This window comes from Pleurodeles waltl, chromosome 2_1 (assembly GCF_031143425.1).
Source record: "Pleurodeles waltl isolate 20211129_DDA chromosome 2_1, aPleWal1.hap1.20221129, whole genome shotgun sequence".
In the NCBI taxonomy this organism is placed as follows: Eukaryota; Metazoa; Chordata; class Amphibia; order Caudata; family Salamandridae; genus Pleurodeles; species Pleurodeles waltl.
Window position 1 is genome coordinate 759,716,946 of NC_090438.1, and position 144,179 is coordinate 759,861,124.

Sequence of the window (144,179 nt, forward strand, 5' to 3'; positions counted from 1 at the left end):
CTCAGGATCTCTCATGGGGTCAGTGAACTGGACATTGTACTGCATTGCACATGTAAATAAATCACAATATTCACATGTATCACGCTCTTTTTTTGGTGTTCAATCAAATCATAAATGTATGCATTGTGTAAAGCTATGTCAATGAGAACAGAACCAAATTACATATGAGGGTTAATGTCAGACACAAGGGCACACACTAGAACTCAAACATGATAAAGGTGACCAATAGTATTGTGGACTACAATCAACTTTCTGAGTCTTCCAAGCATGTATTGAACAAATATCCATGCACGTTGACATATGGCATGTATGGTTCAGAACTCAAGTGTCTGGAAATTTCCCTGATGATTGCACCAGTACAACAAATATGTGAGGAACAGAAGAGGCATATTTAAGACTGTGATGGGCAGCTGTTAGTGTGCCAGTATCCATACCCCAAATAAGGTGGAGTGTAATGTGCTAACCTTTTCAAGAATGACTGTGACAGACCTTAGCGATTAGAATTGATTTTGCTTTATTATCTGTCAAAGATTTTGTATCAATACACAATCTGACTGTCAGGGTCTGTGCTGAAAACTGTCTTGAGTAGCTGTTGTCATTCCACTGCCAATCAGAGACCTCCTTGGTCATACAGGATACACATAGTCATACATGTAAATCAATACTAAATGCATAACCTGAGGCATTTCTCCAACTTAGCCAGTGCAGACATGAGGACACCCAGACAGTCAAGTCAATCATCCTGGATACCTAAATGTCTAAAACTAACATGAATGATTTGTTCTTAAAAACGCAATCTATTACAAACCGAAACTACTCACTGACTTACACTAAGCTAAACTATACTAACTTATATTAACTTAACCCAACAGGTATCTATCCTAATCTGAACTTATCTTATACACATAACACCACTCAATAAACATAGTGCCCTTACCTCCTTATGAGATAATAGACGTGTAGGACAACATGAAGTAAAGCTACACATATGCTAACTAATCCTAATATATCTTTTTTTTTTTTTTTTTTAATGTTTTGATTATTTTTTTAACATATACGCCTGTTCATAACCCCCACCTAACCCTCCCAAACAAAAAACCCCACAAACTACACTAACTATATCTCACACTCTATGCTATTTAACCTATGTCTACTCCCGTAAAACCCACTAGAACTATACACAATACAGACTGAGGAAGGTCCTGGTAAGTGGTTAGTGGCCAAAGCTACAGTTTCTGCAGGTTCCTCTTTATGAATTTAAGAAGTTCGTAGTTCCTGGCATTGTCCGCCTCAAGTCTGGCCAACCTAGCCTTGACCTCGGCCAGGTCTCTTTACATTTCTGCCTCAAAGTTGAAGCCAGTAGCAGATGGTGGTGGCTGTTGCAGTGCTGCTGGTGTCAAATGTGCTGTGGATCTGATGGAGCACCACAGACTCTGGGTGCAAAGTACACCCCTTTTTTGAGGTGGTTGCAGGCTGTTGAGCTAGTCCACAATGTGGGAAAGCCTTCTACAACCCGATGACTTTTCAGTGCAGTACCTCCTAGACATTTTCAAGTAACCAGCCAGGTCCTTGCAGATGTGTCTGAAAAGTTCAACACATTTTTTAAATTGGTGTTTTGGGGCTCTAGTCATTGTGGCAGCTAAAACATGAGGAGAACATATCATCAGTAGCTGCGTTGGGTAGGGTAAGAACAAGCATGCATTGTAAACAGCATTTTCTGATGACACATGTTGTCAACAAGTAAGTCAACAACAAGGGCAAGACCGAGTCTATACAGATCTGCCTAGCAAGCATATACAGTATTTTGTACGTCATGGGGATAATGGCTGTCCAAAGTTGAACACTAGGGTCAAGATTTGAGAGGGCCTAAGGCCTTCTTGCACCACATTAGCATCATAATCAATATGATGGTAATAAGACACAACAAGGCAAAATGGTCAGCAGAATATCACCAAAGTGGTGTAATCCCTGCATTGTGCCTCTTTGTCACCCATTGTGCCACATTAGGCCTGTGCCAGGCCTGATGTATGCAAGGGTGGCGTTCCCCCAGTAGGGTGACTGCCAAAATGGTGCACTGCAATCTAAGAGATTCAGCTGCATCATTTTGTTTTCACTACTTTTAATGCCAGCTCATAGCAGGCATTAAAAGGGGGAACACCATTTGTCACAATGGGCCCATATGTACAGTCCAGGGTAGCATAAGATTCTCTAGCACTAACCATGAACAGAACATCATTTTCTTCAAAAAGTTAACCACAATTGGCACATATTCTCCGCCAAGGATGTGCCATATATCATATATGACATACGCATGGTGGCAGATAGGACAGCAAGAAAAGTGGCGCAGCACTGGGTGCAGCACCTGTTTTCTTAGATCTGTCCCTATATGTGCACAAACTTGATACACCTAACTACCTGGAAAACACTCGCCAAGCACATTTCATACACACGTGATGTGATCATGCTTGCTCACAACTCTCATGATGGCTAACACCTGTTATTTCAACTGCACACATCTTAATTGCTTCAATACATGGACTTGTCCCACATCCATCTCAAGAAGAGCGCAAATCACTATGTATACTGTACTGACTGTTGTCCTTCTCAAAATGCTCCTTGCATTTCTGTTGCATCACTTCATTATTGAAGAGCAGGGAAGCATCAGTGGTGCAAGTGTCTCCTTCGAAAGGCCCTTGGCGAGCTCTACACAGTTACATATATTGTACTATGTCCTGAATACATTTGTTCAACATGTGGCATTGCAAGAACAGGTGCTCTGACAAATATGTTGGAAACATCCATGCGTTGCAGAAAGCCAACACCTCTGACACATATCTTGACTGACATCACTTTGTTTGTGGGTATACATAACATCTCTTGAGGCCACTAATCCTTAGCGTCACACATTGGCACCTGTGCATCATTCAAACTATTCCATATCCGCAGCATACCAACAGACATGATGTTGATACCTAAGGATAGATGATGGTATCTCAGTTGACACACATGCATTTATACATGACTTTACACACATTAAACCCTCTCAGACACAACACTGTATGTACACATGTGACATACAATGTGACACTTACTGGCTGCAAAGGGTCTTCAAAAGTGGAAACTTCGCCAGTGGTGTAGCGTGAAGGTCCGTCTGCAAAACATGTCAGGAAAAAATAGTTTTGTGATTTGTGAACAAAGATTAGCATGGGCAACTGTTACACATTGCACTTGTTTAGCTTAGTGACCTAGTCAACTTAGTGTTAGGAATGACCCACTGCCATCTACAACCTGTCAGTTAGACAGACATAGGTAGCACCCAAAAACATATATAGCAATGTGCTTCACCCATACATACATGTCTCAGATTCATACTTCACACTTACTGGGGGACAGGGCACTGTTAATTGTGAGAAGCTTAGGGGCAGATAATAGGGAAGAGGAGCTGCACCCAATGCAGCACCACTTTCTTTGCGCCGTTTAGCACCCCTCTACCACCACCATGTGTGTGCCGTATCTAATGGTATCATCATTTTTTAAGCTATTGATCTACTGTTCAGGGTTAGTGCCAAGATTGTGGCCTATTCCTCACCAGTACATAGGGGCCCATTATAAATAATGGTGTTCCCCCTTTTGATGCCTGCTCTGAGCAGGCGTAGAAAATGCCAGAATGATTTTCACAAAGATATCTCTTAGTTTTCTTTGTGCCTTTTTTTTTGTCTTCCCTTCCCCAATGGGGAATGCCCCGATTGCATACATCATGCATGGCATAGGCATAATGTTGCCCATAGGCTCACAAAGTGGTGAAATGCATGCATTGCTACACTTTATCAACCTTTCCGCTACATTATGCCTGCGCCAGCCATAATGTATGCAAAGGGGGCGTTTGCCAATTAGGAGGGGTCTGAAGAAATGGCACATAGAAATCTAAAGGATTACTTTGCGTCATTTTGTTCATGCACATTTTAACACCTGCTCAGAGCATGTGCTAAAAGGGGGCACATCATTATCTTTTGATGGCCCACTATGTACTGGTCAGGGTTAGTGCCAAATGTTTGGCAATAACCCTGAACAGTATATTAATAGCGTCAAAAATTCTGATGAGTTGCCTCCTAACCATATCTTAGATACAGCGCACATATGTGGTGGTGGGGTGGTGCTAAGGGGCAGGGAAAGTGGTGCTGCACTGAGTGCAGCAACACTTTCCTTAAATTTGCCCCTTTACGTCCTCACCTTTCGCATAACATGCTGCAGTTATCCTTATACCCTACTGTTATGCACATGCAAAACAGAATATTGCTATGTTACAGGTTTACTTACCAGCAGGTCCGTCAACCCTAACTACCAGGTGATCCAGGAGATCCCCTTCCTGGGAAATGAGGTCAGCATGCCGGTGCTTGATCTGGTGGTCCGTGTGCTGAACCTTGAAAATCCTGCATAGCTGGAACAGCACCTTGCCACAACACAGCTTCCTGGCCTCCGTAGGGTAGCCCTTGATGACACGGCCACCCATTCTCACCATGTTGGGAAGGTAGTGGCACACTAACCACAAGAACCCCCCAGTTCATCTGGACTCATACGCTGTGCACTTCCGTACCCGAACATCCTGCTGTTTCCCTCCACAACAACCAATAAACCGTCAAAAATATATATTATAACCACACCTCACCCCAAATAACCCCAATAAACTTATCTACCCCAAGAATGACACCCAACAATACAAACACAAGGACAGTACAACTATGGACTAAAAGCTTACAAAATTGACAATATGTGACAAAACACAGACAGGGCACAGAACAAAAAAGTCCAAATCCAACACTCCTAACACTAGCACAAGCACTACACAACCTCTCACAAGCACAGACTAAAAGACTGTAAAGGATAAGTGAAAGTAACATCACCTTTCCATGTGCAGCAGCAAGGAAGACAGATTATATCACTTCTTGGGCTTGTGCGTCATGTTTCCTGGTATGCACCATTTTTTTTTACACCTGACCAGCATGCACAGTTTTACCAATGAAGGCGGACACAGCCTGTCGAGACAGTTTTGCTGTGCAGGTGCGATGCGTCAAGTTTTGCATATGCGATGTATGGAGAACTAGCGTATGTGTCATTTTTTTTATGCTTGATGAGGATGCATCAATTTTCCTGTGAAGGCTGACAAGTAATGACAATTTAGAGTTGACGCAAATGGTACAATGCATCATTTTAGTGATAAGCAATGTATTGAATTTTTTTGACATATGATGGGTATGCGTGGTCTTTTGAGGAAAGGTATATTTTGTTTCTTTCGGGTTTCTTGATGTCAGGCTTGCCCTAACATATACAGGGGACTGGCGGCAGCTTGTTTGTGTAAGACATGCCTCTTCATTTGGCATGGTTTCACACAAATTGGCATACATAGGTAGGATTTTCCATTTGATGCTTGGTTAGGGCATTCATATATCATGTGACTTGGTTATGTTTTCAGACCCAGGGAACATACTCTGTCATTTGTCACTAGCTTCTGTCACACTAGTGTGTGCTGGCCAAGCACATAGTTGCTGTTGTTGCCAACATGAATGAGTTATGTACTGACATAGACATTCTCTGTGAATATGTGTCTGGTGTTACATAGTAACATTGTTGTGTTGTACAGTGAGTATTGGTCTATGTGTCTTCCTTCACCCACATTAATGGCATATCTTGTCTGGTATGGGTCTAATACTACATTGCTGGCATTCTTTCTGCTGCTTACCCTTAATACCCATCTTCAACAGCAACATTGACCCTTTATATATGCACAGGATGCTCAGTCAGACGTGTGTACTTTGTAGATGGACACATCTTCTTCTACAGGCTAAGTGATAGTATCCCTCCCATTTCCAGGCTTTGCTAGATCACATGACTGCCACCCACACATCACAGTACACCATCAGAGTGACTGCCATGTTGGATCTCCAAGTGTCTAAGGGAGTCTCTCAGCTGTTCTTCCACACCATTTAGTGTACATGGGCATACACTCACATCTGCATTCCACAACCTATGTAACTTTCACCTTGAGTGTATTATGTTAGTGTTGACTCATCTCAGTTATAAGTAGAGGAAATGGCACATGCAACCTTCTGCCTCCTTCTTCACACATACAAATTTGGAAGGGTCTGTGACAAGTTTGGACATTGCTAGACTTACATGCACATTCAAAACAGGGATGCCTGTGGGAGACCTAGACATCTATGTGTTTTTGGGCCCCTTATGTCACTCTCTCTTTGTCAGACATGTGAGTTTTATTGAGAGGTATGTTTTCAAATGTCACATGTGATAGTTTCATACAGACTTTGCTCGGTTACCTCTCAGACACAATCCAGCCATTGTAGGTAATTGCTACCCTTTTCCTACCTAGGCCATACCCAGTGCAGCAGTCTTCACGTGTATTTCCAGATTTGCTGTAGGCATATGTCAAGCCAGCATACTTTTGTGATGTGTGACTGACAATGTAAATTGTAAGTGCTACAGACCATAGCCCTCATTATGACCCTGGCGGTGAGTGATAAAGTGTCGGGAAAACCGCCAACAAGCAAGCGGTAAGTACCGCCAAATTATGACCATGGCGGTGATAACTCCCATGGACAGCCAATGTACAACAGCAACCACCACGGCGGAAACAACAGTCACCACGGCGGTAGTCAACAACAGGCAGGCGGGAGACGAAGTACCACCCACCATATTATAAGACAGTAAACCACCACCTTTTCCGGGGCGGTACCAACCCCATCAATAGCCTGGCAGAAACAGAGCTCAGAAGTGAAAGGACTCACCATTGCAGCCACAGGGAAGAACCACCTCGCCATGGAACCCGAACTGCAAGTCTTCCTGATGATCTTCTACGTCATGCTCCACCTGGAACACCAATGCCAACGAAGACGACAACGGTGAGCACAGCTGCCTAGCACACAAGGGAGGGAGGGAGGAAAATGAGAGTGACACACACACGCACAGCACACACCACTCACACACACACACACACCATACACACAACCAGCTGCACACCTAAATCAATGGCACACGACACACGGCATAATAAAACTCGGACCATAATGCTGGAGTAACGACAATGCATTCGCATTGTAAAATCCACCACATAAACCAAATATATACAAATGTCCATGAAGGGCCAACGCCCAGTCCAAAGTTATGAGGGCACACAAGGCCACAAGGCACAGTCCAAGGCCCAACCTGTTTCCCGACACAGCCGGAGAGCACACTGCAGGGGCATCATTTTGCAAGTTTTTAGGGCACCTCAGGAGGAGGGGGGCACCTCAGCCGAATACGGGAACGTCCCCACTGGTTCTGGAGGGGCAACATGCCCATTGCTCTTTGTCCTTGGGAGTGCAAGGCCACAGTCTCTCAAGTGGGTGACTTGCCCACTGGTTCTAGAGGGGGCAACATGCCCATTTCTCATTGTCCTGGAGAGTGCAAGGCCACAGTCTCTCAAGTGGGTGATTTGTCTACTGGTTCTGGAGGGGGTAGGCCACACAGCAGACCCTGGAGGGTGGCCTACATGGCGTCCGCTGGCAGTGACGGCTGCAATGTGGTGGTGGTTGGTGGAGCCTCCTGGGCAGCCCCTGCACCGTCCGATAGCTGCATTGTTGTGGTGGTTAGCGGAGCGTCCTGGGCAGCCTCTCTACTGTCCGATAGCTGCATTGTGGTGGTGGTTGGCAGAGCCTCCTGGGCAGCCCCCGCACTGTCCCGTAGCTGCATTGTGATGGTGGTTGGAGGAGCCTCCTGGGCAGAACCTGCACTCCCTGATGGCTGCATTGTGGTGGTGGTTGGAGAAGCCTCCTGGGCAGACCCTGCACTCACTGATGGCTGCACTTACACAGCTGATTGTAGTGGTGGTGTTAGCCTGACAGCTTCCACAGGTGTAGAGCGCCTCGTCTCCTCCTGTCCATGGGTCATGGATCCCTTACCCTTCCTGGCAAGGGTAGATGGGCTCTTCCCCTCTCTGCCTGGTGGTGCAGGTTCCTTCCCGTCCTTCACAGCTTGTGCAGGCCCCTTCCCCTTCTTCACAGCTGGTGCAGGTCCCTTCTCACTCTTCCCTGGTGGGGCTGGACTCTTCACACTCTTCCCTGGTGGTGCAGGACTCTTTACACTCTACCCTGGTGGTGCAGGCCCCTCACCCGTCTTCCCTGGTGGTGCTGCTTCCTTCCCCTTCTGTTTGTACGTCTGGTATCCTTACCACCATGAGTAGGTGGTGCTACCACTGTCCCCGTGGACTGTTTGGCTGAGGTGCTGGGCTGTGTCCTTCGTACCCTGCCCATTTGTGCAGGACGGGGGAGTGGTAGGGAAGAGGTCAATTTGGGAAACGAAAAGCTTTTTAGGGACGTTGGGGCGGGAGGAGGGAGGAGTAATGGGATTGGAGGATCAGGGAGTGGTTGTTGGAGTTTTATGCCTGCTGGATTTGGGTGCATGGGCTGTATGCTGATGTGAGGTGTATGGCTGTTGGGTGTGTGAGTGCTTGCGTTTGTGTCCCTTAGGAGGGGGTGGACAAACACGGGGAGAGGACGCAGGGGACGAGTGCATAGTTGTTGTGGAGGTGTCTGCCTTTGAGGTGTGTGTTCTGCTTGGTGTGGTGGTGCTGATAGTGGATGTAGATGTAGTGCATGCAGGTGTCAGTGTGGACGTGACTGGGAGGGAGGCGGAAGAGGAGGAGGAGGGGGAGACAGTGGAGGCAGTGGATGTTGTTGTGTCTGCAACTGTATGGTGTTTGTGTGAGTGCCTGTGGGATGAAGTTTGGTGCTTTTATTTGCCTGTGCCACTCTTGAATGTTGCCTTGTGTGCAAGCTCGTCTGTATGTGTGCCTGTGATGGGTTAGGGTTGAGGGGATTGGGACTGGGAAGTGGTAGTAGGAGGGGGGACGGTAGAAACAGGGACAATGGCTGTCATCAGAGAGGAGGCCAGAGCCTGAATCGATCTCTGTTGGGCTGCCAATCTACCGTGAATGCCCTCCAGGAATGCACTGCATTGCTGCATCTGGGATGCCAGCCCCTGGATGGCATTCACAATGGTTGACTGCCCAACAGAGATGTATCTCAGGGGGTCAATAGCCTCCTCACTCAGGGCAGCAGAGCTCACTGGGGCAGGGCCTGAGGTGCCTAGGGCGAAGGAGATGCCCTTCCTCCTGGGTGAGCGGACACGGGCTACTCGCTGAGGGGCTACTGGGAGGGTGGTGCAGGTACAGGGGGTGGCGGCTGTACCTGCTGCTGGGGTGGTCAGAGAGGTGTCCGCCACCACCAGGGAGCTCCCATTGGAGGAGTTATCAGAGTCTGTGATGTCCCCTCCAGTCTCCGCCGTGGTGCTCCTCTGGCCCTCCGTCCCACTCGTTCCCTCGGTGTCGGTGGACTCTGCCTCCAGGGTCATGTGGGATGCCGCTCCTCCGCCAGATGATGCTGATGCACACAAGGACAGGATGACAAAACAAGAAAGGGGGCGACAGACAGAAAGGATACAGTGGGTCAATGACTGCACCAACACCACTGTTGGCGTACACCGCACCCTCACAGACAGGGAACAGGCCTACGCAATATGCATTGCACTACCAGTGATATGGCTAGTCACCAAGGCATGATGAGGAGCACACACCGCCAACTGCAGCACACCTGGGACCCACGATGCCATGCCTGGAATTGACGACTGACAAGCTAGGTTACCTGTATTTTCTATGCAGCCATTACGCTTCAGAGGACTTACGCTGCAATGTCTGGCCTGGCCTTAGGGGCACCCACTAACACACAAACACCACCCGGATACCACCCCACCAGCTAAAAACTGTTATGATACTCAGTGTACTCACCCCCATGTGGCTGCTGTAATTCCATCAAGCACCCATCCAGCTCAGGTTATGCCACCGCCAGTATGCGGGCAATCAAGGGGGTCAGGGTTCGACAGGCACCCCTTCCTTGTTGGGAGGCTACCCCCAGCTGGGCCTCCGTGGTCTTCTGTGCCCAGTATCTCAGGTCCTCCCACCGTTTCTGACAGTGGGTGCTCCGCCTGCCTTAGACCCCCAGGGTCCGCACCGCTTTGGCGATGGCACACCATATTCCCTTCTTTTGATGGGCGCTGACCTGCAGAGGCAATACAGACAGGAGAACACCATTGAACTAACAGTCCAGGCTGTTACACACATGGCCCACCATACCCGTTTCCATCACCATTGGCACACACATTGCCCAGCGCATGACATGTACACCACCAACAGATAATCCCCCTCACACAATGCCTTTACACACATCTCCATGCATCCATGCCACGTGCATCGTGCCCGCAGTGTGCTCACCTGTTGGTCTGGAGGCCCATACAGCAGTCCGTACTAGGGTAGGACCCCATCCACCAGTTGCTATAACTCCTCCGAAGTGAAGGCTGGGGCCCTTTCCCCGGTCACACGGGCCATGGTAGGTTCCAGACACATGTCATAGCAGCACATGCAGTGTAGGTCTTCTCCTGTTGAAGGTCAGGAAACAAGTGAGGAATAATTTAGAAAATTACGGTCACATCCACGGCGGTGTACATCGTCACCACAGGTGTACATCCCCATTGGCCACTGTACTCCATAGGGCCCAATATTATCCAATGAGGAATTGCACAGCGGTTCACGACCGCCTAAAGCCACGACGCCTTACGTCAGACGAATTACCTTACTTCCACCTGTCCCTCCACACAGGACAGGCTGTTGCCATTTCAGGGGGGGGCGTGACCCGGCCGATCTATAATTGCTGCGTCACAGGATAAAGAGGCCCATATTTTTAAATTTCAACTGTCCCAATGCGTAAATGCACAATGTGGACTGCAGTTTTGGTTTAGTTGTTCAAATTGTGACGGCCTACACATTCTTGCGACCATTAAAAACCTACTGCTGCGGATGAATAGGAGATGGAGACATACCCCTATGTACAGACCCCTGGTGGACTTAGCTACACCAGAGTACAGGCACATTATACTCACCTATAGACTGGACAGGGCCACAATCACAGAGCTGTGTGCCCAGTTGGAGCCTGACCTGATATCAGCTATCCGTCATCCGACTGGGATCCCCCCTCTTGTACGAGTTCTATCAGTGCTCCATTTCCTGGCAACTGGTTCTTTTCAAGTGACAGTGGGCTTGGCAGCAGGAATGTCACGGCCAATGTTCTCAATCGTGCTGGCAAGAGTCTTGTCTGCCCTTGTAAAACACATGTGCAGCTACATTGCTTTCCCCCAGGTGAAAGCTTTGCCCACAGTGAAGGCCGGATTCTATGAAATGAGACATATCCCCAATATTATTGGTGCGATTGAAGGTCCACATATTGCGTTTGTCCCCCCGCCAGAATTAACAGGTGTACAGGAATCGTAAAAGTTTCCACTCCATGAATGTGCAGATGGTGTTCCTGGTGGACCAGTTCATCTCCCATGTCAATGCTAAATATCCTGGGTTGGTGCATGATGCCTGTGTCCTGAGGAATAGCAGCCTCCCAAATGTGATGGCCCAACTACAGAGGCACGGGGTGTGGCTTATAGGTGAGCCTTGGTCCCAACCTGGTGTATGTTAGTGTATGCTTCTGATGTTTAACTAATAGGCTAGTGTGTAGCTAAATGTTGTCTCTCAATGCCTGCAGGTGACTCTGGCTACCCAAACCTATCATGGCTGCTGACCCCTGAGAGGAATGCCAGGACACGGGATGAATAACGTTATAATGAGGCACATGGGCGAACCAGATGGATTATTGAGAGGACCTTCGGCCTCCTAAAGGCCAGGTTCAGGTGCCTCCATTTGACAGGTGGATCCCTGGGCTACTCATCTGAGAAGGTCTGCCAGATAGTAGTAGCATGCTACATGTTGCACAACCTGGCCCTCAGACGCCATGTACCTTTTCTGCAGGAGGAGGTGACTGGAGATGCCCCTGTGGCAGCAGTGGACCCTGAGGACAGTGAGGATGAGGAGGCTGAGGATGAGGATGTGGACAAAGAACATCAGTTATCCGTCAGTACTTCCAATGACACACAGGTGAGACAGTGCACTTTCACATTTCTATGGCTATTGGTGTATTCTGTGTGGCAGTGGCATGCTGGGACTACCCACTTGTTACCTCTACTTACTGTCACCTATGGATTATCATTTTACAGATGTTAGTAATGTGACAACAATGTCCTGATGTGATCACTACAGCCAGCTACAGGTCATTCTTTCTATGCTCTCACTATGTACAGTTCATTTGCAATGGATGTAGCTGTTTCAATCAATACAAATTTTCACTACATAAAATACTAGTAGTCACGGTTTTTCCAAGGGTGTTTATTGTAGTGCTAAGAAGTCGAGGCTAAAGTGCAATGGAATGGGGTGATGATGGAAGTCCAGGGTATTGTTCCAGTCTGTTTGTAGCGCTGGGTCCAAGGGGCCATAGGAAGGGGAGTAATGGCAGTTCAAGGTGGACAAGGTGACTGAGTGGGACATAAGGGGGACAATCAGGAGAGTCTAATTTCCTGGCAGTGGTCTTGGTAAGTGTCTCTGGCTTCTGTCTGGGTCGCAGGGAACGTTTGCGGGGTGGTTCACCTTCTGCAGGGGGAGGGGTGCTGGTAGCCTGTGGGTCCTGTAGTGGGGCCTCCTGCCCATTAGAGGCAGTGGAAGTGGAGGGCTGGTCAATGGACTGGCTAGTAGTAGGGGCCCGCTGTTGTGCTGTTGCCTCCTTCATGATGTTGGCAATGTCTGTCAGCATCCCTGTAATGAGATCAGGGTGTTGTTAATGGCCTGCAAGTCCTCCCTGATCCCCTGATACTGTCCCTACTGCAGCCACCTGTTCTCCTGCACGTTGTCTAGGATCTGGCCCATCGTGTCCTGGTAATGTTGGTAGGGTCCCAGGATCTCGGAGAGTGCCTCCTGGAGAGTCGGTTCCCTGGTCCTGTCCTCCTCCCAGTTTTCCTCTTGGCCTGTGCCCCTATGCCCTGAATGGTCTGCCCACTGCCACTGACCCTAGGTCCTTGATTGTCTTGGGTGTGAGGTGTGGCCTGGGCTCCCTGTACAGGTGGACACAGCTCATTGATGTGTCCTGTGGACAGAGGTTTGGGTACGCTGGGTGGGTGCTGTGGTGTTGGATCCTGATGGGGGAGGCTCTGTGGTGGTCTGTGAGTGAGCTTGGGTGACCGGCTGTCTAGTGGTCCCTGACTGGCCAGGTAGGTCATCCAAATCCAGAAGTCCAGAGTTACTGTCATCACTGGGGGCCTCTTCTGTTGGAGGACTGGTTAGTGGTGGTACCTCCTCTCCACTGACATTGGCTGGGGTACCTTTGGGGATGTAAGTGATGTATTATTCTTCAAGTGTATGACATTTGTACTTTCCTGGCTTTCCCTCTATCGTTGGTGTTTCCCTGCCAGCTTTTGCTTGTGTATGGTAATATAATGTGTGATTGTTAGTTTCCCTATGCTGTGCATGCTTTTGTGATGGGTGTCCATGCAGGGCTGGGAGGGCTGTACATTCATTGGTTTGGCATGCAAGGCTTGGCATTGGGGGTAGTGTAATGTGTAGGAGCAGTGTGTGGATATAGTGGAGTGATGGGGGGGAGGGTGTGGTTGTGAGATGGTATGCAGGTATTGGGGTGGTGATAGGTAGTAAGTATTGACTTACCAGTGTCCAGTCCTCTGGCTACTCCAGTGAGTCCCTCAGATTGCTGTATTGCCAGTACCTGCTCCTCCCATGCTATGAGCTGTGGGGGAGGAGGTCGGGGTCCACCGTCAGTCCTCTGTATGGTGAGCTGGTGCCTTGCTGCTATGAAATGTACCTTCCCCCATAGGTCGTTCCCCCTCTTCCTGATGTCGTCCCTTGTTCTTGGGTGCTGTCCCACGGCGTTGACCTTGTCCACGATTCTCCGCCATAGCTCCATCTTCCTTGCAATGGATATCTGCTGTACTTGTGCTCCACAGAGCTGTTGCACTTTCCTCCACCAAGACCATTAACACCTCCTCAGTGAAACGGGGGTGCCTTTGTGGTGCTATGGGTGTTGTGTGGTGTGTGTTGGTGAGGATGTGTTGGGTAATGTGGTGGGGTGTGTGATGTGGAGTGCGTGAGGGGTGTATGGGTGTAAGTGGTGTGTGTGTCTAGTTGTCTCTGTGCGCTTCTTCTCAGTCTCCTGGTGGCAATTGTTGTTCCTGGGTAATGTGGGTGTGTGTTTTATATTGGTGTGGGTGTGTGGTGTGTGTATGGGTGTCAGGTGTGTGTATTTGGTATTGGCCAATATGGGCGGTTATTACAACATTGGCGGTAAAAGCTGCTTACTGCCGTGCAGAAGACCACCAACACACCGCCGCGGACGCGGATTTCCGCCACAGCTATTAAGACTCATATTTCAGAATCCGCCAAAATTTAGACACCCACACAAGTCCGCCACACCAAAGGTCAGTGATAAACTGGCAAAAACGAAACCTCCACCGTCACGCCAACAGAAATATGCCCACACTATCACGACACACGAATCCACGCGGCGGTCTTTCAACCGCGGTATTCCATTGGCGGTACACACCGCCGCGCTCAAAATACACACACTCCTCCAAAACACTACCACATTGGACAATTCCAAATACACACACCTGATACATATACACACTCCACTCCCACACACCCACACCACTATAAAACACACACCCACATCACCCGCAAACCCCCACGACAAAAAATTCCGAAAGAAGGCCAGAGAGAGAGCACCAGCAAGAACAATAGCAACCACAGGCACACAGCACCATCACCCACAGAACTTCCACACACCTCACACAACACACCACTACATATCAGCACACATATCACCACACACTCCACCCCACACATCACCTACACCACCCCATGGCACGCCAAAGACACCCCAGGTTCTCGGAGGAGGATCTCAGGGTCATGGTGGAGGAAATCATCCGGGTAAAGCCCACAGCTATTCGGATCACAGGTGCAGCACACCTCCATTGCAAGGAAGATGGAGCTATGGTGAAGAATAGTGGACAGGGTCAACGCAGTGGGGCAGCACCCAAGAAATCGGGAGGATATCAGGAAGAGGTGGAACGACCTACTGGGGAAGGTGCGTTCCGTGGTCTCAAGACACCACCTGGCGGTTCAGCGGACTGGTGGCAGACCCCCACCTCCTCTCCCCCAAAACTAACAACATGGGACGAGCAGGTCTTGGCGATTCTGCATCCTGAGGGCCTCGCAGGAGTAGGTGGAGGAATGGACTCTGGTAAGTCAAATCTTAACTATTACAACCCCCACCCTACCTGCATGCTATCACATACCCCCACCCTCACCCCCAGCACCCCAACTCCTCACATATGTCCCAATATCACAAACCACCCATCCCAACACCAAGCCCTGCATGCAACAACAAAGCATGGGCACCCATCACTAAAGCATGGCCACTGCACATACCCATACAACCCCCTAAACCATCCTCACACAAGGTCTCACACAGGAATGCAAGCACTGGGGTACACAGTCACCCACCCATTGCACACCATGACACACACAGATGTAATAACCATCCTTTTATACCCCTGCAGGACCCCTACCCAACGTCACTGGACAGGAGGGTCCACACATGTCCACACCACCAACAGAAGAGGCCCACAGTGATGACAGTACCTCTGTCCAACTGGATCTAGATGACCAGCCCAGCCCATCGGGGACCTCGGGACAGTCGGTTCCCATCACCCAGTCATAGACCACTACAGACCTTCCACCCTCTGGAAACACCAGCACAGCACCCACCCAGCGGGCCCACACCTCCGTCCCCAGGACACGTCAATCAGCTGTGTGTCCACCACTACAGGGAACCCAGGATAACCCACCACCCCAGCAACAACAGGGACCTGGGGCAGTGGTAGTGGGCACACGGTCCAGGGGTCGGAGGCCCAGGAACACAGGGGTACTGGGAGGACTGCTGTGCGACCGGGGGGTGGACAGGCCAAGGGAACCCACTCTCCACGAGGCCCTCTCCTCCATCATGGGAGCCTACCACCACTCCCAGGAGACAATGGCAACGGTACTGGCCAAGTTTCAGGAGACCCAGCGCCTGCAGGAGGAACAGTATATGGGCTTCAGGGAGGAACTCAGAACCATCAGCTCCACCCTGGCCACCATCGTAGGGGTGCTGAAGGAAGTACTCAACACCAGGAGGGACACTGTGGCACTACAAGGGGCCCCTGACACTAGCATGGAGGATGAACTGCCCACTACCTCCACCGGTGCTAGTGGACAGGATGCCCCGCCACAGGACCACCACACCAGCACCCCAACCCCTGCAGAGGGAGAGCCCCCCCGCAGACGGTCCCTGAGATCCAGGACAAAGACAGAGAACGATGCCAAGACCCCCGCCAAGAAATGAGACCACCCTGATTGTCATCCTACTGTCCCACTTTGTCATCCTGTCCATACTGAAACTGCCCCAGCTCCGCTTCCTATGCCCATATGGGCAATGCACCTGTGAGACTAATAGACTGGACTCTGCCATGGACATTCCTCCGCCATCACCCCACCATTTCACTACCCCCTCCAATATTGAGCACTTAAATAAACACACTTAAAGCACAAAACAATCTGGAGTCTGATTTCAAAATAGTGTATTAGCAATTACAGTGACAAAATGCTCTTTCAAGTTTAATGTCAACATACCTATGTCACACAGCTCTAGTTCATGAGGAATCTAAGCAGATGTCACACAGTGGGACCCACATCTGTGAAATCGTAAGAGTAAGTGACAACTCAGTGACCATACACTGGGTGAAAACGACACACAGTAGAAAGGTAGTAGTGTTAAAGTACATGTAGTAGGCAGATTTGTATTCTTACCTGTGTCTCACTGGAAATATTGCTGGATCACTGAGTCCCTGTTGTGCATGTCTTCTTCCCCTGCTTCCTCGTCTTCAATTTCCACAGACTCCACAGCTGCAACAACACCGCCATCTGGACCATCCTCCTGCAGAAAAGGCACCTGTCGTAGCAAAGCCAAGTTATGAAGAATACAGCAGGCCACGATGATCTGGCACACCTTCTTTGGAGAGTAGAATAGGGATCCACCTGTCATATGGAAGCACCTGAACCTGGCCTTCAGGATGCCGACGGTCTGCTCGATCACCCTCCTAGTTCGCCCATGGGCCTTATTGTAGCGTTCCTCTGCCCTTTGTCACGGGATTCCTCACTGGGGTCAGTAGCCATGACAGGTTGGGGTAACCAGAGTCACCTGCAAATGGTGAGGGACAACTGTTAGACACACACTAACCTGGAGGGATATACCCAGACCCAGACAACCATTTCCACTGACTTGCTTCCAGGTGCTCCCCTAATAGCCACACACGGTGCCTCTGGAGTTGACCCATCACATAAGGGATGCTGCTATTCCGCAGGATGTAGGCGTCATGCACTGAGCCAGGGAACTTGGCATTCACATGGGAGATGTACTGGTCTGCCAAACATACCATCTGTACATTCATAGAATGATAACTCTTCCGGTTTCTGTACACCTGTTCACTCCTGTGGGGGGGTATCAAAGCCACATGGGTCCCATAAATTGCACCTATGATGTTGGTAATGTGTCCCTGGGCATTGAAATCCCCCTTTCACTGTAGGCAAATCCTCCACCTGAGGGAAAACAATATAGCTCCGCATGTGTTTCAGAAGGGCAGACAACACTCTGGACAATACGTTGGAAAACATAGGCTGGGACATCCCTGATGCCATGGCCACTGTTGTCTGAAAAGAACCACTTGCAAGGAAATGGAGCACTGACAGCACCTGCACTTGAGGGGGATTCCTATGGGATGGTGGATTGCTGACATCAGGTCTGGCTCCAACTGGGTACACAGTTCCTGGATTATGGCACGGTCAAGCCTGTATGTGATAATCAAATGTCGCTCCTCCATTTTTGACAGGTCCACCAACGGTCAGTACACCGGAGGATGCCGCCATCTCCTTACATGTCCCATCGGACGGTGCCTATGAAGGACAACAGCAAGCAGAGTCAAACAACTCAGAGGTACGTACCCACAGTTTACACAGAAAACCTATCATACACAAAAGGTGGCCTGTATGTGTGTTGAGTCTAGGCCTAGGTATGAGTGACGCAGTTGGAAATTAAGCCATGTGGGCCCCTGAAATGTCGGCTGCCTGACCTGTAAAGTGGGACAATGGGATGTGAGGTAACTGCGCTGGCGTTGTACACCGTCGCTGTAGGCGGCCGAAGACCGCGGCGCAATGCTGCATTGGTTAACAATGGACCCTATGGGTACCAGGAGCCAATGGCGACGTACGCTGGCGGTGACGGTATGCACCGCCACGGACGTGACCGCCATTTTCTATCACTTCAAATCACTCGATATCTAATCTTCGACAGTAGAGGACCTACACTGCAAGTGCTGCTGTGACCTCGGTCTGGAAGAGACAATGGCTCGAGTCTCTGGGGAAAGGGCCCCTGCCTTCAGCACGGAGGAGTTGGAGAAACTCGTGGATGGGGTCCTCCCCCAGTACACGCTACTCTACGGTCCTCCAGACAAACAGGTAAGTACACTGGGATCATGCTGTATGGGCTATGCCTGTGTGGAGAGGGCTGGATGTAAGAAGGAAGGGGGGAGAGTGCTGCGTGCATGAAAGAGAGTGAATGCATGTGCCACAAGGCAAGGGTAGGGATGGGTGCCAATCACTTCGACGGTGCAGTTGGTAATAACTTCTCTTTTTCCCCTGTACATTTCATATAGGTCAGCGCCCACCAGAAGACAGATATTTGGCGTGCCATCGCCAAGGACTTCTGGACCCTGGGGGTCTACCACAGACGGAGCACCCACTGCCGGAAAAGATGGGAGCAAGAAGACGGCGGAGGCTCAGCTGGGGATGGCCTCCCAACGTGGGAGGGTTGCCCGTCGCACCATGACCCCCCTGATGTTCAGGATCCTGGCGGTGGCCTACCTGGAGTTGGATGAGCGCTTGAGGGCATCACAGCAGCCACAAGGGGGGGTACACTCTCATTCTGCTGACTTTGCGTGCAGTGAAGGTGTCTGGGTGTGGGGAGGAGGGCTGTGGGTTTCCCTAGGCCAGGGTGACTTCCGTAGGCAAGGCCCCTCCGTATGTCAGGCCATGTGGCACCCCAGCCCACCTCTGTAGAGTGCCAAGTACAGCTAGTCATGCCCCTGTGTCATCTATGTGTACACATGTCGTCCATAGCCTTGTAGGCCATTTCCCATAAATTGAACAGTGGAGCCCAAGAGCGCGGCGTAGTGCAGGGGGCTTCTGTGTCTGTCGTGTCCGCCAATGGTAGCGGTAATGCATGCACTCAACATGTCTTTCTTCTGTCGTTCCCCACCCTTTTTGTGGTCTCCCTGTTCTTGTGTGCATTAGCATCATAAGGCAGAGGAGCAGTGGCAACGGAGCACGAGGGAGCCGCATCCCACATGGCCCTGGAGGGCGACACTACGGAGTCTGAATTCACCAGTAGGACGGAGGGCGAGGGAAGCTCCACGGCGGGGACAGGTGCTGACACCAGCGACACGGACTCGTCCTCTGATGGGAGCTCCCTTGTGGTGGCGGCAACATCTGTGCCCCCGCATCTACAGCCGCCACCACCCCTACCAGCACCGCCCTCCCAGCAGCCCCTCAGCATTTGCCCCGTGCCCGCTCACCCAGGAGGGTGGGCATCACCTTCGCCCCAGGCACCTCAGCCCCTGCCCCAGTCACCCCTGCTGCACTCAGTGAGGAGGCCATTGACCTCCTCAGGTCCCTCACTGTTGGGCAGTCTACCATTTTGAATGCCATCCAGGGTGTAGAGAGGCAGTTGCAACAAACCAATGCATTCCTGGAGGGCATTCATTCTGGTCAGGCGGCCCTTCACCAAGCTTTTCAGATTCTGGCCTCAGCACTGATGGCAGCCATTGCCCCGTCTCTAGCCTCCCCCATCCAACTTCCTCCACCCCGACCCAATTCCCTGTACCTCAGCCTTTCCTAAGCACACCTACAGACCAACATGCACACACGTCAACACCCAAGGGAATCTCAGGCAAACATAAGCACCACACACCCCACAGGCACTCACGCAAGCATCACACACATGCAGACACACCAACATCCACTGCCTCCACTGTGTCCCCCTCCTCTTCTCTCCCTCCTCCCTCCCAGTCTCGTCTACATTCACACCTGCATGCACTACCTCTACAGCCACTACGTCCCTCTCCAGCACACCCACCACCGTACCCTGCTCACGTGAAGTCACCACCCCCACTACCATTCACATGTCCCCTGTGTCCTCTCCCAGTGTGTCTGTGACACCCCCTCCCAAGATACACAAACGCAGGCACACACCCACCCAACAGTCATCCACCTCACGACAGCCTCCAGCGCATGCACCTTCACCCAAAGTCACTAAACGTACACCTCCTACAACCACCACCTCTTCCTCCACTCCCAAACCCCCTCCAGCTACCCGTCCCCGTGACCTCTTTCCCACACCTCCCTCACCCCGTTCGTCTCATAGGTCCCGAACTAGCACCTCAGCCACAACCTCTCCGGGACCAGTGGTGCCTGTAGTCACCGGAATCTGGAGTGCACCGGCCACCAGGCCAACCAGTGTGGCATGGAGCCGCAGCACAGACAGTCCCCCACCTGTGAAGCATCAGAAGTTGGCCAGTGCCCGGCGGGAGAGGGTGAAGACTCCAGCCACCAAAGCCGCTCCCAGGGGTCCCGTTGGGAGTGCGGAGTCAGCTGTGACACTTTCCAAGGTGGGGAAGGGCCACAAGAAACCCAGCAAGTCTAGGAAGAGCTGCACGGCGGAGAAGACCGCCATCATCCCCGCTGCCCAGGAGGCCACCTCCAGCACCAGTCCAACTGCCCAGGAGGCCACCGCCAGCACAAGCCCAGCTGCCCAGGAGGCCACCACCAGCACAAGCCCAGCTGCTCAGGAGGCCAGCACCAGCCCAGCTGCCCAGGAGGCCACCACCAGCACCAGCCAAGCTGCCCAGCAGGCCACCGCCAGCACAAGCCCAGCTGCCCAGGAGGCCACCGCCAGCACAAGCCCAGCTGCCCAGGAGGCAACCGCCAGCACAAGACCAGCTGGGCCATGAAGGACTGCCAGCAAAAGGCCCGCTGGGCCATGAAGGACTGCCAGCAAAAGGCCCGTTGGGCCATGAAGGACCGCCAGCAGCTGAGACCCTGCAATGGAGACCGCCATCTGGAGCACCGCTGAACAGGGCACCGCATCTGAAGCACCGCTGAACAGGGCACCGCCATCAGAAGCACCGCTGAACAGGGCACCGCCATCTGACGCATCGCTGAACAGGGCACTGCCATCTGAAGCACCGCTAGCCCATGAGCGGCAGGGGCACTGACGCAACTGAGTCCATCACGGGGTGAATGATGCACTCTGGGCACCATGCCTCCTCCAGAACCAGTGGAGGCTGTCATCCACTACCTCTGTCCTTAACAGGATGAAGCACTCTGGGCACCATGCCCCCTCCAGAACCTGTGGAGACTGACATCCACTTGAGAGACTGTGGCTTTGCACTCCCCAGGATTGAACAGTGGGCAGACCACCCACTGTAGAGACTTGAGAGACTGTGGTTTTGCACTCCCCAGGATTGAACAGTCGGAAGACCCCCACTGTAGAGACATGAGAGACTGTGGCTTTCCACTCCCCAGGATTGAACAGTGGGCAGACCACCCACTGTAGAGACTTGAGAGACTGTGGCTTTGCACTCCTCAGTATGGAACAGTGGGCATGTGGACCCCTCGTGGATTTGGCGTTGTGCACTCATCTGGCTGAGGTGCCCCCCCTTTCCCTCCCCCTGAGGTGCCTGTTTAGTTGCTCTCTGATGTCCCTGCAGTGTTCTCTCCATCATGGTCGGGGATCTTGTGTGGGCCTCGCCCATACCGTGTGGTCCCAGTGTTCCACGGACTATCTTAGTGCACCACCTGGACTACTATGCTTGGTATTTATTTTGTACATGGTGTATATATATATATATATATATATATAAATATATATATATATATATATAAATTTTTCTCCCTACTTGTTTTTAATATATTACAATGGTTACACTCATTTTCTATTGTCTTTGCATTCTTCTGGGGGGCTTGGGGGGTGTTACTGTGATGTATTGATATGCATTTGTGTGTGTTGTAGTGGGTGAGGGTGGGGGTGTTGCGTGTGTGTGTCCCTGTTTTTTGCCTCCTCCCTCCCCTGTGTCGTAGGTGCAGTACTCACTGTGGTCTTCGCCGCCGGCGTTCGTGCTCCTGGTAGAGGAGCAGTAAGACTATCACAGGGAGAATTTGGAGTTCCGGGTCCATGGTGTCCTCGTTCCTCGTGGAGTGTGTAGAGGTGAGCATTTTCCCTTCAAAGTTCCTGTTTCCGCTGTGTTTTTATCCGCGGTGAATCCGCCCGGAAAAGGTGGCGGATTGGCCTGTCATAATAGTGTGGGCGGTACATTTTCTCCCGCCTGTCTGTTGGCGGTGACCGCCGCGCTTTTTATTTGTACCGCCGTGGCGGACGGAGTGTTAAAGTGTCTGTCTTTGTTGGCGGTTTCCGCCACGGTCGTAATTGCAATTTTTTTACCGCCGGCCTGTTGGCGGTTTTACTGCCGCTTTAACACCGTCCGCCAGGGTTGTAATGACCACCATAGTGTTGTTTTGTATGTGGGTGTCCATTCCTTGTGCGACTGTATGTACCGCCAATGGTTTACCACGTAGAACGTCCGCCGTGGTGATTCGTGGGTCATAATGCGATGGGCGTTATTTTGTTGCCATAACGGAATTGGTTTTGGGACCGCCACTTTAACACTGACCTTTGGTCTGGTGGATTTGTGTATGTGGCAGTATTCTGTTGGATTGGTGTGTGTATGTCATAATATGGTGGATGGATATCCACCAACGCGGCAGTATGTTTGACGGCCGTCCGCGGGGTGGTAAGCGGCATTTACCGCCAATGTCATTTTGCGGGCCTATGTCTACATTCCACCCACACAGTCATGTGGTAGTGCATTCTCCCAATTGGTTAATCAATCATGTGAAGAAGTTCAGTAGAATTTGTTGTCTCCTGCGTACTCCAGAAGCAGTGTTTTGTTGTTGCCTCTCATCCTGTAGTGCACCATTGTCGTCATCCTCCTCATTGGGGACATCTACCAGTTCATCCCAGGGGACATTGGTGCGAAAACAAATGTTATGTAATATGACACACACAAGGATGATCTTGCAGACAAGGGATGATGCATATAACATGCTTCCTCCTGTCAGAGCCAGGCACCTGAACCTTGTTTTTAGGATCCCTAATGTCCTCTCCACCACATTCCTCGTCCTTCTGTGGCCTTCGTTGTACGCCCATTCTGCCTTTCTAGTTGGGTTGCCAAAAGGGTTCATGACCCATGACTGGATGCTGTAACCTTGGTCTGCTGCAAGGGAATTTGAGAACATGTGTCAGTCATGCATATTTGTTATTTCCTAAGTGCCAATGCATATATTGGTCTTAAGTGGAGGGGTGACTCAGACTTGCATCTGGAATTGTGTGTTTCTGTTTGGATGAATGTTTGCATTAGTGTGTTGTGGTGCACGTTCCAATCATGGGCTGTGTCTCAATGACATAGTGATTGTCAATTAAATTCTGGACTGACAGTCCCCTCATTCCAAATATGTGTTGTGTTGTCCATATTTGAGGTTGTGTCCAAATGGTAGTGGGACCTAGCACCTCCTTGCACCACAATAGTGTCATTTCGATTGGAGCTATGGTAGCCCTAAAATGCCAAACTCAGGGCACCATGTTCCCATGTGGCATTACGCATGCTGAGCCACACTTAGTGACCCATTGTGGCAGATTATGCCTGTGACAGGCATAGTGTACACAAGTGGGGCATTCCCCCATTAGGATGGCTGGATAATTCGGTGCAGAGGAATCTCAAAGATTCCAATGCATCATTTTTAGCAGGTACTTTTCACACCATCACAGAGCAGGCATTAGAAGGGGGGGACATCATTGATTTGAATGGGCCCCTATGTCCTGCGCAGAATTTAGTAATAAATGTTGTAACTACTTCTACAGAGACCATCAATGGCATACATTATCTTGACACTATTACACTTAGTTTGCACCATGGTGTACTGTATATTGTATAAGGCACCCACATGGTGGCAGTAGGGGGCCGCAAAGGGGCACAATTACTGTGGTGCTGCTGTAGATGCTGCACCACTTTCCTGACATGTGGCCCTTAGTCCCTTCACTTTAGACCTGCAGAAGAGCGATGTTCTGGGAATTGTACCTATTTTGTTAGTCGTGTGCCAAGAAACAGGTGTTGGGCCCTGTGTGTGGAATGTGGATTCCACCCCTTTGCACTTGGAATACCTCCCTTGCGGAAAGTGTTGTTGTTGCCAATAGCAGGCTGGCATACGTATGTGCATGAGGTTCATATGCACAGTGTCGCATAGTTGTATCGTATCTTTTGCGATTTGCGCAAGAGTTTTCAGACACCTGTTTGACAGGAAAGGGCATGATGTGGTTTTCTGCAGTGCCCTGTATTGCCGGACCGTTCCTGCTAAGTCCCATGTCTCCTCATTCACATACATTTCTGGCCTCTTTCAGTACATTGTCAGTATACCAGCTGCCAGAGTCCACTGTTCTTACCCTTGTATGATGGTAGGGAGATGTGGGATTATCGGGTATGGTTGTTGGTGGGCTATGAGGTGTCCATTCCTACACATGATCTTTCATAGACCGGTGATGTCGTATTTCTATGTGTGCTGCACTATGCACCAGACAAGGGAAAGGTGAACATAATGGGTATGTCTGATATGTTTTGATGATATATAGGTGATGATGGCAACACTCAGATGGCATTTGATATTGGTGCGGCCTGAGGTTTCTACACCATGACAAATGTGGGGCAGTGCCTATATAATTGTTTTACGTTGGCATGGCCAATGCAATTCACATAGCTGAGCTATTCCTTGATAACTGTTATGTGTGAGGGATCAGTATTTTGTTGTCAACCTGTGGACACTAGTAGTGGTTTGGGCCCAGCTTTTGTATGCAAAGGGGACATAGCTCCACCTGTCCTTCATGTAGTGTGAGTCAGGTAGTGCCAGGAACTTGTACATATGGGTGTATGTGTGTGTGATGTGGATTGAATGCGGTGTAGTGTGGCATGTGGCATATATATTGCTGTATGAGCATCTGTGTTCCCCTGTCCATGTGTGTTTAGTGTGGTGTATATATTGTTTGTCCCACAGGTTTGGTGTGTTGTCTGTGTAATGATTAGTATGGTGGCTTACCTATGAGTATCCAATTACCATGTTGACCATCCTGGAACCGCTGGTTGATGGTAGAGTGCTTGAATATGTAGGCATCATGGACGCTGCTGGGATATTTAGCTAGGATATTTAGTGAAAATTCCACTGTGGTCCACAATGGCCTGCAGATTGATGGAGTGGGTATGTTTGCGGTTCCTGTAGAGGTGTCTGTTAGCAGCAGGAGGCACAACTTGGACATGGGTGCAGTCCATTGCACCCAGCACATGCAGCAACCCAGCTATTTGGTAGAAACCGAGCTTGTGCTCATGCTGCAGTTGCTAGGTGTTGGGGAACCGGATGAGGTGGGGTGTGAGGTGGATGATGGTGTCCAGGACCTTCAGAAGGAAAGCAGAGAAGGTTGGCTGAGAGATACGACCCACTTGTGCCGCAGTAGCCTGGAAAGATCCTGACACCAGCATATGGAGGACAGCCAGGAGTTTGGTCAGGCGTGGAATTGCTGTATGACTTTCCACTCTTGCATTGATATCTGGCGCTGTGTTGTGCAGCAGAACTACAATAGACTCCTGCTTCGGACGCTAGAGTCTGATCACATCTTCTTCCCTGAGGGCACAGATGGTTGTGTGCTGGCAAAATATCCTCTCCCTCCTTCTGTGCTGTCTTTGTGGCGCTGTGGTGGTGTTTGGGGTTGCTGCGGTTGTGCTGGTAGCTCTTGTTGTCGTAGCTGTCATCTTTGGCATGTGCTGAATTGGAGCAGTAAGAGGTCTATGTTGTCCAGTTGCTTGCCAATGCTCCTTTCATGAGTTTCCCTTATGTAGTAGTGTGTGGGCCTCATTTTAATATCTGGTCTGACGAGGCGTTACAATTGTGATGCTAATCAGACTTGGAATAATTTTTGGGACCGGGTCCTTTGCATATGTTGTTTTTGTGTCAGGTTGTAAATATGACGCTAGCAGCCGAGCCGCATTTTTGGGGAGGGAATGCCTACCATGCATATCATTGTCTTTAAACGATGCAAGATTGGGTGACGCTCACAAAAAATGGCGCTAAAACTAGAATTGTGTCACTAGACTGGTCTAGCGACAAAATCTAAACATGGCACTAGGTTAGCACTGCTTTTGAGTAAAAAATAATGGCCAAAAGACGTTGCTAACTTTTTTTAAATATGGGCCTTTGTACCTTAAAACAATGAAGTGTATAAACCAATGACATACCTGTTGGCCTCTCTTCTTCTCGTGATTCCAATATCATATGAACATATTACCTAGGTAACCACCATGGTATAGCAGATGCACTCTCTAGAACAGCGGTTCACAACCTGTGGTCCGGGGACCCCTGGGGGTCTGCGAAGCCTTCTCAGGGGGTCCGCGAGAGCCTAGAAAATTAAAAAATATTAACAAATATTGACAAATTAGGTTCCAAGCTTTCAGTAATGACTCAGGCGGGGGTCCCCGGATTCTAATGATGATTCAGTGGGGGTCCCTGGGCTCCATTAATGTTAAAGTGGGGGTCCACAGAAATCAAAAGGTTGGGAACCACTGCACTAGAACATCGGATGACACCACCGCTGTACTGGAACCTTCTACTCTTCTTCTTTTCAAAAGGGACCCCTCAAAAGTGAGTTGATGAACTGTTGTCATAAATTCAAAATCAAGCGAGATCTGCCCACAGGGAAGAATGGATTCATCAACAACTAGAAAAGACAAAGGGGGGTCATTATGACCCCGGCGGTGAGTGTAATTGTGGCTGTACATTACGAGAATGGTGGGTTGGCTGCAGCCAACCCACCACTTCTGCACTCATACCACCATGGCGGTATGAACTGCTGGGCCGGAGATATCAATCTCCAGCCCAGCGGCCGGCACAGTACCACTAGTGGAATTATGAGCCTGCCTACCACCATGGTTTTCGTGGCATTAGCAATGCCATGAAAATCGTGGTGGTAGGCCCTACCGGTGACAGGGAATTCCTTCCCTGTCACTGGTAGGCAGCTGCTCTACCCCTCAACACACACCTGACACCCCCCACCCCCTCCATTCAAAGCCCCACCTCCATACACACACTAATCCCCCACCTCCTGACATTCATATACACCCCCCACCCGATCCAAACATACCCCCACCACCTCCATCCAAACACACATCCCTACCACCTTCGATCCAAACACACCCTGCCACCCTCTCTGATCCTCTCACTCACCCCCAAACCCACCATACACACACACACCCGCAGACACGCACCACGCATATACCCAATCACTCACACTGGCATACACACATTCATACACACACTGGCATAAAAGCATTCATAAACACACTGGCATACACATATGCATACACACATACTTCCAGACATGCTTGCACACATTCATCCACACAATCACACTGACATGCAGACACGCACTCACTTCACCATTCTTACACGCACTCACTCACACGCATACGACCATGCAAACAACACAACACACACAGACGCATTCACACACTCACTCACACGTTCATGCACACACTCAGACTCACACATACACAACACCCCCACCATCCCACCCTCTCCCGTGTCCGAAGCCCGACTTACCTTTGTCGAGGAGGTCTTCCAGGAGGGAACAGGAAGGGGCACTGCTATCAACAGCAGCGCCCCGCCAGCAGAACACCGCCAGGCCGTATCACAGGTCATGATACGGCTGGTGTTGTTCTACTGGCGTAACGGTGCTGGTTGTAGCAGTGTCACCTTACCACCATCCACCACCATGAACACTGCCGGATTTCCACCCTTCTTGTGGCGGAAGTACGGCTGTGTTCATAATATGGCAGATGGATGGTAGCCACAGTGTTGATATTCTGGCGGCCGTCACTGCGGCGGTAGGCGGTTTTTACTGCCAAAGTAAAAATGACCACCAGAATGCCATCACAATAATTTAGGGACTCATTTTGAGTTTGGCGGTCCCATTACCTCCATGTTGGGGGTCCAACCACCAAACTATGAGTTTGGTGGTGGTGCATACAGAAGACCGTCAGCAGTCCGCCAGCACTGCCAGGCAAGACAGACCAAAGCGGTTGTCTGGAGGCACAAACAGTCCGGCGTAGGCCATTTTTCTACGAGACCTATTAGGAGTTTGCAGACCGCCAATGTGACCACCGCAGTCCAACCACCACAGAGCACCAGGTAGAAATGAATAGTACAAAAGAAGACATTCACCTCCAGGAAGCCATACACGTCCGGAGCTGCCATGGAACTAGAACTAGACATCATCCCGCTGCTCCTGCTCACCGAAAGACAACGTAATCATTGCCTCCGAGGATAACAACACCCGTAAGTACACACACTCACCTGTTACATATGTAAAATGAATTAATTTGTACAGTCACATAAAATACCATAGGGAGTGGGGTGCGAAGGGCTGCACTCACACGTAACAGCATAGTAACACACCCACTCACATACTACATCAAGGACACTCACACATACACATCACGCACACTTCAGCCAGCACACACACACCTCATGTCAATAGCACACATTTACGCACGGCAACACAGCACTGGCCCAGGATCACAGATTCCCATACAATATACAAACTCGTAACAACAAAACAACTGCACAAGCACAAATACATGTCACACACTCAACACTGGGCAGGGACTGGACACACACACAACACATTGTACATCCATGTGTGATGGAACACACACAACAACACCATCTTACAACCTAGAAACTGACACACACACGCAGCACATCAAACCTCTTATGCATGCACAATACACGCAGCCTCAAACATTAAAAACACATGAAGCGACACATCACAACAAGAACGGCACAGCAGTGATGGGAGTAGCAAAACCATACATGGAAGGAGGCCGCACTTGGACACATTTCATGTTGGACAAGGCCCACAAAAACATGCCCACACGAACAGACTCCATTCAGAAATCACGGACAAGCAGTGCCGACAAAAAATGTGATGCTCAGTCACACATATTGGTGAAGGGCAAGGCTACACAGAATACACCACCCCAAACACCATACAAGACACCAGCACGCTCTGAGGGACACATACCTAAATAGTTACATGCACATAAAAGCAAAGCACACTTGCGTAGGTTCTCATTATGCTAGTGAGCCCACTGGATTTGGGAGACAGGATCACGTGGATTGTGGGTACTAAGTATGATTCCACACCACATGATGCCAGTCGGCCTAATCCAGGTTCTCAAGCTAACTAGCAGCGCCTCATCTCTGGCCGAGATGATTGTGGCAACTGGGGCATAACAAGAAAGACTCCTCAGGGGAATCGTGGTTGATCAGATCCCATCCCTTTCTCTCAGTTACAGTTCAATAAACATTTATTGAAGTAACTGCATCTTAGATAAAAAGGCATGTTTTGCAATAACTTCGAAGATAAAACACAATATAAGCAAGCAGGTGACTAACAGAGTAAAACACAAGAACAGTCATACTGTACTGTCACTAGGAGAGATATATATATTTCTCCTACCTGCGCTATGTTTCAGCACAGCGTAATAATCCTAATCTGCCCTTGGGGTTTCCCCCCGGGGCTAAATCATCCCTCAGACCTGGAGGAAGAAACCTGTAGTCTAGAGAGACACTGTCCCCAAGAGAGTCAGGGGAACTGCCAGACCTGCGCTTCCTTTTTTTCTATTCGCAGGTGCTTGTTTTCACCTTTTCTTTTTTTACATATTGATTTACCTTTCTATCGTGGCTGTTTTTTATGTTAGATTGGTAACTCAAAAAATGGTCAACTTGGTATGCATTTTCTTTAGCAGAAAACCACTGCAAGATTACCAGACATATATGAACCTGCCACTTGACATTTGTGTGCACCTTTAAAAAAGCACTGGCAAAGCCAATAGGTCAGCCTTTTAGAGCTGAAACGTATTGGGTTTGCCAATGCTTGTTTGAAAGAGGCGTAACATTAAAATAAGTAACTTAAGCCGTTAGAAATTGTAAATGTATGAGTGCATTACTGAATGTCTGTTATTGGGCATGTTTAAGTCCCTCCGTCTAAGCAAGTAGCTGCAGCGAAGCAATCAGCATACAGTCGTGATCATCTGGCTGGAGTCTCCCTCTAAAGTGTCTAGGACAAGGAGGTATTTTTATAATAAAACAGCTGACATTCAAAGAAATAGTCCCCACGTATGGCTGTGTGTTTTCTGTGAATGTTGGCGACACAGCATACCATACTTGTTGGCAACCCTCTCTGACTGTAGCCTTGGAGAAAGCACAAAGCAAAATAAATTTCCTACTAGGAACGCAATGCTTTCCTAGGCAAAGATACAATGAGATAAAGAAAATAAAACTGCACCGCAAATGTGGCTATTGCTAGAAAAATTAAGCAATGCTGAATAAAATGTAACTGGATTAGTGTACACAGAGGCAGGCCTAGTAAGCTAAAACAACTTGTCTAAAACATGGATAAAATAGCTGCACAACACACTTGCACAACTCAACACACTACATGTCTGCAATGAAAAACTCCACAGCACACAACACATGTACACAATAGCCACATTGGGGGATAAGGCATACACCTTAGAGGACCATATCCTACATCACTACAACAAACACATATCACTACAAACACAAAACAATACCATGACACCAACATTTCAGCTACATACACATACCTATCACACAACACACACCCTACCCCTGGTGGGCAACAGCACTGCACTTAAACTCACATACTGCTAAAACAATACATGAAGCAGCAAGCAGCACACACAAAAATTACTGGCACACAACCAATGTCAGCCACGAGCAACTCAAACCTAGGAAAAGGAATGCTAGACAAACATGTAACCAAAAACCTAACAACTGGTTGGCTTAAATATATTTATAGTTCCAATATATATGAAAGTCCAAGGCCATTGGCTAGTCCAGAAGTAAAAAGGTTTGCACCAAAGGCACAAAATGGTGCCCTAACTTGACTCCTGACTGCCATGTAACCTCCACAGGTAGGGGCATCAAGGGGGCAGGCAGGCACCTCAGGGAGTTTTGAGGGTTGGTGGGGGGGTGGTTGGGCTTAGGAGGGGTGGGTTTTGGCTTTGGTTTGGGAGGGGGAACCTTCTTGGGAGGGGTGGACCTCTTCTTGGTGGGGGAGGAGCATGGGTGGTGTCAGAGGGGGCAGGGGAGGCTTTGAGGTGGAAGGGATGGCCTTGGGGAGGGGAACAGATCTTTTGGGGGTGTCACGGGGGACGAGTAGGGAAAAGGTCAAGGTAACCAATGAAAGCTTTCCTAGACACTCAAGGACGGTCGTCAGAAGGGGTTTGGGTGTGGAGAGTGAGGGAGTGGTTGTCTGGCATTTAGGTGTGTGGATCCATGTTTGTGGGAGGTGTGCTTGTGTGTGGTGGGTGTGTGTAGGTGGGTGAGTGAGAGCGTTTATGTATCTTGAGTTAAGCGGGAGTAGAGGTGCTGGGGTATTGCCATGGTGGGTGGGTGGCTGTCTGTTGGGGTGGTGTCTGCAGGTATGGTGGATGTGCTGCATGTAAATTTGTCAGTGGTTGTGGTGTCTGTGGGTTTGGTGACTGGGGTAGATGTCTGAGAGTCTGCTGGGGTGGTGTCTGCAGGTAGGATAGGTGTGGTGGCTGCATCAGAAAATGTTGGTGTGGTGTCTGCAGGTGTGCCAGGTTTTGTGTCTGTGATGCTGGGGGTGCTGCAAGTGTCAGGGCAAGTCATGACTGTTGCAGTGTCTGCAGGTGGATGTTGTTTGTATGTGTGAGATGGTGGTGTGTTCTGTGGTGCTTATGTTTGTGTGCGGCTTTCCTTGTCTGTTGAGGTGGATGCATGCCAGTGTGTGTGTTTTGGCTGGGTCGGGGAACGGGGATTCGGACTTGGAAGACGAAGGTGGAGGGTGGACCGTTGACATGGGGTGACTGGCTGCAGTAAGTGTAGAGACCAGAGACTGAAAAGATCTCTGTAGCCAGCTATTGCACTGTGAATGCCCTCCAGGAATGCATTACTATCTTGGACCTGAATTGCCAGTCCCTGGATGGCATTCCCAATGGTGCACTGACCCACAGAGATGCTTGTTAGAAGGTCAAAAGTCTCATCACTTAGGGCAGCAGGGGGAACAGGGGCTGTGGCAGAGGTGCCTGCGGCAAAGAAGACGCCCATCCGCTTGGATGAGCGGGCATGGCCAACTGGGTGGGTACAAAAGGGAGGGTGGTGATAGAACGGAGGTAGTGGACAGAGAGGGTACTGGAATGGTCCTTGAAGGGTCCGCCACCACTAGGGAATGGACACTGGAGGAGGACTCAGATGAAGATGTTGCAGATCCGGTCTCCCCTGTGGCACTCCCCTCGCCCCCCCAGGCCATTGGGCCGATCGGTGTCTGTGGTGTTGTGACTTCAGGCCCCGTAGCTAGAAGCTTCCCCACTCAGCTGTACCCCATCTCCTTCACCTGCCAGTGCTGATGCTGAAAATAGTTAATGAAGTAGTGTCAGAACATACACATGATAACACTTCCATCACAAATCAGTGAGAAATCACATACCATCATGACAACTGAATCCCCCCCCCTTTGCAGGGAGTACCAGTAAAGTGCCAACATCATGTAACAACACATACAATGCATGCCCCTCAATTCTACAGCTGTCACACTCCAGCAAAACAAGCTAACTGAAAACTGCAATACCATTAATGAAGTTGACCAATCACACTGACCGTATCATGACTAGGTGACTGCTCCGCTTAATACAGGTGCCCTCCTCAGAACAACATAGTCAAGCAGTTGACAAGCAGTGGAATCCCATTGTAAGGGAGCACACCAAATACACAGACCCAATCCTTACCACACAAATACCTTACCCTGATGTCATGTACCAGGCAATAACGTATGTTGCCAATTAAAAGCAGGCAACCCTGGTACAAACAAGACATACCTTCATCAAGTGACATAGATTAAACCATATCACTGTGGACACTGTTAGAAATGGGGTCTTTGGCTGGCAGTCAGGTTAACCCCTGTCCATGCAAAGACCCTCACTCTAGTCAGGGCACTGGAGAAACACACTTAGATAACCCCTGCTTACTCCCTTGGTAGCTTGGCACAAGCAGTCAGGTTTATCTCAGAAGTAATGTGTAAAGAATCTGTACCAACACACACACAGTGATGCAGTGAAACACTGCAAAATGGACACCACACCAGTTTAGACAAATAGGCAATATTTATCTAAATCAAACAAGACCAAATTGACAAAAATCCAACATACACAAGTCAAGATATGAATTCCCAAAAGAATAGGAGTCTTACTCCATAGAAAACAATGGAAAGGATGATTTTGCACAAAGTACCTGGTTAGCGCCCAAAATAATGCCGTACAGCCGAACGTACATCGGAAAAGGCCGCAATGCGTCGATTCCTTCCTCGCAAGGGAGGCGTGTGCGGTTTCTCCTCCGGTCGGGTCGGCGGTGTGTTGTTTTTCTCACTCGCAAGAGAGCGATGCATTGATTTCTGGATGGGGCACCTTAGATCCGCCCAGTCGGGTTGACTTTGACACCCAGGGACGATGTGTGAAAAATCCAGTTGCACGGTGTTTGAAAACCGGGCTGCATGGGGTTTGTGTTGTTACCAACAGCCGCAAGCAGGTGTTGCACGTCGTTTCTCCAGCTGCGATGCATCGATCTCCCAGCCGCGAGGCAGGTGGGGCATCGTTTATCAGCCACGCAGATGGTGCGTCGAAAATTCCCCTGCACTACATTCTGTGTGTGGATTTTCAGCTCTTGTTCTGCCAACTTCACCTTTCAAGGGCCCAGGGACTGGATAGGGTACCACTTGGCAGGGCAGAAGTCTCTGTTGACAGTCCAGATGTTAGCAGAGGAAGTCTTTGATGGTCCTGAGGCTTCAAAACAGGAGGCAAGCTCAGCTCAATCCCTTGGGATTCTTCACAAGCAGAATATACCACAAAGCCTAGTCTTTGTCCCCTTTCGCAGGCAGAAGCAGCAACTGCAGGATAGCCCAACAAAGCACAGTCACAGGCAGGAGCAGTGCTTCTCCTCAGCTCTTTAGCTCTTCTCCTTGGCAGAGGTTACTCTTGGTTCCATAAGTGATCTAATTTTCAGGGGTTTTTGGTCCAATACTTATACCCATTTCTGCTTTTGAAGTAGGCCTACTTCAAAGGAAAGTCTCTGTTGTTCACAAGATCCTGGGCACTTATAGTGCACTCTACTAGGGACATACTAGTAAATCAAATATGTCAATCATGGGTAGTCAATTGCACATACATTTTATACAGGAGCACCTGCACTTTAGCACTGGTTAGCAGTGGTAAAGTGCCCAGAGTATCAAAAACAGCAAAAAAGAGTCCAGCACACATCAACCACCTGGGAAGCAGAGGCAAATTGTTAGGGCAGTCCACACCAAGGATGCCAAGTCTAACAGACACATACCATCATATGACATATCAACAAGTCATACCTGGCAAATGTTAGTCAAGGAGTTAGTACATGTGCACCATTTGTGATATAGCAAGGTGTGATAATGGACTCAGGTCCAAAATATCTAGGATAAATATCTCCTGAAGACAAACAATATCAGTCATGTAAGGACCAAGTAAGCTCACACCAATGTTCTACACACAATTAGACGTTTACTACATTGTGTATGTATTAAATAGACTACTGTACTGTGCAGAAAGGAGGGGAACACACCTTGTAAACTAAATTATCACAGAATGAGAAGCAACATCACTACCCACACATCAGACATGGCAAGCCTGGTCTGTCTGTGGAGGATTCTCTGAGGCAAAGCATAAGTGATGCTAACATAACTGGTACATCAACCATGAGGCAATCTAAGAGTCAGGTCACACTTACCAACCTACACACAGGTGTGTATGAACTACCACAACGGTACTAAATAAGGTTATTGTCAAACATGAAGTTCCCAAATAGCCTGGCCTCATTTGTCATATCTGTCATAGCTACAGCAGGTCACATAATAAATTCCAATAGTGAGACATGCATTTTGATTTCAAAATATACATAATATTGACACAGTACTGTCTGGGCCATAGCTATGAGTGGACAACCATTACCTGTATATCATTATACCATGGACAAAATATGTGACATGTTTTTGCTATCAGGACATGGCATGGCAATCACATTTGTACATCTGATACCAACATATGTGTCCCAGTGGAAATGTAGCATATGCACACTGGTATCCCACATGCATATTGTCAACTCTGATAGGACATCACACATGTCAATTCACATTCCTCACTTACCAAGGGGAATTACCTTGCAACAGATGTGAAGATGTTAGCTATGTTTGTCATGTGATATTTTCTGGACACCACTGCATCACATAATGCTGTGAAACATCGGAAACCAACAAATACTGTAGGTGACCTGCCCCTGCCTGACTTAAATTTACACATAGACATACCACCTATTATATAGCAGAGGACAGAGAGCAATAACCTACCCACCTTTCTACTGTGCCATTAGGGAGGTGTGATCTGTTGGTGAGGACTAACACCCACCAGAGTAGTAAAAAGGGATTACTGGAACAAAAAAACACAGTCATATGTGCTCCATTCTATGCTATAGGACTGAGTGGTCCCCATAGTTGAGTACCATGTCTCAAAACAAAAGGAATGTGCACACCTGTTGCCAATACATGACAGGTGTACTCCAATGTAGGCACAGTAGATCTGTGACACTTACACTCCCCACATTGTCAGAGCTATCATTCTGTCCCTCACTCGATCACCTGATAAGGGGCAATCATGAGTTAGCTCTGTACTTCCCCCTTGTGGCTGCTGTGCTACCCTCAAACACCCATCCAGTGGTAGGCCACTGTCAGAATGCGGACCATTAGGGGGGTCATGGTCCATCGGGCAGCCTGTCCTTGTAGGAAGGACAGCCCCAGCTGGGCCTCTGAGATTTTCCGGGCCCAGTGTCTCAGGTCCTCCCACCTCTTCTGACAGTGGCTGCTCCACCGGCTGTGGATCCCCAGGGTCTGCACCTTCTTGGAGATGGCACGCCAAACCCCCTTCTTCTGATGGATGCTGACCTGCATAGATGACAAAGACAAGAAAGACAATTATACCCGAAAGTCCCACACAAGAGCAGACATACTTAACTACAAGTCAGTCCAACAAGCCAATGACAAACTGTCTTGACCATCCTGTCCACAGATGGTATATAGCAGACGTTGGATAGAGGGACATTACTGCTAACACTTCTCACAAGGGTACCCAACACAACCACCAGCTCAGCCCCTGCATTGACCAGGTACTAGAGCAGTGTGTTTTGTGTGACATGAGCAATCCACATGACATTGACCAGGAACACGACATAACGTATCACACAAAATGGCAGGTGACTGCTACACCAAATTGCAAATATTGCACACATACATCCATAACCCTTGATGACCACAATCTGGATATGGTCCCCACAGGACACAGTCATGCTACAGACAGGCCCATATGGCCAGGACAACATACAAGTGAGTCACATGATGTGCACATAAACATGCAAGCCTCTACATGTGTGCACCTATACACATACACATGCACCCACATGCTCCTTCAGGAAGTGGGGGTCTTTGTGTCAGTGCAAATAATTCAAATTATATTTCCAAAACATGTGTGCACACAAAAACTATGTCAGAGAAAGATAGACCTAGCCTTGCATTTGACATGTCCCACATCATGTCCAAAACACTGGGTCAAATTTCATGGAACATCAGTTCGCAACACACTGTTTGCAGAAGTTCAATGCCCATTAAATTAGGAGCATGCACACTATGCATCAGAGCTGGATTAAGGAGCCAACAGGGCAGTGTGATCATGGGACCTTTCAAGGACATGTAACACAAATGGTCAGAGTTCTTATGAGCACATCTGGCACAGTTCTCCACCATGCCCCCAATGCCATGAAAATGGTATACACTGGGCATAGGCTGGAGTCAATGAACCTTAGTAGTGAGGCATACTTTTTAACCATCACATGCTGTTTATGAATACAGGTTGTGGCTACAGGCCCTCACTTGCAGTGCAATAACTATACAATAACAGTCCAGATGACTATATTTACAGAAAGTGGCAATTGAAAAGGCAATTTTCTCTGCAGGCAGACCACACAAATCAAAGCAGACTACCATGTCCCAAAATGTTAGATGCATCACAATACTTCATGTATTGCATAACCAATCCCCAATGGCTGTCAATGTGCAAAGCTTAGGGCCATAGAGTGTCATTAGCTGGCTTCTCTACAACACTACAACAACGCCAGATGTGGCCACAGATGTATGTGCAGATACAGTGAGGGCACAAGTATGGTGAGAAACCAGCAAACAGCATGCCTCAACACCTCCTGCTGTCATGATAGCACATATGACCACACATCAAGAACATCTGATGATGGGATTTACCTGGTAAAGGCTGTCATGACACCTCAGCTAACCATCACAAGATGAGTCAGGGAACAGTCATTGTACACTCTACACAATGTCTCAGGACTCTAAACCTGTCACTTTACATAGGTACATGTCCAGGAACTCAACCATTTACACACACCTATATCACCTACAGGGCTTTGACGACACATCTGACATACTGCCCATAAGCATAGGCAAACCAAATCAAAGCTTAGTCAAGCTATAGAAACATATGTGCACACAGTGCTCTTACCTGCTCCTCTGTGCACCATAGAGCAGTCCATGCAGGGGGGGTAGGACCGCTTATTCAGCTCTTCTTGTGAGAAGGCAGGGCCCTATCACCTGTAGGATGTGGCATGACTGCTCCCAGAGACAGTACAGAGCAGCTCAGGTTGTGCAGGTCTTGCTGGCAGCAGTGTCAGGAGTCAAGGGAGAGATTAATCAGAAGATGGCGGTCACATACACCACATACAAGATTTTGACGGCCGGCAGACACTGCCATTGGCCCAAGATAGCCACAGGCAGCAATGTGTTCCAATGGCAATATCTGCTGCAATAGCATCTGCCTACCGCCATGACCACTTCTGCCAGGGGTTGCAGCTGTTTCTTATTGTCCTGTGTGGTGGGTCAGGCAATCGTCATTTTAAAGCCTTTCGATGTTCAGAAAAGTACATTTTTTGACGCATCACAAGGTGGGAAACATTTCTAATGCTGTTTGTCCAGATTGAAGGAACATGTTGTCATGGTGTCATGTTAAGTTTCAGAAATCTTTGGTGGCACAGTCACCACCCTCTTGGTCATGGGCAAATTTTTTTTTTTTTTTTTTTTATCACAGGCATTATTTTATGTCAGTATCACATAGTCTTGCTGATGCATCCATTTATATATACATATCTTATTGAGGCAAGGGGATGACATGTAACTAATGTGCCACTTTTACCATTGGTAAGTGCTTTGTATGATGTTTTCGTTGTATCAAATTGCATGTCACACTTCTTATGTGACATATGTAGTGTCACTTGCAAGGGACACAATGAGTGATAGACAAACCTTCTTATTTTTTCACACATAAGGACCTTGGAATGAAAAGGGTCAGACAACCTTTTGTGTACTGTCCGCTAGGAGACTTGCAGACCATGGAGGATAGAAAAGTCATTCAGATCTATCTCCCGGATAGGCAGACAATCAAGGATCTCTGTCGTCAGTTGGAACCAGATCTGATGCCTGCCATCAGTCATCCAAAAACCATACCACCCATTGTTCAAGTCTTGTCAGTGGTACACTTCCTGGCCACAGGCTCCTTCCAAAGTACAGTGGCCCTAACTGCAGTGATGTCCCAGCCTCTGTTCAGTCAGGTCTTGAAGGATTCACTGGCGGCATTGTTGAAACACATGGACAGCTAGATCTGATTTCCACAATGTGAGGATTTGGCACATGTGAAGGCAGGGTTTTATAGTTTGGCACACATCCCACATGTAGTGGAAGCCATTGATGGTACCCATGTAGCCTTGGTTCCCCTACATGGCAATGAACAGGTCTACCAGAACAGGAAGAACTTCCACTCCATAAATGTCCGAGTAGTTTGGCGGACCTCTACATTTCCCAAGTATGTACATGGTACTCAGATTCAGTCCATGATGCCTTCATCATGTGGAACAGTGTTATCCCAGAGCCAATGACACAACAATACCCAGGGAGGGCCTGGTTAGTTGGTACATTACATATGTCATGTGTGTTTGTATGCTATATCTACTGCCAAATGTGATGATGCCCTGGACTCAAGTTTGCACATGTGTCACAATTCCTTAAAGGGGACTCTGCCTACCCAAACCATCCCTGGTTGTTAACACCAGTGAAGAACCCAACCACACCAGGGGAAGTCCGCTTCAATGAGGCCTATGGAAGAACCCAGATTGTGGTGGAGCAGGCTTTTGCGTCACTTGAAGGCAAGATTCTGCAGCATCAATATGTCTGGTGGACCCCCTCCTCTACTCTCCCACTAAAGTTTGTCACATCATTGTGGCCTGCTGCATTCTCCACAACCTTGCCCTGAGGTGACAGATCTCATCCATCCCAGATGAGGGGGAGGTAGTAGTTCCACCGGGTGAGAATGCAGAAATGACAAGTAAGGATGACAGTGATGAGGATGAAGGTGGAGACATGTGGGAAGATCTCATCAATCACAACTTCACCTGAGTGTAAGTATGTGATTGCAATTTTATTGACTCCGTGGGGTAGTGTGGGGGGTTATTGACTCCGTGGGGTAGTGGGGGGGGTCAGGATTGTTTAAGAAGGGTCTCTATGTGACCATCAGACAGGTCATTTGATGCTCTGCAGCAAACAGCCAGGTTTTCAGGTAAGTTTAGCCTTGGAATTGTCAATCAATCAATCAGAATATTTATAGAGCGCACTACGTACCCGTTAGGGTTTCAAGGCGCTGTGGGGGGTAGGGGGGGGTGCTGCTACTGGTCAAAGAGCCAGGTCTTGAGGAGTCTTCTGAAGGTGAGAAGGTCCTGGGTCTGCCGCAGGGGGGTCAGGAGGGCGTTCCAGGTCTTGGCGGCGAGATAGGAGAAGGATCTGCCGCCGGAGGTCTTGCATTGGAAGCGGGGAACGATGGCGAGGGCGAGGTTGGCGGGTCAGAGTTGGCGGGAGGGGACGTAGAGTCTGTTGTTCAGGTAGGCTGGTCCGGCGTTGTGGAGTTCCTTGTGAGCGTGGGTGAGGAGCTTGAAGGTGATCCTCTTGTCCACGGGGAGCCAGTGGAGGTCTTTCAGGTGGTGGGAGATGTGGCTTCGGCGGGGTACGTCGAGGACCAGTCGGGCAGAGGCATTTTGGATGCGTTGGAGGCGTCGGATGTCTTTTGCTGGGATGCCTGTGTAGAGTGCGTTGCCGTAGTCTAGTCTACTGCTGACGAGTGCCTGGGTCACAGTTTTTCTGGTTTCCGTCGGGATCCATTTGTAGATTCTACGGAGCATGCGGAGGGTGTTGTAGCAGGAGGAGGAAACTGCGTTGACCTGCTTGGACATGGTGAGGGCGGAGTCGAGGACGAAACCCAGGTTGCGTGCGTGGTTGGCTGGCGTTGGAGGGGGTCCCAGCACGGTGGGCCACCAGGAGTCGTCCCAGGCCGAGGGGGTGCGTCCGAGGATGAGGACCTCCGTCTTATCGGAGATCAATTTCAGGTGGCTATTTCTCATCCATTCGGCGATGGATTTCATTCCCTCATGGAGGTTGGCTTTGGCGGTGTGTGGGTCTTTGGTGAGGGAGAGAATGAGCTGGGTGTCGTCGGCGTGAGGATCTCCTTCATTTGGGGCAGTCAAAATGCACAATCTGAGAAACAGCAATATTTGTAAAAAATATTTCTAGGTCATGTAAGCCCTTACCTGCCTAAACTCCTTGTTTACTACTTTTTACTTCCAGGTCTCTCCACAATAGCATCCTCCTGTGGACATTTCTGAGTTGTGTCATTGGCAGCTGGTCTGACATGTGAAGTGGACATGGATTGATCGAGGTACTGTGTTACATATTTTTGGGGTGCATGAGTCCCATGCCCAAGCTGTCAGGACAGTGGGATGGCAGAGATCTGTTCTACACAATAGACCTGTTTGCCATGGTATGTGGGTCCAATGGCATCATGTGTGCGATCATGTGTCTTTGACACGTCATCCTGTGCAACCCATTCACTCAACCTTCACATTGCACTGACAATGATCGTGTTTGACTTGTATGTAGCTGGTATCGTGTTTCCTCATTGCAGGCCACTGTGCATGTGTGTGAGCACTGCCATAGGCAAGTAGCTTGCCTATAGATACCTGACCATTGTAAGTGGAAGGTTCTCTGACTAGGGAATGTTGTACTGTCTTCTCTATTATGAGGTATGTTGATTTGGTAGCCATGGTAAAGGTATGTGATAAGGGTTTTGCTGACACACAATTTCCACCAATCTATTAGCCTATTCGGAGGGACACAGTCTGACATGTCCCTTACTTCAGTGGTCTGTGGGATGTTACTTACTGACAACTAGGCAGTAGCAATAAATGTTTAGACAAAATTGACAATGACATTCCAGACATTTGGTCAGCCTATGTGCTGCACAGTGCAATAATTGGAAATTGGTGATTGTCCACTTATGCCGTTTCGTTGTTATTGATCCCCAGCATGCCACTACCTGTGACATGTTTTTCCTCACATTTCCTTGTTATGAGTGAACCAAGAGCATGAAATATATTTCAGATTAAACTACTCATATAGATGAAAAATAACTATCACACGTAGGTAGTGTATTAGTTGTGTTTATTTACATGTGCACATGAAATTAGGATGAATGTGAGCAACGAAATAATGCATAACAGTGAAGGGATCAGTCATGGTGGATGTTATCATTTGAGTAGCTGGTACAACATTTTAAGTCCCGTATCAGTGTCCTACTATCCTGGTAAATTAGAAAGTGGTTGTAGAAAAGCCAATAGGGTGCATCTGAGGTCCAAAAAAGGGAATCTATTAGTTAGGGGTTGCATCCTGTGAGTGGCTTTTGTCTTGCCACCTGTACCTCTTGGTTATTTACGTGGATGTCCATGCTTGCGGCGGGGTTCTTCAGCTACAGAAGCAGGGGTGTCTGAAGCATGTCTTTCGCCTGGTAGATCCTCCATTCCAGTGGCTGCCACAGATGTTGAAGGAGCTGGTGTAACTTGGCCAATAGAAGGGTTCTGGTGTGGGTGGCGTTCCCTGCTCAGGGTGGTGTTGATGTCTCTCAGCACCCCTGTTCAGGCCTCGAAAAATCATAAAATGTTACTAGACCTGCAGGTCGAGTAGCTTGAATAATCTACTCGACCTAACTGTAATGTACTTGACCCGAAAACGGGTCTCAAATTGTGCGATCCTAGGCAAATATTGTATTTTACAAGAGCCTTTTTCTTCATTCTCACATATGAGTGCACCTTCAAATATGTGAGTTTAGTATTTCTGCTGTAAAAAATCCTCTTTTGTTTGATGAAATAACCTAAGCGTTTGCTTCATGTAAAATAAATCTAGCCCACATATAGGATATACATGATCCATGCATGACTTAACTCTTAGTTTACTAATAGCTTTGACATCAGGGCAGGAGCGTTTCTCAGTTTATATTTAAGCACTCACTTTAAATAAATATATTACTAAAGCATGATGTGGTAGCGCACTGTCATTTACAGACAGTACATTTCCAAGAATTGTCCAAAAACCTTCCCACTAACTTGCAGCTTAACTGATAAAACTATATAGTATAGTAACAATAATCTGTGAAAAGTGGGTTTCAGAAAACATTTATCATTTGCACATCACCAAGTAAAGTGTTCTGACTTTTTTTTCATCCTGTTAAAATATTTTTTCATCGCACAGAAGTACAAAAAATTGTCTTTTACAGCTACTGAAATATATTTTGAAATGTTTGTAAAGTTGACTTAGTTATATAAATGTTGTGTGTTAGGAAAAACCTGAAATCAAAAGCCTTTCATTTCACACAGGTCAGACAGTTCACCTTACAAAATCCTGGAACTCTGTAGTCACAAGGAAAAGTATTTGCATTGAAAGAAGACAAACTGACGTTTGACCTCTGTCTCTGAACACACAGCAAATTTGACAAGAATAAGATTTAAAGGCATCTTAATTGCTAATTCAGTTTCTGACTAAACAGAACACCTCTTCTTTGTCCATTCCCAGAAGGGTCGACTGGAATAAAAAAATAGCTCAACCTCGCAAGATAAAACTTGCCATGGTGAGTGGTCGAGTAGATTTTTGGAGTCCTGTTGTTATGGCAGACAGGTGGGCATTTTGGGCCTCCCACTGTTGCATGACTTCCTGGTGGTTGAACCTCTGCATCTGCTTGATCTCTCTCATCATGACAAGTACCTGGCCCATCACACCTTGGGATTGTTGGTAGGTTCCCAAGACTTCGGAGATAGTGTCATGGCCAGAAGTATCCCTAGCAGCCTCATGCTGCTGGCCAACAGCATCCCTCCCACGTACCCTACCTCTCGTCCCTGCTCCCGTGGCACAGTTTGCCTACTGACACTGGTGACGGGTCCATCATTGACAGGGATTTCGAGTTGTGACACTAGTACCTGGACTGGGGGGGTCATGATGGTTGTTACTGTCTTTGGAACACAGGTCTGGGGGCAACAGGCTGCCTGGGATGTAGATCCAACAAGGCTGGGAGGAGTCGATGTGGGCAGGGTAAATCTGACAGTTGTTGTCTGACCAGGTTGCCCAGATGGGCCAGAGCCATCCTCAACGTCCACACATGCAGTAGCGCTCCCTCACTGAGGGCTTCATCCAGGGGGGAAGTGGCTGCCTCAGGAGTGCTTTCCATGGTCCTGGTGACAAGTAGACCTGTTGAAGATGGGAAACAGACAGTTACAGGTTATTATGTGACATGTAGCATCCAAATGTGATAGGTAGATATGCTTTGGGCCATGTATAGATTGGCTTTGCTTGATCCCCTTATATGACAGTGACACCTGCTTTCAATTATGAAGATCTAACATTTGGGTACAGACGATTTCTTTTTAAGTCACCTTGCTACAGGATGTCAGAGTATCTTGGCACTTAGATGTCTGTTCATTGACTGCAGTGTAGCAGTATATGTCTCATGGTACCTCCCAGTTAGTAATACCTCATTGTTGATTTAACAGACAGATGCACAGTGTCATGCGGACACAGCCCCTGCCATCAGATTTGGAGTTGTCATTCTACCTGGCCATTTGTGACGGGTTACACTGAATACATCACTCTGCATATATGTAAGATCCCCCCCAGGTGAGTGGAGTCCAATAGGTGATGGGGTAGAGGGACAGAGGTGCAGAGGACACAGTTGTAGCTGTGTTTGTGAGTGTGTCAGTGGCAGTGGTCCTTGGCATTCATGTCAATAGCTGTCCCATGGCAACGGAGTATACTATTGCTATCCCCCTAGGTGAGAACATTTCCATAGGTGATGGGTGGTAGAAGGGACAGTTAAGTAGAGGACACATGTAGCTGTGTGTTAGGGTTAATGTACTAGCAGATGTCCATAGCATTGCTATCATTCCCACAGACTGTATAAATGTGGAGCATTCAGATGGGTGCACGCCATTATTTAGTTTACATGCAAGGCTATTTTTATTATGGTACACTGTTCTGGTTTGCTTAATGGTAAAACAGTGCCTGCTGGGAGTTGTAGTGCTGACAGTCCCTGTACTACCCATGCCATACACAGATACTGTGCCCCCAGGTAAGTTAAGTTCACATGTGATATGACAGACAGGGGTATTCAGACAGTTGGAACCAGGGGTGGTGAGTGGTTTGGCTGTTAAGATGGCAAAAGGTGTTCAGTGAGCATGCATGACAAAACATTTTGGTGGCTTTATTGGTGTAGTGGCTTACCTGGCTGGACTCCCCCAGGTATTCCTGTCAAGCCCTTAGGATGCAGGATGGCCAAGACCTTCTCCTCCTATGATGTGAACTGTGGGGGTAGAGGTGAGGAACCACCGCCAGTTTTAAGAACTGCCAGCTGGTGCCTGGCTGACATGGAATGTACCTTCTCCCTCAGGCCATTCCACCTCTTCCTGATGTCGTCTCTTGTGTGCAGGTAGCTGCCTACGGACTTCACCCAATCGACTATTCTTTGCCACATTTCAATTTTCCTCTCAATTGTGGTCTGCTGGACTTGGGCTCCGAATAAGTGTGACTCTATTCTGATAATTTCATCGACCATCACTCTTGTGTCATCATCTGTGAAACAGGGATGTTTTTGTGGGGACATGGTGGTGCTGTTTGGTGAGTGGTGAGGGGGTGATGGTTAGTAAATGATATGTAGAGGTGCTATTTTGTGTGGTGGGTGTGTTGTGTGGGTGTGGGATAGTTGCTATGTGAAAGTTGGTGGAGGCCTAATCTATGGTACTTTGTCTCTGATTTTGAGCTTTGTCTTTGTCATTTGACGCTGTAGGTGCAAATGATTGTTGTGTGTGAAGGGGTGCATTTTATAATGCAGTTTGTAGGTGTTCGTGTGTGTGAATGTGTGTCAGCTGTATTGTTTTTAAATCTGTCCAATGTGGTGTTGTGTATTACTGTGGTGACCACTCACTGTCGCGGTTTGGGCGGCCATCGGATGACTGCCATGGAAGAACCACCATTGTGATTTGTGAGTCGTAATAGGTTCAGTGGTTGGGCTGATGGGCTGGCAGTGCTGGTGGAAGGACTGCTTATTTCCTACCCTCCAGAGTCCTGGTGGTGTTGTTTTTTTGACCGGATTCTGGTGGTCCAGGATGTGTAACTCATAATACGGCGTTCTGTGAGACCGCCAACATGACGTTCTTCTGGCGCCCACCACCATGGCGTTCAGACCGCCAAACTCGTAATGATCTCCTTAATATATGACGGTAGACATTTAGTATGTGATATTCCTTCTCATCAAAATACCTTACAATCATGCAATGGCAGTCCAGTATCTGGTCACCAGGGATTTAATAAAACTCCCAAACTGGTCCAGGAACAGTTTTGGTGGTCTTATATGAATCATCATCTATTTACATGCCAGGAATGTATATTATTAAACTGTGGGTCTGTTACAAACATTGTCCAGCCCACAAAAGTGCCCATGGATTATAAAGTGGATCTCCCAGAATCTGAAGGAAATTTAGGCATTCTGATGGTGGTTGACTATTTCACGAAGGCCGTTAATTTTATTCCTTTACTCAAGCTACTGACATCCCATTAGTTTGTACTGATTTTAATACAGGTGATCTTTGGTTACATCGGTTACCTTAGGTCATCACCACAGATAGAGGGGCAGCTTCATTGCTCATTTTTGGAAGGTATTAGTAAAGTGGCTTGAAATGTGTTCATTTGCATCCACTAGTTAACATCCAAAATGAGACAATCATATTAAGAAACTAAAAAAACTCTTAGAACAATATGTAAAGTATTATCTCATGCAACGCCAGACAGAATGGGTACATTAGTTGCAGCCCCTTGTAAATACCTCAACCAGAAGATACCACTCCTTTGAAGAATTATCTTACTGAACAAATTCTGTTCGAAAATCCTTAAAGGAGTGCGGCAACTCCCTCTGAGCTACAGCCCAAACAGTATCTCACTTAGATGCCTCAACTCACTTGAAAGATAGACTTCCACCCAAAAAGTCAAACACCCCATTAATAAAATAATACTAATAAATATTATATACATATCTATGGCAAGCTATAGTTAGTGTTGTATGATTAGCGAGCTGAAAGGAGTGTATATGGAGGTGAGCTACTTATAATAATTTGAAGACTGTGGATACATTGTCAAGGAAAGTTAAAACTATAACTTCAGAATTTTTAAAGTGTGTGTAGTTTAAGTTTGATTTGTATAGGGAAAAAAAGGTTTCCTAACTATGATTTAACTTTTGTTTTTTTTCATGGAATTTGAATATTTTTAAACATTTGTGATAACAATTTGTTTAAAAGCGTAGAGTCCAGTGCCATTGAGTGGTGCATTGTTGTGTGGAGTGTTGTACAGGACAGTGGAGGAGAGTGTACAAAACTCTGTTGTACAGTGGAGTATTGTTACAATGTATACTGTGTTGTAAAGTAGAGTGTAGTGGCATGTCGTGCAGCATTGGAAAGTTTTGTAGACTGCAGTAGAGTAGAGTGGCATATAGTCAAGTAGAGTTTTGTGGAATGGTGTGCAGTGCAGTACAGTGTTGTAGAATATAGTAGAGTGGATTGGCATACAGTGTTATAAAATACAGTGACATAATGGAGTGGCATGCAGTGGAGAACAGTGGAGTATTATGTCATAGACTAGGATGGAGCAATGTGGGCTACAGTGGCATGCAAAAAGGTGTGTACAGTGTTGTATAGCAGACTAGAGTATCAACGAATAACATAGAGTGGAGTAGAGTTTTGTACAGTGTCATACAGTATAGTACAGTGTTGTACAGTAGAGAGTAGGGGTATAAATTGGAGTAAGGTTTAGGAGAGTGGAATACAGTACAGTAAAGTGTTGCATAGAGCGGAGTAGTTTGTAAAATAGGGGAGCTGCATAGAGTGGATTTCTATACGGTGGCGTAGAGTGAGGAAAATCTTGTATAGTTGAGTAGAATCGAGTAGAGTTGTGTAACATAGTGTGGACTAAAGTATAAGAGAGAGTATTGGTGTATCATAGAGTAGAGTGGCATGGAGTGGAGTGGTATATTGTAGGTAGTAAACTGTCATAATTTGGAGTGGGGTCTCATACAGTAAATTGGAGTGCTGTGTCATAGAGTATTAAAAAGTGTTGTATAGTAGAATAGAGTGTTGTACAATGGAGATTATGGACATAGAGTGGAGTATAGAATTGGAAGTGGAATGTATGGAGATAGAGTGTCAAAGAGTGCCAAATCGTGCAGTAGACTTTTATAAAGTGGAGTAATATAGAGTGGAAGAGTGTCCTTAAATGGAGCAGCATATAGTGGAGTGGTATAACTGTAGTGGCGTATAGTGCAGGACCATACAGTGAAGTAGCATATAGTGGGATAGCATGCAATGAATATCATACAGTGGAGTGTACAAGAGTGGAGGTGGAGTGGCATAGAGTGGAATAGCACAGAGTGCAATGGTACATGGTGGAGTGGCATTGAGTGGGGTAGGGTATTGTAGATTAGCGCAGAGTGGATTGGGAGAAATTGAATTGGTGTAGCATAGAGTTGAGGAAACTTTTGTAAATTGGAGTGGCATCTCATATTAAAGAGTGGAGTGCTGTGGCATACAGTGTTGAAAACTGTCATAGAGTGGAGTAGAGTGTTGTAGAATAGAGTGTATGGATGTGGGGGGTCATGTAGAAATTTAGACAGTGGAATATATGGAGTTAGAGTGGTGCAGAGTCGAGTGGACAGCATTGAGGGTAATAGAGTTTTATAGAGTGGGGTTATATGGAGTGGCAGAGAGTACACTTGAGTGTCTTAGAGTGGAGCATCATATAGTGGAGTTGCATACAGTGGAACAGCGTACCCTGGAGTGCCATAGAAGTGGAGTGGCAAACAGTGGAGTAGCACAGAGTTGAGTGGCATAGAGTGGAATAGTGTATAGAGGAGTAGCATAAAGTTAAGTAGCATGCAGTGGAGTAGTGTACAGTGGAGTGGTGTACAGTGGAATGGCATAGAGTGGAGTGTTGTACAGTGGAGTGGCGTAGAATGCAAAAGCGTATAGTAGCGAAGACTGGAGCAGTATACAGTAGAGTGGTATAGAAAGCAGTAGTGTACAGTTCAGTGGGGTAGAGTGTGTAGTAGCATACAGTGGAGTGGCATACAGTCAAGTGACATCCAATCGAATAGCATAGAATAGACCTGGGTACAGTGGTGTGGTGTAGAGTAAAATATCATACAATGGAGTGGCGAAGATGGAAGTTGTATAAGTGTAATAGAGTACAGTGGAGCAGCATAGAGTGGAGTGGCTTTCAGTGGAATGGTGTACAGTGGAGTTCAGTGGAGCAGCTTAGAGTGGAAAAGAGTAGAGTGGAATAGCATGCAGTGGAGGACCATGAAGTGGAGTGGCATAGACTGGAGTGGTGCACAGTGGAGTGGGGTAGAGTGGAATAGCATACAGTGGAGTGGCATAGAATGGAGTGGCATACAACGGACTAGCACAGAATGGAGTGGGGTAGAGTGAAGTGGCATACATTGGAGAGGCGTAGAGTGGAGTAGCGTATAATAGAGTAGTATACCGTTTAATAGCATTCACTGGAGTGCCGTACAATGGAGTAGCATACAATGGAAAAGCATTGAGTAGAGTGGAGTAAAGTAGAATAACATAGTGGAGTTGCAAAGACTGGAGTGGCACACAGTGGCGGGGCAGTGAGTGGAGTGTTTTACAGTTGGTTGGTGTAGAGTGTAATAATATATTGTGTTGTAGAATACAGTGGAGTGGCATACAGTGGAATGGTATAGACTGGAGTGGCATACATCCTGTGGGATAGAGTGTAATAACATACAGTGAAGTTTAATGGAATAACGTAGAATGGAGTGGCGAGTGGTGTGCAGTGGAATACCATACAGTAGAGTGTCAAAGATTCAGAAAGTGTCAAAGTAATAGCGTACAATGGAGTGGTGTACAGTGGAATAGCATACAGTGGATTACAGTGGAGTGGCGTAGAGTGGAATAGTGTAAAGTAGAATAGAGCACCGTGGAGTATCATACAGTGGAGTTGTGCAGACTGGAGTGGTGCTCAGTGGAGTGGGGTAAAGTGGAATAGCATGCAGTGGAGTGGTGTAGAGTGGAGAGGTGTCAAATGGACTAGCGTAGAATGGAATGGGGTAGAGTGAAGTGCCATACCCTGGAGTGGGGCAGAGTGCAGTAGCATATAGTGGAGTAACATGCAGTGGAATAGTGTAGAGTGGAGTGGAGCACAGTGAAGTGGTAAAAAGTGGAATAGCTTCTAGTGGAGTAGTGTACAGTTGAGAGTCAAGGCCTTAGCTATAGACAAATAATAGGTTTTAATGTAGTTCCCTACCTGTTACCACTTTGTTAAAGTGGTAATCGTTAGGGAAATGTATTTATTTGTTTTTTACATATCTTCAAATACGTTCATGCAGTACTGCTCTAGTACCTTGTAAGTATTGTATATTTGATGAAATGTTTCTTTTTTTAAATTATTTTTAAGTTGTGCAGTATTTGTGTGATTTTTTTTGGTATTCCTGCGGTACTCAGTAAATTTTTTGAAAGAATTAAATATGTTAAAAATTGTAAATGTACTTTAGTACACTATGGCCCTCATTATGACATTGGCGGTAAATCCCACTTACCGCCACGCTTACTGCCGCCAACCTACTGCGGCGGTGGTGGATATCCGTTCACCAGATTATGACACACATACACCAATCCGTCACTATTCAGCCACATGCACAATTCCGCCACACCAAAGGTCAGTGATAAACTGGCGGTATCAAAACCCACACCGTTACGGCAACAGAACAACGCCCACCACATTATGACCCACGAATCACCAGGGCGGACATTCAACAGCGGTAAACCACTGGCAGTACATACTGCCGTGCTCACAATGGACACCCACATACAAAACAACATTACATTGATCAATTTAAATAACACACACCTGACACCCATACACACACCACACCCACACACCCACACCACTATAAAACACAGACCCACATTACCCACAAGCCTTTGCGACTACAAACCATTGGCAAAAGACAGACACCAAGACCACAGACAAAACCAGAGTCATACACGACTTACACCTATACACCACCCACGCACCCCACATCACACACCCCAACACATTACCCAACACACCCTCACCTACACACCTCACACAAGACCCATGGCACCACAAAGACACCACCGATTCACAGAGGAGGAGCTAAGGGTTATGGTGGAGGAAATCATCAGGGTAGAGCCACAACTATTTGGAGCACAGGTGCAACAGATATCAGTAGCTCGGAAGGTGGAACTATGGCAGAGAATCGTGGACAGGGTCAACGCACTGGGACAGCACCCAAGAACCAGGGATGAAATCAGGAAGAGGTGGAACGACCTACGGGGAAGGTACGTTCCATTGCAGCAAGACACCAACTCGCTGGACCCCCACCTCCTCCCCCACAACTAACAGCATGGGAGGAACAAGTCTTGGCAATCATGCATCCTCAGGGCCTGGCTGGAGTAGGAGGAGGACTGGACTCTGGTAAGTCAACTCTCTACTACTACTACCCCCCTACCTGCATGCCATCACATACCCCCACCCTCACCCTCACTCCCATCACTCCACCACCTCCCACACACCCTAGCATCACATCTCACTCATCCCAATGCCAAGCCCCGCATGCCATACCAATGCATGGACACCACTCAAAGACCTGCATGGACACCTATCACTAAATGATGCACACTTGAGAGAATCAGCTATCCCGCCATATACCAACTTACACAAGTGAAAGCTGCCAGGGCAAATACATCCAAAGAGGGAAAGCCACAGATGCACAATATGTCAGACACAGAAACAATAACACATCATTTACATCACTACAGGTACCCCAGCCAATGTCAGCGGAGAGGAGGTGCCAGTAATATCCAGTCCCCCAACAGAAGAGGCCCACAGTGATGACAGCAACTCTGGTCTTCAGGATGTGGATGACCAACCTGGCCCATCAGAGACCTCTGGACAGCCGGTTACCCAGGCCCAGTCACACACCACCACCGAACCTCCCCATCAGGAAACACCACCACAGCACCCACCCAGTGTACCCATACCTCTGTCCCCAAGACACGTCAATCAGCAGTGTGTCCACCTCTACAGGGAACCCAGGGCACACCTCACACCCAAGACAATCAGAGACTTGGGGTCAGTGGCAGTGAGGCACACAGTTCAGGGGACAGAGGCACACACCACCATTGACACTGAGAGGACTGCTGTGTGCCAGGGGGAGGACAGGCCCAGGGAACTGACTCTCCAGGAGGCACTTGCAGAGATCCTCGGAGCATATCAACATTCCCAGGACACGATGGGCCAGATCCTGGACAGTGTGCAGGAGAACAGGTGGCTGCAGGGGGCACAGTACCAGGTGATCAGGGAGAACTCGCAGGCCATTAACACCACCCTGGTCTCCATAGCAGGGGTGCTGGCAGACATGGCCAATATTATGAGGGAGGCAGTTACACAACAGCAGGCCCCTGCCACTAGCCAGACATCTGAACAACCTTCCACATCCACTGCCGCTAGTGACCAGGAGGCCCCGCCACAGGACCAACAGGCCACCAGCACCCCTCCCCCTGCAGAAGGTGAACTACCCCACAAACGTTCCCTGCAAGCCAGACAGAAGGCAGAGTCACTTGTCAAGGCCCCCACCAGGAAATGAGACTCTCCTGATTGTCACCCTTGTGTCCCACCCTGTAACCCTGTCCACCTTGAACTGCCATTGCTCCCCCCCTTGGACAATTCACCTGTGCTACAAACAGACTGGAACAATACCCTGGACTTTCCTGCATCATCACCCCATCCCATTGCACTTGCCCTTCAATATGTGAGCACTTCAATAAACACCCTTGGAAAAAATGAAGTATGGAGTATGTCAAATTTTTCAAGTGTGTATTCATTTAAACAAGTACAAACATTGCAGTGCAACTGTACAGGAAATGAGCATAGGTTAATGACCTGTAGCCTGATGCAGTGATCACGCCAGGAGCCTATGTGAGGTCACCAACATCTGTAAAAATGAATTGCCAAAGGGTACAGTAAATGGGCAGAGAAATGGGAAAATAACAGCATGGCAGTACCATAGAAATTCCAAAAAATCTCATTAAAATGTGAAGTATCACTGTCTTACCTGTGTCATTGGAAGTATTGTTCTGTTGTCCTCGTCCTCATCCTCTGCCTCCTCATCCTCACTGTCCACAGGGTCCACTGATGCCACACGGGCATCTCCAGCCTCCTCCTCCTGCAGAAAAGGCACATGGCGTCTCAAGGCAAGGTTGTGCAACATGCAGCATGCCACAATCATCTGGCAGACCTTCTCGGGTTAGTAGCACAGGGATCCATCTGTTAGATGGAGGCACCTGAACCTCGCCTTTAGGAGGCCAAAGGTCCTTTCAATTGTACTTCTGGTTCACCCATGTGCCTCATTATAACGTTCTTCTGCCCATGTCCTGGCATTCCTCACAGGAGTCAGCAGCCATGATAGGTTGGAGCAACCAGAGTCACTTGCAATATTGAGAGACAACATTTATCCACATACTATCCTATATGGCCCACACCATACCCATACACCAACATATACTGGGTGGGGACCAGGGCTCACCTATTAGCCACACCCTGTGCCTCTGTAGTTGTGCCATCTCATTTGGGATGCTGCTATTCCTTAGGACAAAGGTATCATGCACCGACCCTGGATACTTAGCACTGACGTGGGAGATGTACTGATCCGCCAAGCACACCATCTATACATTCATAGAGTGGAAACGCTTACAATTTCTGAATACCTGTTAATTTTGATGGGGGGGGGACAAATGCAATATGTGTTCCATCAATTGCCCCAATTCTGTTGGGCATATGTCCGATTGCATAGAACTCGTCCTTCACTGTGGCCAAATCTTCAACCTGGGGAAATACAATGTAGCTGCACATGTGTTTAATCAGGGCAGACAATACTCTGGTCAATACTATTGAGGACATTGGCTGTGACATTCCTGCTGCCAAACCCACTGTCACTTGGAAAGAACCAGTTGCCAGGAAATGGAGCACTGATAGAACTTGCACAAGAGGGGGGATCCCAGTGGGGTGGTGGATAGCAGATATCAGGTCAGGCTCTAGCTGGGCACACAGCTGTGTGATTGTGGTCCTGTCAAGCCCATAGGTGAGGATGATGTGCCTGTACTCCATTGTTGCCAGGTCCACCAGGGTTCTGTACACGGGGTATGTCTCCATCTCCTATTCAACCGCAGCGGTAGCAATCTATGGGGCAAGAGAGTGAGGAGCCGGTCACAAACTGAACAATGGGGATACAACAGAACTTTGCATGCTGTTAACTTGTAATGACAAAGTGTGAATTGTCTACTATGTCCAAATTTCCCCAGTGACGCAGCAAATATCCCGGGCCTGCTCTACCCTGAAATGGCGTCCGCCTGTCTTATGTGGAGGGACAGGTGGAAGTGAGGTAATTCCGCTGACGTTGTGCGCCATTGCGGGAGGCGGTCGGGAACCGCCGTGCAACCCCTCATTGGTTAACATTGGGCCATATGGGTTACAGTGGCCAATAGTGAACTACACCAGCGGTGACCGTTATCACCGCCGTGGACGTGACCGCCATTTTCTATCTCATCCCTCACTTGCTACCTGATCTTGAACAGGAGAGGACCTACACTGCATGTGCTGCTGTGACCTGTGCCTACCATGGCCCGTGTGACTGGGGAAAGGGCCCCAGCCTTCATTTCGGAGGAGTTGGAGAGACTGGTGGATGGGGTCCTACCCGAACGGACTGCTGTATGGGCCTCCTGACCAAAAGGTGAGTACACTGTGGGCACTATGCACGTGGCATGAATGCATGGAGTTATGTGTGAAGGCCTCATGTGAGGGGGAGGGTGGATGTCCTCCAGGCGGCATATTGGTTGTGTGTTGGGCCATTTGTGTGTAAATGGTGATGTGAAGGGGTATGGTAGGCCATAAGTGTAACAGGCAGGACTGTTTGACTAATACTATTTTCCTGTGTGTATTTCCTCTGCAGGTCAGCGCCCATCAAAAGAAGGGTATATGGCATGCCATCGCCAAGGAGGTGCGGACCCTGGGGGTCTATGGCAGCTGGAGCACCCACTGTCGCAAGCGGTGGGAGGACCTGAGACGCTGGGCATGGAAGAAGGCAGAGGCCCACCTGGGGATGGCCTCCCAATGAGGAAGGGGTGCCCCTTGAACCCTGATGGCCTGCACACTGGCGGTGGCCTATCCTGAGCTGGATGGGTGTTTGAGGGCATCACAGCAGCCACAAGGGGGCGAGTACAGTGCCCATCATTACCACTTACACATGGTAGGGCGGTTTCCGCGTGGTGGATGTGTGTCAGTGGGTGCCCCTAGGCCAGGCCTGACATTGCAGCATAGGTCCCCTGGTGGCTAGGGTTCTGAGGGGATAATCCTGCTACCTAGCTCATAGGCATCCACAACTGGTCAGGGCTGCATGAGTCCCAGGTGTGCTGCATTTGCCAGTGTTTGCCCCTCCCCATGCCTTGGAGGCTAGCAATATCACTGGTAGTGCAATGCATATTGAGTAGGGCTGTTCCCTGTGTGTGAGGGTGCTGTGTGCGCCAATAGTGGTGTTGGTGCAGCCATTGACCAAGTGTAGCCTTTGCCTCTTCGCCCCCTTTTTGTTTTGTCATCCTGTCCTTATGTGCATTAACATAATCTGGCAGAGGAGCAGAGGCACCGGCGACAGAGGGAGCAGCATCCCACAAGGCTCAGGAGTCAGAGTCCACCGACGCTGAGGGCACCAGTGGGATGGAGGGCGAGGGGAGCACCACGGCGGAGACTGGAGGGGACAGGTCTGACACAGATACCTCCTTCGATGGAAGCTCACTGGTGGTGGTGGAAAACTCTGTGACCACCCTAGCTACAGGTACAGCCGCCACCACCATACCAGCACCACCCTCCCAGCAGCCCCTTATCGAGTTGCCCATGCCCGCTCACCCAGGAGGGTGGGCATCTCCTTTGGCCCAGGGACCTCAGGCCCTGCCCCAGTTAGCCCAGCAGCCCTGAGTGAGGAGGCTATTGATATCCTGACATCCATCTCTGTGGGGCAGTCAACCATTGTGAATGCCATCCAGGGGCTGGCAGCCCAGATGCAACAGTCTAATGCATTCCTGGAGGGCATTCACACTGGCTTGGCGGCCCAACAGAGATCGATCCAGGCTCTGGCCTCCTCTCTGATGGCAGCCATTGTCCCTGTTTCCACCCTCCCCCCTCCAACTTCCTCTTCCCAATCTCATTCTCCTCAACCCCAACCTATCCCAAGCACACAGGCAGACGAGCATGCACACAAGACAACACACAAGAGTGATACAGGCAAACACAAGCACCACACTTCATCCCGCAGGCACTCACACAAACACCATCCAGTTGTAGACTTACCAACACACACTATTTCCACTGTCTCCCCCTCCTCCTCCTCCACTACATCATCATCCACTACCAGCATCACCACCACACCAAGCAGAACACACACCTCACTGGCAGACACCTCCACAACATCCATGCACATGTCCCCTGTGTCCTCTCCCACCATGTCTGCACCCCCCTAAGGGACACAAACACAAGCACTCAGACACCCCACAGCCATCCACCTCACAAAAGCATCCAGCCCATGCACCTGCACCCAAAATCATCAAAGACACCTCTCACAACCACTCCCTCTTCCTCCACTCCCAAACGTTCTCCCTCTTCCCACCCCAATGTCCCAAAAAACTGTTCCTATCCACCATTGACCTCTTCCCCCACTCCCGTCCTGCACGTCTGGCCAGGGTGGGAAGAACCCAGCCAAGCACCTCAGCCACCCAGTCCACGGGCCCAGTTGTCACCACACCCACTTGTGGTGGAAAAGAATCCATGCCACATGTCCTGAGGGTGAAGGAGCCTGCAGCAGTCAGCCTCAAGAGAAAGAAGCCTGCCCAAGATGCTGCCAGGAAGACCCAGGAGCCTGCCTCAGCTGCTGCCAGGAAGACAAAGGAGCCTTCCCCAGCTGCTGCCAGGAAGACTAAGGAGGCAGCACCAGCAGGCAGGAAGAGCAAGGAGCCTGGGGCAGGAACTGTGACAGAGCCCCTACCACCAACCATGGTTGTGCAGCCGTCTGATGTTGCAGGGGATGGGTAGGAGCCTCCCCCCACCAGCAGCAGCACCACCACCTCCACTGAGCAGCCGTCCGGGGTTGTAGGGGATGGACAGGAGCCTCTCCTACCAGCAGCACCACCACCACCTCCACTGAGCAGCCGTCCGCGGTTGCAGGGGATGGGCAGGAGCCTCCCCCCACCAGCAGCAGCACCAACACCTCCACTGAGTAGCCATCCGAGGTTGCAGGGGATGGGCAGGAGTCTCCCCCCAGCAGCAGCAGCACCAACACCTCCACTGAGCAGCCGTCACCGCCGGCGAACGGTATGTAATCCTGCCTCCATGGGCTGCGGAGCGGTCTGCCCCCTGCAAATCCAGTGGGTAAGACTCCCACCTGAGAGACTGGGACCTTGCACTGCCCAGGATCAAGAGCACCGGGGACGATGGTACCTCCAGCACCAGTGGGTAAGACACCCACCTACCCCAGACTCCCCAGGATCAAGAGCACAGGGCACGATGCCCCCTCCAGAGCAAGTGGACAAGTCACCCACTCAAGAGACTGTGGCCTTGCACTCCCCAGGACCAAGCACAGGGCAGGTTGCCCCCTCCAGAACCAGTGTGGGAGACACCCACTCGAGAGACTGTGGCCTTGCACTCCCCAGGACCAAGCCCAGGGCATGTTACCCCCTCCAGAACTAGTGTGGGAGACACCCACTCGTGAGACTGTGGACTTGCACTCCCCAGGATCAAGCACAGGGCATGTTGACCGGTCCACAGCAAGTGTGCTTGTCACCTACTCGAGGGACTGTGGCCTTGCACTCCCTAGGACCAAGCACAGTGTATGTTGCCCTCTCCAAACCAGTGGTCTTGTTCCATCTGCCAGCTGAGGTGCCCCTCCGTCCCCCGTCCTCCTGAGGTACCTGCCTATTTCCCAACTGATGCCCCTGCAGTGTTCTCCCCGTGTTGAGGCAGGTGTCATATGTGGCCTTGGACTTTGACCTGTGGCCATGTGGACTACATACATTGTGGAATGGGCTGTGTCCCTTTTAGTGTACATATGTATACATCTATTATTTTGCCTCACTTATTTATCTTGATGTGTTGCTCTCATTACATTCACTTTTTCAAAATCGTTGTGTCCTTGCATTATTCATCTGAGGTATGGGGTAGAAATGTTTTAGTAATGCAGCTGATTGTGTGTATGGTGTTGGGGGGGCTGTGGTGCGTGTGTGAGTCACTGTTGTTTTCCTCCCTCCCTCCCTTGTGTGCTAGGCGGCTGTACTCACCATCGGCGTCTTCTCCGGTGTTGGTGTTCGTGGTGGAGCAGCACATAGAAAATCATGGGGAAGACATGTAGCTCGGGCTCCATGGTGGCGTGGTTGTTCCCTGTGTCTCAAATGGTTAGTCCTTTCCCTTCTGAGGTCTGTTTCTGACAGGCTTTTGATGTCATAGGTACCGCCCAGAAAAGGAGGTGAATGGTTGTGTCAGGTGGGCGGAACATTGACTTCCGCCTGGCGGTCGGTGTGGTACATTGGCTGTCTATCGGAGATCTTTCCGCCATGGTCATAATTTGGTGGTAATTACAACCACTTTAACACCGACAGCCAGGGTTGTAATGAGGGCCTATATTTTTGAAATCGAGGTCCATATTTATTCTTTTTTAGCGCCACATTTGCATAGTTTTTTGACGCAGAAACAATGCAAACTTGCAAAATACAATTGTATTTTGTAAGTTTGTGCTATTTTTGCGTCAAAAAGTGGCGCAAATGCGGTGCTAAAAAAGTATAAATATGGACCATAGTGTGTTTCAATGTTTATTTTATTTTTTTAAGATATTTACTTTCATATTTTTTTCAGTACTGCACTACTTTCTAGGTATATTTATACATAAATGTATAATTATTTTCCCTACCTATTACCACTTTAATACTTTCGAGTGTCTAAGGGGGTTCGTGAAATTTCATGAAAGTACAGTGGTCACAGATATCACTATGGGTAAATGCATAATAACTTAAAAAATACTTGCCCTGCTTACCTGCAGTACCCAAAAAGGATCATCTGCACACCATAATGTATAATTCTGACAAATTCACTTAAATCTGGTCAGCCGTTTTTCATTCCACATTGAATACAATAGTCTATGGAAAAGGCAGTGGTAGAAAAACAAATTTTGGGACACCCCTTTTATTTTTGCGCCTGTCTCAGGGAATTCTAATTCTAGCTGCAGAGTGGCAATCAGATTTAATGTGACTTTTTATCTATTTTGTTTGCGTATTGGTTTTCATAATAGTTATTTTGAAACTTTACATACAGTGTTGGCAGATTTTGAGACCTGTCACAAAAGCAAAGCTGTCCAAGTTCAAACACAAATTCAGCCACACACAGACCAGTTTCAGACATAAAACAACCCAAAGTTCCAACCCTCAAATTATGCAAAAACAGCCTTCAGGAAATTCTAATTTCTATTCAATATGTGTACAATGACAGCAGGTCCGATAGGCACCTATGCACTTCTGCAATAATGTCCAACTTCTATTAATAACTACTGATTTTGTTGATCGGTCCCCACTATGACATTCTAATTAGCACTTCAGTTACCACAGCTCTAAACCTGAACCTGGGATCGATGAATGATCTTTTCAAAAGCTGACTATCGTCTATTGCATAGCAGTCTAAGAGCGGGAATGTTGAAATCCATTATGTAATATGACTTCTAAAACAGTAACTTTAAAAGATCTCACAGGATTAACACCACAAAATAATATATCACAAAGGGTTAGGGCAATTCCAGCATGACATGTTTAGCAAGCTGTGAGGGTTTCCACAGTGCAACAAGAGGCCTACTTTTGTTAGTTAAAATGTAAGAATGCTGGTAAAGTGACAGTCACTTACTCTGACCACTCCCCTGCCTTTCAAACCAAAGACTTTCACCATGACCACTTACTCTGGACCAATGCTGTTGCCTTTTTTTCCTAGTGGCCAATTCTCATGACCTTCTTATAATAGTGTATGTAGCTAACTGCTGGGTCACTTTTCCATTTTGTTGCACAGGAGTGCATAGGGAAGATGTTTGTTGTTTGACTTGTAAGCCATAGTTTTATTTTGCGAGCCACAGAGCATGAAAAGAAGACCTATGTAAGTTAAGATGTATTCCATTTGTTATGTATATGCTTATTGGTTTCAATTAGCATGTAACCATAAATGAGTCTTTCAGTTTTTCATGTAGTAAATCTGAAACTTTACATATGCAGTCTAGTTTATTCGGCTTCCTTGTTACTTTTAGTAGTATTGTGCTACAGACATCACTAAGGGCCCTGTTAGGAGTTTGGCAGTTCGAGGACTGCCAAACTCCCAGTGGTAGTCAGACCGCCGCACTCCTGACGGTCCAACTGTCAGATTACAACCCTGGCAGTCGAACCTCCAGGGGACCACCATTACCACCAGAATCATGGATCCCGGCAGGGTGGAGTTGTGGTCAGCCACGGCAACACTGAGTTCAGCACAGCTGTGCTGATCATATGCCCCCTTTCTGCCAGCCTTTTCATGGTGGGATTCCCGCCATTAAAAGGCTGTCAAGAAGGCAATGCTAGAGGCCACAGGGGGCCCATGCACTGCCCATGCCATGTCATGGGCAGTGAAAGGGCCACCCTGCCCAGCACCCTCGGAATGCGCACTGTCTGTTGTGGCAGACAGTGCCCATTTCGAGGGTGCTTGGAGTACCCTCTGAGTGAAAGCTTTGGCCTCAGCTCCATGAGGAGCCAAGGTCAATGCTGCTGCACTGTTTCCACTGGGCTGATGGGCGGGAACCTCCTAATATGGAGGTTTCCGCCAGTCAGCAGTGGAAACATTGTAACTGGGCCTGGGGGTGGTCTCCTCCCCATGGGGCTGGTGGGCCAACAGTCTGCCCGCCAGTCTTGTAATGAGGTCCTACATTTTTGTGCCTTATAACTTCAGAACCACTTTATAACATCCCTTGAAATAGCAAAAAAGGACCATCTACAGAGACTAATGTACATTGCTGTGAAATTTCATTACAATCCATTCAGCCACTTTACCGCTGCAGCAGTAGTCTGTAAACCAGCATTTAATTAGTTAGAACTCTGTTAATTGTAGGAAACAGGAAGTGTATACCCCTACTCCCCATTCAATTTGATATATTCAGAGAAGAAGATTGTGCCCTTTTGAAGAGGGAAAATCAAAAGCCACCTTGCAAATTTTGGATAACTGCAATGGCTGAAGAAGATGATCCATTGCTGTTGTAAGAAGAGGAAGAAGATGTGGCACAGAGGAAGAATATAACTGAATCCATTGTATGTTTTTTTATTGCCACCTGGAGACAAATACATTATGGCCATACTTGTTAAATGCAACCTATATAACAAAGGTGTTTCCTTTGGAAACATTAAACAGTACTCCTTTGGCACTAATGGAAAGAGAGCACACATGCAGGCAATTCATTCCACTAGGTTGGCGCATGTAGAAACAAGGCATGAAAAGAAGATAGAAAAGGCTGAAGCAGGAAGATCAGCAGTGGCCACTTCTTCGGTTCCTGCAGCACCTTCATCTTCTTCTGCTTCATCAATACCTTTACCATCACCTGCTGCATCTGTCCCTCCAGTAGCATCTTCTTCTGTTTTTTACTCCATCATTACCTCTACCAACACATGGTGCATCTGTCCCTCCACCAGTACCTTCCTGCTCTTGTTACGGCAGTGACAATACATCTTTTGAGACAGAATTGTGTAATAGTAGAGAAATATGATATGCCAGTGTATACGTATGATTGTTAGGGTTTGGTTTGTTAGCCACAGTTTCATTTGTAGGCCAGGCAGCTTGCTCAGAAAATAGGTGCTGAAAATGATTTAGGTGTGGAAGGAGTTGAACTAACGAGGATGGGTGAAAGAGGTTTGAAATGGAATCAGTTACACCCACTAATTTTCTCGCTTAGTAAATGCCATTTACTGTGGTGGCAATAATATAGTACACTTAATTGGAGTTAAATTGGAAATTGAGATGAAAGAAACATTTTCAATCTTAATGCGTATGTTTTTGAACAAATATTTTCTGTTCTCAAATATTTGTTAGAGACAAAAGTGGAAGTGGTCTACTGTAAATGCTCCTAAGTTTCAAAGGACTCAAAGACGTGAACAAGGCAGTGTCACCATTCCTTCGGGATCATAAAATGTGTTTAATTTTTCATCTGAATACAAAATATGTAAGTGTAGCAGCTCTGTATCGTCCTGTTGGTGTTCATTTTTGAACCTATAGAAACCATAAATTAATTGTAAACCTAAAAACGTGACCGGACAAACATATATCAACATGTTTATTGAAAACACAAATGTTCTTTTAAGAGCCACCTCACATTATATGTAGATATTTTATCATGTCTATAATTTTTTTAATGTCAATAAGTATCACAGTTACTTCTCGATAATTTTGAGAATGTGCTGGGGCACACCACAAAGTTTTCAAACAACATATAAATTAATGAAAAAATACTTTTCCCTAACTCTACAGACTTTGCTAAACTGCCTCATTCCTTCCTATACAACATAAAAAGTGTAATAAGCTATATTTTGCAGGAAAGCACAGAACAAAGAAGTGTTGTCTGAACAATATGGTTGCCTTTTTATTTTTCAAGGACTTTCATTACCCAGAAATAGTGTCTTTCAACTTCGCTGTGTACCTCAGTATGCTGCAAAGGTACTGAATTATGCAGTGACCCAATATATCAATACATTTTTGCCTCTTATTACTTAATACAAAACGGAACAAATTTAGATCAAATACCAAAAAACAACTCTTTCCACACAATAATCTGCATTTTTCCACCAAATGTCATGTAAATCAGTTCAGCCATTTTGCCTCTACATTTGTTTAAAAAGACTATTGAAAATGCATTGGTGGGAAAACATGTTTTGGGAGCTCCCTTTTTATTTTGCACCCCCTTAACTAATCACCACAAAACTTTGCAGCCTCAGCCAATGTAGAAAAAGAATAGATCTGCAAAGTTTTGTGGAGATTAATTAAAATCTCAGGAATTTAAACCTCTTGGAATCCTAATTATAAAATAACTACAGAGTGGCTGCCACTCTGTAATATACCTATTAATCCTCTTGTAGCATCTAATAGCTCAATGGCTCAATGGTCTTGTGTGTCGGTGCAAAACAGGTGGATGATGTCTCTATCTCATATTTTAGGAATCCTTGTTCACAGATCAATTCCCTTACTTTGAGGTCATTTCAGTACATGAAACCTTTTTTTGGTGATGTGTTTCAGTGAAAAACACCATCTTCAAACCAAATTAAACCTACTAGAGCTGTATGAAAAACATACAAGGCCGGATTGACCAGGACTCACTAGCCTCCACTCTAATATTATCTGAACCTCAAAAGCCAACCAAAAATTAACAAACAATGCCATATCCAAAAGTACTCCTAAAATCCGTATTGTGATTTTTCAGAGACATTTTTCAAGTAATTTCCTTAGTACATTTTTTTCTTTCTGGGACTTATCAATTTTTTAGAAATGTGTATTTAAAAGCTGCATTTGAACATACAACAAAACAAAATCATATCCGATGTGTACTTACAAATACACAAATATCAATTATTAATTGTAGACCATATTTGCCAAACAAAATACAAAGCTTACAACATAAAACCAATCATAATTATTATATGTAAGAAAACATTCATATGTAAGCAAGTATGTACATTTGTGTAACAATTACATGAAAAGCTAACACATTTTCTGTATCGTACATTAAACATTTTACAAAATGCATACATACACATAAATATTACACCCTCTATCCAAAAAATTATAAAACATTACCAATAACATATTTTTGTACAAATCACCAGCCTTATTTACAAAGGTATGAAATAATAAAAAATACTCACAGTTCTGAAGCTATAGTAAATATAAACACAACACTACTCCTCCACAGCCCCCACAAATTAAAATTCTCCAAAAAAGAATCAATAATAAAATAAATTCCATATCACAACCAGGCATACCCTTCAAAATCCAAAAACATATTTTAAAAAGTCAAATACACTGAAGAATAAAGGAAAATGTAAAACTTTGTTGGAAATGAAAACTCATCAAATTTTCCTCAATAAAAAACATTTTAGAACATGTGAAAGCACAACTCCAAAAGGAACGCTCAAAACCTTACTAATGTCCACAAATATACTATCTGTACGCCACCACACATTTCTAATAACCACAATTAACCCTCCAGTTACTAATAACTCACCCAAGCAACACCAATTTGCTTACCTTGCAGGCCATTACCTCCGCAACTTTAGCACACTACTGTCTGCCATATTTAGAGATGTGAATCTGCCCGCAGAGATCTCTGTGCCTTCAAATAGCCATCACAAGTGAGACTCCTCGCACGGCACTAAAGGTTTGCTAGGTGGCTACCATGTTCCATGTGGCTTCTCAGCAAACTTTATTGTTTTACAAAAACAAACTCCCAAAGTGGTAGTTTTTTAAAACGAAATGCTAATGACTATGACACTCTGGGTGTTTTTCCCAGGGTGTGGAGGATCTTTTCTTATTTTCTCTCTAGGAGCCCCTGCCTTTCCCTGATTTACTTACAAGGACAGGAACATTTCTGAAGAAAGTGGGCAGACTGTCAATTTGGCAGACAGGGTACTATCAAGTCAAACTCTAAATAAGGTCCCAGTTCAAGAGACAGTTATCAATTGACTGGAGTAAATCCTCCCACAAGACTATCCACTAACACGATCATAACTGTAGAAGGAACACAGAGGACACAGTCAGTCCTGGGCCTTTTCAAGGACAAGTTTTTATGGCTACACAAAATGACTAGCCACTGAGCAAACTTAAATAGATGGGAGCTACTAATGATTCCATCTTCGGACAACCAGTGCCTGATTGTATATGTGAGTCTACTGCATTAGCACTAGCGTTCCCCCATGCATGGCGATTTAATCAACACTAGCAGCCTCATTACGAGGCTGGCAGTCCTAGGACAGCCAGTGTCACAATGGCAGTCAAACCTCCATGGCTGCGGCGGTCTGACCGCCATGTTAAGAATTAGGCGGGTGGACCTGCCTAAATACCGCCATCCCTGCCAGGATCAAAGATCCTGACCGGGTGACGGTGGTCTTGTTTGTTATCAGCCAGGGAGGCACTGAACTCAGCACCACCTGGCTGATTACAACCTTTTTCTCCCCATTTTCATGGTGGTTTCCCCACCATGAAAAGGCTGGTGGAGAACAAGTGCAGGGGCCCCCCTGCCCAGCTCCCTCAGAATGTGCACTGTCTGCTTTACAAACTGTGAACATTCTGAGGGCGCTGGATGGACCCCTCTTTGCTATGAGATAGCACTCAGCTCCTTTAAGGGAGTCGGGACCTATCTTGTAGCACTGTTTGCTCCATTTCATGGTTTCTGCTGGTCAGCCAAGTCAGGCTCATGGAAATCTTGTGATAGGGCAGGGGGGCCGTGGCATCCTCCCTGCGAGTTTGGCGGTCCCGCCAGACCTATTAGGAGGTTGCACACCAGCAATGTGACTGCCGCAGTCCAACCAGCATGCATCATGATGTGGAAACGAGTATTATAAAGGGAGACACCCATCTGCACACTGCAATACACTTCTGGAGCCGCCATGGAGCCATAGCTGTCAATGTACTTTTTTACATCAAACTCGTACCGCAAGCAAACACATCCTTGGGCGCCGACGCCGAGGCCAGTACACACACCCATCATTCATGACACACACACTCACATACCACAACATGGACACCCACACATTGACAATGCCCACACTTTAGCCAGCACACACACTGCATGGCAATAACACACATACATGCGCAGCTACACAACTCTCGATCAGGGACACCGAAGGCCACAGAACATACACACATAGCAACAACAACACAACTAATGCACATATACAAATACATTCCATACACTCACACACACTGGCCAGAGACTGCCCACACATACAACACACATTTACATCCATCTGCCATAGCACACACACACTACCAACAAACAACACTGCAAATGCCACACACACCACACAAACAGCACAGCACAATGGTTCAACACTACTCTGCGCAATACACTTGGAGGCAAACACACAAAAGACATAAAGCGAACCACCACAACAACACCTGCCCAGCAGCTGCAATGGGACCAGCTGGACCATACCTGGAAGGAGAGACTGCCTTGGGACACATACCATGTAGAGCAAAGCCCAAAACATCATACACTGTGCATAGATACCTGGCTTCAGTGCAACAGTCCAAAAAGGCCACATGTGGCCACAGACCTATGTGTAAACATTCTATAGACACTGATGGCACTCAACACACACACATGACATGTAATCAAGACCCCTTCTGCCATGCAACCACATGTGACAACACTTGACAACTTTTTCAGGTATATTTTCAAAGGAGATGGCTGTCATGGAAACTCATCTGGCCTTGGGCATTCGATGCAACTTTGGTCAGGGAACACTCAATTCACACTCATCACATTTTCTCACAACTTCAAACCTTTCACTTGGCATGGATACCTGCCCATTCAATCAACCACCCATAAACATTTATAGTACTAAATAGGTCTTTGTAGACATCAGCTGACTAACTGGGCTTAAGCACAGGCTAACAAAAGCTGAGATAGGTAGAGGCAGATGGAAAGTGTGCATAGGGTTTACTTACCTGCTCCTCTGGTGCACCATAGAGCTGTTCATACAGAGGTATGACCTCTTCCACCAGCTTCTCCAGCTCTTCTGGTGAGAAGGCAGCGGCCCCATCATGTGTTGGACACAGCATGATTGCTCTCAGAAGTGGTACACAGCAGCACAGGTTGTGGAGGTCTTGCTAGCAGCAGTGTCAGGAGTCAAGTGAGGGATTCTGTAGAAATTAGCAGTGACGTCCGCCACATAGATGACCGTCACTGCCGGGGGACACTGCCATTGGCCCAAGAGCGCCACAGGCAGCATTGTTATACTATGGCAGTGCCCTCCGCAGTACTATCCGCCTACTGCCATGATGATGTGGGCAGTACCTATTGTCCAGTGGAGTAGGTCAGGCATCCGCCATTTTAGAGGAAAATAAAAGCAATTACACAACAAATTATGATGCATCAGTAACCAGATACACGAGGTTCTGGGGGATTTTGAGTACTGGCCTAGTCAGATCATGAAAGTCAATCCTTTTGCCAACAATATTTATATGTAGTCATGGAGATGTGACAACATACTTGGTGATACATTCACCACCCTCTTCCATACGTGTGACCTAGGAGGTTGTCCATTAAAACACAGGTGGTTCAGGTAGTTTTCTGGCCAAAAGTTTCCAGTCCATTAAGATGATTGCTACACATATGTCAATGAGGGCATTAACGTCCCAAGATGTGCAAAGCTTAGCCCTGGTATGTTTACACAACATGTTTACAGTGACACATAAAACATGTGATAATACGTATCAAACATGTTACATGTTGAATGTGTGTGACACATTGAGTGACTGCCTTGTTTCTTTTTTTTTTGTCCCACATTGTTACCTTGGGAGTACATGGCCCAGACAGTCTCCTGTTTAACTTCCACTTGTTGACTTACAGACCATGGAGGACAGATTAGTGATTCAGATCTACCGCCTGTATAGGCAGGAAATCATGGATCTATTTCGTCAGTTGGAGCCATCCGTCATACAAATAGCATACCACCCATTGTACAAGTCATGTCAGTGTTGCACTTCCTGGCCACAGTGTCCTTCCAAACTACAGTGGCCCTATCTGCTGGGATGTCCAAGCCTATGTTCAGTTTGGTATTGAGAGATGTCCTCTCAGCACTGTTGAAACACCAGGACAGCTACATCCCATTCCTAAAACGTGAGGATTTTGCTCATGTGAAAGCAGAATTCTATGTATTGGCACACATCCCACATGTTGTTGGAACCATTGATGGTACCCATGTAGCCTTGGTTCCACCTTTGGTACTGAACAGGTCTATTGGAACTGGAAAAACGTCCATTCTATCAATGTCCAAGTAGTTTGTCCAAGTCTGGGCTTGGTACCCGGCTTCAGTCCATGATGCTTTCATCATGCGGAACAGCGCTATTCCACAGCTGATGACATGATTGTACTCAGAGAGGGCCTGGCTGGTTTGTAAGTCACACATGTCATGTGTGTAAGTATGTATCATGTCTGCTATTAGTGACACTTAACTCTGTACTTATGGCTGCACATGTCACCTTGCCTTACAGGGAATTCTGCGTATGCAAATTGTCCCTGGTTGTTGACACCATTGAGGAACCCAACTACACCAGGGAAAGTCCGCTTCATTGAGGCACATGTGACAACAAACTGTGTCGTGGAGCATACTTTTGGGCTCCTGAAGGCAAGATTCCATAGCACTGACAAAACAGTTGGAACCCGCCTCTGCTCAACCCAAACATTTGGGAGATCATTGTGACCTGCTGCATGCTCCACAACCTTGCCTTTAGGAGGGACATCCTATACATTCCTGATGAGGGAGAGGTGGTAGTGCCACAGGGTGAGAATCCTGAAATGCCAAGTGAGGATGACAGAGATGAGGATGAAGGTGAAGACATGCAGGCAGATCTCATCAATCAGTACTTCACCTGAGTGTAAGTACCTGATGTCCTGGAATTAATCTGATTGCACGGGGTACTGTACGTGTCATGATACGTTGTGACAGATTTGTCTCTTACTGAATAACAGGTAGTTTTATGCAATGCATCAGAGAGCCAATGGTTCCTGGCTACATCACACTTGGAGATGTCCCTCTCATGGGCATCTTGTATGGTTTGTGCATTCATAAAGCACTTTCAGTGAAACTACAGATTATTTGACTGAATTTTGTGTTTTATGAATGCCTCTGTCTGCCTAAAATCCTTGTGTGTGACTTTTCCCTTCTAGGTCTCATCCCCTTGCCATCCTCACGCGGACATTTCGGAGTTGTGTCATTGGCAGGTGGAAGTGTCTAGTCTGACATGTGAATGGGCCATGAAATAGATCCAGGTACTGTTTAATACAAAGTTGGGTTGTGTAGTACAGTGGGAGGGGAGTTAGCTGAGTTTGAGAATGGACCTGTTTATCCTGGTATGTTATCCAGTAATCTCATGTGTACAGTCATGTGCCCTTGTGACATGTCATTGTGGCCAATCCTTGCATTCTCCCCTCACATTGTGTTGACAAAGTTACTAAATACTATGTATGAAATCGTCAATGTGTTTCTACATTGCAGGCCACAGTGGCTGTGCCTTTACACTGACATAGGTTTGTAACATGACAACAGATGCCTAACCATTGTAATGGGATGGGCCTCTGACTAGGGACAGTTGTACTGTCCTCTGTCTGTGAAATGGGGTAACTAAAGTTGGATAGACCTGGCCTTCGTATGGGATAAGATTCAAGCTGGGGACAATATTTACCTATCTGTTTGCCTTTCCTGTGATACCGGTTCTGACATTGCCCTTTTTTCCATGTTCAAGTGGACAGTACTTTGGTGTATCTACACAAGTGAATCAATGTTTGGTCATTCTTGGCTATTACAGTCCGTATATATTTGCACCCTGTAGGCTATACAGTGCAAATAAATAGTTTTTAGGTGACATACCACTTGTGTTTTTGTGTTGGTAGTGATAACCAGCCTGTGATCTACCCCTCCTTACGTTGACATTCCCACATGTGCCTCTTTGACATTGCATGGTTTTCACATTGTTCATCCCAAAAGATGGAACAGTCACCCAAGTAACAAGATGCTCACATAAACTGTAGCAAGGTGATTCAAAATAGAAAGGTGAGTTGTGGGCATGCATGTCAAAACATTTGGGGGGGTCACATTTTGTAGTTGTGACTTACCTGACTCGACTTCCCCAGGTTGGCCAAAACATTCTCCTCCCATGCTGTGAGCTGTAGCGGATGAGGTGGGGTACCAATGCCAGGCTTGAGGACCACCAGCTGGTACCTGGTGGCCATGGAAAGTACCTTCCCTCTGAGGTTGTTCTACCTCTTCCTGATGTCGTCCCTGGTGCGCGGGTAGCTGCCTACAGAATTCACTCTGTTGACTATTCCTTGCCACTTTTCCATTTTCCTGGCAAACCATCTCACACACATTTTAATGTAAAGGTGTCTGATTCCTTTTATATTTTATATGGTGCAGGAATATTATGTTTTGTTAATGAATAGTTATCCATCAATGTTGCATACCAAGGTCTTACACAGCAGCAGTTTCTACGAGCTCTCAGACAGCAGGGTTTTCCATCTCTTCATGTATTTATTTACTTACGGCGAATGCAAGCACATTCAATAATAAAAGCTGTAAGTGGCACACAGTTAGATAAGTAATCATCAATTGAGTTAAATCAAAGAGAGGAAGTTATGAGTTTGATAGGTAGTGGGTGTTTACGATAGAGATGACATTATGAACAAAAAGCTTGTAATTATATATTTAAAATGGTTCCTGATTGAATACGGAATTGGTGATTGTACTTCTATTAGGCGAGGTGAACAGATTTCAGCTGGCAGAGGCTTCAAGTGCACCGTCCCCAGTTAATTGAAGAACCAAAACCTGAAACATGTACATAGATGTTTGGAAGTGACTAGAAAATTAAGGTTGCCTTAATGTGATTTATAAGTTGGGACATACATACTCAGTAGATAATTCAGGGTGAATTAATTTATGGTTTTCAAGACAAGGACCAATAACATGTACAGAAGTATCTTCTTAGTTGACTACTAACTGGCCTGGCCGTAGGAGGTAATTGTGTTTTTGTGAAGCTTGTAAAGGGTCTGTGTGGCAAACTTGTATACCTTGTTTACCTAGTGATAGTGTTTGATAAAATATCAATGAAAAAACATCGGGAGACAGAAATATCGGAAGTTAAATAGCGTGACACACAAATATGCATTGACAAGAACATCATTTTTTGGGGTAAGTAATATTGTTGTAAATAATACCAATGTGTTTAATATTGCTTTCACTAATATAGTGGTTACAAATATATTTTTGTAATTATTTTAATGTTTTTTAGTTGCTACATTAATTTTATGTGTTACTAGTTACAAGTGTTTATGTGAGTGTTATTAATTGTTTTAAAAGTTAGATTGCAATTTCAAGTGATTTAGAATTTTTAATTATTTTTTAATAGTAATTTATATTGTCATAGCGGGTAGTTGGGTTTGTAGGGGACAGGGTGAGAAGCTAATTAAGTCATAATTAATTAAGAATTATTTATACATTTTGTCTATTTATGTGATTGATATTTATTATGTAATTTATGTAATACTGATGTATTTTCATCATATGTTATTTGCTGGCAGTTAGATTTGTAGGGGTATGGAGTGGGAAGTTAATGAAATAATAATTAATTAACAATGTATTATATAATATATAGGGTGTCATTAGGAGTGTGGTGGTCTGAGGACCGCCACACTCTCATTGACGGTCAGACCGACGTGCTCCAGGTGGTCTGATTGCCCAATTACAACCCTGGCGGGTGGACCCCCCCAAGCGACCTCTGTCCCCACCGGAAACATGGTTCCCGACAGCATGACGGGGGTCAGAGTGTATGCAGCCAGGGCAGCGCTGAACTCAGCGCCGCCAGATTGATTACAACTCCCCACACTGTCAGGCTTTCCATAGCAGTTTCACTGACATGGAAAGGCTGGCGGTGAGGTGTTCTGGTGGCCACAGGGAAGCCCCTGCACTGGCCATGCCCCTGACCGGCACCTATGGAATGAGCGCTCTCTGCATTCATGCTGTTCAGTCACCTCTGTGCTGTGAGATAGCACTTGCCTCCTTTAAGGGAGTCAAGTGCAATCTCGTAGCACAGTTCATACCGGTCAGACCAGTGTAAAAGCTCAATTGAAATTTTCCTGCTGGTCAGACCGGCAGAAACATTATATTAGGTAGGGGGGATGCCACCGCCATGGCAGTGGTGTCCTCCCCGTGAGTTTTGCGGTCCTAAGGTGGGACCGCCAAACTTGTAATGAGGCCAATAATTGTTAATTTATTATTTACTTGCTTTTTAAATATGAAATTTATGGAGTACCTATTCATTTGACTTATATTTTAGCTGCGGGCTTCCAGATTTGTAGGGGTTAGGGTGGGAAGGTAATTAAGAAATAATTAATTCACAATTTAATATTAACTCTTAATTAGTTAGCTAATTGATTTTTAACTATGTAACATATGAAATACTGAATCATTTACTTACAGTTCAGCTGTGGGATGGTAGGCTTGTAGGGATATAGGGCAAGAAGTCAATTAAGTACTAATTAATTAACTATGAATTATGAATTGTAAATTCATTATTGAATTGAATTTTAAAAATGTAAATTGTTAAATACTTATTTAATTTAATTGTATTTTAGTTGTGGGATGCTAGATTTGTAGGGGGTCTGAGGTGGGAAGTTAAATAATAGTCAATTAAGATTAAATTATTAATTGTTAACTAATTATTACATTAATATGTAGGTTATGGATTTTTTAACTATATATATTTTAGTTACAGGCTGCTAGTATTCTAGGGGTACAGGGTGGGAATTTAAGTAATAAATATTTGAGTAACAACTATTTAATATTTGATAATGATTTTTTTTTATTTAATAGTAATTATCTAAATTGATGAATTGTTTTTAGTTTTTTAGCATATAAATATATATATATATATATATATATATACATATATATATATATATATATATATATACATATATATGTATTTGCTTCAAAAAGGTGATGTTCGCTCACCAAACCAGCTGCACTGTATCTCAATGTACTATCGACCGACGTATTAAAAAAGGAGAAACCTTTCCATAGAATTCCTCTGCTTTATTATAAATGCATTATAAAAGAAAAGAAAAACGCTGTTACCCGTCAAAAAATGTCACAGCGTTTCGGAACACGCCTTCAACCGGACATATTTGCCCCCTCAAAACCACACTATAAATGTGCTGCTAGTGAGCCCTCATCTATTTCCATTGTCAGCTGATATTCGTAAAGATGGCAGCCATCTTTAATTAAGCATGTTGGTCGATCTTCAACCATAACATATAATCAAGATATTCTCATCTATGATATAAAGTGCAATATTTGTGCAATTATATGTGTGTGTGTGTGTATATATATATATATATATATATATATATATATATACACACACATATTTTTTTATTAAGCGTTTAATATTTTTTCTACATTTATGGGGATACTCAGTTCTGTAGTTTGCTTGAAGTGAATAATTTTCTTCAATCTTGCTTAGACTCTGTAGGAATAGGAAAATTACCATCTTCGCAGTTAAAACTTTCCTTAACGTTGGGCTGTTGAAGTGGGAATAATAATTTCCATTCTTCTAAAATCCAGTGCTTTTCCTACTGTTGCATAAACTGGAGTGGGAATAGTAAATCTTACCCCTCCAATGTCCAACGGGTTCCCTACTGGTGCACTGTTTGAAGTGAGAATAGTAAATGTAACCCCTCTGAAAGCCAACGCTTTCCCAAATGTTGCAGAGACTGGTGTGAGAATAGGTAATTTTACCCTTCTGAAATTCATTGCTTTCCCTACTATTGCCCTGTTCAAAGTAAGAATAGTAAATTTAAATCCCCCCCAAAGTTCAACGCTTTCCCTACTGTTGTGTTTTTTTGAGTGGGAAAAGTAAATTTCACCCCTCCAAAGTCAAATACTTTCCTACCGTTGCAAAGATTGTAGTGGGAATAGTAAATTTTATCCCTCTGAAGTCCAGCACTTTTTCTACTATTGCGCTATTTGGAGTGGGAAGATCACTTTTTACCCCTCTGAAAGCCAACGCTTTCCCTACTGTTCCATTGTTTGGAGTGGGAATAGTAAATTTAACACCTCTGAAGTCTAATGTTTTTTCTACTATTGCTTAGATGAGTGGATATAATAAATTTCACCCCTCCAAAGTCCAACACTTTCCCTACTGTTGAAGTGACAGCGCATTCGCTATTATTGCAGTGACCGGAGTAGGAATAGTAAATCTAACCCCTCCACAGTCCAACACTTTCTCTACTGTTTATTGAGAAGAGTATATTTAATATTCTTAGTCTCAACACTTTTGATAATATTGATTGAATAGGTTTTATAGCATTAATTGCTTTATTTTTTATCTTTTATATCATTTATTTTTATGTTTACTTTTATTTTAATATCTATAGTATCCTTTGTGAAGTGTATTGGATTATATTTTTTCTCATTTAATTGCTTATATTATATTAATAATTACTAATAACTTTGGCGCCGTTTGATGAATCCTCACAAAATGTTCAAAACTTATACTTTGCTAAGTTCAGCTTCTGCCTTGAAAGTTTCGGGGTTATCTGTCAAGCGGGCACCGAGAAAAAGGGGGTGTCACATTTTGCCAATTCATTTTTCCATAGGACCTTTAGACGTGCGTACAGCCCAAACCACTGAATGGAATTACACCAAATTTAGCACGAAGGTGGATTCTGTTGCACTGATCACACTTTTAATGATTTGGTGTAAATCTGTTCAGTAGCTTTGGAGTAATTGAAGGCCAAACAATATAGATATATAGGGACGCTGATCCTCTGTGGATACACCATGGGTCGATCTGAGGATCCATGTGCCACAAGAAGAATCTATTTGGCTGGCCGCAACCTGACAGAAAAGTTACAGCTGCCATTTTGTTAGTCAACTCTGCTCGCAGATGGGAAAGAAGAGAGAAAAAACACAAGGCATCAGTACATAGGTATCCTGACCCCATAGGACACATAGGGCCTCATTAAGAGTTTGGAAGACGGAAAACTATTCGCTAAACTCTCAACATGGAGGTCATCGCCTACACGGCGACCTCCCGCCAGAGTTATTAAGAGTTTCTCGCTATGTTGGCGGACGGAAACGTAAGTTTCTGCTGGCTGGTCTAGCGGGAAACAGGCTACAGCATTGTCTCCGGCTCGTAATCGAGCAGGTGGCAAAGCTGTCCCCTGCAGGGTGCACTAGCCTTTTAATGACGATGTTACTGCCATGAAAAGGATGGCAGAGAACGAGGTTGTAATCTGCAGGGCCAGACCACTGGGATCCAAGATCCTGGAGGAGCTGGTGGTTTCCTGGTGGTCGGACTGCTAGGGTTGTTATATGGCAGTCGGTCCACCGCATCCGCTGCGGTGCAGACCACCACCGCGATTGTGGCAGTCATAAGACTGCCACACTCCTAATCAGGCCCATAGAGAGGTCATGGGCAAAAATTGCGCAATTATTTTTTGTCTGCTGATTTGTGGATCCGTTGATCCATGGATGGATCCGTGGATCCCAGATTCATGAACCCACTTGAGGTTTCACAAATTGAGACAATAATTGAAAATAAAACACCAACTGTATCTAAACTCATGCTGCTCACGGCCAAAGGCCGTGTGCAGCTTGGGTCTCGATGCATGCAGGAGGGTTGACCACAGGGCCTGAACATAGGCCAGACCCTGTGGCCAAACGCTGCCAAGCATGGCCTAAGGCCTGTGCAGCGCTGCTTATATTGACATCTGTGCATGCTAAAAAAACACATTGAAATTCATTAACGAAATCAAAGGTTACAGGTACATTATAGTTAGGTTCTGAATTTACTCGCACAAAACCTTAGCAATTCTGAAGTTATAGTTATTTCAAATAACTATAACTCATGCAGCTAATTACTCCACATTTTATATCACTGATAACACCTTCTATGGCATCTTTGATATTATCACTGCAAAATTTGCAATAAAATGGTCGTTCAGAAAACTGTGCATGGCAAGGGCACGAATTATAGTTACATTAGGGTGTGAGTTATAGTTATTTGAAATAAATCTAACTATAACTGCTGAATTTCTAAGGTTTTGTGCGAGTAAATTCAGAACCTATCCGTAACATACCTGTAGCCTTTGGCTTTTTTCAGTGAAAAAAATATATCTATCTATATATCTAGCTATGTAAATATATATATATATATATAAAATATCCAGAAAAATGGTGTATTTAAATCGCACACCAAGGGCTGCACATCATTCAATACCAGCTGGTAAAATACTCAAACAACCACTTATTCTCGATAGATTCATCGGCTGCTGTTTATTGAAAAAAGGTTAGATTGCAGGTAAATCACACCAGCAAAAGTTGGTACAAAAAGCACAAAAAAACGGTCGACAATGTGCTCACCATTCTAAAGACACACACGCTGTCCCAACCAAATGTCTACGCGTTTCGGCCGAAGCCTTCAACGGGACATTGGCAGACATTTTACACTCAACTATTTAGACCATATAGTCCTTCTTTGATGTTCATTGCATAGCTCAAGAGAAGTGCAAATGGAGCGGCCATTTTATAACGTCACAATTTTAACTTAAAAATGAGAAACTCCTAATCCTGTGCATGTTTTGAAATAAACTATGAACTAAAAATGTGACATTATATATTTCTCTCATATTATAATACATTATCACAAATATAGTCTGGTCACCTGTGAACACTAAAAAATTAATTAATTGTAATCACAGTCTACAATTCTTGAATACAAAACAAATCCCATGTATGATGTTTTTTTCTCTTCTCTTTCTCAGTTTTCCTTTTTCCTTTTTCCTTTTACTCTTGATGTCCACATATTACCCACTTATACCTAATAATTTTAATTTTGATTTTAATTTTAGTTTTAATATTAAAAGCCTGATATATAAATGCAATTAATTAATAATATAAATATATAAATATATATAAATATATGTACTGCCAATTGATTGCAATACATCCACTTCATATAAAGGCTATAAATAGATGACAATTGATGACAAATAAATAGAGTAAATTCAGTCAATTCTGAAAATACAAAATAAAATACAGGTAAGAGCGATTTCAACGTGGAATAAATAAATAAATGGATATTCATCATCATAATTCATTAAATTAGTCATAGTCCTATAAATTAATATATTCTAAAAGGAATCTGAAAAGATTAATTAATAGATCCATATCATAGGTCAAATTGTTATCGATTAGGAAATTGTAAAAAAAAACCAAAAATTCAGCAACAGGAGAATGTATATGTGCGCCGCTATCCTCCCCAAGGACCTATGCAACAGTATAGGAATAAAATAGATGAGTATAACACCCTAAAAGTGAATAAATTATTAATAAAAAATTATTACCAAAATGCACTAAGTTTCAATCCGGCAACATGCTAATAATAATAGTAATAACAATAATGATAGAATCAATCAGTAAGGATCCTAACAAAACACAATATTCTAAAAAAATCATCAATTTCATTTCATGTTTTCTATTGGACAAAATCTATGTGTGAGAAAATGTAAAAAAATGTGTATATCTCTGTATGGGAAAATCTAAAAACTTACAGATGTACATGAAGTTCTGCGTCCAAGTTGTGACCCCAAGGGTGTTCTGTACCTAAAAGTAAAATGGTTTTGGACTCCATTTGTCTCAAATGTGCAATTCTATTGCCTCCTCGGGGATGGGCCGCAATGGTTTTAACACCATAAAATGCTAGGGAACTACAGTTACCTTCATGTACATCCCAAAAGTGTTTAGCTAAAGGATAAGATGGATCATGATTCTTAATGGCTCTGAGATGTTGCAGGAACCTGACTTTCAGTTTATGAATGGTACTGCCCACATATTTTTTGCGACACCCACATTCAATGACATATACAACGTATTCAGTTTCGCATGTGATACGTTCAGTTATGTCACAAATTTTTCCTTCGAACGTGGTGTATGTCTGAGTATTCTGTGCATACAAACATGATTTGCAATGTCCACATTTCCAAAAGCCCAAGCTTTTTTTGGCCAACCATGACATATTAGTTTTGGGACTCTGAAATAGGCTTCTGGTAAGATGGTTACCCAAAGATTGAGTTTGGCGATATGTGATACATGGATGTGGACCTATACTGTCCTTGATGGCAGAATCATGTCTCAAAACATGCCAATTTTTCTGTATGATATTTTTTAAATGCGAATGTTGAGAATTAAACTCTAAGAACAGTCTAGGTGATGATACCTTATTGTGATCTTGATTATGAATATTATCAGGCTTGAAAAGCAATTTTTCTCGAGACATATTCAAAACCCTCAAGTGTGCATCTTTAAGGATCTTCAAAGGATATCCTCTCTCTAAAAATCTCTGTGTCATCGTCATGATTTCAGTCTTGAAGCAATCATCATTAGAACAGATTCTACGAGCCCGTAGAAATTGACTATATGGAATACTCCATTTCAAAGCTTTTGGATGACCACTATTGCCATGCAAGATTGAATTACAGGCTGTTGGTTTACGAAAAATGGTTGTCTGTAAGACATCTTTTTCAATAGAGATCTGGACATCAAGAAATTCTATAGTTTGTGCACTATATTTCAAGTCTAAGTGAATGTTCAGCTCATTGTTGTTCAAGATATCAACATATTGTTTGAGAGAAATCTCGTCACCATCCCAGATAAGAAAGAGATCATCAATGTATCTGACCCATAGTATCACTTGTTCCATGTATTTACCATTAGAATCAGACCAAGCTATCTCCTTTTCCCACCAGCCCATGTAAAGGTTGGCGTACGTGGGAGCAAATGAAGCTCCCATTGCAGTCCCTTGTTTCTGCAAGTAATGTTGATTGTCAAATAGAAAGGCGTTGTGGGTGAGGCAAAATCTTAACATGCTAATTAGCATGTTAGTATGTTGAAGAAATTCAATTTTACGAGTGCCCAAGAAGTGACAACATGCTTGAATGCCAAATTCATGCTTGATGGAAGTGTATAATGCAGTCACATCCATGGTTACCAATAGATAGTTGGGTTGCCATGGAACATTGTGAATCTTAGCAAGAAAGTCATTGGTGTCTCGAAGATAAGACGGCAATTCGGTGACAAAAGGACATAAGAAAAGGTCCAAGAAACGGGAGGTATTTTCTAATAGGGATGAGTTCATACTCACTATAGGTCGACCAGGAGGATGTTTTGTATTTTTATGAATCTTTGGTAGAAAGTAAATACAAGGGATTCTAGGAAACAAAACTTTGAGATAAAGATATTCATTTTGGTCAATTAGCCCTTTAGTGTGCCAGCTATCAAGCATCTCCCAGTAGATGGTTTGATATTCATTAGTGGGATTAGTGGTTAGTTTTTGATAATGTTGTTTATTGGAAAGTTGATGATTAGCCTCCTTCATATAGCTATTAATATCCATAATAACAATATTCCCTCCTTTATCGGAGGGTTTGATGATAATCGTGTTATTGGATTTAAGCTCATTTAGATCTTTCCAATCTGAGGCTGAGAAATTCACTCTTTGGGCTTTTTTCATTTTAACCCTTTTCCAATCATTCCGAAACCGATCAACGTCATCAACTACCAATTCATAGAACAAATCAATCATATTACCAGTCGGTAATTGGGGATTAAATCTGCTGGAGGGCTTGAGCCTGCTGCCCACGGTCTTATTAGTAACAAATCCCATATCAATCAAAATGTTATTCTCTTCACCTGTATCATTGCTAACATCATCCAAACAACCCAACCTGCCAATTTCTACTAAATCAGGCGCTTCATTGACATGAAAACCAGATAAAGTGTCTACATTAATGTTGGAACAAGATGTAGTGGCCTGTGTTGTCTTGGAAAAATATTTCAACAGGCGCAACTTACGTGTATATTTATACAATTCTATTCTGGTGTCAACATAATCCCAATAATTATCAGGACAAAAACTTAATCCTAAATTTAGAATTCGCTCCTGATTAGAGGTGAGCTGTACTTTAGAGATATTTACAATGATATTGGAATTGTCAGATCGAAAGGTCCTCTCTAGTCTTGATATTTGTGATTTCTGCCTCTTCCCCCTCCGCGTCTTGAACCTCCTCGACTTCGTCCTCGACTTCTGTTTGATTGTGGCGTGATTGATCGTAGTAGTCTCATTTCCCCGTGAAAATCCAGTTTATTAGCAGAAGCTAATATATATATATTTCACATCGCCAATCCTCTGATTACTTTCCACAAGGATCGATGGAGAAACATAATTGATTTCATGTGCATTAATTTTTGCAAACACCAATGTGCCATTACACATTTCAGCCATCACTCTGGGCTTTGGTGACATAAACATATATGTGTGTGTGTATATATGCATGTATGTGTAAAAATCATATATATATATATATATATATATATATTTATATTTATGTATTACCTACAATAAAGATAACTTTTGTTTTTCAGTGGCTTTGGTGCAGCTTGATGAATCTTCATAAAGTTTTCAAAAGTTATACTTCAGTCGGTTCAGCTGCTGTGTTTAAAGTTTCTGGGTGATCCGTCAAGTGGGGACTGAAAAAAAAGGGGGGGTCTGAAAACTTCTTTTCCCCATACATGTGGCCCATGGGGATTTTGAACATGACTAAAGCCCGACCCTCTGGATGGAAATTCAACACAAAGCTAATTCTTGGTCCAGAAAGCATGCTTTTTGTGATTAGGTGACATTAGAGTTTAAAAAATATGGATTTATAGGGACGTGGATCTTCCACGGATCCAGATCTGTGAATCCGGACTCAGATCCGTGGATCCGGAGGAATAGCAAGGCCCTAAAAAGCTGCAACTGCCATTTTGTCTGTTGCATCGACTGAGTGGTGGGAAAAGAAGTGTGCAAAAACACATAAGGGGTCAGCATACAGGTATTGGGACCCAATGGGACAAAAAAATGCCTAATTGATTTTTTAGTCTGATCCCCAGATCTGCACATCCACACCCTAGATCTGCGGATCAGGAGAAATTTTTTGAAAAACACCCACTGCATCCAACAGCAAGCTTCGCATGTTCGAAGGCCCTGAGCAGTTTGGGTTTGGGTGCATGCAGGAGGAATGGGTGCCTGACGCTTTCGCCATGCACAGCTAATTACTCCACATATAATATCACTGATGACATATTCCGTGCGCAGCTAATTACTACACACTTTATATCACTGATAACACCTTCTATGGCATCTTTCGTATTCGCACTGAAACATCTGCATTCATATTATTGATGAGAGAACTGTACCTTAGGGCACGAGTGTTTGTTGCTTGAAAGAACTCTAACTATAACTGCTGAAATTCTATGATTTTGTACAAGCAAATTCAGAACCTAACTATAATGTCCCTGCAACCTTTGTTTTTTAAGTATATATATATATATATATATGTATATATATATATATATATATATATATATATATATAAATCAAAATATTTACTATATTAGTTTTATAAATTATTTCTATGAATATATATTTATATGTTCATATTAATATATTTCAAATATACAAAGTAATAAGATATACAATATAAACAAATATTTTTATTAGTCATATATATATATATATATATATATATATATATATATATATATATATATATATAAATATATTCATAGCAATAAAACATTCAAAGTATAAAAAATGCAATGCAAAATGAATATTTGTAATAAATATGTTATACTAGATATGTGTATATATATAAATACAGACACAAATATGTTTGTGTGTTTATTTAACTATGTATTTATATACAGTAGTATATAGTGGAATATACTTAATTTAGATTATATTAAATTTATATATTACACTATTTAACATTTACTGCTTTAACCTCCACTTATATTAAAAAATAGAAATGTTTGCCTATTTTTGGATGATATTAGTGTCACTGATTTTTTGCTGATTTTTTGTACTTAGCATTATATCTTTGCAGGCATGATGCTGTGGTAAATGATATTTTTGACACAATATTTTTGGCAACAATATCGTTCACTACAATATTGCATTAGTGAGCTGGACTGAAGGAGACACCCACTAGAAGACAGTTACAATAATCAAGCTGGCTAAGCATAATCAAGGCTTGAGATTTTTTTAATTGCTCAATAAGTTAAATCTGGCTGCTGTAGCAGTATTGGTTATGAATATCTTGAAGCATAATCCAAGGATTGGGAAGGAGGCAAGTCCTGAAGCTCAGGGAAAATAGATTAGCGTCAAGGAAATAAACTTTTTAATACTCACCTTGATGATATACTTTTGTTCAATATCCGTGACTCAATATTGTTATGGGTTGATATTAAGAACTTTCATTTTCTGACATACAATTGTATGAGTAATAAGTAACAAAATTCTAGGCAGTATTTTGAAAGAACCTTTCCTTACCGAACAAGTACTAAAACAGAAGAACAAAATCACAGAGAAAAATAGCTGAAACCACTAAAGTGAAGGCAGTGTGAGAAGATCTGTAGGTCATAAGTTTCATAATTTCATTGCTTCATAGGGGAATGATTGATGTGAAACATGCTTGATTCTAACTTGGAGGTTTTAAGCCTTGGAGAAACCATGCTTCTGATCCCCCAGAGCCACCACATATGGACAGCACACAGGCCATAGAGTGGGACTTTTTGTGAGAAGATCCTTGTAATTGAGGTGGATTTTTTTTTTAAGTTGAGAAGTACCCAGAGGATTAAAATGACCTGGTAATCTTTTTTAAGTTATGGGAACCCTCACAGCCGTGGGCCCAATCTACAAGAAGTCGGACTATCGAGTTCGAAATATTGTTGTTTCACAATATCATGGAAAAAATTGTGTGATTGCAAAAATATTGTGGGTCATAATGTTGAAGGTAAGTATCTCTTTTTTGTGGGTTTTTTAAAATAATATATGAGTATTTTGAAAATATAGTTGTTTGAAATATATATTTCTAAATATTGTGGCATTCACTTTTCCTAGGTCTAATGGCTCAGTGGTCTTATGTATCCACTGCAAGAATCTGTGTCAGTCTCACTGCACAGGATGATACTCCGTTTGGGTGCATTCAGAATATCATCCTTCTGAGGACGTTGCAATGGGTGGCCCATTAGCTGTCATCGAAGCAGTTAGCTGACATGGCCACAGATCTTACAGCGTGGCCATGAAGTAAGTTGCTACGCTTATTTCATCCCTGTGCAAAATCCGCAGCGCCAACCCCTATGCTACTGAATCTAGCACATCGTTTTTCCACAGATGTTGTTACCTCACCAGAGACACTGTGCCCTATGCACCATCCATACCGTTGTTGGGAACACCACATGACACACTAGGATGCCTCTACACTGATGACAACCTCAACACTCATGGCACACTGATGGAGGCCATTGTCTTCATCTCAGTACCTTTATGTTGTTCAACTCCCTTAAAAAAACATTGCAACAAGCATGGGGAGACCTCACATAAGAACCCTGTTTGCATTACACACTACAGTACCTGCATATCTTTGGGGAAGGAGGACATTTAATACACTGGATAGCAGACTCCCTATGTCTCCCTACGACTAGCCCGCTCGTGCTCCTCCGAAGGAAGTGGGAGATGGACGGGGAACCATTCACAGACAGAGAATGGGTAACAATACTAGAGACCCCAACATATGTACCTCAATTTCACCTTATTCAATACTATGTTTCACAAAGGGCATACCTTACCCCCAATATGATCAATAGATATTTTGAAGTGGATGCGGCTTGGTAACAGTGTCAGTGCTTAGGGGCGGACTTGCTACACTTGATATGGTCATGTCCCACTCTGAGTGAATACTGGACCTCAGTCCATGCACTCTTGATGTATTGTGTGGGCCGACCCTTACCGTTGACCTGGGAGGCGTGTGTCCTGGGATTGTTTCCTAGGGGTATAAAATTGAAAGCAACATCCTGTTTTCTGGCTCTGGGTTGTTAGTGGACAAACGCCTTATAACTCGTAGATGGAAATCTTCTGAGCCACGAGCCTATGAAGCATGGCTACGTTCACTGGCTATTTTGGGTGAGGGCGGAGTGCATTGCCCTCCAGTGCGAGGAAGAGTTGGGACTGAGAAAATATCCCCTTGTGGCGCAGTGGGAGCAAATATTAACAGACATTTATACGCCGCTGACACCGGCACTTGCTTCACTTTGATTTCCCGGAAATTGGTGATGGAGTTTGGCAGCGACCACACTCGGTTCAGAATGCTACAGAACTGTGTATGTAACTAACACAAATGCACACTCCATTCAGATGTGGGGATTCTGGACTGATTGTGGGTCTCATGGCATAGATGTGTGGGAGTGATGTGCTAGATGTTTATAAATTGTACAACAATTTTACTGAATTCATAATGTGGATGCACGGATTCATGTTGCCAGTGACTTTGTTTCCCCCCCATGATTGTTGTTACAACTTGTTATTGATAATGACCAGATGGGTCAGATGTATTATTACTATGCAATATGTTGTGTTAAAGTATAAAAGCAATAAAGAAATATAAAAAAGAAAAATCATCCTTCTGAGGACAATCAAGTGAGAACCAATAATGTGGCTCACAATATACTGCTGTTATTTTTTTGCACTCTATATATACTTACGTTATAGTTAACATTAATGTTATCATTTTAATGTTTATTTTTATATTGCTTTATGCAACTATTTTTTATACGTGGTAATTACGGGTATGAAATATATTTTTGGGATATTTTGTAATTTGCTTAATGGCTCCCATGTTATTTTTAGGGATTAGGTGGGTAGTGTTTCATTATAAATGAATAAATTAATAAATGATTCTTTAAAATGTACATTTTTAATTTTAACATGATTATTTTGTAAGAATTAGAATATTCCATACACAGTTGCTGGTGCTTGTTATTACGGAGTGGACCTCTAGAAAACTGGTAGGTACAAATTAAAATATCCTATGTATTGGGGCTTTGGGATTTATTGGGGTATTCAGTGGGCTGACCTAGGCTCCATCATTGGGATGTAAAAATAGGGCACAAGGAGATAACCTCAGGGTATTGTTGGGCCAAATTAAGTCAATAAGGGCCAGATGTAGGAAGCCGTTTGCATGGTGCTAACCCATTCGCAAAAGGGAAGGGGTCCGCATTGGACCCCTTCCCCTTTGTGAATGGCCCTGTAAACATTTTTTCAGAGCTGCCAGTGGTCCCTGGGAGTGCTCGACTCGCAAGGGGGTCGACCCACCTCATTAATATTAATGAGGTGGGTCTTTGCGACCCCCTTGCGATTTGCAGATGGTGTCAGGGACACCATCCTGCATCCGGGTTTGCGACTTGCAAATTGAGAGTCGCTCAGACTCGCAATTTGCAAGTCGCAAACTCGGAATTTCCTACATCTGGCCCTAAGTCTCTTTTGTATTGGTGTATTGTTGCTTTAGGAAAGAGAAGTGGAAATGTTTGTGTAAGTAATAAAATGTAATTTATTTTTGTGCTTTAATCTTACCCAGCCATGAGCTCTTGAGGTTGCACCATGTAAACAGGTTCTTAAAGAGGACTTCTAGAAGGCAGGTATGTTACATGTATACAGGGAGTGCAGAATTATTAGGCAAGTTGTATTTTTGAGGATTAATTTTATTATTGAACAACAACCATGTTCTCAATGAACCCAAAAAACTCATTAATATCAAAGCTGAATATTTTTGGAAGTAGTTTTTAGTTTGTTTTTAGTTTTAGCTATGTTAGGGGGATATCTGTGTGTGCAGGTGACTATTACTGTGCATAATTATTAGGCAACTTAACAAAAAAAAATATATACCCATTTCAATTATTTATTATTACCAGTGAAACCAATATAACATCTCAACATTCACAAATATACATTTCTGACATTCAAAAACAAAACAAAAACAAATCAGTGACCAATATAGCCACCTTTCTTTGCAAGGACACTCAAAAGCCTGCCATCCATGGATTCTGTCAGTGTTTTGATCTGTTCACCATCAACATTGCGTGCAGCAGCAACCACAGCCTCCCAGACACTGTTCAGAGAGGTGTACTGTTTTCCCTCCTTGTAAATCTCACATTTGATGATGGACCACAGGTTCTCAATGGGGTTCAGATCAGGTGAACAAGGAGGCCATGTCATTAGATTTCCTTCTTTTATACCCTTTCTTGCCAGCCACGCTGTGGAGTACTTGGACGCGTGAATGGAGCATTGTCCTGCATGAAAATCATGTTTTTCTTGAAGGATGCAGACTTCTTTCTGTACCACTGCTTGAAGAAGGTGTCTTCCAGGAACTGGCAGTAGGACTGGGAGTTGAGCTTGACTCCATCCTCAACCCGAAAAGGCCCCACAAGCTCATCTTTGATGATACCAGCCCAAACCAGTACTCCACCTCCACCTTGATGGCGTCTGAGTCGGACTGGAGCTCTCTGCCCTTTACCAATCCAGCCACGGGCCCATCCATCTGGCCCATCAAGACTCACTCTCATTTCATCAGTCCATAAAACCTTAGAAAAATCAGTCTTGAGATATTTCTTGGCCCAGTCTTGACGTTTCAGCTTGTGTGTCTTGTTCAGTGGTGGTCGTCTTTCAGCCTTTCTTACCTTGGCCATGTCTCTGAGTATTGCACACCTTGTGCTTTTGGGCACTCCAGTGATGTTGCAGCTCTGAAATATGGCCAAACTGGTGGCAAGTGGCATCGTGGCAGCTGCACGCTTGACTTTTCTCAGTTCATGGGCAGTTATTTTGCGCCTTGGTTTTTCCACACGCTTCTTGCGACCCTGTTGACTATTTTGAATGAAACGCTTGATTGTTCGATGATCACGCTTCAGAAGCTTTGCAATTTTAAGAGTGCTGCATCCCTCTGCAAGATATCTCACTATTTTTGACTTTTCTGAGCCTGTCAAGTCCTTCTTTTGACCCATTTTGCCAAAGGAAAGGAAGTTGCCTAATAATTATGCACACCTGATATAGGGTGTTGATGTCATTAGACCACACCCCTTCTCATTACAGAGATGCACATCACCTAATATGCTTAATTGGTAGTAGGCTTTCGAGCCTATACAGCTTGGAGTCAGACAACATGCATAAAGAGGATGATGTGGTCAAAATACTCATTTGCCTAATAATTCTGCACTCCCTGTATAAATGTATAATTGAGCAAAGCAAATACTCTCCTAAATTTTAATAAGACTAGTGACCAGCTCCAACCACAGCCCTGTAAGAGTTCTCCTCTGTTAAGTAGTGAATCTAAGATCCTCATCCCTTACAGGACAGGTAGTGTTTTAATAATACCTTAAAACGTATTTACATGAAACTTTAATGTTACTTGTAAGTAATTACAATTCTCTTTTAAAGAAACACTTTTTTTCTAATTTTCTAGAATGATGTGGTTCATGCCCTTTACAGTGTATATTTTCAGTAATTTCAATATTAGTGGTTTGGATAGGTAGTGCTCTGAGGTTCTGGTAGTTTTTTTTGCATAGTGTGTTTAATTTCATAGATTGTGTTTAATAATTACAAATAAAGACAATTGTGGTAAATTATAATGAGTTTCTTAATATAATATATTTTATGATAATGTTTGGTGTTTATACTACTTTGTGCTATTTATAATAATTTATGAAACAATTTGGGGTTTTGCTTATGCACAAAATATTTTATAGCTGAACTGTACCCCATACAAATGGTGGCTGTTCACACACTGAAACAAGTCTGAATTCTACAAAAATGGAGCTGCTAGCAGCATAGTTGAAATTGTTGCTGGTGCCAATAAAAATCAGGCAAATGAAGAAAGAAACACCTGGTAAGACTTTTGAGAACTAGTCTTGACCCCATCGGCCCCCAGAGACCACATTCCCCAGGACCCAATATTTTGCAATGTTCGGGGGAGCCCAATCCTAGGACACTGTGGTTCCCTGATCCAGAGAGGGCAGACACACCACTCTCACAGAAGTTTACCCCTGCCAAGCGGGAGCAGTAAAAAATGCTGCTGCCGCCTGGGCAGAGCAAAGGAATGGTGCCAGGTCCAGCCAGCACCCAGTATGGGGCTGCTTTGGGAGCTTGAAAGGGCGTCTTGGGCCTTGGAGCTCCCCCTGCAGCTCCCAACTGTCCTGCATAGTGGGTCGCCCAGGTGGGCACCTGGGCACCCAATTACAGTTTTTAAAAAAAGTCTTACTTCTGCTCGGGAAGCTTACTGGGGCCATGGTGGCCCTGGGGCCCCTCCTGCAGCCCCTATCATAAATGGAGCTGTGGGTATCCAGGGTAGGCATCCACTTGATAAATAAATTCTGGCTCCCGCTGGCAAATATGATGGGTGCTGGCTGGGGCTGTAGGGGCCCTGGGGCACCTTCCACAGTCCCCAACCAAAATTAAAGATGTGGGTGTCCCAGGTGGGCACTTGGACACCAACAAAATATTTTATAAAAAGAAGAATTAAAACCAGAGCTGCTCATTTACTATTCACTGTTGGGCAAAGTGTGCCCCATAATGCTCTAGGGCTTTTTTATTGTCATTTTATCTTCCTGGTGGTGCCCCTTGAAGAGGCAGGGGCGCCACTGAGTATTATTTTAATATTGTGGGGGGACTGCGGCAAGTGCATCATCCCCACAGCAAGAATATAAAAAGTAGTAAGTCTCCTTGGTCTTTAAAACCATTATCCTAGAATAGATTATCATATTTTTTTGAAGAACTCACAGCTGGAGCTCTGTGCTCTTCAGCTGGAATGTAGTGTTGCCTTTTGAATGTTTTTTTTAAATGTAATTTTATTACATTTTTTATACCGAACACTTTTTCAATGCTTGTCTCTTTTTGTGTACAAAACTGGTAGGCTTTCTCTGGCCCCCCCAGAACAGATAAAAAAAATACCTCAGACCATCTGCTCTAAATAGGGCAGATGGTCTGAGGCACTTGCAATAACCATTCCAACTCCATTAGGCTGTAGGTGAACGGCGGCAGAAATATGACATACCACCAACTTTTAAATAGAAAAAAATTGTATTAGTAAGTTCTAATAAGCAATTACAAAAAGATGTTTTTATGTTCCCTCTCCCCATCCCTCGTTTACTCGTCTCAAATCATAACTACTATTATATACAGAGGAACCTTAAGGAGGAGGTGCCTTCTGGGAACCTAGAAATGAACATCCTTATGTTTAGGTCACGCTATAAATCAAGAGGCAGGGGAGACATTCTGAATAGGGGAAATATGTTTCAGCTACTAACTCACATCCCAGGTACCTCTGGTTTGTGCATGACAGATCTTTTGGCAGCAGAGTTCATTCACACACAAGCATTGTCAGTAAAAGAAGTGACTTAGGCCACATAGAGGACAAGCTAAATTGTTCAGATAATTTTTGCCAAAGGATCCATTTTTGAGAATTGGAGCATAAATATTACTGAATACTGCAAACCTGGGTATCCCCTTCATCTGCTACCCATGGACCAAAGCATACAGCCAGAAGCTCTGGAAAATCGAATCCATTCTGTCCTCAAGGGCTCCCTGGAGCCCTCACTATGGAGAATGAGGACAACCCAAGCACCAGTCCAGATACCCATAGGAATTGCTGGAATTCAACAAATTCACAACACCTGGACATTGATCCTAGGTGGATCTTCAGAACAATCAACATCCAAAATTGGACCCCATGACAATCTCTAGAGAGAGCAGCTGATGCGCTGCAAGTAAAGACACCCTGCAGCTCTGCTCATGGAATGTGAACTGCCTCATGGCCAAGATCTCAGACCAAGACTTCCTCTGGTACATCATAACTTTCAACATCATTCTGGTACAGGAAATATGGCTGTCTGAATCACACCACCTGGGGCGGTTACATGTGTTTTTCTATGTCAGCAGTTAGAGAGGCAAAGTTTGGACCTCTGCAAGGTGCCTTGCCACATACATCTCACGTGCCAGCTCAGTCACTGTTAGGTCCCTTGTTTCCAACCTTTCATTTGTCAATGCTGTTACAGCCGCCATAACTGTGCGGAAGCAGGCAGTTGAGCTAACAGTTGTAAACTCTTATATTCATCATAAGTACATATTCAAGGTTGCCCCTCAACTGGTGGAACAACTTGTGGAATTTATAAGCAGAGGTGACACCGTAAACACAGCAAACATCATTGTCTCTGGTGATTTCAATCTATACTTGCTCTGTACCTCTGTGATTGAAACTCTGGCAGGGCTGCCTTCAATCGGGAAAATACAGACACAAGAGAAAAATGACCAGAGTCGGGAACGAAGACAAGCATGGCACTACTCAACAACCTGGAACAACTACAACTAAGTGCTCTGAACGGCAGATTTTGGAAAGACCTTCCACCCGTGGCTACATTCCACAATGATAGCTTACTCTTTCGTCTCTCTACCACTGTTTGAACTAGTTGTCTTTTTTCATCTAAGGGACAGGGGGCTGGGGAGACCATGACCCTCAAGAGATAGTACTTTCAATCACAGTTTCGAAATTCATCCATGCTTGGTGCTTCTCCAACACCATCTTCACTACCAACTATAAACGACTAAAATGTGCACAAACAAACATCAAGCATTTATCTCAATCAGCAATGGCAATGCCAGGTGAATTCGGGGCAGAACTAGCAGTGAAGTAGCGAAGTGGGAAACTTTCACTACTGAGTTAGCGAATATCTTTGCGCAACCTGTTACTGCATGTCTCCAATCAGTGCCTTCCGGAATAGTGCCTTACCTGAAGGCACAAAGGACTAAACTACAGCAGCTCAAAAGAACAATCAATAGTACCTTAAGGTACCTTGGAAGCACACCGGACGACCCAGCCTGGCGAGACGCCCAACAACAGCAAAAGCAGACACTGAAGTGGTCAATCAACAGGTCACGGGGAGAAAAGCCATGGAAAAAGTTATTTGCAGATCCGCAAAGCAATAATAGCGCACAATTTTGGAACACCATAAGCAAGCTCTCATGTCTATCGCATGAAGGCATCACCTCCCACATACCGGAAGGCGCTTGGGAAAGACATCCTGTGGATCACTTCAACTGCCCCCACCAGGACCACGCCTCCCAAGCAACACCAATCACAGGACCAACAAGCACTTGCATATTTCCTCTCCTCATTGGTATCCAGCAGCATCCACATCCCCTAACAGCAACAACCACTCTGAACGCAAACATGATGAATTTAATAAAATGCCAGATTGCCAAAGGCATGAGGGAAGGAGCTCTGGGACTTAACGGCATACATCTTGCAATCTTTAAATGCAACATGGCTTTCCGGGCTAAAACATTAGAGCCCCTTCACATTGAAATCAGGCTGACTGGAATAATACCGTCTTCCTGGAGGGGATCCATATTTTCACCCATCTTTAAAAGTGAGGACAGATCACTGCCAAAAAACTATTGCTTAATCGCCCTCATTGACAATGAGGCAAAGTACTTCACGGCACTCTTGTTGGAACATCTGTCAGCCTGGACTGTGGAACACTGTATAATTCTCTTTAACCAAATAGAGTTTTAAAAGACATCCGGTACAACAACAAACATCACGGCCATCTCGGTCATTGGCTGATAAAGCAAAGGCACTAAAACAGCAACTACAACTGTGCTTCACTGACTTTAGGGCTGCCTTTGACCATTGTGGTGAGGACCAGGCTTTGGAGGAAATTATCACGCTGGAGCATCCCCCAGCCGCTGCCAGACTTGATACCTGGGTACAGGTAAAATTGGGAGCTGGCACACATCTCTCCAGTTGGATACCTACCACCAAAGGGCTGAAGCAGCAGTGTGTCCTGGCTCCCACACTGTTCAATTTGTATCCAGCTGATTTGGTGGGGGCCCTTGACACTTGTAACCCACATGCTCTGAGGCTTGGGGTCCAGCCACTGCCGAGCATCATTTATTCGGAAGATCTTGTGCTAATTACCTACCCAAAGGTAGGTCTTCTGTGATGTATAAGCACAACACAGGAATTCTCGAAAGACAATACCTTGACAGTTCATTTAAAAAAAAAACATAGTATGACTATCAGCAACAAGAGAAAGATTGCCCCAGCATGGTACTGTGGTAAGACACGGCTTCAGCAAGCACATGAATACAAATACCTTTGAGTGATTGTTGACAAATCAGGCAACTTTACGCAACAAAGTAGTGCGATCTCGAACAAAGGCATGGCCCTAGCAGTGTCCCTAAAAAGATTAAAAACTCACCTGAATGGGCTATCATTTACTCCCCTTTTACAGGTAATACAAGCTAAGCTCCTGCCTACAATATCCTACTTCACCAAGATTTTAAGAGGAAGGGGTGCACTGACCTTAAACTGCACAGTGGAAAAAGCTTACAGGATCATTTTCAGTTTACCGAAATATACCTCTTTTGTGCAAATCAGACTGGAGTTCGGCCTGTTAAAACAATCCCTGGCAATACGAGGTGCCTATATTAACTTCTGACGCAAAAGTAGGGCAGCAGCCCACTGTACCCTTAAATACTATCTATTGCAGGAACTCCAGCAGAAGGACTCTTCATGGGCTACAGCATATCTCGATGAGTCCCTGATTAATATAGGGATTACTCGCTTACGGGGTACTCAAACCAGCCACTCTACTTTTAAAACAAGTGGTCCACAAGTCAGGGGCGAGGCCAACAAGATGGCTGAGTGGACATGCTTCCACAGGCTCCGGCCTGCCCGACAGTATATCCTGTCTATATTTCAACTATCCTGTCGTTTTTTCCATGGCACACAGGTCGGGTGTGCAACCAAGGCATTGCTGGTGGTGGTGAATCTGCTGCCAATGGCACCAGGAGGATAGTACAGGGCTGTCCAGGCCTGGTGATGTGGCCTGCTCGCCTGCTCTGATTTCGTGGCCTGGGTACGGTGCGTCCCTGCCTGGACAGAGCCGTGGGAAGATGGCTTCTCCAGCCGGGGGAACACCGCAGCTGCCTTGAATGCCAAGATCAGCCAATTTGGCTGGCCTCAGGGAGAGGAGGAGATTCCGAGAGGTGTGCGGCTCCCCCGTTGTGAAAAGCAGCATAATGGCGGTGTCTGAGCCTGCAAGCTGGAGCAGTGCAACAGTGACTTAGAGCCGCTGTTTGGACCACGCTTGTCTGGAGGCCCTAGAGGCGTGCGACCTCTGCGAAAGACACAGCAGCTGTTGCCCTGTACAGAAGTGAGTCTGCTGAAGGACAGGGGGACGCAGCATTACATGGGTGGTGGACTCGGGCTACTGCCTCAAACTGCCCTGAACAGAGGGCCAGTGACTGTTTCTGCTGCCCATGCTTTGTGCTGGGTGCCTGTTTTTTCTAGAGTAGGGTGCTTCCTCCTTCGCCTGCTGTGCTGCACCCCGGATCGGCTGTGGGGGGTTCACTGATTAACTGTGGCACAGATGGAACTGGACCTACTGCAGCATTGGCATCTGGCTGCTTTGTGCAGGAGAGAGGCGAATCCAGGACTTGGTGGCAACTGCCTCCCCTCACTACGGGTGCTGACGACCTATAGAGGGGTCGACATGGAGAGAGGTTAAGGCCATTTAGTGACCAAGGGCAATATCTAACGAAACACTGCCTTTGCTTTATGATGATCTCCATGCTTGAAGATAGGGGTGTGCCTCCATCGTATTAACTATCAGCGAGGTAGGAGCTGTGCCCAGACATTATTTTTTGACACTGCAACTTAGCCTTGGTCTGGCTTGAGATAGCCTGGTCCCCCCTTCATTTCTAAGGGTCTGGTAGTGCTGCTGGTTGGCTGAACTCAGCAAAGAGCTTCACTGAGATAGCTTCAGAGCATGCAATTGATTGGTGCCATACGTGATTGTCCAGACCCAACAGTGGAATGACACATTTAATATGGGGAAAGAAAAAGGGGGGCGTCAGTCACAGGCCAACAAGATTGCCAATTATACACAGGTCACCCATGAAAGAGATAAGGTGGTCATGGACTCCTCGGATGTTCCCTGGAGCATTGTCAATGACCCTGAGGCCTGGGACCCTTCCATGTCAGACATCCTAAAAGAAATCAGAGGCACATGCACGGAACTGGACACTAAGATAGACACTGTGGCAGTGGATGTAACCCTCCAGAGTGCTGACCTGTGTAAGATGGCGGACAGAGTTGCAGAGGTGGAAGATAATATTGGTGGACTCTACTGTGAGCTGACTACTATGAAGGATACTGTCTCCTCCCTCCAGAAACTCATCATGAGGATTGAGGATCTTGTGGAGGATGCTGAGGGCAGATCCAGCAGAAACAATTTACGCTTTGTGGGATTCCCAGAGGAGCCAGAGGGGCGACATGCAAACAATTCCTGGAGAACTGGCTTGATCCTTTGGCCCCCCCAGGGGGAATGCTCATTCTTCTTTAATGTGGAAAGAGCTCACAGAGCCCTTGTGCCCACTCCGCGCCTGGGGATGCCGGCACATGCAATTATTGGCCACTTCTTATATTATAAGGATCACAATGTCATCCTGCAGCAGGTGCAGAACAATGGTCAACCACAGTTTAAGGGACACCCGATACTTGTCTTCCCGGATTATACTCAGAAGGTTCGGAATCAAAGAAAATCCTTTATGGATCCTCTATGGATGTGAAGTAATCAAAGAAAATCCTTTATGGATCCTCTATGGATGTTAAGTAAAGGATGCGGGACCTCAACCTGCGTTATAGCTTGGTGTTCCCGGTAAAACTCAAGAGTAATCCATGACAATGACCGTTGCAACAAATGCCCCAAAACACAACGTCGACACATCACATTTTTCCAATGAAAATGAATGTGTTTTTTGCAAAGTGCCTAGCAAATTGTCCCTGGTTGTTGACACCATTGAGGAACCCAACTACACCAGGGAAAGTCCGCTTCATTGAGGCACATGTGACAACAAACTGTGTCGTGGAGCATACTTTTGGGCTCCTGAAGGCAAGATTCCATAGCACTGACAAAACAGTTGGAACCCGCCTCTGCTCAACCCAAACATTTGGGAGATCATTGTGACCTGCTGCATGCTCCACAACCTTGCCTTTAGGAGGGACATCCTATACATTCCTGATGAGGGAGAGGTGGTAGTGCCACAGGGTGAGAATCCTGAAATGCCAAGTGAGGATGACAGAGATGAGGATGAAGGTGAAGACATGCAGGCAGATCTCATCAATCAGTACTTCACCTGAGTGTAAGTACCTGATGTCCTGGAATTAATCTGATTGCACGGGGTACTGTACGTGTCATGATACGTTGTGACAGATTTGTCTCTTACTGAATAACAGGTAGTTTTATGCAATGCATCAGAGAGCCAATGGTTCCTGGCTACATCACACTTGGAGATGTCCCTCTCATGGGCATCTTGTATGGTTTGTGCATTCATAAAGCACTTTCAGTGAAACTACAGATTATTTGACTGAATTTTGTGTTTTATGAATGCCTCTGTCTTCCTAAAATCCTTGTGTGTGACTTTTCCCTTCTAGGTCTCATCCCCTTGCCATCCTCACGCGGACATTTCGGAGTTGTGTCATTGGCAGGTGGAAGTGTCTAGTCTGACATGTGAATGGGCCATGAAATAGATCCAGGTACTGTTTAATACAAATTTGGGTTGTGTAGTACAGTGGGAGGGGAGTTAGCTGAGTTTGAGAATGGACCTGTTTATCCTGGTATGTTATCCAGTAATCTCATGTGTACAGTCATGTGCCCTTGTGACATGTCATTGTGGCCAATCCTTGCATTCTCCCCTCACATTGTGTTGACAAAGTTACTAAATACTATGTATGAAATCGTCAATGTGTTTCTACATTGCAGGCCACAGTGGCTGTGCCTTTACACTGACATAGGTTTGTAACATGACAACAGATGCCTAACCATTGTAATGGGATGGGCCTCTGACTAGGGACAGTTGTACTGTCCTCTGTCTGTGAAATGGGGTAACTAAAGTTGGATAGACCTGGCCTTCGTATGGGATAAGATTCAAGCTGGGGACAATATTTACCTATCTGTTTGCCTTTCCTGTGATACCGGTTCTGACATTGCCCTTTTTTCCATGTTCAAGTGGACAGTACTTTGGTGTATCTACACAAGTGAATCAATGTTTGGTCATTCTTGGCTATTACAGTCCGTATATATTTGCACCCTGTAGGCTATACAGTGCAAATAAATAGTTTTTAGGTGACATACCACTTGTGTTTTTGTGTTGGTAGTGATAACCAGCCTGTGATCTACCCCTCCTTACGTTGACATTCCCACATGTGCCTCTTTGACATTGCATGGTTTTCACATTGTTCATCCCAAAAGATGGAACAGTCACCCAAGTAACAAGATGCTCACATAAACTGTAGCAAGGTGATTCAAAATAGAAAGGTGAGTTGTGGGCATGCATGTCAAAACATTTGGGGGGGTCACATTTTGTAGTTGTGACTTACCTGACTCGACTTCCCCAGGTTGGCCAAAACATTCTCCTCCCATGCTGTGAGCTGTAGCGGATGAGGTGGGGTACCAATGCCAGGCTTGAGGACCACCAGCTGGTACCTGGTGGCCATGGAAAGTACCTTCCCTCTGAGGTTGTTCTACCTCTTCCTGATGTCGTCCCTGGTGCGCGGGTAGCTGCCTACAGAATTCACTCTGTTGACTATTCCTTGCCACTTTTCCATTTTCCTGGCAAACCATCTCACACACATTTTAATGTAAAGGTGTCTGATTCCTTTTATATTTTATATGGTGCAGGAATATTATGTTTTGTTAATGAATAGTTATCCATCAATGTTGCATACCAAGGTCTTACACAGCAGCAGTTTCTACGAGCTCTCAGACAGCAGGGTTTTCCATCTCTTCATGTATTTATTTACTTACGGCGAATGCAAGCACATTCAATAATAAAAGCTGTAAGTGGCACACAGTTAGATAAGTAATCATCAATTGAGTTAAATCAAAGAGAGGAAGTTATGAGTTTGATAGGTAGTGGGTGTTTACGATAGAGATGACATTATGAACAAAAAGCTTGTAATTATATATTTAAAATGGTTCCTGATTGAATACGGAATTGGTGATTGTACTTCTATTAGGCGAGGTGAACAGATTTCAGCTGGCAGAGGCTTCAAGTGCACCGTCCCCAGTTAATTGAAGAACCAAAACCTGAAACATGTACATAGATGTTTGGAAGTGACTAGGAAATTAAGGTTGCCTTAATGTGATTTATAAGTTGGGACATACATACTCAGTAGATAATTCAGGGTGAATTAATTTATGGTTTTCAAGACAAGGACCAATAACATGTACAGAAGTATCTTCTTAGTTGACTACTAACTGGCCTGGCCGTAGGAGGTAATTGTGTTTTTGTGAAGCTTGTAAAGGGTCTGTGTGGCAAACTTGTATACCTTGTTTACCTAGTGATAGTGTTTGATAAAATATCAATGAAAAAACATCGGGAGACAGAAATATCGGAAGTTAAATAGCGTGACACACAAATATGCATTGACAAGAACATAATTTTTTGGGGTAAGTAATATTGTTGTAAATAATACCAATGTGTTTAATATTGCTTTCACTAATATAGTGGTTACAAATATATTTTTGTAATTATTTTAATGTTTTTTAGTTGCTACATTAATTTTATGTGTTACTAGTTACAAGTGTTTATGTGAGTGTTATTAATTGTTTTAAAAGTTAGATTGCAATTTCAAGTGATTTAGAATTTTTAATTATTTTTTAATAGTAATTTATATTGTCATAGCGGGTAGTTGGGTTTGTAGGGGACAGGGTGAGAAGCTAATTAAGTCATAATTAATTAAGAATTATTTATACATTTTGTCTATTTATGTGATTGATATTTATTATGTAATTTATGTAATACTGATGTATTTTCATCATATGTTATTTGCTGGCAGTTAGATTTGTAGGGGTATGGAGTGGGAAGTTAATGAAATAATAATTAATTAACAATGTATTATATAATATATAGGGTGTCATTAGGAGTGTGGTGGTCTGAGGACCGCCACACTCTCATTGACGGTCAGACCGACGTGCTCCAGGTGGTCTGATTGCCCAATTACAACCCTGGCGGGTGGACCCCCCCAAGCGACCTCTGTCCCCACCGGAAACATGGTTCCCGACAGCATGACGGGGGTCAGAGTGTATGCAGCCAGGGCAGCGCTGAACTCAGCGCCGCCAGATTGATTACAACTCCCCACACTGTCAGGCTTTCCATAGCAGTTTCACTGACATGGAAAGGCTGGCGGTGAGGTGTTCTGGTGGCCACAGGGAAGCCCCTGCACTGGCCATGCCCCTGACCGGCACCTATGGAATGAGCGCTCTCTGCATTCATGCTGTTCAGTCACCTCTGTGCTGTGAGATAGCACTTGCCTCCTTTAAGGGAGTCAAGTGCAATCTCGTAGCACAGTTCATACCGGTCAGACCAGTGTAAAAGCTCAATTGAAATTTTCCTGCTGGTCAGACCGGCAGAAACATTATATTAGGTAGGGGGGATGCCACCGCCATGGCAGTGGTGTCCTCCCCGTGAGTTTTGCGGTCCTAAGGTGGGACCGCCAAACTTGTAATGAGGCCAATAATTGTTAATTTATTATTTACTTGCTTTTTAAATATGAAATTTATGGAGTACCTATTCATTTGACTTATATTTTAGCTGCGGGCTTCTAGATTTGTAGGGGTTAGGGTGGGAAGGTAATTAAGAAATAATTAATTCACAATTTAATATTAACTCTTAATTAGTTAGCTAATTGATTTTTAACTATGTAACATATGAAATACTGAATCATTTACTTACAGTTCAGCTGTGGGATGGTAGGCTTGTAGGGATATAGGGCAAGAAGTCAATTAAGTACTAATTAATTAACTATGAATTATGAATTGTAAATTCATTATTGAATTGAATTTTAAAAATGTAAATTGTTAAATACTTATTTAATTTAATTGTATTTTAGTTGTGGGATGCTAGATTTGTAGGGGGTCTGAGGTGGGAAGTTAAATAATAGTCAATTAAGATTAAATTATTAATTGTTAACTAATTATTACATTAATATGTAGGTTATGGATTTTTTAACTATATATATTTTAGTTACAGGCTGCTAGTATTCTAGGGGTACAGGGTGGGAATTTAAGTAATAAATATTTGAGTAACAACTATTTAATATTTGATAATGATTTTTTTTTATTTAATAGTAATTATCTAAATTGATGAATTGTTTTTAGTTTTTTAGCATATAAATATATATATATATATATATATATATACATATATATATATATATATATATATATACATATATATGTATATGCTTCAAAAAGGTGATGTTCGCTCACCAAACCAGCTGCACTGTATCTCAATGTACTATCGACCGACGTATTAAAAAAGGAGAAACCTTTCCATAGAATTCCTCTGCTTTATTATAAATGCATTATAAAAGAAAAGAAAAACGCTGTTACCCGTCAAAAAATGTCACAGCGTTTCGGAACACGCCTTCAACCGGACATATTTGCCCCCTCAAAACCACACTATAAATGTGCTGCTAGTGAGCCCTCATCTATTTCCATTGTCAGTTGATATTCGTAAAGATGGCAGCCATCTTTAATTAAGCATGTTGGTCGATCTTCAACCATAACATATAATCAAGATATTCTCATCTATGATATAAAGTGCAATATTTGTGCAATTATATGTGTGTGTGTGTGTATATATATATATATATATATATATATATATATATATACACACACATATTTTTTTATTAAGCGTTTAATATTTTTTCTACATTTATGGGGATACTCAGTTCTGTAGTTTGCTTGAAGTGAATAATTTTCTTCAATCTTGCTTAGACTCTGTAGGAATAGGAAAATTACCATCTTCGCAGTTAAAACTTTCCTTAACGTTGGGCTGTTGAAGTGGGAATAATAATTTCCATTCTTCTAAAATCCAGTGCTTTTCCTACTGTTGCATAAACTGGAGTGGGAATAGTAAATCTTACCCCTCCAATGTCCAACGGGTTCCCTACTGGTGCACTGTTTGAAGTGAGAATAGTAAATGTAACCCCTCTGAAAGCCAACGCTTTCCCAAATGTTGCAGAGACTGGTGTGAGAATAGGTAATTTTACCCTTCTGAAATTCATTGCTTTCCCTACTATTGCCCTGTTCAAAGTAAGAATAGTAAATTTAAATCCCCCCCAAAGTTCAACGCTTTCCCTACTGTTGTGTTTTTTTGAGTGGGAAAAGTAAATTTCACCCCTCCAAAGTCAAATACTTTCCTACCGTTGCAAAGATTGTAGTGGGAATAGTAAATTTTATCCCTCTGAAGTCCAGCACTTTTTCTACTATTGCGCTATTTGGAGTGCCAACGCTTTCCCTACTGTTCCATTGTTTGGAGTGGGAATAGTAAATTTAACACCTCTGAAGTCTAATGTTTTTTCTACTATTGCTTAGATGAGTGGATATAATAAATTTCACCCCTCCAAAGTCCAACACTTTCCCTACTGTTGAAGTGACAGCGCATTCGCTATTATTGCAGTGACCGGAGTAGGAATAGTAAATCTAACCCCTCCACAGTCCAACACTTTCTCTACTGTTTATTGAGAAGAGTATATTTAATATTCTTAGTCTCAACACTTTTGATAATATTGATTGAATAGGTTTTATAGCATTAATTGCTTTATTTTTTATCTTTTATATCATTTATTTTTATGTTTACTTTTATTTTAATATCTATAGTATCCTTTGTGAAGTGTATTGGATTATATTTTTTCTCATTTAATTGCTTATATTATATTAATAATTACTAATAACTTTGGCGCCGTTTGATGAATCCTCACAAAATGTTCAAAACTTATACTTTGCTAAGTTCAGCTTCTGCCTTGAAAGTTTCGGGGTTATCTGTCAAGCGGGCACCGAGAAAAAGGGGGTGTCACATTTTGCCAATTCATTTTTCCATAGGACCTTTAGACGTGCGTACAGCCCAAACCACTGAATGGAATTACACCAAATTTAGCACGAAGGTGGATTCTGTTGCACTGATCACACTTTTAATGATTTGGTGTAAATCTGTTCAGTAGCTTTGGAGTAATTGAAGGCCAAACAATATAGATATATAGGGATGCTGATCCTCTGTGGATACACCATGGGTCGATCTGAGGATCCATGTGCCACAAGAAGAATCTATTTGGCTGGCCGCAACCTGACAGAAAAGTTACAGCTGCCATTTTGTTAGTCAACTCTGCTCGCAGATGGGAAAGAAGAGAGAAAAAACACAAGGCATCAGTACATAGGTATCCTGACCCCATAGGACACATAGGGCCTCATTAAGAGTTTGGAAGACGGAAAACTATTCGCTAAACTCTCAACATGGAGGTCATCGCCTACACGGCGACCTCCCGCCAGAGTTATTAAGAGTTTCTCGCTATGTTGGCGGACGGAAACGTAAGTTTCTGCTGGCTGGTCTAGCGGAAACAGGCTACAGCATTGTCTCCGGCTCGTAATCGAGCAGGTGGCAAAGCTGTCCCCTGCAGGGTGCACTAGCCTTTTAATGACGATGTTACTGCCATGAAAAGGATGGCAGAGAACGAGGTTGTAATCTGCAGGGCCAGACCACTGGGATCCAAGATCCTGGAGGAGCTGGTGGTTTCCTGGTGGTCGGACTGCTAGGGTTGTTATATGGCAGTCGGTCCACCGCATCCGCTGCGGTGCAGACCACCACCGCGATTGTGGCAGTCATAAGACTGCCACACTCCTAATCAGGCCCATAGAGAGGTCATGGGCAAAAATTGCGCAATTATTTTTTGTCTGCTGATTTGTGGATCCGTTGATCCATGGATGGATCCGTGGATCCCAGATTCATGAACCCACTTGAGGTTTCACAAATTGAGACAATAATTGAAAATAAAACACCAACTGTATCTAAACTCATGCTGCTCACGGCCAAAGGCCGTGTGCAGCTTGGGTCTCGATGCATGCAGGAGGGTTGACCACAGGGCCTGAACATAGGCCAGACCCTGTGGCCAAACGCTGCCAAGCATGGCCTAAGGCCTGTGCAGCGCTGCTTATATTGACATCTGTGCATGCTAAAAAAACACATTGAAATTCATTAACGAAATCAAAGGTTACAGGTACATTATAGTTAGGTTCTGAATTTACTCGCACAAAACCTTAGCAATTCTGAAGTTATAGTTATTTCAAATAACTATAACTCATGCAGCTAATTACTCCACATTTTATATCACTGATAACACCTTCTATGGCATCTTTGATATTATCACTGCAAAATTTGCAATAAAATGGTCGTTCAGAAAACTGTGCATGGCAAGGGCACGAATTATAGTTACATTAGGGTGTGAGTTATAGTTATTTGAAATAAATCTAACTATAACTGCTGAATTTCTAAGGTTTTGTGCGAGTAAATTCAGAACCTATCCGTAACATACCTGTAGCCTTTGGCTTTTTTCAGTGAAAAAAATATATCTATCTATATATCTAGCTATGTAAATATATATATATATATATAAAATATCCAGAAAAATGGTGTATTTAAATCGCACACCAAGGGCTGCACATCATTCAATACCAGCTGGTAAAATACTCAAACAACCACTTATTCTCGATAGATTCATCGGCTGCTGTTTATTGAAAAAAGGTTAGATTGCAGGTAAATCACACCAGCAAAAGTTGGTACAAAAAGCACAAAAAAACGGTCGACAATGTGCTCACCATTCTAAAGACACACACGCTGTCCCAACCAAATGTCTACGCGTTTCGGCCGAAGCCTTCAACGGGACATTGGCAGACATTTTACACTCAACTATTTAGACCATATAGTCCTTCTTTGATGTTCATTGCATAGCTCAAGAGAAGTGCAAATGGAGCGGCCATTTTATAACGTCACAATTTTAACTTAAAAATGAGAAACTCCTAATCCTGTGCATGTTTTGAAATAAACTATGAACTAAAAATGTGACATTATATATTTCTCTCATATTATAATACATTATCACAAATATAGTCTGGTCACCTGTGAACACTAAAAAATTAATTAATTGTAATCACAGTCTACAATTCTTGAATACAAAACAAATCCCATGTATGATGTTTTTTTCTCTTCTCTTTCTCAGTTTTCCTTTTTCCTTTTTCCTTTTACTCTTGATGTCCACATATTACCCACTTATACCTAATAATTTTAATTTTGATTTTAATTTTAGTTTTAATATTAAAAGCCTGATATATAAATGCAATTAATTAATAATATAAATATATAAATATATATAAATATATGTACTGCCAATTGATTGCAATACATCCACTTCATATAAAGGCTATAAATAGATGACAATTGATGACAAATAAATAGAGTAAATTCAGTCAATTCTGAAAATACAAAATAAAATACAGGTAAGAGCGATTTCAACGTGGAATAAATAAATAAATGGATATTCATCATCATAATTCATTAAATTAGTCATAGTCCTATAAATTAATATATTCTAAAAGGAATCTGAAAAGATTAATTAATAGATCCATATCATAGGTCAAATTGTTATCGATTAGGAAATTGTAAAAAAAAACCAAAAATTCAGCAACAGGAGAATGTATATGTGCGCCGCTATCCTCCCCAAGGACCTATGCAACAGTATAGGAATAAAATAGATGAGTATAACACCCTAAAAGTGAATAAATTATTAATAAAAAATTATTACCAAAATGCACTAAGTTTCAATCCGGCAACATGCTAATAATAATAGTAATAACAATAATGATAGAATCAATCAGTAAGGATCCTAACAAAACACAATATTCTAAAAAAATCATCAATTTCATTTCATGTTTTCTATTGGACAAAATCTATGTGTGAGAAAATGTAAAAAAATGTGTATATCTCTGTATGGGAAAATCTAAAAACTTACAGATGTACATGAAGTTCTGCGTCCAAGTTGTGACCCCAAGGGTGTTCTGTACCTAAAAGTAAAATGGTTTTGGACTCCATTTGTCTCAAATGTGCAATTCTATTGCCTCCTCGGGGATGGGCCGCAATGGTTTTAACACCATAAAATGCTAGGGAACTACAGTTACCTTCATGTACATCCCAAAAGTGTTTAGCTAAAGGATAAGATGGATCATGATTCTTAATGGCTCTGAGATGTTGCAGGAACCTGACTTTCAGTTTATGAATGGTACTGCCCACATATTTTTTGCGACACCCACATTCAATGACATATACAACGTATTCAGTTTCGCATGTGATACGTTCAGTTATGTCACAAATTTTTCCTTCGAACGTGGTGTATGTCTGAGTATTCTGTGCATACAAACATGATTTGCAATGTCCACATTTCCAAAAGCCCAAGCTTTTTTTGGCCAACCATGACATATTAGTTTTGGGACTCTGAAATAGGCTTCTGGTAAGATGGTTACCCAAAGATTGAGTTTGGCGATATGTGATACATGGATGTGGACCTATACTGTCCTTGATGGCAGAATCATGTCTCAAAACATGCCAATTTTTCTGTATGATATTTTTTAAATGCGAATGTTGAGAATTAAACTCTAAGAACAGTCTAGGTGATGATACCTTATTGTGATCTTGATTATGAATATTATCAGGCTTGAAAAGCAATTTTTCTCGAGACATATTCAAAACCCTCAAGTGTGCATCTTTAAGGATCTTCAAAGGATATCCTCTCTCTAAAAATCTCTGTGTCATCGTCATGATTTCAGTCTTGAAGCAATCATCATTAGAACAGATTCTACGAGCCCGTAGAAATTGACTATATGGAATACTCCATTTCAAAGCTTTTGGATGACCACTATTGCCATGCAAGATTGAATTACAGGCTGTTGGTTTACGAAAAATGGTTGTCTGTAAGACATCTTTTTCAATAGAGATCTGGACATCAAGAAATTCTATAGTTTGTGCACTATATTTCAAGTCTAAGTGAATGTTCAGCTCATTGTTGTTCAAGATATCAACATATTGTTTGAGAGAAATCTCGTCACCATCCCAGATAAGAAAGAGATCATCAATGTATCTGACCCATAGTATCACTTGTTCCATGTATTTACCATTAGAATCAGACCAAGCTATCTCCTTTTCCCACCAGCCCATGTAAAGGTTGGCGTACGTGGGAGCAAATGAAGCTCCCATTGCAGTCCCTTGTTTCTGCAAGTAATGTTGATTGTCAAATAGAAAGGCGTTGTGGGTGAGGCAAAATCTTAACATGCTAATTAGCATGTTAGTATGTTGAAGAAATTCAATTTTACGAGTGCCCAAGAAGTGACAACATGCTTGAATGCCAAATTCATGCTTGATGGAAGTGTATAATGCAGTCACATCCATGGTTACCAATAGATAGTTGGGTTGCCATGGAACATTGTGAATCTTAGCAAGAAAGTCATTGGTGTCTCGAAGATAAGACGGCAATTCGGTGACAAAAGGACATAAGAAAAGGTCCAAGAAACGGGAGGTATTTTCTAATAGGGATGAGTTCATACTCACTATAGGTCGACCAGGAGGATGTTTTGTATTTTTATGAATCTTTGGTAGAAAGTAAATACAAGGGATTCTAGGAAACAAAACTTTGAGATAAAGATATTCATTTTGGTCAATTAGCCCTTTAGTGTGCCAGCTATCAAGCATCTCCCAGTAGATGGTTTGATATTCATTAGTGGGATTAGTGGTTAGTTTTTGATAATGTTGTTTATTGGAAAGTTGATGATTAGCCTCCTTCATATAGCTATTAATATCCATAATAACAATATTCCCTCCTTTATCGGAGGGTTTGATGATAATCGTGTTATTGGATTTAAGCTCATTTAGATCTTTCCAATCTGAGGCTGAGAAATTCACTCTTTGGGCTTTTTTCATTTTAACCCTTTTCCAATCATTCCGAAACCGATCAACGTCATCAACTACCAATTCATAGAACAAATCAATCATATTACCAGTCGGTAATTGGGGATTAAATCTGCTGGAGGGCTTGAGCCTGCTGCCCACGGTCTTATTAGTAACAAATCCCATATCAATCAAAATGTTATTCTCTTCACCTGTATCATTGCTAACATCATCCAAACAACCCAACCTGCCAATTTCTACTAAATCAGGCGCTTCATTGACATGAAAACCAGATAAAGTGTCTACATTAATGTTGGAACAAGATGTAGTGGCCTGTGTTGTCTTGGAAAAATATTTCAACAGCCGCAACTTACGTGTATATTTATACAATTCTATTCTGGTGTCAACATAATCCCAATAATTATCAGGACAAAAACTTAATCCTAAATTTAGAATTCGCTCCTGATTAGAGGTGAGCTGTACTTTAGAGATATTTACAATGATATTGGAATTGTCAGATCGAAAGGTCCTCTCTAGTCTTGATATTTGTGATTTCTGCCTCTTCCCCCTCCGCGTCTTGAACCTCCTCGACTTCGTCCTCGACTTCTGTTTGATTGTGGCGTGATTGATCGTAGTAGTCTCATTTCCCCGTGAAAATCCAGTTTATTAGCAGAAGCTAATATATATATATTTCACATCGCCAATCCTCTGATTACTTTCCACAAGGATCGATGGAGAAACATAATTGATTTCATGTGCATTAATTTTTGCAAACACCAATGTGCCATTACACATTTCAGCCATCACTCTGGGCTTTGGTGACATAAACATATATGTGTGTGTGTATATATGCATGTATGTGTAAAAATCATATATATATATATATATATATATATTTATATTTATGTATTACCTACAATAAAGATAACTTTTGTTTTTCAGTGGCTTTGGTGCAGCTTGATGAATCTTCATAAAGTTTTCAAAAGTTATCCTTCAGTCGGTTCAGCTGCTGTGTTTAAAGTTTCTGGGTGATCCGTCAAGTGGGGACTGAAAAAAAAGGGGGGGTCTGAAAACTTCTTTTCCCCATACATGTGGCCCATGGGGATTTTGAACATGACTAAAGCCCGACCCTCTGGATGGAAATTCAACACAAAGCTAATTCTTGGTCCAGAAAGCATGCTTTTTGTGATTAGGTGACATTAGAGTTTAAAAAATATGGATTTATAGGGACGTGGATCTTCCACGGATCCAGATCTGTGAATCCGGACTCAGATCCGTGGATCCGGAGGAATAGCAAGGCCCTAAAAAGCTGCAACTGCCATTTTGTCTGTTGCATCGACTGAGTGGTGGGAAAAGAAGTGTGCAAAAACACATAAGGGGTCAGCATACAGGTATTGGGACCCAATGGGACAAAAAAATGCCTAATTGATTTTTTAGTCTGATCCCCAGATCTGCACATCCACACCCTAGATCTGCGGATCAGGAGAAATTTTTTGAAAAACACCCACTGCATCCAACAGCAAGCTTCGCATGTTCGAAGGCCCTGAGCAGTTTGGGTTTGGGTGCATGCAGGAGGAATGGGTGCCTGACGCTTTCGCCATGCACAGCTAATTACTCCACATATAATATCACTGATGACATATTCCGTGCGCAGCTAATTACTACACACTTTATGTCACTGATAACACCTTCTATGGCATCTTTCGTATTCGCACTGAAACATCTGCATTCATATTATTGATGAGAGAACTGTACCTTAGGGCACGAGTGTTTGTTGCTTGAAAGAACTCTAACTATAACTGCTGAAATTCTATGATTTTGTACAAGCAAATTCAGAACCTAACTATAATGTCCCTGCAACCTTTGTTTTTTAAGTATATATATATATATATATATGTATATATATATATATATATATATATATATAAATCAAAATATTTACTATATTAGTTTTATAAATTATTTCTATGAATATATATTTATATGTTCATATTAATATATTTCAAATATACAAAGTAATAAGATATACAATATAAACAAATATTTTTATTAGTCATATATATATATATATATATATATATATATATATATATATATATATATATATATATAAATATATTCATAGCAATAAAACATTCAAAGTATAAAAAATGCAATGCAAAATGAATATTTGTAATAAATATGTTATACTAGATATGTGTATATATATAAATACAGACACAAATATGTTTGTGTGTTTATTTAACTATGTATTTATATACAGTAGTATATAGTGGAATATACTTAATTTAGATTATATTAAATTTATATATTACACTATTTAACATTTACTGCTTTAACCTCCACTTATATTAAAAAATAGAAATGTTTGCCTATTTTTGGATGATATTAGTGTCACTGATTTTTTGCTGATTTTTTGTACTTAGCATTATATCTTTGCAGGCATGATGCTGTGGTAAATGATATTTTTGACACAATATTTTTGGCAACAATATCGTTCACTACAATATTGCATTAGTGAGCTGGACTGAAGGAGACACCCACTAGAAGACAGTTACAATAATCAAGCTGGCTAAGCATAATCAAGGCTTGAGATTTTTTTAATTGCTCAATAAGTTAAATCTGGCTGCTGTAGCAGTATTGGTTATGAATATCTTGAAGCATAATCCAAGGATTGGGAAGGAGGCAAGTCCTGAAGCTCAGGGAAAATAGATTAGCGTCAAGGAAATAAACTTTTTAATACTCACCTTGATGATATACTTTTGTTCAATATCCGTGACTCAATATTGTTATGGGTTGATATTAAGAACTTTCATTTTCTGACATACAATTGTATGAGTAATAAGTAACAAAATTCTAGGCAGTATTTTGAAAGAACCTTTCCTTACCGAACAAGTACTAAAACAGAAGAACAAAATCACAGAGAAAAATAGCTGAAACCACTAAAGTGAAGGCAGTGTGAGAAGATCTGTAGGTCATAAGTTTCATAATTTCATTGCTTCATAGGGGAATGATTGATGTGAAACATGCTTGATTCTAACTTGGAGGTTTTAAGCCTTGGAGAAACCATGCTTCTGATCCCCCAGAGCCACCACATATGGACAGCACACAGGCCATAGAGTGGGACTTTTTGTGAGAAGATCCTTGTAATTGAGGTGGATTTTTTTTTTAAGTTGAGAAGTACCCAGAGGATTAAAATGACCTGGTAATCTTTTTTAAGTTATGGGAACCCTCACAGCCGTGGGCCCAATCTACAAGAAGTCGGACTATCGAGTTCGAAATATTGTTGTTTCACAATATCATGGAAAAAATTGTGTGATTGCAAAAATATTGTGGGTCATAATGTTGAAGGTAAGTATCTCTTTTTTGTGGGTTTTTTAAAATAATATATGAGTATTTTGAAAATATAGTTGTTTGAAATATATATTTCTAAATATTGTGGCATTCACTTTTCCTAGGTCTAATGGCTCAGTGGTCTTATGTATCCACTGCAAGAATCTGTGTCAGTCTCACTGCACAGGATGATACTCCGTTTGGGTGCATTCAGAATATCATCCTTCTGAGGACGTTGCAATGGGTGGCCCATTAGCTGTCATCGAAGCAGTTAGCTGACATGGCCACAGATCTTACAGCGTGGCCATGAAGTAAGTTGCTACGCTTATTTCATCCCTGTGCAAAATCCGCAGCGCCAACCCCTATGCTACTGAATCTAGCACATCGTTTTTCCACAGATGTTGTTACCTCACCAGAGACACTGTGCCCTATGCACCATCCATACCGTTGTTGGGAACACCACATGACACACTAGGATGCCTCTACACTGATGACAACCTCAACACTCATGGCACACTGATGGAGGCCATTGTCTTCATCTCAGTACCTTTATGTTGTTCAACTCCCTTAAAAAAACATTGCAACAAGCATGGGGAGACCTCACATAAGAACCCTGTTTGCATTACACACTACAGTACCTGCATATCTTTGGGGAAGGAGGACATTTAATACACTGGATAGCAGACTCCCTATGTCTCCCTACGACTAGCCCGCTCGTGCTCCTCCGAAGGAAGTGGGAGATGGACGGGGAACCATTCACAGACAGAGAATGGGTAACAATACTAGAGACCCCAACATATGTACCTCAATTTCACCTTATTCAATACTATGTTTCACAAAGGGCATACCTTACCCCCAATATGATCAATAGATATTTTGAAGTGGATGCGGCTTGGTAACAGTGTCAGTGCTTAGGGGCGGACTTGCTACACTTGATATGGTCATGTCCCACTCTGAGTGAATACTGGACCTCAGTCCATGCACTCTTGATGTATTGTGTGGGCCGACCCTTACCGTTGACCTGGGAGGCGTGTGTCCTGGGATTGTTTCCTAGGGGTATAAAATTGAAAGCAACATCCTGTTTTCTGGCTCTGGGTTGTTAGTGGACAAACGCCTTATAACTCGTAGATGGAAATCTTCTGAGCCACGAGCCTATGAAGCATGGCTACGTTCACTGGCTATTTTGGGTGAGGGCGGAGTGCATTGCCCTCCAGTGCGAGGAAGAGTTGGGACTGAGAAAATATCCCCTTGTGGCGCAGTGGGAGCAAATATTAACAGACATTTATACGCCGCTGACACCGGCACTTGCTTCACTTTGATTTCCCGGAAATTGGTGATGGAGTTTGGCAGCGACCACACTCGGTTCAGAATGCTACAGAACTGTGTATGTAACTAACACAAATGCACACTCCATTCAGATGTGGGGATTCTGGACTGATTGTGGGTCTCATGGCATAGATGTGTGGGAGTGATGTGCTAGATGTTTATAAATTGTACAACAATTTTACTGAATTCATAATGTGGATGCACGGATTCATGTTGCCAGTGACTTTGTTTCCCCCCCATGATTGTTGTTACAACTTGTTATTGATAATGACCAGATGGGTCAGATGTATTATTACTATGCAATATGTTGTGTTAAAGTATAAAAGCAATAAAGAAATATAAAAAAGAAAAATCATCCTTCTGAGGACAATCAAGTGAGAACCAATAATGTGGCTCACAATATACTGCTGTTATTTTTTTGCACTCTATATATACTTACGTTATAGTTAACATTAATGTTATCATTTTAATGTTTATTTTTATATTGCTTTATGCAACTATTTTTTATACGTGGTAATTACGGGTATGAAATATATTTTTGGGTTATTTTGTAATTTGCTTAATGGCTCCCATGTTATTTTTAGGGATTAGGTGGGTAGTGTTTCATTATAAATGAATAAATTAATAAATGATTCTTTAAAATGTACATTTTTAATTTTAACATGATTATTTTGTAAGAATTAGAATATTCCATACACAGTTGCTGGTGCTTGTTATTACGGAGTGGACCTCTAGAAAACTGGTAGGTACAAATTAAAATATCCTATGTATTGGGGCTTTGGGATTTATTGGGGTATTCAGTGGGCTGACCTAGGCTCCATCATTGGGATGTAAAAATAGGGCACAAGGAGATAACCTCAGGGTATTGTTGGGCCAAATTAAGTCAATAAGGGCCAGATGTAGGAAGCCGTTTGCATGGTGCTAACCCATTCGCAAAAGGGAAGGGGTCCGCATTGGACCCCTTCCCCTTTGTGAATGGCCCTGTAAACATTTTTTCAGAGCTGCCAGTGGTCCCTGGGAGTGCTCGACTCGCAAGGGGGTCGACCCACCTCATTAATATTAATGAGGTGGGTCTTTGCGACCCCCTTGCGATTTGCAGATGGTGTCAGGGACACCATCCTGCATCCGGGTTTGCGACTTGCAAATTGAGAGTCGCTCAGACTCGCAATTTGCAAGTCGCAAACTCGGAATTTCCTACATCTGGCCCTAAGTCTCTTTTGTATTGGTGTATTGTTGCTTTAGGAAAGAGAAGTGGAAATGTTTGTGTAAGTAATAAAATGTAATTTATTTTTGTGCTTTAATCTTACCCAGCCATGAGCTCTTGAGGTTGCACCATGTAAACAGGTTCTTAAAGAGGACTTCTAGAAGGCAGGTATGTTACATGTATATAAATGTATAATTGAGCAAAGCAAATACTCTCCTAAATTTTAATAAGACTAGTGACCAGCTCCAACCACAGCCCTGTAAGAGTTCTCCTCTGTTAAGTAGTGAATCTAAGATCCTCATCCCTTACAGGACAGGTAGTGTTTTAATAATACCTTAAAACGTATTTACATGAAACTTTAATGTTACTTGTAAGTAATTACAATTCTCTTTTAAAGAAACACTTTTTTTCTAATTTTCTAGAATGATGTGGTTCATGCCCTTTACAGTGTATATTTTCAGTAATTTCAATATTAGTGGTTTGGATAGGTAGTGCTCTGAGGTTCTGGTAGTTTTTTTTGCATAGTGTGTTTAATTTCATAGATTGTGTTTAATAATTACAAATAAAGACAATTGTGGTAAATTATAATGAGTTTCTTAATATAATATATTTTATGATAATGTTTGGTGTTTATACTACTTTGTGCTATTTATAATAATTTATGAAACAATTTGGGGTTTTGCTTATGCACAAAATATTTTATAGCTGAACTGTACCCCATACAAATGGTGGCTGTTCACACACTGAAACAAGTCTGAATTCTACAAAAATGGAGCTGCTAGCAGCATAGTTGAAATTGTTGCTGGTGCCAATAAAAATCAGGCAAATGAAGAAAGAAACACCTGGTAAGACTTTTGAGAACTAGTCTTGACCCCATCGGCCCCCAGAGACCACATTCCCCAGGACCCAATATTTTGCAATGTTCGGGGGAGCCCAATCCTAGGACACTGTGGTTCCCTGATCCAGAGAGGGCAGACACACCACTCTCACAGAAGTTTACCCCTGCCAAGCGGGAGCAGTAAAAAATGCTGCTGCCGCCTGGGCAGAGCAAAGGAATGGTGCCAGGTCCAGCCAGCACCCAGTATGGGGCTGCTTTGGGAGCTTGAAAGGGCGTCTTGGGCCTTGGAGCTCCCCCTGCAGCTCCCAACTGTCCTGCATAGTGGGTCGCCCAGGTGGGCACCTAGGCACCCAATTACAGTTTTTAAAAAAAGTCTTACTTCTGCTCGGGAAGCTTACTGGGGCCATGGTGGCCCTGGGGCCCCTCCTGCAGCCCCTATCATAAATGGAGCTGTGGGTATCCAGGGTAGGCATCCACTTGATAAATAAATTCTGGCTCCCGCTGGCAAATATGATGGGTGCTGGCTGGGGCTGTAGGGGCCCTGGGGCACCTTCCACAGTCCCCAACCAAAATTAAAGATGTGGGTGTCCCAGGTGGGCACTTGGACACCAACAAAATATTTTATAAAAAGAAGAATTAAAACCAGAGCTGCTCATTTACTATTCACTGTTGGGCAAAGTGTGCCCCATAATGCTCTAGGGCTTTTTTATTGTCATTTTATCTTCCTGGTGGTGCCCCTTGAAGAGGCAGGGGCGCCACTGAGTATTATTTTAATATTGTGGGGGGACTGCGGCAAGTGCATCATCCCCACAGCAAGAATATAAAAAGTAGTAAGTCTCCTTGGTCTTTAAAACCATTATCCTAGAATAGATTATCATATTTTTTTGAAGAACTCACAGCTGGAGCTCTGTGCTCTTCAGCTGGAATGTAGTGTTGCCTTTTGAATGTTTTTTTTAAATGTAATTTTATTACATTTTTTATACCGAACACTTTTTCAATGCTTGTCTCTTTTTGTGTACAAAACTGGTAGGCTTTCTCTGGCCCCCCCAGAACAGATAAAAAAAATACCTCAGACCATCTGCTCTAAATAGGGCAGATGGTCTGAGGCACTTGCAATAACCATTCCAACTCCATTAGGCTGTAGGTGAACGGCGGCAGAAATATGACATACCACCAACTTTTAAATAGAAAAAAATTGTATTAGTAAGTTCTAATAAGCAATTACAAAAAGATGTTTTTATGTTCCCTCTCCCCATCCCTCGTTTACTCGTCTCAAATCATAACTACTACTATATACAGAGGAACCTTAAGGAGGAGGTGCCTTCTGGGAACCTAGAAATGAACATCCTTATGTTTAGGTCACGCTATAAATCAAGAGGCAGGGGAGACATTCTGAATAGGGGAAATATGTTTCAGCTACTAACTCACATCCCAGGTACCTCTGGTTTGTGCATGACAGATCTTTTGGCAGCAGAGTTCATTCACACACAAGCATTGTCAGTAAAAGAAGTGACTTAGGCCACATAGAGGACAAGCTAAATTGTTCAGATAATTTTTGCCAAAGGATCCATTTTTGAGAATTGGAGCATAAATATTACTGAATACTGCAAACCTGGGTATCCCCTTCATCTGCTACCCATGGACCAAAGCATACAGCCAGAAGCTCTGGAAAATCGAATCCATTCTGTCCTCAAGGGCTCCCTGGAGCCCTCACTATGGAGAATGAGGACAACCCAAGCACCAGTCCAGATACCCATAGGAATTGCTGGAATTCAACAAATTCACAACACCTGGACATTGATCCTAGGTGGATCTTCAGAACAATCAACATCCAAAATTGGACCCCATGACAATCTCTAGAGAGAGCAGCTGATGCGCTGCAAGTAAAGACACCCTGCAGCTCTGCTCATGGAATGTGAACTGCCTCATGGCCAAGATCTCAGACCAAGACTTCCTCTGGTACATCATAACTTTCAACATCATTCTGGTACAGGAAATATGGCTGTCTGAATCACACCACCTGGGGCGGTTACATGTGTTTTTCTATGTCAGCAGTTAGAGAGGCAAAGTTTGGACCTCTGCAAGGTGCCTTGCCACATACATCTCACGTGCCAGCTCAGTCACTGTTAGGTCCCTTGTTTCCAACCTTTCATTTGTCAATGCTGTTACAGCCGCCATAACTGTGCGGAAGCAGGCAGTTGAGCTAACAGTTGTAAACTCTTATATTCATCATAAGTACATATTCAAGGTTGCCCCTCAACTGGTGGAACAACTTGTGGAATTTATAAGCAGAGGTGACACCGTAAACACAGCAAACATCATTGTCTCTGGTGATTTCAATCTATACTTGCTCTGTACCTCTGTGATTGAAACTCTGGCAGGGCTGCCTTCAATCGGGAAAATACAGACACAAGAGAAAAATGACCAGAGTCGGGAACGAAGACAAGCATGGCACTACTCAACAACCTGGAACAACTACAACTAAGTGCTCTGAACGGCAGATTTTGGAAAGACCTTCCACCCGTGGCTACATTCCACAATGATAGCTTACTCTTTCGTCTCTCTACCACTGTTTGAACTAGTTGTCTTTTTTCATCTAAGGGACAGGGGGCTGGGGAGACCATGACCCTCAAGAGATAGTACTTTCAATCACAGTTTCGAAATTCATCCATGCTTGGTGCTTCTCCAACACCATCTTCACTACCAACTATAAACGACTAAAATGTGCACAAACAAACATCAAGCATTTATCTCAATCAGCAATGGCAATGCCAGGTGAATTCGGGGCAGAACTAGCAGTGAAGTAGCGAAGTGGGAAACTTTCACTACTGAGTTAGCGAATATCTTTGCGCAACCTGTTACTGCATGTCTCCAATCAGTGCCTTCCGGAATAGTGCCTTACCTGAAGGCACAAAGGACTAAACTACAGCAGCTCAAAAGAACAATCAATAGTACCTTAAGGTACCTTGGAAGCACACCGGACGACCCAGCCTGGCGAGACGCCCAACAACAGCAAAAGCAGACACTGAATAAGCTGAAGTGGTCAATCAACAGGTCACGGGGAGAAAAGCCATGGAAAAAGTTATTTGCAGATCCGCAAAGCAATAATAGCGCACAATTTTGGAACACCATAAGCAAGCTCTCATGTCTATCGCATGAAGGCATCACCTCCCACATACCGGAAGGCGCTTGGGAAAGACATCCTGTGGATCACTTCAACTGCCCCCACCAGGACCACGCCTCCCAAGCAACACCAATCACAGGACCAACAAGCACTTGCATATTTCCTCTCCTCATTGGTATCCAGCAGCATCCACATCCCCTAACAGCAACAACCACTCTGAACGCAAACATGATGAATTTAATAAAATGCCAGATTGCCAAAGGCATGAGGGAAGGAGCTCTGGGACTTAACGGCATACATCTTGCAATCTTTAAATGCAACATGGCTTTCCGGGCTAAAACATTAGAGCCCCTTCACATTGAAATCAGGCTGACTGGAATAATACCGTCTTCCTGGAGGGGATCCATATTTTCACCCATCTTTAAAAGTGAGGACAGATCACTGCCAAAAAACTATTGCTTAATCGCCCTCATTGACAATGAGGCAAAGTACTTCACGGCACTCTTGTTGGAACATCTGTCAGCCTGGACTGTGGAACACTGTATAATTCTCTTTAACCAAATAGAGTTTTAAAAGACATCCGGTACAACAACAAACATCACGGCCATCTCGGTCATTGGCTGATAAAGCAAAGGCACTAAAACAGCAACTACAACTGTGCTTCACTGACTTTAGGGCTGCCTTTGACCACTGTGGTGAGGACCAGGCTTTGGAGGAAATTATCACGCTGGAGCATCCCCCAGCCGCTGCCAGACTTGATACCTGGGTACAGGTAAAATTGGGAGCTGGCACACATCTCTCCAGTTGGATACCTACCACCAAAGGGCTGAAGCAGCAGTGTGTCCTGGCTCCCACACTGTTCAATTTGTATCCAGCTGATTTGGTGGGGGCCCTTGACACTTGTAACCCACATGCTCTGAGGCTTGGGGTCCAGCCACTGCCGAGCATCATTTATTCGGAAGATCTTGTGCTAATTACCTACCCAAAGGTAGGTCTTCTGTGATGTATAAGCACAACACAGGAATTCTCGAAAGACAATACCTTGACAGTTCATTAAAAAAAAAAACATAGTATGACTATCAGCAACAAGAGAAAGATTGCCCCAGCATGGTACTGTGGTAAGACACGGCTTCAGCAAGCACATGAATACAAATACCTTTGAGTGATTGTTGACAAATCAGGCAACTTTACGCAACAAAGTAGTGCGATCTCGAACAAAGGCATGGCCCTAGCAGTGTCCCTAAAAAGATTAAAAACTCACCTGAATGGGCTATCATTTACTCCCCTTTTACAGGTAATACAAGCTAAGCTCCTGCCTACAATATCCTACTTCACCAAGATTTTAAGAGGAAGGGGTGCACTGACCTTAAACTGCACAGTGGAAAAAGCTTACAGGATCATTTTCAGTTTACCGAAATATACCTCTTTTGTGCAAATCAGACTGGAGTTCGGCCTGTTAAAACAATCCCTGGCAATACGAGGTGCCTATATTAACTTCTGACGCAAAAGTAGGGCAGCAGCCCACTGTACCCTTAAATACTATCTATTGCAGGAACTCCAGCAGAAGGACTCTTCATGGGCTACAGCATATCTCGATGAGTCCCTGATTAATATAGGGATTACTCGCTTACGGGGTACTCAAACCAGCCACTCTACTTTTAAAACAAGTGGTCCACAAGTCAGGGGCGAGGCCAACAAGATGGCTGAGTGGACATGCTTCCACAGGCTCCGGCCTGCCCGACAGTATATCCTGTCTATATTTCAACTATCCTGTCGTTTTTTCCATGGCACACAGGTCGGGTGTGCAACCAAGGCATTGCTGGTGGTGGTGAATCTGCTGCCAATGGCACCAGGAGGATAGTACAGGGCTGTCCAGGCCTGGGGATGTGGCCTGCTCGCCTGCTCTGATTTCGTGGCCTGGGTACGGTGCGTCCCTGCCTGGACAGAGCCGTGGGAAGATGGCTTCTCCAGCCGGGGGAACACTGCAGCTGCCTTGAATGCCAAGATCAGCCAATTTGGCTGGCCTCAGGGAGAGGAGGAGATTCCGAGAGGTGTGCGGCTCCCCCGTTGTGAAAAGCAGCATAATGGCGGTGTCTGAGCCTGCAAGCTGGAGCAGTGCAACAGTGACTTAGAGCCGCTGTTTGGACCACGCTTGTCTGGAGGCCCTAGAGGCGTGCGACCTCTGCGAAAGACACAGCAGCTGTTGCCCTGTACAGAAGTGAGTCTGCTGAAGGACAGGGGGACGCAGCATTACATGGGTGGTGGACTCGGGCTACTGCCTCAAACTGCCCTGAACAGAGGGCCAGTGACTGTTTCTGCTGCCCATGCTTTGTGCTGGGTGCCTGTTTTTTCTAGAGTAGGGTGCTTCCTCCTTCGCCTGCTGTGCTGCACCCCGGATCGGCTGTGGGGGGTTCACTGATTAACTGTGGCACAGATGGAACTGGACCTACTGCAGCATTGGCATCTGGCTGCTTTGTGCAGGAGAGAGGCGAATCCAGGACTTGGTGGCAACTGCCTCCCCTCACTACGGGTGCTGACGACCTATAGAGGGGTCGACATGGAGAGAGGTTAAGGCCATTTAGTGACCAAGGGCAATATCTAACGAAACACTGCCTTTGCTTTATGATGATCTCCATGCTTGAAGATAGGGGTGTGCCTCCATCGTATTAACTATCAGCGAGGTAGGAGCTGTGCCCAGACATTATTTTTTGACACTGCAACTTAGCCTTGGTCTGGCTTGAGATAGCCTGGTCCCCCCTTCATTTCTAAGGGTCTGGTAGTGCTGCTGGTTGGCTGAACTCAGCAAAGAGCTTCACTGAGATAGCTTCAGAGCATGCAATTGATTGGTGCCATACGTGATTGTCCAGACCCAACAGTGGAATGACACATTTAATATGGGGAAAGAAAAAGGGGGGCGTCAGTCACAGGCCAACAAGATTGCCAATTATACACAGGTCACCCATGAAAGAGATAAGGTGGTCATGGACTCCTCGGATGTTCCCTGGAGCATTGTCAATGACCCTGAGGCCTGGGACCCTTCCATGTCAGACATCCTAAAAGAAATCAGAGGCACATGCACGGAACTGGACACTAAAATAGACACTGTGGCAGTGGATGTAACCCTCCAGAGTGCTGACCTGTGTAAGATGGCGGACAGAGTTGCAGAGGTGGAAGATAATATTGGTGGACTCTACTGTGAGCTGACTACTATGAAGGATACTGTCTCCTCCCTCCAGAAACTCATCATGAGGATTGAGGATCTTGTGGAGGATGCTGAGGGCAGATCCAGCAGAAACAATTTACGCTTTGTGGGATTCCCAGAGGAGCCAGAGGGGCGACATGCAAACAATTCCTGGAGAACTGGCTTGATCCTTTGGCCCCCCCAGGGGGAATGCTCATTCTTCTTTAATGTGGAAAGAGCTCACAGAGCCCTTGTGCCCACTCCGCGCCTGGGGATGCCGGCACATGCAATTATTGGCCACTTCTTATATTATAAGGATCACAATGTCATCCTGCAGCAGGTGCAGAACAATGGTCAACCACAGTTTAAGGGACACCCGATACTTGTCTTCCCGGATTATACTCAGAAGGTTCGGAATCAAAGAAAATCCTTTATGGATCCTCTATGGATGTGAAGTAATCAAAGAAAATCCTTTATGGATCCTCTATGGATGTTAAGTAAAGGATGCGGGACCTCAACCTGCGTTATAGCTTGGTGTTCCCGGTAAAACTCAAGAGTAATCCATGACAATGAGATCCTTTTTTTGGCAAGCGCACAGGAAGCTAATGATTCAGTGAGACCTGAACATCAGAGGAGACGTAATTCAAGACAGCGGACCAGAAACAATTGGGGGATGATGCTTCATCTTCAGCAGCGACTGGCAGAGTAATTGTGCAATCTGATGGAACTCTTACCACTGAAGCAGATGACATGCATGAGCAGAACACTTGTGGAGAACAGCAGAGCCATCCTGACTCTGATACAGACACTACAGCTGATGGCCTGATATGACACCACTAAAAGCAGGGGCCCTTGTGTATGTACTAGTACTGTTGTTATTAAAGGGTTCAGGCGGCCTGGGTTGTACAGATGATGGATGGTAACACTGGTGGTGCAGTGTTTTATTATTGCTTAGTTTCATTCAGGTTACATAGGAAAGTTAAAATATTCTGATAAAAACTGTTACATATCCTAATTTGATATATGGAGCTGGCCGGCCCCATAGCCCTACAAGGGTTCATGTGCAGTTGCTGCTGCTGGAGGCATTAGCCTCGTGGTCAAGCTTTGTGATAACATCTGAAAAGCATAAGGTTACACAGACTTTTTTTAATACTTGGTTAACTGGGATTTTTCTACTATTTGGGTAACAGGGAGGGCCCGCTGACCTTTACCCCGCTGTGGTTAACACGGGGAGAGGTAGTGTTACTACCCGAGGGGGGGTTTGGGGAATAATTTTTAGATATTTAGTTCACTGGTTGAATGTGGATGTTTACTGCTCGTTCTGGATCTTGAAAATTTACTCTTCTTAGTCTCGATATAGACGACGGCCTCAACGCAGTGGACAAGATGGGACAGGCTTACATCTACTAGATTGTACTTATGACTGACACTTACACACTGCTATCTTGAAATGTTTGGGGTTTGGCACGGCTAGCGAAAGACAGTTATGTCCATGCCTTTCTTAGACGCTGTCATGTATCAATTGCCTTGCTGCAGGAGACCCATACTTGGGGGGCTTGTAGTCTGAGTCTCCAAAAACACTGGAGAGGTCAACTTTATGCAACCTCTTATTCCGGCTTTGCTGGGGGCTCCAGATATGGGTGGCCCCTGGGGTTCAGTTTCAGCATAAAGGGCAGGTACTAGATTCCGCTGGACAATATGCGTTGTTGTTTGGAACCCTGGAAGGCCAGAATTGTGCTTAATTAATCTATATGCCCCAATGTTGACAGCAGAAAATTTTTGGAGGATGTGGTCGGGGCTGCCTCCCCATACTTGTTGGCAAATGTCATCCTTTCAGACGATTGCAACTGTGCTTTAGATGGCACACTAGACCATGATCCGCCCCAAGTACATACAAAATCACACTTGTGCGGGCAGCTGGTAGACACTATACTGGAACTGCGCTTACAGGACCCCTGGGAAAATAGGAACCTTACTCTCAAGACTTACTCATGGTACACACCCACCACACACACTTACAGGAGACTGGATTATTTTATTTGTGTCTGAAACACTGTCCCCTCATGTGAGAGCAGTCACTTGTGTAGCCTGATATTTATCAGACCATTCTCCTCTCTGGGTAAATTAAGTAAGGATATAAGAGACCAGTAATCCCAACATGGCAACTTTGCCAAGAAGCCTTAACTGACCCACCCTTTGAGATGACGGTTAGAGGTGACCTGACACAATTCTTTAATTAACACCACCTACAGAGTCAAGTACCAGCTTCAGAACGATATCCACAACCGTGAAAAAAACTCAGAGAATTGTAGCAATGTCTTTCTATGCAGCCACAGCGCGGAATGACAACAAACCTGACGAGTTCTACTTGATGATTGGTGATGCTTGCAGAGGCATATTTACAGGGCCCCCTGCCTACATGCAGAGGGCGACACAGAGGGTGCATTGGTGGCGTGACTGCGCAAGCAAGATTCAGAACAAAAGCTGGTTACTTCACTGGTGGACAATACTGGCAAGGGGGTATGTACGCAAGAAGCAATTAATGAAGTATTTAAGATCCACCTTAGTAGGCTTTAAGCCACACCAAGTAATGTGTTATTAGGTCATGGGAATGCTTTCCTTGGCAAGGTCACGCTTTCCTGATTAGACAATGATGAAAGGGCTCTATTGGACGAACCCATTACTTGGGATGAAATACTGACCGCTATTAAATGCCAAAAAATGTCACAACCACTGGGGACTGATGGAATCCTAGCAGAATTCTACCAAAAATATGCAGACATTCTCTCTGAGAAATTAATGGAAGTCTACCGGGAGGCACACGACTGACGTCGGTTACCCGACTCTATGCGTGAAGCCCTGGTGTCCTTGATCCCTAAGCCAGATAGAGATCCTGTTGATCTGGCCTCATACAGGCGGTTATAACTTGTAAATGTTAATGTTAAATTACTAAGTGGTATTCTGGAGGTGTGCATTCTCTCTCATTTGGGATCTCTTATTCATGAGGATCAATTTGGATTTTTTCCTTATCACAGCATGATGCACAGTCTTTGTCGCCTCTCTCTTATTTATTATGCCCCACTATTGCAAAAGGGGCCATTTGTGTTTGTCCTCCTAGATATAGAACAGGCTTTTGATTTGGTGGAGTGGGTATATCGGTGGCAAGTTATAAATAAACTGGGCCTGGACCCGAAGTATATAGCCTGGGTTAAGTTCTTATCTATTGATCTAACGATCCGTGTGCATTCTGGGGAACTGATTTCTGAAACAATTTGCTTACACAGGGGGGCGCAACAGGTATCTGAGCTGTCCCGCCTCTTGTTTGCTATGGTGTCCTTTGCAGCTTTTATCCGCACAACATTGAAACCTTGGGGATTGAGCGTGGGGGACGATGTCCTGGTTTATGCTCAACATCCAGAGTCTTCAATCCCCATTCTTCTAACTGCCCTAGAGAAAGTTGGCGGAGTTCACTGGTCTCTGGGTTAACTGTAGAAAGTCCTACTTGTTTACAATGGATTCCCTGGCTGGACAACAGATTGACACCCTCCTGTACGTGAGACTCCCTTGCGAAGCTGAGGGTCTTCAATTGTTAAGGATTTGATTAGCTTGCACTGCTGACAGATTTTATGATCTTAATCACCACAGAGTGTTGGAGAGCTTACAGGCCTCTATTAGATTCTGCTGAGACTTGTCGCTTCCACAGAGGACAGTCATTGTGAAAATTGTTATTTTGCCACAGTGCCTACATGGCCTGCAAAATACCCTCTATGATGTACCCAAACTATATTTTGAACGCCTGGACAGCTGGATATGAGATTTGCTGTGGGTGAATAGTAGAAAGAGAGTGGGTCTGCCTATGCCCAGGCAGATGTGGGAACATGGAGGGATTGAGCTTCCCCACACGGAACTCTATTTTCTGGCCTCCCAGCTGCAGCATGCAGTACACTGACTTGATTCTGAGAGTAACTGGAAGAAGGCGCTTTTACAGGGCTTGTCTGGGGATACCACTCTAACAGTCTTGCTACTGGTAGACCAGGATGTGCAACAGAGGGCCCCATATGTGATACAGTGGGTATGCAGCATGGGCACATACGGTGTCATGTGTGTTGTGTTACTGCCGTATACTAGGAATGCACCAGTGTGGGATCTGCAGCCATTTGCCAAGATTACATCAGATATGTCCATGAAGAAATGGAAAGATGGATGGTGTGATGTTTTGGGAGATTTTTTTTTAGCCCGGGGGCAATTTATTACTCAAAACGATGCAATTGATTATTTTCAGTTAGGAAAAGGTCAATACCTACAGTATGCCAAAATGCGGGCAACTGCCCGTAGTTTGTGGCTCTGCTTCCCTGAAGAACTATGAAAGCATTACTGACCTTATAAGGGGGACGAAGACTGATTTCTCTCATTTATAGAGCATTGAGAGATGACTCCCGGGGCATAACGTTGAATGCATGAGGTAGGTGGGAGGTAGTCCTCGGTGAGGGCGTTTTTCCCCTCTGAGTGAAAACGGGTGTACGAGGGCACTATGACAGGTAGCTCAAATGTGTGCTTTAAACTCATACAATACAATTACAATCATCAGACTTACCTGGTCCCAGCTATCCTTCATCACCTATATCCTTCACGTTCTCCTCGGTGTTCACCCTGTGCCGTAGTTTTGGTTGATTTCTTCTATGAAGTGCGGCAATGTAGGTTGCTTGCATCATACTGGAGGGAGACAGTGGAGAGAGTCACCTCTTGGAAGATTGCATGTATACCTAAAGTGATTCTGTTGGGATTGCTTCCTGCACCGTAAGGGGAAAAACTAAGTCGTAAACTTATAGTGGTGGGACTCTTGTTGGCAAAACATTGCTTTGTGATATTGTGGCTTAGCCCTACTCCACCTGGGTACAGGGATTGGCTTAGAGACTTCTCTGCAGTGGCATGTTCGAAATTATGAGAAATTATTAGATGATTTAGCAGTTTGGGCACAGATGCTTCTTGACCTTAGAATTATCCCTGACAGTCCATCTGTTCCTGACGGGTACTCGTGAACCAATTGAGTGTACCAGACTCCTATTGAGGATGGGGGTGTAAATGATGTTGGGACTGATAGACTGCAGTCCTCGAATATGGAGGGTGGGGAGTCTAGTCACGGCTATTTGTTCTGTGTTTTAGATTACAGTGATAGATATGGCAATAAGTACTTATGATATTATCGAGATAACTGAGAAGCTATGAGAGCTGTTGTGAGGGTGGTGGTTTTGGGGTTTTGTTTCTTTATTTCTTATTAATAATAATACTATTGGCAACTGTCTGTTTTTCTTGCAACTAATGATTCTATGACTATATGATATATTGATTGGTCGCTGTGTTATAATGAATAAAATAATGAACATATTTTTTCAAAAAAGTGGTCTGTAAGTCCATCAAGCTTCAATCTTCAATAGAGAAGACAGCCTTTTCAGGGAGGGCCTAGGCCTGGATCACATTAAAAACATATTCTGCTTGGGTGCCACAGATATATCTCAGCCTGGGATTCACAAGATACATCAAAGAGCAGTTTTTAAGGTAACACTTGGGGCAGCTACCTTGTGCCTTAAACTTAGGCCCTTGTTTGAGAGCCCCAGTAAACATGACCTGTTGCCTGTGCATCACGGCACAGAAGACATGCTGCACCAGCTTTGCATCTATGAAAAACTTGCAACAGAAAGGAACGTTCTCTTGAAAGAAAATTATTTACTGAAAGAGGGATACGTACAAGGAGACAAGCCCTGCTGGCCTGTTTCGCCTCTGGGGGCTTACAGCTAAATTGCCAGCAGGTAAAAATCTTTACATTGGAAATCAGAAAGCAACAGAGGCCAACACAATAACTTGGCTCAGGTGACTTGACTTAGACAATGGGGGTCATTCTGACCCTGGCGGCTGGTGACTGCCAGGGTCACCGACCGCGGGAGCACCGCCAACAGGCTGGCGGTGCTCCCAAGGGCATTCTGACCGCGGCGGTTCAGCCGCGGTCCGAAAGGGTAAACCGGCGGTCTCCCGCCGGTTTACCGCTGCCCCATTGAATCCTTCATGGCGGCGGAGCGCGCTCCGCCGCCATGGGGATTCAGACACCCCCTACCGCCATCCTGTTCATGGCGGGAAACCCGCCATGAACAGGATGGCGGTAGGGGGTGCCGCGGGGCCCCTGGGGGCCCCACAAAGTATTTCAGTGTCTGCTTTGCAGACACTGAAATACGCGACGGGTGCAACTGCACCCGTCGCACCCCTGCAACTACGCCGGCTCAATTCTGAGCCGACGTCCACGTTGCAGGGGCATTTCCGCTGGGCCGGCGGGCGCTCTTTTGGAGAGCGCCCGCCGGCCCAGCGGAAATGTTTGAATGGCCGCCGCGGTCTTTTGACCGCAGTGCGGTCATTTGTCGGCGGTACCTTGGCGGACGGCCTCCGCCGTCCGCCAAGGTCTGAATGACCCCCAATGTGTCTTATCCATCACATCTTTTTTTCTCCTGGCACCTCTGGTTGCAAACAATACCACCAAAGTACATTAACTTGTTTAGTACAAAGCATTGGATGGGACAATGACACCTGCCTTCATTGTTTACCAACTGAATGAAGCTTTATTAAATGGCTAAGTTGAACGATGCGCTCAGTCGCGGCCCGCTTCGCTTGAAATGAGCGGGGCGTGTGCAGAACGCAGGGTGATAGGGGGGCGGGGCAGGGCACCTAAAATGTAATAAAATTAAATAAAAAAAAAAAAAAAACACTTACCTTTTTGGCGTGGTCCCGAGCCGCGCTCTTCTTCCCTCCTTTCATCTGGCTGCACACACAAGCACAGGCTCCCCGCCTGCCCTGCGATTAATCCTGATGCTGTACCCTTGTACATGGTTTGACATGTTTTAAAATATATTTAAGTCTTAATTATTAGACGTTTTATATTTATCTGGGAATGTTGGTTTTATTGCAATGGTTTTAAGTAACTACCCTAATAAAGAGAATCTACAATCTACAATCTAAACAGGTCGAATGATGTCTATTGTTGCCAGACATCATTGAGAATGCTTGTTTTTGGCTGAAAAAAGTATTTTGAACAGTGAGATGGTTTTTCAAAGATGGCATTATCCCCCACTGATCCTGCTTCAGGCTGTACTTTGGCAGGTATAACCCCTAAATTAGGTTCATAGAGGAAGACTGCAAGGTGATATGATAGTGTGTTATAAAATGTGCCTATTATTTACTTCTTGAACAGCACTGCTCCTTTTCCATTCACTTATGCTATGCCCAATGTATCTTTGCAACATACACACTATGAAGTAGTAGAACTCCTTTACTAATTCCTGAGAGAAGAGGAGTAGGTAACAGTATTGCTGCAGGTTCAGATTCATCAGGGCCGAGGGTTGTGATGGGCCCACTGCACCTCAGTTTAGTTGTCTTTATCTACTTAATCCATGGTGAGAGAGGGACATTTTCCTTCCTTATATTATGGCCCATGGCACTCTTGTAGAGCCCCTGCTTGTGAAGAGAAATGGCCCAGTCATGCAAACGACACAGTGGTTAATGCAATATGCACTTTAATGCTTTTACCAATTGATAATACAACACAATAGGAAGTGAGTTGCCAAAGAGTACACTATGCGGTCAAGGTGATAAACCATGAGTTTCACAGATGATGATTTCCCCTCATTATTTTCCCTTTCTTAGTGCTTCATGCTTGCACTGTTACACAGTGAAACACCTTGAAACGAATGCTTGTACCATGATACCAAAGAAAGTAGCAGAGAAACCCAGAGTGAGAGCAGAACAAGGATAAGGTAGATCTACATGGGATAGAACAGTGGTTCCCAACCTTTTGACTACTGCGGACCCTCACTTTATCATTACTGGAAAATGGAGAACCCATTGAATCAATATTGGAATCCGGGAAACCAGTCACTGAGTCATTACTGGAAGCCGGGGACCTAGTCCTAAATATTGTTGATGATTTGAGCTGCAAAACAATACACAAAAAATACAGAAACAAACATCCCATTAAACGCGTACACAAATGTTAACACATTATGGGGGTCATTACAACATTGGCGGTAAAAGCCGCTTACCGCCGTGCAGAAGACCGCCAACACACCGCCGCGGCCGCGGAATTCCACCACAGCTATTATGACACACATCTCGGAATCCGCTGAAACTCAGACACCCACACAAGTCCGCCACACCAAAGGTCAGTGTAAAACTGGCGAAAACAAATCCTCCACCGCCACGCCAACAAAAACACGCCCATGCTATCCCGACCCACGAATCCACGCGGCTGTCTTTCAAACGCGGTATACCATTGGCGGTATATACCGCCGCGCTCAAAATACACACACATCTCCAAAACACCGCCACATTGGACAATTCAAAATACACACACCTGATACACATACACACACTACTCCCACACACCCAACATAATATAAAACAAACACCCACATCACCCACAAACCCCTACGACCACAAGTCACGACCGAAGGCCAGAGAGACAGAGAGCACAGCAACTGAGAACCCCACCACACAGAGGCACACAACACCATCACCCATACAACATTACATGCACAATACACCACACACCACTACACATCACCACACACATCAACACTGACACCACCCCACACATCACCCACACCACCCTATGTCACGCCAAAGACACCCCCGATTTTCCGAGGAGGAGCTCCGGGTCATGGTGGAGGAAATCCTACGGGTAGAGCCACAGCTATTTGGCTCACAAGTGCAGCACGCATCCACAGCCAGGAAGATGGAGCTATGGCGCAGAATAGTGGACATGGTCAATGCTGTGGGACAGCATCCAAGAAATCGGGAGGACATCAGGAAGATGTGGAACGACCTATGGGGGAAGGTGTGTTCAGTGGTCTCCAGGCACAACATTGCGGTTCAGCGGCCTGGCGGCGGACCCCCTCCTCCTCCCCCACAACTAACAACATGGGAGGAGCAAGTCTTGACCATCATGCATCCTGAGGGCCTCGGAGGAGTTGGTGGAGGAATGGACACTGGTAAGTCAAATCTTCACTATCATATCCCCCACCCTACTTGCATGCTATCACACACCCCCACCCTCACCCCCTCCCCTATCACTCAAACTCCTCACTAATGTACTAATAACACAAACCACCCATCCCAACACCAAGACCTGCATGACACAACTAAGCATGGTCACCCCTCACTAAAGCATGCTCACTGCACATACCCATAACACCCCCCTAACCATCATCAAACCAACCCACACACAGGAATGCTTGCACTGGGGTACACGCACACCCACCCATTGCACACCATTACACACACAGATGCAATAATCATGCTCTTATGTCCCTGCAGGACCACTAAGGAACGTCTCCACACCGGAGGGTCCAGACAACTCCACTCCACCCACAGAAGAGGCCCACAGTGACGATAGCAGCTCTGCCATACTGGATCCTGATGACCAGCCCAGACCATCGTGGGCCTCGGGACAGTCGGTTCCCCTTGCACAGGCACAGCCCAACACTGACCTTCCACCCTCTGGTAGCACCAGCACAGCACCCACCCAGCGGGCCCATACCTCCGTACCCAGGACACGTCAATCAGCGGTGTGTCCACCACTACAGGGAACCCAGGATAACCCACCACCCCAAGAAAATCAGGGACTTGGGGGCAGTGGTAGTGGGCACACGGTCCAGGGGACCGAGGCCCAGGAACACAGGGGAACTGGGAGGGCTGCTGTGTGACAGGGGGCGGACAGGCCAAGGGAACCCACTCTCCACGAGGCCCTCTCCTCCATCATGGGAGCATACCACCACTCCCAGGAGACGATGGCGACGGTCCTGGACAAGTTTCAGGAGACCCAGCGCCTGCAGGAGGAGCAGTATTTGGGGTTCAGGGAGGAGCTCAGGACCATCAGCTCCGCCCTGGGCACCATCGTAGGGGTGCTGAAGGACATACAGCAGACCATGAGGGACAGCGTGGCACTCCAAGGGGCCCCTGACACTAGCCTGGACAATGAACTGCCCACCACCTCCGCTGGCGCTAGTGGACAGGACGCCCCGTCACAGGACCACCACACCAGCACCCCACCCCATGCAGACGGACAATCACCACGCAAGTGGTCCCTGAGATCCAGGAACAGGACAGAGCAAGATGGCAAGACCCCCGCCAGGAAATGAGACCACCTTGATTGTCCTCCCACTGTCCCACTTTGTTACCCTGTCCATACTTAAACTGCCCCAGCTCCACTTCCTATGCCCATATGGGCAGTGCACCTGTGTGACCAATGGACTGGACTCTGCCATGGACATTCCTCCACCGTCCCCCATCACCATACTACAACCCCCATCCATTTTTGAGCACTTCAATAAACACCCTTGAACCACAAGACAATCTGGAGTCAGTCTGTGATTTTGTAAATATGTATTATCAATGACAGTGTCATAATGCGTTTCCAATTGTAAAGCCAACATACCTATGTCACACATCACAAGTCCTTGAAGGATGCAAGCAGATGACACACGTTGGTAACCACACCTGTGAAACCGTAATGGAAAGGTACAACTCAGTGACCAAATACTCGTATGAAATGACAGACAGTATAGAGGTAGACGTGTTAAAGTTAATGTAATGGTAAAAAAGAAAATGTTCTCACCTGTGTGTCACTGGAAATATTGCTGTATGACTGACTCCCTGTTGTCGATGTCTTCTTCCTCAGCTTCCTCCTCATCACTGTCCACAGGCTCCACAGGCTCCACAGCTGCCACAACACCGTCATCTGGACCATCCTCCTGCAGATAAGGCAGCTGGCATCGCACAGAAAGATTGTGAAGCATCGAACAGGCAATGATGATGTGGCACACCTTCTTCGGTGAGTAGAATAGGGAACCACTGGTCATATGGAGGCACCTGAACCTGGCCTTCAGGAGCCCGAAGGTGCGTTCGATCACCCTCCTAGTCCGCCCATGGGCCTCATTGTAGCGTTCCTTTGCCCTGGTCCTGGGATTCCTCACTGGGGTCAATAGCCAGGACAGGTTGGGGTAACCAGAGTCCCCTAATAGCCACACACGGTGCCTCTGGAGTTGACCCATCATATAAGGGATGCTGCTATTCCACAGGATGTAGGCGTCATGCACTGAGCCAGGGAACATAGCATTCACATGGGAGATGTGCTGGTCTGCCAAACATACCATCTGTACATTCATCGAATGATAACTCTTCCGGTTCCTGTACACCTGTTCACTCCTGTGGGGGGGGACCAGAGCTACATGGGTCCCATCAATAGCACCTATGATGTTGGGGATATGTCCAAGGGCATAGAAGTCACCTTTCACTGTAGCCAAATTCTCCACCTCAGGGTAAACAATGTAGCTCCTTACGTGTTTCAGCAGGGCAGCCAACACTCTGGACAACACATTGGAAAATATAGGCTGGGACATCCCTGATGCCATGGCCACTGTTGTCTGAAAAGACCCACTAGCAAGGAAATGGAGCACTGACAGCACCTGCACGTCAGGGGGGATTCCAGTGGGATGACGGATTGGTGACATCAGGTCTGGGTCCAACTGGGTACATAGTTCCTGGATAGTGGCACGGTCAAACCTGTAGGTGATGATTAAATGTCGCTCCTCCATTGTCAACAGGTTCACCAGCAGTCGGTACACCGGAGGATTCCGGCATCTTCTCAAATGTCCCAGCTGATGGTGCCTAGGAAGGACAACAGCGACCGCAGAGTCAACAAAATCCCAGGTATGTACCCACAGATACACAGAACACGACACCAAACACAAAACTGTTCCTGTATGTGTGTTGAGTGTAGGCCTAGCTATGTGTGACGCAGTAGTAAATGAAGCCATGTGGGCCCCTGAAATGGCGGCTGCCTGACCTCTAAACTGGCACAATGGGATGTAAGGTATCTAAACTGGCGTTGTGCACTGTCGCGGTAGGCGGTCGTAGACCGCAGCGCAATGCTGCATTGGTTAACATTGGACCCTATGGGTCCCAGAAGCCAATGATGAAGTGCGCCGGCGGTGATGATACGCTGCGCGGTCGTCACCGCCGCGGACGTGACCGCCATTTTATATCTGTTTAATTACTCACACCTGATCTTCGACAGGAGAGGACCTACACTGCAAGTGCTGCTGTGACTTCGGTCTGGCAGAGACAATGGCTGCTGCGTCTGGGGAAAGGGCCCCTGCCTTCACTGCTCAGGAGTGGGAGAAGCTAGTAGACGGGGTCCTCCCCCAGTACACGCTGCTCTACGGTCTTCCAGACCAACAGGTAAGTACACAGGGAGCACGTTGTATGGGCTATGCCTGGGTGGAGAGGGCCGGTTGTAAGAGGGAAGGGGGCAGAGTGCAGGGAACATGAAGGACTGTGAATGCATGTGCCACATGGCAAGGGTAGGGATGGGGACCACTCACATCGACGGTGCAGTTGGTAATGACTTCTCTTCTTCCCCTGTGCATGTCATGTAGGTCAGCGCCCACCAGAAAAGGGACATTTGGCGTGCCATCGCCAAGGAAGTCCGGACCCTGGGGGTCCACCAGAGACAGCACTCACTGCCGGAAAAGATGGGAGGACATTGGCCGCTGGAGCAAGAAGATGGCGGAGGCTCAGCTGGAGATGGCCTCCCAACGTGGGAGGGGTGCCCATCGCACCATGACCCCCCTGATGTTCCGGATCCTGGCGGTGGCCTACCCGGAGTTGGATGGGCGCTTGAGGGCATCACAGCAGACACAAGGGGGTGAGTACACTCTCATTCTGGGGACTTGGCGCACAGTTGAGGGGTCTGGGTGTGGGAGGAGGGCTGTGGGTGTCCCTAGGCCAGGCAGATTTACGTAGGCTAGGACCCTCCGTAATGCAGGGCATGTGCCACTCCACCCCACCTCAGTAGTGGGCCAAGTACAGGTATAGATACCCCTGTGGCATCCATGTGTGCAGATGTCCACCATAGCCATGTAGGCCATATCCCACGAATTGCATCTGTAAAGGCCAAGAGCACGGCGTAGTGCAGGGGGCTGATGTGTCTGTATTGTCCGCCAACTGTAGCGGTAAGCCATGCACTCAACCTGTCTTTCTTCTGTCGTCCCCTCCCCCTTTTTCTGCTCTCCCTGTTCTTTTGTGCATCAGCATCATCAGGCGGAGGTACAGTGGCACCGGAGCACGAGGGAGCTGCATCACACATGGCCATGGAGGGCCACACCACGGACTCAGAATGCACCAGTGGGACGGAGGGCGAGGGGAGCTACACGTCGGTCACCGGATCGCCAACCAGCGACACGGACTCGTCTGCCGATGGGAGCTCCGTTGTGGTGGTGGCACCATCTGTGCCCCCAACTTCTACAGGTACAACCGCCACCTCCCCTACCAGCACCGCCCTCCCAGCAGCCCCTCAGCGTTCGCCCGTGCCCGCTCACCCAGGAGGGTGGGCATCACCTTCGCCCCAGGCACCTCAGCCCCTGCCCCAGTCACCCCTGCTGCCCTCAGTGAGGAGGCCATTGACCTCCTCAGGTCACTCACTGTTGGGCAGTCTACCATTGTGAATGCCATCCAGGGTGTAGAAAGGGAGTTGCAACACACTAATGCATTCCGGGAGGGCATTCATTCTGGTCAGGCTGCCCATCACCGAACCCTGCAATCTCTGGCCTCAGCACTGATGGCAGCCATTGTCCCTGTGTCTAACCTCCCCCTTCCAAATTCCTCCACCCAGACCCAATCCCCTGTACCCCAGCCTATCCCAAGCACACCATCAGACAAGCATGCATACACCTCAACACACAATAGTTGCTCAGGCAAACATAGGCACCACACAACCCACAGGCACTCACAGAAGCATCACACACATGCAGACACAGCAACATCCACTGCCTCCACTGTGTCCCCCTCCTCGTCGTCTCCCTCCTCCCTCCCAGTGTCGTCTACACTCTCACCTGCATGCACTACATCTACAGGCACTAGGACTCGCACCAGAACACCCAGCACCACACCCCGCTCACCTGCACTCACCACCCCCACTCCCATTTGCACGTCCCCTGTGTCCTCTCCCAGTGTGTCTGTGACGCCCCCTCCCAAAGTACACAAATGCGGGCACCCACACACCCAACATCCATCCACCTCACGACAGCCTCCAGTACCTGCACCCAAAACACCTAAAGTGACACCTCCTACAACCACCTCCTCTTCCTCCACTCCCAGACCCCCTCCAGCTACCCATCCCAGTGTTCGTCAGAAACTGTCCCTCTGCAACGTTGACCTCTTTGCCCCCACCCCTCCAATTCATCAGTCCCGTAGTAGCGCCTCAGCCAAAAAGACTACAGTACCAGTGGTGCGTGTTACAGGTGTGTGGAGTGCACCGGCCACCAGGGCAGGCAGTGTGACACGGAGCCAAGGCACTGCCAGTCCACCCCCTGTAAAGCATCTCAAGTTGGAAAGTGGCCGACGGGACCGGGTGAAGACTCCTGGAGGCAAAACTACTCACAAGGGTCCCAGGGGGATTGCAGAGTCAGCTGTGACTCCTCCAAAGGTGGTGAAGTGCCAGAAGAAGTCTGCACAGCCTGGTAAGAGCAACACGGCGGAGAAGGGCGGCATCCTCCCCGGCGTCCGGGACGCCACCGCCGGCACCGTCGTCACTGGTCAGGAGACCACCGCCGGAGTCAGTGCCCAGGAGGGCAGGAGTAACGTCACTGGTCAGGACACCACCACCGGAGTCAGTGCCCAGGGGGGCAGCAGTATCGTCACTGGTCAGGAGACCACTGCCGGAGTCAGTGCCCAGGAGGGCAGGAGTAACGTCACTGGTCAGGAGACCACTGCTGGAATCAGTGCCCAGGAGGGCAGCAGTATCGTCACTGGTCAGGGGACCACCGCCGGAGTCAGTGCCCAGGAGGGCAGCAGTATCGTCACTGGTCAGGGGACCACCGCCGGAGTCAGTGCCCAGGAGGGCCCCGGCTGCCACAGCCCCGCTGGGCAATGAGGGACCGTCATGCCACACACCAATGCACAGGTCAGAGACCACCATGGCAAAGCACCGCTGAACAGGCCAGAGACCGCCATGGCAAAGCACCGCTGAACAGGGCAAGCACCGCTGAACAGGCCAGAGACCGCCATGGCAAAACACCGCTGAACAGGGCAGAGACCGCCATGTCAAAGCACCGCTGAACAGGGCAAGCACCGCTGAACAGGCCAGAGCCCGCCATGGCAAAGCACCGCTGAACAGGGCAGAGCACCGCTGAACAGGGCAAAGCACCGCTGAACAGGGCAAGCACCGCTGAACAGGCCAGAGACCGCCATGGCAAAGCACCACTGAACAGGGCAAGCACTGCTGAACAGGCCAGAGACCGCCGTGGCAAAGCACCGCTGAACAGGGCAAGCACTGCTGAACAGGCCAGAGACTGCCATGGCACAGCACCGCTGAACAGGACAGAGCACGGCTGAACAGGGCAGAGACCGCCAAGGCAAAGCACCTCTGAACAGGGCAGAGCACCGCTGAACAGGGCAAAGCACCGCTGAACAGGGCAAGCACCGCTGAACAGGCCAGAGACTGCCATGGCACAGCACCGCTGAACAGGACAGAGCACCGCTGAAGAAGGAAAACACCGCCACATCAAGCATCGTTATCCCATGTACAGCTGGGACAGTGACTGGACAGGAACTGTCACGGGAAGCCTAATCCAGTCTAGGCACCATTCCCCCTCCAGAACCAGTGGAGACATGCATCCACTCCGTCTGTCCTTAACAGGATGCAGCACTCTGGGCATCAGTCCCCCTCCAGAACCAGTGGAGACTGTTATCCACTTGAGAGACTGTGGCTTTGCACTCCCCAGGATAATGCAGTGGGCAACCCACCCACTTGTGAGAGTTGAGAGACTGTGGCTTTGCACTCCCCAGGATGGTACAGTGGGCAACCCACCCACTTGTGAGACTTGAGAGACTGTGGCTTTGCACTCCCCAGGATGGTACAGTGGACAAACCAACCACTTGTGAGACTTGAGAGACTGTGGCTTTGCACTCCCCAGGATAATGCAGTGGGCAACCCACCCACTTGTGAGACTTGAGAGACTGTGGCTTTGCACTCTCCAGGATGGTACAGTGGACAAACCAACCACTTGTGAGACTTGAGAGACTGTGGCTTTGCACTCCGCAGGATAATGCAGTGGGCAAGCCACCCACTTGTGAGACTTGAGAGACTGTGGCTTTGCACTCCGCAGGATATATCAATGGGCATGGAGCCACATCGTGGATCTGGCGTGGTGCTGTAATCTGGCTGAGGTGCCCCCCCTTTCCCCTGAGGTGCCTGTTGTATTTCTATCTGATGCCCCTGCAGTGTTCTCTCCGTTTGTGGACAGGTATCTAGAGTGGGCCTCGCCCATGCACTTTTGGCCCAGTGGTGCACGGACATTGATATGTGCATATCTGCACTACTTCTCGTAATGTATATACTTTTGAATGTGTATATATATATCTGTATATATTTGGTAACTGTATTTTGATACATTAAAATGTTTGAACTGATTTCCTTTTGTCTTTGCATTCTACCGGGGGGGTTGTGGGTTGTTACTGTGATGTTTGGAAATGCATTGGTGTTTGTGTTGTAATGTGCGTGGGTAGGGGGGGGGTGTTGCGTGTGTGTCCCCCTGAATTTTGCCTCCCCCCTCCCCTATGTCGTAGGTGCAGTACTCACCATTGTCTTCGCCGCCGCCGCCGCTGGTGTTCGTAGATGAGTAGGAAGACAAGGGCAGGGAGGATTTGTAATTCCGGCTCCATGGTGGCCTCCTTCCTCGTGGGATGTGTAGAGGTGAGCGTTTTCCCATTGCAAAAGCTGTTTCCGCTGTGTTTTTACCCACGGTGAATCCGCCCCAGAAAAGGTGGCGGATTGGCAGGTTGTGATACTGTGGGCGGTACATTGTCTTCCGCCTGTCTGTTGGCGGTGACCGCCGCGCTGCTTGTCTGTACCGCCGTGGCGGGCGGAGTGTTAAAGTGGCTGTCTTTGTTGGCGGTTTCCGCCACGGTCATAATTCCCTTTTTTTCTCCGCCGGCTTGTTTGTGGTATTACCGCACCTTTAACACCGTCCGCCAGGGTTGTAATGACCACCTATATTTAATATGCAAACAAATAAAATTAAAATTAAATAAATAATTTTAATAAGAAGGTTAAGCTTTTCTAAATTCAATTAAAGCCACACATTGTCCGTACTGTTCTATTTGATGCACGTGCACCACTCCCACAAATCAATCTGAGGATACTAATTTAATTTTTAGCCTCAAATTTTAAATTCCTTGACATTTACAGCACCTTTTAAGATTTGCAAATGTACATTTACCCACTTTATTTATATACACTTTACCAATCTGTTAATATTGGTTAATTTTCTATGCAGTCACGGATCCCCTGAGGAGGCTTCATAGACCCCCATTGGTCCTCAGACCATAGGTTGGGAATCACTGGGATAGTATATATTCCAATACTTTTATTTAACACACTGCAATGCTCATTTAACACAAATGAAAGCTGTTGGCTGCTACTTTTAGGCATGAAATAAATAGCAAGGCCTGCCCCTACCTATCTTTGCTTTTGATGTTTTATAAATTTAGGATACCCTTATGTCATACTCATTTGTAGAGTGGCAATGCATTCTAGCAGCTAGATAAAAACTCCTGTGAGAAGATTGGGTGTTAGCGGTGGAATATCACAACTGGCAAAGAATGACAGTCTAGTGATCTCAAATTCGAGATTGGCAGTAGTTGCGGTACAAAGTCCCATGGCCCCAGATCTACTAATCTATGCCACCTGCCTCCATTGCTCTGGCCTTCACCATCTCTCAATACTCAGCCCCCAGGCAGCCACCAGTCCCACAGCCTTGTCACTAAATGCAACATTTCTGGTAGGAATGGTTTGTTAAAAAAAAGACTTCAGCAAACCTCAGTTCTCTATGGCCCACCACCCTCCATCACCTCTTACCACTGGAATTAATTTACTACCCCTTGTTACCTTGCCTATAGCGCTATCCCATGATCCCTATTGCTTAGTGCAAGCAGTTGTAAGTCTCCATAACTAATGGACTCCCAACTTTATGCCACCACGACCAAGAGCCTTTTGTTTCCCCTAGCCCTCATTTCTACAATACCAAAACACTCAAGCCCCAGCATTGATCACCCCAGCCTTTGTTTCCCACAGTACTCCTGCATTAAAGTCTTAGGTCTCAGTGTCCATATCCTTGCATTCACACAGCCCCCACCATACTGCCCTATGCTACATTAGTTGACAGCCCCAACCTCTCACTCATCTTCATCTCAGTCTCTTTGCCCCTCAGCATGCAGTCCCTTTAGCCCTCTGTCACATCAGTTCTCAACCTTCTCCTTTGCCAACTCTCAGTTACCACAGCTGCTCAGAATACAGTCCACTCAGACTTCTGACTTCTGAGATCCTAGGTGCCCCATCCATCATTCAGATCTCATTCATGACAGCCCACCTACCACATCTCTCCATGCCTCAATCTCCAGTATATCAGTCATTGCTCAAAACACCCACACCCACAGCAGATAGGGCCTGATTTATATCTCAGCAGAGGGGTTACTCTGTCACAGCTCTGTCACAACGGTGATGGATATTCCATCCACTGAGATCGAAATACCATCCTTTTCTATGGTATTTAGTATTCGGTGGACGGGATATCCGTCCCTGTTGCGACAAAGAAATCCCTTTGCTGAGATCTGAATCAGGCCCATAGTTTCCACCTGTCCTCACCTTCCCAGCACACCACCACCTCAAATCCCCAGATTCCTCAGCATATAATCCCCACAGACGACAGCGCTTGCCACTACAGTTCCAAATAATATGCATACACTATGCTTAAACAGTTATTACTCACACACAACAGGCTTTTGACTGTTCAGTGTATCATTCTGCATCTTAGGGAGTACTTCTATTGCACTACATTAAATACTCAAATTGTTTGTCACATTCATTCCTTTTTGTTACACATGGATTCTAAACAGAAAAAATGTTGTTTTCCACTGGAGGACATAAAAATATGACATTTTCATGTTTTGTTTAGCTCACGTGCAAGCCTGAATCTAGCATGAACCCTAATTGCATTTTCTATTTACTCATCAGGATGGCTAGACCCCAAGACGTCTTCCCAAGTCTTGCAGCTCTTTTTAAAGATCCCAATCAAATGTCTTCACTACCACCCCTCTCTTCCCTGCTGCTGTGGACAAGTATTTGTAAGCACTTGGGGGCTTCATTGCACTGTTTCAATTGTTTTACAACTTCTGTGGCAAGGAACTCATTTTACTTTGGGACATTACGAGGAAACATACAAAAAGTAATTGAAAGAATGGTTGAATTATTGTCAACCACAGGTATTTACATGGAGTTGCCTCTTAATCCACATTTTTTTCTGCTCACAACGTCACATCAGATTAGACCCAACCATGTGCAAATCATCCAGCCTGAACTGCCCGACCTGCCAAACCAGACCCTCTCCGAACAAGTGACACAAGGCCAGTTTTTGCCTAATTAGGCCTTTTAATATTATGAAATGCATATGTAGCGGGGAGCACATTTGGGGGTCTACAGATGTGCAGGTGGCTCCTATTAGTCACTTCACCCATTTGCCTTATGGCAAAGCCTTAAATTGGATAATCCTGTCACAATTTGATTTTTTCATCTGACCTACATAGACAGAGTAATCCAAATCCGCCTACATTTACAAGAAGGGGTAAGGAAAGTATGATGGATTTTGTGCCTTTGGCAAATAACTTTGCACGCAATCTTGCATGCTATGAAGTTTGTCCTCCCCCATATGGTGATCACTACGTTCAGAGCCCTCAGACTAATGGTGCTGCTGGTCAGCTATTCTGCAAATAAAGGGTCCGACTGAGCTGAAGTAATATTGACCCGACTACGTTTTTTAGTGATTTGATCAGTGCATCTACAAATGATATTTTTTGCTGCCTTTCTTTGGGAGCTTTCGGAATATTAGTAGATTTGTGGCTTGTAGTTTATCTACAAATAAACCATTGAGGGGACGTCCTGCAAAGTCATGGTTTAGCCCAGAATGTATTGCTGCTTTTAGAGCGTAAAAAAAGACTACTAACCAGAGGCCACGTAACATGAAGGACATAAGAGGCATCAGAATTAACTATAAACAGGCTTTCAAAAACAGGAGGCAGGCAGGATGGGGTTCCAATAGACTGACTCAAACATAACGTAGACTTTTGGGCCCCTCTCTTAACCAACGTTCTGAGGGCTGCTGTGAAGGGCAATTTATTAGATTCACGGAGTCTGGCCATTATAGTGGCAACATATAACATGCATTTGCAATGTAATAGGTCTTGCATTTTCTTGAGTTAGAGCTAATGGCATTGTAAATTCATAACTTTTCTTTTCTTGCCACATAAATTGGTCAACCCTGCCTCATATTGTTATCTTTTCCTGTCATATAATTCCAGTGTCTCTGTATATAACTAAAGCACTTCCATTTACCTTCTTCCTTTGTCTTTAAACATATACAATTATCATATAAACCTTGATTAGAAAAAAAACTTTTGGAATTAGGGTGGAATGCTCAAAACACTATAACAAAAATATCATTTTGGACAGATTGGAGGGTGAAAGTAAAGAGGGAGTCAGAAGTAAGGATGGAGTAGTAACGGTGTCTTTGGCCCTGGAGTAAGAAAGGAAAATAGTTGACTGGAATTTCGAGAGGAAAATGAAGCAGCAATTAGAGTTAAGTGAGGTCCGTAGGTCTCTAGGCCCCAGTGCCACTGCACCTGTTTCTCCAGTGGTAAATATGCCTCAGGAGCGAAAGCGGGTGGGGCCGAAAAATTAAAAGCAAACGGAGTACAACAGACAAATGGGAGAAAGAGAAGGGGTTGCAAAGAAATAAAAGAAAATACAACTAAGAGAAGAAATACAGCAAATGTGTGAGAAAAAACAAAAGATAAAATGGAAAAAATAATGAAAGAAGTGTGCAAAGAAATAGAAAAACTAACACAAGAGAAAGGAAGGAAGAAAGATCTGAAAAAAAGTAAAAGGACGCATACCGAGTCAAAGGAAAAAACAAGTAAAAAAGACAAAGAAAGAATGAAGGGAAGAGAACAAATAGTGAAAGGAAGAACGCCTGATGAAGAAAAAAAAAGGACCGAAAAAAGGAAAGAAATAACCACGTTTTTGTGACTTTGAAAAAGGAGGTAGGAAGAGGGAAATAAAAAAAAGGGGGAGAAGTAGAAATAAACAGTTGAAAGAAAGAGCGAAACCGTTAACATGTGGATTTTAAGAGCTGGTAAGAGAAAGGTTGGGGAGACAGAAAACATTGAGAGTAAACAGAGTAAAGGAAAGAACGGAATGAGATAGGTGAAACAGATCCTCCCAAATAAAGATCTCAGCTAAGAATAGATTTAATTGGCTCCCCCACATCTTTAAACAGAAGTCAGAGTGTGGAACAGCAGGGGGCACTGCAGAACGGCAGAAGGTGCATTAGCAGAGTTGTATGTGGACCCCATACAGCAATACTGGGGTGCTCCAGATCAGCATTGGGGGTATAGACAGAGCTGGGTCCGGCCCAGTGCTAGAATAACAGAAAGGCAGCGGGTGAGGAATGAGAAATGGAGCGCAGTCTAATTCCTGATATTGTCATAATGGGACGTTACAGGTTAGAGTTGAGATGCACTGACAGAGTTGTATGTGGACTCCAGTGCTGGCATAGTAACAGGCATACAAGGTCAGAAGGGAGATATGTTAAGGAAGCTATGTGTGGAACATAGTATTGGCGTGTTAGTGTTGCCGAATGTTAGCCTGGAGGTGCCTGGTGAAGCTGTGAGTGGGGCCCAGCATGGGAGTAGCTTTGCCTCTGAACCACAGAAGCAATGAAGTGTGTGCGTGTGTGAGCCTTAGTATTGAGAAGAAACATGCACTTAATGTTAGAATTGATATAATCTGGCAGCGCTGTGGTGGTTCCCATCAACTGTGGCTTTGGATGTTAGACTTGAGGTGCACTGGCTGAGCTGTGTTTTGCTCTTTTGGGTCTAGTATTGGCTTGGTAGTGGGACTGAATATTAGAATTGAGCTGCTGTAACAGAACTGTATGTGAGTGGGGTCCCAGTACAGGAAAGCTGACCTCACCAGGGTAGAACTGAGGTGCACTGGTGGAGTTGCGCCAGACGTCCCAGTACTGGAACAGCATAGTCTACTGACTGTAAGAACTGAATTGCTCTGACAGACAGGGTGGGTGGGGGTCTGGCACAGGCATAACTGAGGGGCTTGGAGTGTGTGAACTGAGGTGCACTAATGGAGCTGCACCCAAGGCCCCAGTACTGGTACATCAGTGAGTACTGGCTGTAAGAACTGAAGTGCTGTGGCAGACACCGTGTATTGGGTTCTGGCACCGGCACAGCTGAGGGGTTTGGAGTGTGTGAACTGAGGTGCACTGATGGATCTGCTCGAGAGGTCCCAGTACAGGAACAGCAGTGTGTATTGACTGTGAGAGCTGAGGTGCTCTGAAAGACAGTGTGTGTGGGGCTCTGGCATGGCTGAGGGGCCTCTGAGTGTGTGAACTGAGGTGCACTGATGGAGCTGTGGGCGAGGTCCCAGTACTGGAACAGCAGAGTGTATTGACTGCAAGAACTGAGGTGCTTTGGCAGACAGTGTGTGTGGGGTTCCGGCACTGGCACAGCTGAGGGCTTGGAGTGTGTGAACTTAGGTGCACTGATGGACCTGCGAGTGGGATCCCAGTATGGAGCCGAAATGGGCACTGCCTATAAGGATTGCGGAGCCCTGGTAGAGCTGGGTGCCTAGGCTATAGGCAATTACAAGCAATCCTCTGCCCTGGGGACCACAGGCAGGCACACTTGGTAAAGAAAATCCAAGCCAAGGAAGGGCAGGAGTCAGGCAGCTGAGAGAGGGTGCATAGAGCCCACAAAGACCAAATGTGACCAAGATAACAGTCAGAATTGTAGCCTTGTTTAGTGCTAAGCTCTGAGTAAGAATGCTCTGCAAATGAAAAAGGAAGCTTCCCTGGACAGGAGCAGGAAAGAATGTAAAAAAAGTCCAGTACAGACCAGATAAACAGGACAAAGCGTAATTATACGGTAGTTGCTCACTGCTCCCACACAGAGGAAGGAGGAAAAAAAGAGGCATGACTGACCACTAGCAAGCAAGGATTTTTAAAATACACTGAAACTAACAAATGAAATAGCTGGAAGCCCACAGAAGTATACTTAAAAGTATACAAGAGGTTGTAATCTTACACTTGACTTAAAAAGGCATACCGGAACTTGCCAACATATTACTGCCCAATTTCTTTAATAGACTCCTCGGCAAAAATTCTTGGATGCATTATTTTATGTAAACTGGAGAAGTGGGGTTAGTCTGTTTCTTTTTTGTCTCCATTTCAGTGCAGCTTCATACCAAAACTAGGGACCGTGGAACACGCCCTTAACTTGACTCTTATTTGGGGGAAGTATGTCAAGGCCAGGAGAAATGCTCTTCATATGGCATTTATGGATCTCTCCTGTGCCTTTGACTTGGTGGACCGGAAGATTTTGTGGGATTTAATGGAGCAGGCAGGCATTGATTACACCCTGGTGGACCTGGTAAAGCGCATGCACTGGGGATAACAACAAAAGTGCGCTGCACACAGTCTGGGGTCTATACAAACATATGAAGGTCACTAGAGGAGTGAGACAGGGATGTGTTTTGGCCCCTTTTCTGTTTTTATTGTATATCAACTCCCTAGCTATGTTTTTTAATGTCTTACAGTTCAGATATATTCCCAGAATTGGTTCACACGCAGTCTTGGTCCTTCTTTATGCCGACAATGCTGTCCTCTTATCATTAACAGCTACTGGTCTGCAGAACCTTTTGAATAATTTTAACGATTTTATGATGAAGTTCAAACTTAGGGTTAACCTCCAAAAATTGTGTGCAATGACTTGTGGGCCCAAAAATAAGTCTGCATGTTTTAAGATTGGGGGGACCCCTCTAGCAAAAGTACCTTTCTTTAATTATCTAGGTCTCTTATTTGAAGCTGGTGGGTCCTGGGAGAGGGAAACTAACCAAAGAGCTCGAAAAATGGGGGTGGCCTGCGATATGATATTTAGATTTGCCAAAAGGATTGGCCATAAACCAATAAGAGAGGTGATTCAACTTTATAAGAGTAACTGTTTTTTGCTCGTATCTACGGTGCTGGAGTGTGGGTTTGTGCTACCCCGAAGAAGTTGAAGGTTGTAGAACATAAATATCTCTGCAGGCGTTTAGCGATACCCCAATCCTCACCAAGTTTTATTTCAAATCTAGAACTGGATTTGGATTTTTTGGTGGGCCTTGTGGGTATTCCCCCCCCCCTTTTATTATGGCTGAAAATGTGGAGTTCCCCAAAGGCTGGTTTCTCACCCGATGTCCTGGAGGATTGTTTAAATTTGGATAATATCCTTGCCATTCCATGGCTGGCTTATGTCAAGAAAAGTTTTTAGAGCTTAGGGCTGAGCATCCTCTTTGATTGCCCTGAATCAATAGGCCCTCAAACTCAGAACTGAGTAAAAAGGTCCATGTCCTCTCACATGGAGGAAGTGCGAAATGTAAGGTTCCTCAGTATGGGCTCTATCCTCACCTATATGCAAATTGTTGATGCCTCTGGTCTGAATTGTTATTTAACATGGATATTTAATCCTCAGTATGGATTTTATTTGACAAGTTTAAGACTGAATTTGGTTCACCATCTTGTAGCTTTCCCTTTAACTGGCTCTAGGGTGGCCTTCTTTTCTTGCTGCCATGTGATGATGTGTCTGTACACTCAGCCGTGCACTTTGTATTATTTTGCAAATTGTATTGTTCAATAAGAGTTCAGGTTTTACATCCAATCTTGTTGCACAAGCATTTTACATTTCACATTGATTAATTGAGGTTGTTGCGATATTTAGCCACGCCCAGAGATTTGTTTTTCTGTGCTTAGTTTTATTAGACAAATGACAAAAAGAAGGGGGAACTACGATTCTTGACCTATCAATCAAATTATAATGTTACTAGGCTGTTTCTAGGGCTTTTAGCAATTGCATACTTATATTAGTTTTGGAAAATGTGCTGCTTGTATTTTCTTATTTTAGGAAATAGTGCTGCTACAATGGTAGGGGCAAACTTGTTCCCCAGATCTTCCTTTTAAATGTTGAGAGATTTTTAGTTGTATTGTAATATGTTTAATTTTATATTAATTCTGAAGATAGTATTTATTATTGTGCTTTTATGGTCATTACCTTGACAGAATAAAGTTATCTCTGACAATGGCCTTTGCAGTCAAGTAGTGCTTGTTCTAGTGGCACAGTGAACATGTCACATCAAGCACTTTTAGAAAATCCTGTTTTCTAGGCATTTTATTTTTCAGCTGGTGATACTTTTTGTAGGTTTCACACTTTGCATCAACTTTTACACCCTAGAATCCAATATGCCATTACCTAAACATAGAGGGAAGGCTGACGTAGTAACACATATATCATGAATCCACCTGTTATCTTTAATAACTAATTCTTAGTGAAAGGTAAGAGTTTTCCACACAATCCTATAGCATTTAGATATCAGAAGTATACATACAATGCTTTATATTCACCTGAAATACATATCTACATTCCAAAAGATCTGGCTTTAATATGTTAAAAACAGACTTGCATAAATGGTATATGCACACTTTAGCACATAAAAGCTGAAC